Source organism: Nerophis ophidion, linkage group LG06 (genome assembly GCF_033978795.1).
Source record: "Nerophis ophidion isolate RoL-2023_Sa linkage group LG06, RoL_Noph_v1.0, whole genome shotgun sequence".
Taxonomy (NCBI): domain Eukaryota; kingdom Metazoa; phylum Chordata; class Actinopteri; order Syngnathiformes; family Syngnathidae; genus Nerophis; species Nerophis ophidion.
Window position 1 is genome coordinate 5,814,866 of NC_084616.1, and position 144,179 is coordinate 5,959,044.

A 144,179-nucleotide genomic window follows, 5' to 3' on the forward strand; every position below is an offset into this window, starting at 1 on the left:
ACAGGAAGTTGGCAATTACCCCTTCAAAATAAAGGTTTTGTAAAAAGCCGTCACCTTTTTCCAGACAAAACCGCTTGTAACTTCCGTTAGGAATGTCGTAGAGTGATGAAATAAAAACTTCTATGTAGGTCTGACTAAGATCGGGACTCGGGACACGGCGGCGGCGGCCAACGGCGGACCCGACCAACGCTGCTTGCAGCTTTAATTTTATTTGGTCCCTTGAGGCCATATCAATTTAACATTAGAGCCGGCCCGCCGATATCATACAGCCGCCGTAACACCGCATTCACCGCTAATCCTCATACTTGCCAACCCTCCCAATTTTCCCGGTAGACTCCCAAAGTTCAGCGCCCCTCCCGAAAATCAACCATTCTCCCGAATTTCTACCAAATTCCACCCGGACAACAATATTGGGGGCGCGCCTCTAAGGCACTCTCTTTAGCGTTCTCTACAACCTGTCATCACGTCTGCTTTTCCTCCGTACTAACAGCGTGCCGAACCCAGTCACATTAATACAGTGGTCCCCAACCACTGTATTACATTTTTTTTTTTTTATTAAATCAACACAAAAAACACAATATACACTTACAAATAGTGCACCAACCACAAAAAACTCCCTTTTTCATGACAAAGAAGAAAAAAAAAAGAAAGAAAAAAAATAGCGCGATATAAATCTAATCCATTATTATTATTATTATTATTATTATTATTATTATTAAATCTGAGATTGCGAGTCTGTCAGGACTTGGACTTGGGTGAGGGTTGTTTTCCCGAGGTGCAAAGCGAATGGAGTGGAAACGGTGTGAAGGTAGAGACTTCTTTTTATTTTGACACTATCACTAAAAAAAACAGGAACAAACAAAAGGCGCAGAACAAAAACTAGCACAATGGCATGAATAACAAAAAACTTACTTTGAACAAGAAAGTAACCTGGATCATCGGCATGGAAAGCATAGAAGGTGATCGATGGTTGTAGAAGGCGATGTTGCCAGGACGAACAACAGAAACAGACAGGCTTAAATAGCAGTGACATGATAAGTGAAAACAAGTGTGCGAGTGCAAAACGTGAGACAAGTGAAAACTAATGGGTAGTCATGGTAACAAAAAAAAACAGGAAGTGCAAAAAACAGGAAACGATAGAGTCTTAAGCAAAACAGAACATAACTAAACAAAACATGATCACCAGACATGACAGAGTCGTCTCGTGTCAGTGTTTGTGTCCAGAACATCGAGCACCGTGACGCAGACAAAGCAGAGACAGGGAGATATCATGAGTGTCAGCACATTTGAGTTTCTGAATAATCATATATTGTGTCCAACTGGGGCTGCTGATATTACCCCATTTTCTTCAGTGATGTAACCAGGGAGCTCCCGAATAAATAGAGGAGAACGTGGGTCTGGACCTTAAAGCTTGGTAGGAGACTTGAACTGAGTGTGCAGCCCCAAACGTCTCTCCTCATTGAGCCAAATGGAGCTCTGTCTCTGCATGATTCCTAGCTTCTTGTCTGTTTAATAGATGTCATAAGTGTTGGAACCCGAGAGCAGATCATATGATGTGCGCAGGGCCCCGTGATCCGTGCGGGGCCCCTTTTTGTGGGAATAGGCGCATGCACACAGCAAATTCATTTACCACTTTCCAAAATTTCACATTTTATTTCTGGAAATTTCCCTAACTTGAGGAGCTATTGTCTCTTTTTTTTAGTGACTGATTAATTTTCATGTTAGCATCCATCCATCAATTTTCTACCGCTTATTCCCTTTTGGGGTCGCGGGCGCCTATCTCAGCTACAATCGGGCGGAAGGCGGGGTACACCCTGGACAAGTCGCTCATGTTAGCATGAAAAATTATATTTTGTCTTTTCCAGTTTAAAAATGTTAGAATTGAAAAGGACTGCCTTCGAAGACAGCGACAGGTGAATAGATGGCCCAGGTGGGCCTGTGATTTAATCACCTCTCGCCTTTATTAGCAGCAGCCGGAGCGAGATACAGAGTTGAAGTTTGGAGCAGGAGAGAGAGCGGGAGACTCACACCTTAAACAGACTGCTGAAAAGCAATCCAGACCTTTGTGGCAAATCCAAAAGACTGTTTTCAAACTGTTTACCGAAGATCTTTGGAACGCTCATCGCAAAGAGACGTTTACAGGCGCACTGTCGAGTTTTGAGGGGGGGAAAACAAAGGATTTTAAGTGCGCCTTAAAGTCCGGAAAATACGGTAACCAGCTATGACTAATAAGAGTGTAAATGGAGAATAACACAACAATGGAGTGCAAATACATGGAGAATACACAACCACAAACTGGAAATGACGCAATACGTTAGCACCTGTTTTGAAATTATTTAAAGTAAATTTTATTGCTAAAGAATATATCATATTATGTGTCGTTATCGCAGGTGTCTGCAGTATACATCACAACATGGATGGTAAAAAAATCACGTGTGAAACAAGCAGCACAAATTTGACAAAAAGTGTGCTGGCTCGCTTCCTTCCTTCCATCCAGGAGCTCCATGCTGATCAGCTGGCCGCCAGTGTCAGGCCATCGAGCCGCCAGGAGCTCTGCGGCTAATTTGGACGGCGCGCCGCGTGTGGACGGAGGACGACTGCCAAGCCGCCATGCGCAATGCGCACACCGAACACCCTCAAGCTGAAGTCGTCACGATATCAGAGTGTAAAGGGAGGCCTGCTGCTCATCAAAACAAACACATCTGGTGATGTATCGCCACCTCGGGGTGTCCTGATGCGATATTGATATCGAATATTGGTCTGATATCAGCTGAAAAATATCGCCTTTTACGTAAAATCTCCAATTAAACATCAAAATGTCCTCCGGTTACCACACACTATTGTTTTTTTTGTATTTTAGTCAAGTCATTTACAAAATGCACACAAGGTCTATGGCAGGGGTCACCAACGTTGTTCCCGCGGGCCCCAGGTCGCCCGTAAGGACCAGACGAGTCGCCCGCTAGCCTGTTCTAAAAATAGCTCAAATAGCAGCACTTACCAGTGAGCTGCCTCAATTTTTTAAATTGTATTTATTTACCAGCAAGCTGGTCTCACTTTGCTCGACTTTTTTAATTCTAAGAGAGACAAAACTCAAATAGAATTTGAAAATACAAGAAAATATTTTAAAGACTTGGTCTTCACTTCATATTTTTACTTTATAACTTTCAGAAAGATAATTTTAGAGAAAAGAAAATACAAGCTTAAAAATGATTTTAGGATTTTTAAACACATATACCTTTTAAATTCCTTCCTTTTCTTTCCTGACGATTTAAATCAATGTTCAAATATTTTTTATTTTATTTTATTGTAAAGAATAATAAATACATTTTAATTTAATTCTTCATTTTAGCTTCTGTTTTTTCGACTAAGAATATTTGTGAAATATTTTTTCAAACTTTTTATGATTAAAATTCAAAAAAAAAAAATTCTGGTAAATGTAGAAAATCTGTAGAATCAAATTTAAATCTTATTTCAAAGTCTTTTCAATTTATTTTAACATTTTTGTTCTGCAAAATCTACAAGAAATTGGAAACTGCTAGAATTATAGCTTGGTCCAATTTGTTATATATTCTAACAAAGTGCAGATTGGGTTTTAACATATTTAAAACATGTCATCAAAAGTATATATTTATTGTTAGAAATCATTAATTATCAATTTCCACAAAGATAAATATCATTAATTATTAATAATGACATAAAGTCAAAGGTAAATTGATCAAATTGGCTATTTAAGTGTGTATCAAACTGGTAGCCCTTTGCATTAATCAGTACCCAATAAGTAGTTCTTGGTTTCAAAAAGGTTGGTGACCCCTGGTCTACGGGATACTAGGAGCGAGCAGCTACACAACAGCTAAGCACACAATAGCAGACAAGCTAGACATACATTAAAAGTGTCCTTAATGGAACAGGATTGCAGTCTAAAACATGCAAGTTTGTCAATGTAAACAATTATCAAATAACTATAGACCCCAAAAGGGACAAGCGGTAGAAAATGGATATATTTGCATATTACTTACAGATACAAATGAGAAAGTATCCAGTAACAAACGTGTCCGCATCATTAAACTTACTGTGTGGTGAGCTTGACTTAATGAGTTAAAAATGCAACTCTACGGGATACTAGCAGCGAGCAGCTACGCAACAGCTAAGCACACAATAGCAGACAAGCTAGACATACATTTTAAGTGTCCTTAATTGAACAGGATTGCAGTCTAAAACATGCAAATTTGTCAATGTAAACAATCATCAAACAACTATAGACCCCAAAAGGGACAAGCGGTAGAAAATGGATATATTTGCATATTACTTACAGATACAAATGAGAAAGTATCCAGTAACAAACGTGTCCGCATCATTAAACTTACTGTGTGGTGAGCTTGACTTAATGAGTTAAAAATGCAACCATACGGGATACTAGCAGCAAGCAGCTACACAACAGCTAAGCACACAATAGCAGACAAGCTAGACATACATTAAAAGTGTCCTTAATTGAACAGGATTGCAGTCTAAAACATGCAAGTTTGTCAATGTAAACAATTATCAAATAACTATAGACCCCAAAAGGGACAAGCGGTAGAAAATGGATATATTTGCATATTACTTACAGATACAAATGAGAAAGTATCCAGTAACAAACGTGTCCGCATCATTAAACTTACTGTGTGGTGAGCTTGACTTAATGAGTTAAAAATGCAACTCTACGGGATACTAGCAGCGAGCAGCTACACAACAGCTAAGCACACAATAGCAGACAAGCTAGAAATACATACCAAGTGTCCCTAATTGAACAGGATTGCGGTCTAAAACATGCAAGTTTGTCAATGTAAACAATTATCAAATAACTATAGACCCCAAAAGGGACAAGCGGTAGAAAATGGATATATTTGCATATTACTTACAGATACAAATGAGAAAGTATCCAGTAACAAACGTGTCCGCATCATTAAACTTAATGTGTCGAGAGCTTGACTTAATAAGTTAAAAATGCAACTCTACGGGATACTAGCAGCGAGCAGCTACACAACAGCTAAACACACAATAGCACACAAGCTAGACATACATTATAAGTGTCCTTAATTGAACAGGATTGCAGTCTAAAACATGCAAATGTGTGAATGTAAACAATTATCAAACAACTATAGACCCCAAAAGGGACAAGCGGTAGAAAATGGATATATTTGCAAATTATTTACAGATACAAATGAGAAAGTATCCAGTAACAAACGTGTCCGCATAATCAAACTTAATGTGTCGTGAGTTTGACTTAATGAGTAAAGATCGCAAACATGGTAGTCTACGGGAAATCGCCGCTTTCTCGGTCCGAATCGCTGTAGCTGCTGGTGGCCATGATTGTAAACAATGTTGAGATGTGAGGAGCTCCACAACCCGTGATGTCACACACACATCGTCTGCTACTTCCGCTACAGGCAAGGCTTTTTTATTAGCGACCAAAAGTTGCAAACTTTTTCATCGATGTTCTCTACTAAATCCTTTCAGCAAAAATATGGCAATATGGGGAAATTATGAAGTATGACACATAGAATGGATCTGCTATCCTCGTTTAAATAAAAACATCTCATTTCAGTAGGCTTTACTGAAGTTAGTGACAGAAATGACGAATTCTGCGATTTGTTGAAAGGCTTAAACGTAGGTATTTGGCTTTAATTGTCTTTATTTCAATGCATTCATGCATTTCTTTTTATCACCAACAATTTGCACGGCACAAGCTCTTATTCGCTGATTAATATTTAATTTTTTTTTAAACATTTTTTTTTTTAAAAACAGCCTTTTTTCCTTGTCTTTACACAGGAAGTGAACAAACCTTAAAGGACAAAATGGAAGCAAACAAAATATTGTGAGTGTAAGGGTAGATTAATATTTGGCTCTTTCTCTACCTACTGGTTTTCAGACATGTTGAATTGTGCAAATGTAAAAAGGTACTTGTTCGTCTCTACAGAACTGTTTCATGAGGGGTTCCCTCAATCATCAGGAGATTTTAATGGAAGCATTCACATACAGAGTGGGTGGGTACAGGCAGGCGTAGGGGCGTGGTGATTGGCTCATGTGTTACCTAGGAGGTGTTTCCGTCTGTGGCGGCATGTTGAAATGATTTCACTGCGCTTGTTGAGGGATGACAGATCTGGATGATATATAATAAACAGTTTCTCTTTCAAGCATAGGTTGCATCTTTTATTACCACTGTTGTAAGGTGTGCTGGATGCAAGAATTTGCCATGTTATTGAATATTCAACATTATTGTCTTTGAGGTTCCAAATCTGCTTGCTGAGTTCTGTAGACTTCCGCAAAGTCTGGTTTCTAAAGGAGGCTTAGTGATTATCCCATCTTGTTTTGAACGCTCCTTCGGTTAATCCTACGTACGTGTCGGATGTGTTAATGTCCTTGCGTGTTACCTTTGCTTGGTAAACGCCTGATGTTTATAAGCACCCCCCGTTGAGAGGGCAATCAGGTTTCTTGCGACAGTTACATTCCTTATTGGTTTCAGAGTTGTTTAGTCTGGGGGTAGGCAGTCCTTTTGCAATTGCTTTGTTGTGGTTTGAAATGATTTGTTGTATGTTATTCATACAGATGTAGCTCAATTTAATACATATATATACATACATATATATATATATATATATATATATATATATATATACATATATATATATGGGCTTCACGGTGGCAGAGGGGTTAGTGCGTCTGCCGCACAATACGAAGGTCCTGCAGTCCTGGGTTCAAATCCAGGCTGGGGATCTTTCTGTGTGGAGTTTGCATGTCCTCCCCGTGAATGCGTGGGTTCCCTCCGGGTACTCCGGCTTCCTCCCACCTCCAAAGACATGCACCTGGGGATAGGCCCCTCCCACTTCCAAAGACATGCACCTGGGGATAGGTTGATTGGCAACACTAAATGGTCCCTAGTGTGTGAATGTGAGTGTGAATGTTGTCTGTCTATCTGTGTTGGCCCTGCGATGAGGTGGCGACTTGTCCAGGGTGTACCCCGCCTTCCGCCCGATTGTAGCTGAGATAGGCGCCAGCGCCCCCCGCGACCCCGAAAGGGAATACGCGGTAGAAAATGGATGGATATGTATATACACATATACATATATATTTATATCAAAGTTTATTTATATAGCCGCTACTCACAAATGTCTCAAAGGGCTGCACAAGCCACAATGACATCCTCGACTCAGTCTACATATAGTCGAGCTTACTCTGGTTTATTTATGTATATATTGAAAAATGTGCTGTTTTAGACCGAACTATAGTACAATTAGGGGCATTTATTCTAGTCTTATTTCTTTGCTATTGTGTGCTTAGCCGCTGTGTAGCTGCTTGCTCCTTGTAGTGTATAGCCTACCATGTTTACATTTTTTAAAATACAAAAAAATGGTCCACCTTGTTCCCTATTGGAGGACAATTAAATGTTAAAGGGATGTCCAGCTCTTCATAAGCGAAGGTGCTATAGGATCGATCCCACTTTGCTAATATCAGACCACAGCTGGGCTCAGTTCACCCTTTTTTCTGGGTAAAGTTCTGGTGTCGGCGACAAGTGTGAGCACAACCAGCACCGGACATTAATATTCATTTTGGAACACGACTCCTGTCACCTGCTAAACATTCTCAGCTATGAAAGGTTACGAGGTATTGACCGTGCGCTACGTGACATTTTGCAGCCGGTGCACTCCGCGAGAGTTACGTCTGGAATATTCCATAAGAAATGTTCCGTATTTAACGTGAAAAGGAATATGTGGCGCAGTCAAGCCTTATTTCTCTCCTGCCTGTGGCTTGTTTTGTTTCTGTTGCGGTTGAAAGGCCAGAATGTTGTGTTTGTGTCGGGCCTTGAGAGTTTCTAGTTCTGGCTGTTGCTTGGCAACAAGGAGACACGGGCAGATAGATGTCAGTCACTTAATAACACGGAATAATGTCGAGTAAAACTAAGCCAATAAAAACGTTGACTCCTACATGTCATGGTGTGAATAAGACACTGGCGTACTAAAAGGGGGGGGGGGTATTCCATGCCCTCTGTTATGTCGGGTTCGAACACCGAACCATCTATTAAACAACACAAGAAGCAAGGAATCAAACAGAGGCGGGATTCAATCCAGCTCATGCAGAGAGCGCGTGGACCTGCGCCCTCGTGCATGGCTCTGTTGGTAGAGTGGCCGCGCCAGCAACTTGAGGGTTGCAGGTTCGATTCCCGCTTCTACCGTCCTAGTCACTGCTGTTGTGTCCTTGGGCAAGACACTTTACCCACCTGCGCAGAAGCATTTAAGTCTCACCTTAAAACTCATCTGTATACTCTAGCCTTTAAATAGACCTCCTTTTTAGACCAGTTGATCTGCCGCTTCTTTTCTTTCTCCTATGTACCCCCCTCCCTTGTGGAGGGGGTCCGGTCCGATGACCATGGATGAAGTACTGGCTGTCCAGAGTCGAGACCCAGGATGGACCGCTCGCCTGTATCGATTGGGGACATCTCTACGCTGCTGATCCGCCTCCGCTTGAGATGGTTTCCTGTGGACGGGACTCTCGCTGCTGTCTTGGATCCGCTTTGAACTGAACTCTCGCGGCTGTGTTGGAGCCACTATGGATTGAACTTTCACAGTATCATGTTAGACCCGCTCGACATCCATTGCTTTCGGTCCCCTAGGGGGGGGGGGGGGGGGGGGGGTTTGCCCACATCTGAGGTCCTCTCCAAGGTTTCTCATAGTCAGCATTGTCACTGGCGTCCCACTGGATGTGAATTCTCCCTGCCCACTGGGTGTGAGTTTTCCTTGCCCTTTTGTGGGTTCTTCCGAGGATGTTGTAGTCGTAATGATTTGTGCAGTCCTTTGAGACATTTGCGATTTGGGGCTATATAAATAAACATTGATTGATTGATTGATTGACTGCTCCCGGTGCCACCCACACTGGTTTAAAATTGAACTTAGATATTGGGTTTCACTATGTAAAGTGCTTTGAGTCACTAGAGAAAAGCACTATATAAATATAATTCACTTCACTTCACAATGTTGCCCCACGCTCTGAGGAAAGTGTTTCCCGCCTCCCTATTTCTTTGGGCATTCCCAGCTGCTTCGAAAGGGAGGCAGCAGATGCACTGGGTCATAAACAGTTCAAACCGAAGGTGCTTGGGGCGGTGTCAGGTTTGCCCCCTCTCTGCTCACAGATTTCGGGTTAAAGTTCAAGTTAAAGTACCAATGATTGTCTCACACACATAAGGTGTGGTGAAATGTGTCCTCTGCATTTGACCCATCCTGTTTTTCACCCCCCTGGGAGGTAAGGGGAGCAGTGGGCAGCAACAGTGCCGCGCCCGGGAATCATTTTTGCTGATTTAACCCCCAATTTCAACCCTTGATGCCGAGTGCCAAGCAGGGAGGTAATGGCGCCCATTTTTATCGTCTTTGGTATGACTCGGCCGGGGTTTGAACCCACGACCTGCCCATCTCAGGGCGGACACTCTGACCACAAACATTGGCGTGGATAAGATGACCCGTTTTTAACAAATTATCTTTTGAAACTTAATCCAATAAAAAAAAAAAAGACAATTACTCATTTTCAATATCAGTGGATATAAGGGCAGTTGTGAGTGACTGGGAAGAAAAGCTTTGTTGATTTGCATGTATATCTACCTCTAAACCCCATGGATACGGTGACCCATTTTTGACAAATTATATTTGGAACTTAATCAAATTTAAAAAAAGAGACAATTTCCTGTTTTCAACGTCAGTGGATATAAGGGCAGGTGTGAATGACAGAAAGAAAAGCTCAGTTAAATTGCCTTTTTATACATTTATACAGCCTGTACATAAGGTCACCCGTTTTTAACGCAACATATTTCAAAACTAATCAAATAAAAAAATAGACAATTAATTTTCAACATTGGTGGATATACGGGCAGGTGCGAGTGACTGGGAAGAAAAGCTCTGTTTATTATTATTATAATAATTAAGGTGACACATTTTTAACAAATTAGATTTTGAAAACGGAATCAAATAAAATAAAGAGACAATTACCTGTTTTCATTATCAATGGATAAAAGGGCTTGTGTGAATGACAGGAAGAAAAGTTCCGATGATTTTCCTTTTAATACATTTCCAGACCTTGGACATGTTTTTAACAAATACATTTTGAAACTAATCAAATAAAACATTTACAAAAATACATTTTCAATATCGGTGGATATAAGAGCAGGTGTGAGGGACGGAGTAGAAAAGCTCTGTTGATTTCCAGACCACGTACATAAGGTTAGGGGTTAGATTATTTGCCTTTTTATACATTTCCAGACCTTGAACATAAGGCGACACGTTTTTAAATGAATATATTTTGAAACTAATCAAATTTAAAAAAAAATTGACATTTTATTTTTAATATCAGTGGCTATAAGGGCGGGTGTGAGTGACTGGGAAGAAAGGCTCTGTTGATTTGCATGTATGTACCTCTAAACCCTGTGGATTTGTTGACCCATTTTTAACAAATTATACTTTAAAACTTAATCATATTAAAAAAAAGAGAGATACAATTTCCTGTTTTCAACATCAGTGGATATAACGGCGGGTGTGAATGACGGAAAGAAAAGCTCAGTTGATTTGCATTTTTATACATTTCTACACCCTGTACATAAGGTCACCTGTTTTTAACTGAATATATTTGGAAACTAACCAAATAAAAAAAATTGACAATTCATTTTCAATATCAGTGGATGTAAGGCCGGGTGTGAGTGACTGGGAAGAAAGGCTCTGTTGATTTGCATGTATGTACCTCTAAACCCTGTGGATTTGACGACCCATTTTGAACAAATTATATTTAAAAATTTAATCAAATAAAAAAAAAAGGGATACGATTTCCTGTTTTCAAGATCAGTGGTTATAACGGCGGGTATGAATGACAGAAAGAAAAGCTCAGTTGATTTGCATTTTTATACATTTCTACACCCTGTACATAAGGTCACCCGTTTTTAACGGAATATATTTGGAAACTAACCAAATAAAAAAAAATGACAATTCATTTTCAATATCAGTGGATGTAAGGGCGGGTGTGAGTGACTGGGAAGAAAGGCTCTGTTGATTTGCATGTATGTACCTTTAAACCCTGTGGATTTGACGACCCATTTTGAACAAATTCTATTTTAAAACTTAATCGAATTAAAAAAATGGTCAATTACTCATTTTCAATATCAGTGGATATAAGGGTGGGTGTGAATGACAGGAAGATAAGCTCTGTTGATTTGCCTTTTTATACATTCCCAGACCTTGAACATAAGGCGACCCATTTTTAACTGAATATATTTCGAAACTAATCAAATAAAAACAATAGACAATTCATTTTCAATATCAGCGGCTATAAGAGCGGGTGTGAGTGACTGGGAAGAAAGGCTCTGTTGATTTGCATGTATGTACCTCTAAACCCTGTGGATTTGACGACCCATTTTGAACAAATTATATTTAAAAATTTAATCAAATAAAAAAAAAAGGGATACGATTTCCTGTTTTCAAGATCAGTGGTTATAACGGCGGGTGTGAATGACAGAAAGAAAAGCTCAGTTGATTTGCATTTTTATACATTTCTACACCCTGTACATAAGGTCACCCGTTTTTAACTGAATATATTTGGAAACTAACCAAATAAAAAAAATTGACAATTCATTTTCAATATCAGTGGATGTAACCGGGTGTGAGTGACTGGGAAGAAAGTCTCTGTTGATTTGCATGTATGTACCTCTAAACCCTGTGGATTTGACGACCCATTTTGAACAAATTATATTTTAAAACTTAATCCAATAAAAAAAAAATAGTCAATTACTCATTTTCAACATCAGTGTGTATAAGGGTGGTGTGAATGACAGGAAGATAAGCTCTGTTGATTTGCCTTTTTATACATTTCCAGACTTTGAACATAAGGCGACCCATTTTTAACTGAATATATTTCGAAACTAATCAAATAAAAACATAGACAATTCATTTTCAACATCAGTGGATATAAGGGCGGGCGTGAGTGACTGGAAGAAAAGCTCTGGAGACAACCCTTTTCATTGCGCTGCATGTATGAATCTCTATATATACAAGACAACTTGTCTTTTGTCAAATACAATCCTTTAACTGGGTTCCCGTGATAAGGCGTTAGGATCCGACATGAACGATAATATTGAACATTTCCAGGTAATGTGTCACATATGAACACGGCGCGCACCCTCTCACCATCGCCATGGCGACGCATTCATCATCCCCCGCCCCCCCCCCTCTCCTCCCGCTGCCGACCTGGCCGTGTCAAGCTGTCACTCACAAACCAATCATACGCTAACATCTCTCTTCCAGTCTTTTCCCTCACCTCTGACCCCGCCCCCTGAACCCCCCCGGGGTCCCGTCCAATAAGGCGCCGTGTCTAACCGAAGCGCTCACCCGTGGCACGTAGACGCCGCCGCCAATCACCCCCGGCATCATCTGGAATGGGCCGACCCCGCGGCGGCGATTTTGCACCACGTGTCCCCTAAAACACAGAAAGGTATGACACTTTAAAAACTTGTTGGCCCTTCTTTAAAAAAAAAAGATGGCAAAGACTACTTTCTAGTCACACAAAATATGAAATATGTGAGGAGTATTTTTGTCTGGTACTTCTCAGTTGAGGTGTTGTGATCAGTTTAGCAACTTTGTTATGATTAATTCTATATCCAAACCCCGTTTCCATATGAGTTGGGAAATTGTGTTCGATGTAAATATAAACAGAATACAATCATTTTCAACCCATATTCAGTTGAATATGCTACAAAGACAACATATTTGATGTTCAAACTCTTAAACTTTCTTTTTTTTTGCAAATAATAATTAACTTAGACCTTCATGGCTGCAACATGTGCCAAAGTAGTTGGGAAAGGGCATGTTCACCACTGTGTTACATCACCTTTTCTTTTAACACTCAATAAACATTTAAAAACTGAGGAAACTAATTGTTGAAGCTTTGAAAGGTGAGTTTTTTCCCATTCTTGTTTTTTGTAGAGCAGGGGTCGGCAACCTTTACCACTCGAAGAGCCATTTCGACCCGTTTCACAAAATGAGGAAGACGATGGGAGCCGCAACTATTCCCGCCAATATCTGCTGGTGGTCTCCCAGATGAGAAGAATAAGGGCGTGCTATGAAGCCATTGCCTTAAACACCTTCTACAACACGTACAAACATGTTGTGAGAGCGTCTCTACGCTGCTGATCCGCCTCCGCTTGGGATGGTTTCCTCGCTGCTGTCTTGGATCCGCTTTGAACTGAACTCTCGCGGCTGTGTTGGAGCCACTATGGATTGAACTTTCACAGTATCATGTTAGACCCGCTCGACATCCATTGCTTTCGGTCCCCTAGAAGGGGGTGGGGTTGCCCACATTTGAGGTCCTCTCCAAGGTTTCTCATAGTCATCATGATCACTGGCGTCCCACTGGGTGTGAGTTTTCCTTGCCCTTTTGTGGGTTCTTCCGAGGATGTTGTAGTCGTAATGATTTGTGCAGTCCTTTGAGACATTTGTGATCTGGGGCTATATTAATAAACATTGATTGATTGATAAACGTTGATTCCGCAGATGTATGCACACAGAGTACACTGACGGTTGTGATATAAACAACTTTAACACTCCTACTAATATGCGCCACATTGTGAACCCACACAAAAGAAGAATGACAAACACATTTCGGGAGAAAATCCTCACAGTAACACAACATAAACGCAACCCAAAAAATACCCAGAATCCTTTGCATCTATGAAAATTCCTGACTATGTTATACACCCCGCGAGCACCAAATCCCGCCTACCTCAACCACGCAGGCAAGGGGATGGGTTTGTTTTGGTGCTCGCGGGGTGTATATAACATAGTCAGGCTGTCTCATGGATGCTACGGATTTTGGGTATTTCTTGTGTTGCGTTTATGTTGTGTTACTGGGAGGATTTTCTCCCGAAATGTGTTTGTCATTCTTATTTTGCGTGGGTTCACAATGTGGCGCATGTTAGTAGGAGTGTTAAAGTTGTTTATATCACAACCGTCAGTGTCACCCAGTATGCCTTGCAGTCTCATACATGTGCCGCAGATGCACGCACTCAACTGGAAAGCATACTGGGTGACGGTTGTGATGTAAACAACTTTAACACTCCTACTAACATGCGCCACATTGTGAACCCACACCAAAGAAGAATGACAAACACATTTCGGGAGAAAATCCTCACAGTAACACAACATAAACGCAACCCAAAAAATACCCAGAATCCTTTGCATCTATGATAATTCCTGACTATGTTATACACCCCGCGAGCACCAAATCCCGCCTACCTCAACCACGCAGGCAAGGGGATGGGTTTGTTTTGGTGCTCGCGGGGTGTATATAACATAGTCAGGCTGTCTCATGGATGCTACGGATTCTGGGTATTTCTTGTGTTGCGTTTATGTTGTGTTACTGGGAGGATTTTCTCCCGAAATGTGTTTGTCATTCTTATTTTGCGTGGGTTCACAATGTGGCGCATGTTAGTAGGAGTGTTAAAGTTGTTTATATCACAACCGTCAGTGTCACCCAGTAAGCCTTGCAGTCTCATACATGTGCCGCAGATGCACGCACTCAACTGGAAAGCATACTGGGTGACGGTTGTGATGTAAACAACTTTAACACTCCTACTAACATGCGCCACATTGTGAACCCACACCAAAGAAGAATGACAAACACATTTCGGGAGAAAATCCTCACAGCAACCCAACATAAACGCAACACAACAAATACCCAGAATCCTTTGCATCCATGAGAAAACCTCACTATGTTATACAGCCCGCAAGCACCAAACCCCGCCCAACTCAACCACGCAGGGAATGGGATGTTTTTTATTTGGTGCTCGCGGTATGTATATAACATAGTCAGGACGTCTCATGGATGCTAAGGATTCTGGGTATTTGTTGTGTTGCGTTTATGTTGTGTTACTGGGAGGAATTTCTCCCAAAATGTGTTTGTCATTCTTCCTTTGCGTGGGTTCACAATGTGGCGCATATTAGTAGGAGTGTTAATGTTGTTTATATCACAACCGTCAGTGTCACCCAGTATGCCTTGCAGTCTCATACATGTGCCGCAGATGCACGCACTCGACTGGAAAGCATACTGGGTGACGGTTGTGATGTAAACAACTTTAACACTCCTACTAACATGCGCCACATTGTGAACCCGCACCAAAGAAGAATGACAAACACATTTCGGGAGAAAATCCTCCCAGTAACACAACATAAACGCAACACCACAAATACCCAGCCTCCTTTGCATCCATGACAATTCCTGACTATGTTATACACCCCGCGAGCACCAAACCCCGCCCACCTCAACCACGCAGGGAAGGGGATGGGTTTGTTTTGGTGCTTGCGGGGTGTATAACATAATCAGGAATTGTCATGGATGCAAAGGATTCTGGGTATTTGTTGTGTTGCGTTTATGTTGTGTTACAGTGAGGATTTTCTCCCGATTATTAGTAGGAGCGTTAAAGTTGTTTATATCACAACCGTCAGTGTCACCCAGTATGCCTTGCAGTCTCATACATGTGCCGATGGAAGCAGCGAAATAGCATCCCGTGAATGGCGGGCGCGATGACGTTCGAGAGGACGTTAAGAGTAATATCATCACGGCACGCCCATATTATTGTAGTCCGAGTGGAAATTGGAGAACGTTGACTCCAGGAGAGGCATTGAATTCCGGAATCGCCCCGCAACAATTTGGGGGGTCGGCAAATTGTGCAGCTGAGCCGCATCAGAGTTGCCAAAGAGCCGCCGGTTGCCGACCCCTGATGTAGAGCTTCAGTCGCCACACATTTTCCATGGGAGACACACACACACACACACACACACACACTTGCAGTTAAATGTCATTTCCAATTTGCAAGGCAAGGAATAAACAAGCTGTTGACTCTGATTGACTCACTCTCTTCTCTGAAGCAGACGCCGGACATTTTGTCAAAGGATTAGTGTAACCTTTCAGGAATCAAACAAATGCGCTCTCGACACTTCAGCCTAATGAGACGGTCGATGGCGCGCTCATTTCTGCCCCGTAAATACACTCGGTCCGGTCGTAGAGATGAGAGACAGCTGGATGGGACACCGTGGACGCCGGCGAACAGATTGCCTGCCACACCATTGACTCACTCTTCGACTGCGGTAACCGGGGGGGTAAGCAACTTAACGGTTATGGGGGGGGACGCACATTTCCAGGAAAAGGACCATTCGATATTATTCGGATTTTAAACAGACGCTTCTTCTGCAAGGATAATTTGTTTTGGTATCATTATTTTGTCAAAATTTTTTGGGTTGTTGCTCTTTTATGCAAGACACAGGTGTCCAATGCCGAAGACACTTAGATTTTGACTTAGACTTCCTTTTTATTGTCATTCAAATTTGAACTTTACAGCAGTGGTCCCCAACCTTTTTGTATCCGCGGACCGGTCAACGCTTAATAATTTTTCCCGTGTCATGAAAAAGGGACGTTTTTGTCAAAAAAAGGGGAGTTTTTTGTGGTTGGTGCACTATTTGTAAATAAATAAATAAATGGGTTGTACTTGTATAGCGCTTTTCTACCTTCAAGGTACTCAAAGCGCTTTGACACTACTTCCACATTTACCCATTCACACACACATTCACACACTGATGGAGGGAGCTGCCATGCAAGGCGCCAACCAGCACCCATCAGGAGCAAGGGTGAAGTGTCTTGCTCAGGACACAACGGACGTGACGAGGTTGGTACTAGGTGGGAATTGAAGCAAACAGAAGGCGCGCACGAGGGCAGAGAACAAACTTGACTAGAAAACATTACTAGTACTACGGTATGACTATAGAAATAAACTTAACTCAACAACTGTGACATAACAAAACCAAAAAACGTACTTGGCATGAGCAGGAGGGAAACTATGGGCAGAGAAGTTTGCAGGCATGGCATGAAGGGAGTAGGGGTAATGTTGCCAGCTGACTACCTGCTAACTGTGGCTTAAATAATATTAGGATGATTGAAAACAGGTGCATGACATGGGGACAGGTGAAAACCAGTGGGTTGGCATGGAAACAAAGCAAACAAGGAAGTAAAAAACTGCAAAAACAATGGAGTCATAAGCAAAACAGAACTTAACTAAACAAAACGTGAGGGCAAGACATGACAGTTTTATGTGGAAAAAATATTGCATATGTTGTGTGGTTGCCATATAAAAACATCATAAAAGAAACAAAATAATAGTTCAAATTTAAAATCGACAGATATTTAAGTGATAAAAGTTTTTCTTAAAACCTAATAAAAATGCATCACTTTATGAGTGGGGAACCTCTCGGATCTCAAATATATGTCACGGGATGACTTAAACTTGCTTTTTATTGTCATTCAAATTTGAACTTTACAGCAGTGGTCCCCAACCTTTTTGTATCCGAGGAACCGGTCAACGCTTAATAATTTTTCCCGCGGCCCGGCGGAGGGGTGTCCTTTTTTTTTTTTTTTTTCTTCTTTGTCATGAAAAAGGGACGTTTTTGTCATGAAAAGGGGAGTTTTTTGTGGTTGGTGCACTATTTGTAAATAAATAAATAAATGGGTTGTACTTGTATAGCGCTTTTCTACCTTCAAGGTACTCAAAGCGCTTTGACACTACTTCCACATTTACCCATTCACACACACATTCACACACTGATGGAGGGAGCTGCCATGCAAGGCGCCAACCAGCACCCATCAGGAGCAAGGGTGAAGTGTCTTGCTCAGGACACAACGGACGTGACGAGGTTGGTACTAGGTGGGATTTGAACCAGTGACCCTCGGGTTGCGCACGGCCACTCTACCACTGCGCCACGCCGTCCGTTGTAAGTGTATATTGTGTTTTTTATGTTGATTTAATTAAAAAAAAAAAATATTTTTTTTCTTTTTTTAGTGAAGTGAAGTGAATTATATTTATATAGCGCTTTTCTCAAGTGACTCAAAGCGCCTTTACATAGTGAAACCCAATATCTAAATTACATTCAAACCAGTGTGGGTGGCACTGGAAGCAGGTGGGTAAAGTGTCTTGCCCAAGGACACAATGGCAGTAACTGGGATGGCACAAGCGGGAATCGAACCTGCAACCCTCAAGTTGCTGGCACAGCCACTCTACCAACCGAGCTATGCCGCCCTCTTTTTTAAATAAAAAAATTATTCTGCGGCCCGGTACCAATCGGGCCACGGCCCGGTGGTTGGGGACCACTGCTTCACAGCACAGATAAGAATGAAATTTCGTGACATAAGCTCATGGTAGTGCAGGATAAAAAAAGCAATAAAGTGCATATATAATTAAATAAATATACAGAAATATCTATATAAAATTATATATATGAATAATTACTGTACATATAGATATATTGCACTTTTTCCACATGCGTCCACGTTTATGGATGTATGTTGTATTGTCTTTTTTTATTCCAGCGAGTTAATCCATTTTAGGAGAAATTGAGGGGATAATTTAATGATGATGCGTTCAACATCTTTCTAGAGTCCAGCAGTAAAAACAGTCCCTGGTGGGGGTGGGAGGAGTCTCTGCAGATTTTCTGAGCCCTGGTCAGGCAGCGGCTTTTTGTGATCTCCTGGATAGGAGGAAGAGGAGTCCTGATGGTCTTTCCCGCCGTCCTCACTACTTTCTGGGGAGACTTCCAGTCTGAGGCATTGCAGGTTCTAGTCCAGACAGAGATGCTGTTGGTCAGCAGACTCTCTATAGTGCCTCTGTAGAATGTGCTGAGAATGTGCTGCTGAGCTCTTTTTACCAGAGCTCCGGTGTGTAGAGACCAGGTTAGGAACCCCAATGTTAAAGTTGAGGTACGTCCCAAACTGTGATTATGACGCCGTATTTGCAACACTAACAATTTAATAATTAACCCCGTCTCAGTGGTAGCAAACAAACCACTCCTAATGGGAATGTGTAGCATTTATATTTCATAAGCCAGGAAAAAAATTACAAATATGCAAACTAAAATAAATAAATAAATTTTTTTTAAAAATAAATAAAAACATTCAAGTAAAAAATAAAATAAAAACATACAAAAATACAAATTAAATAATAATAAAATAAAAATAAACAAATACAAAAAATAAATTAAAATAAAATACAAATAAAAACTTACAAAATAAAAAAAAAAATAAATAAATAAAATAAAATAAAAATAATTATAATAATAAAACAAAAATTAAGAAAAAATTAAATAAAAATTAAATAAAAATAAAAAAATAAAATACAAATATGCAAAACAAAAATATGCTAACAAAATATAGCAGATAAACTAATCCTAATGGGAATGTGTAGCAATTTAATTTCATAAGCCAGGGAAAAAAAATAATATGCAAAAAAATAAATAAATAAAATTTAAAAAAATACATAAAAAATAAAATATAAAATAAACAAACAATTTAATAAACATAAAAATAAAAATAAAAAAATTAAAATACAAAATACAAAATAAAAAATCTAATAAAAAATAAAACTAAAAATAAAAATAACAATTTTTAAAATAAAAATAAATGAAAATAAAAAAAATTAAAAAAAATAAAATCAAAATGAAAATTAAAATGAAAATAAAAATAAAATAAACATTAAAATACAATAAGATAAAAATATAAAAATAAAATAAAAATATGCTAAATAAAAATATGCTAACAAAATATAACAAACACACCACTCCTAATGTGTAACATCTATATTTAATAAGCCAGGAAAAAAATATATACATGCAAACCCGACGCCTTTATTATAAACAAGCGTTAATCGGCACGACGGCCTCATCCAAACACCCGCGCTCTAGAGCCTCAGACCGAAGTCTTATCCTACCAAATCTATGGCAGCTCCACTGTTAACACCGTGGTCTCTTTTTCCCCTTCACCTCCTTTCTGTCTGCTGAAGTGATGCTATGCATATTTGCAAAGGCTAATTCTCTGGTGCTCCCCGCCAAGTACCCACCCTGTGATGTCTGCTCACTGCAGGGAGCCACCTCTGTCTGCATGCCAACACACACACACACACACACACACACACACACACACACACACACACACACACACACACACACACACACACACACACACACACACACACACACACACACACACACAACACACACACACACACACACACACTACAGAAGAAAATGATGGCGAGCAACACCATGGAGAGTTCATGCTTAACCTCAGACAGCCAAGTGATCATGGATGCTGAGCTGACTGCTGAATAGACGTCTGAGTTCAATCTGCTGTTGGAATAAACTCACAGAATCCTTGCAAAGTTTAACAGCAGAGCAAGTGACATCATGTTGTGAATATTATCGTCGTTACTATGACAGCTGATACGGTACCAAATACCAGTAACCATGGCTCCAATACGCTTCTGGCTTGGAGACTTTGTATATATATAGATATATATATATATATATTGCCAAAAAGTATTTGGCCACCCATCCAAATGATGAGAACCAGGTGTCCTAATCACTTGGCCCGGTGTATCAAATCAAGCATTTACGCATAGAGACTGTTTCTAGAAACATTTGTGAAAGAATGGGCCGCTCTCAGTGATTTCCAGCGCGGAACTGTCATAGGATGTGCAACAAAATCAGTCGTGAAATTTCCTCGCTCCTAAATATTCCAAAATCAACTTTATTATAAGAAAAGTGAAGATTTTGGGAACAACAGCAACTCAGCCACCGAGTGGTAGGCTACATAAACTGACAGAGAGGGGTCAGCGGATGCTGAAGCGCATAGTGCAAAGACTTTCTGCACAGTCAGTTGCTACAGAGCTCCAAACTTCACGTTAACTTCCAATTAGCCCACGTACAGCACGCAGAGAGCTTCATAGAATGGGTTTCTATGGCCGATTAGCTGAATCTAAGCTTTACATCACCAAGTCCAATGCAAAGCGTGGGATGCAGTGGTGTAAAGGTCATCACCACCGGACTCTAGAGCAGTGGAGACGCCTTCTCTAGACTGATGTATCAGGCTATTCCATCTCCATGGAGACTGATTCTACAAACCTTTGGGAAAAAAAAGGGTCGCTTATTGATTTCCAGCATGGAACTGTCTTAGGATGCCACCTGTGCAACAAATCCAGTTGTGAAATTTCCTCGCTCCAAAATCAACTTTATTATAAGAAAAGTGAAGATTTTGGGAACAACAGCAACTCAGCAACTAGGTGGTAGGCCACGTAAACTGACAAGAGAGGTGTCAGCGGATGCAGGGAGACAGAACAGGATAAAACATGACAGGGGGGACAGAACAGGATCAAACATTACAGGGAGACAGAACAGGATCAAATATAATATGGAGATTGAACAATATCAGACCAACATTGCAGGGAGACAGACCAGGATCAAACATTACAGGGAGACAGAACAGGATCAAACATAATATGGAGATTGAACAATATCAGACCAACATTGCAGGGAGACAGACCAGGATCAAACATTACAGAGAGACAGAACCGGATCAAACATTACAGGGAGACAGAACAGGATCAGACATTACAAGGAGACAGAAGAGGATCAAACATTGCGGGGAGTCAGAACAGGATCAAACATTACAGGGAGACAGAACAGGATCAAACATTACAAGGAGACAGAACAGGATCAAACATAATATGGAGATGGAACAAGATCAGATCAACATTGCAGGGAGACAGACCAGGATCAAACATTACAGGGAGACAGAACCGGATCAAACATTACAGAGAGACAGAACCGGATCAAACATTACAGAGAGACAGAACCGGATCAAACATTACAGGGAGACAGAACAGGATCAGACATTACAAGGAGACAGAAGAGGATCAAACATTACAGGGAGACAGAACAGGACTGCTGACGTGTCTGCCAACTTCCGGCGCCCTTTTTTTAAAAAGGTGAGATATAGGTAAAAAATGGGGGAAGGGGGGTTTGGGAGTGAGGAAAAAAAATCAGCCTAAGCCTGGGCTTGGGTCTCTGCTTTTTGCAGATGATGTGGTCCTGATGGCTTTATCTGACCGGGATCTTCAGCTCTCATTGGATCGGTTTGCAGCAGAGTGTGAAGCGACCGGAATGAGAATCAGCACCTCCAAGTCCGAGTCCATGGGATGGAATGCCATCTCCCTGCCCCACGTGGAGGAGTTCAAGTACCTAGGAGTCTTGTTCACGAGTGAGGGAAGTGTGGATGGTGAGATCGACTGCGGCGTCTTCAGTAATGCGGACGTTGTATCGATCCGTTGTGGTGAAGAAGGAGCTGAGCCGGAGGGCAAAGCTCTCAATTTACCGGTCGATCTACGTTCCCATCCTCACCTATGGTCATGAGCTTTGGGTCATGACCGAAAGGATAAGATCACAGGTACAAACGGCCGAAATGAGTTTGGGTCTCTCCCTTAGAGATAGGGTGAGAAGCTCTGCCATCCGGGAGGAACTCAAGGTAAAGCCGCTGCTCTTCAGGCATCTGGTCAGGATGCCACCCGAACGCCTCCCCAGGGAAGTGTTTAGGGCCCGTCCAACCGGTAGGAGGCCACGGGGAAGACCCAGGACACTTTGGGAAGACTATGTCTCCCGGCTGGCCTGGGAACGCCTCGGGATCCCCCGGGAAGAGCTGGACGAAGTGGCTGGGGAAAGGGAAGTCTGGAAGATGGATGGATGGATGGATGGCCTGGGCCCCTGGAGAGGGGGGGTCTGTCGACCCAATTCAAAGCAAACATTGCCATTGACGATGACTACGTCAAGAAGGTGAAGATGAAAGCCATCGGAGCGCCACCAACAGATCAAAGGTCAATAAGCGAGAGCACTTACGACCAATCATTCCTCTGAGTGGACCGCCGGTGATGCATTGTTCAGATTGTCCCGATCCTTCTCATCTTCCCCCGAGGCCTCCCGGGTAAAAACATTGTCCCCACTCCACCTTTTTCCTCCCTCCTCGTCATTTATTTCAATTTGCCACGCTTCCCTCCAAAGCGAAAAAGGCGGACGCCAATCAGAGCCGGCCCGAGCGAATCCCGGCGTGGCGGCCCATCGCCGTAATGAAACATTTAGATGCGGGCTCAGCTAGGTCTTTGCATTAATGGCTCGTGTTGGCGGGGATGAGGGACGGGTGGGTGGGGGGTGGGGACGGGGGGGGGGGGGGGGGGGGGTAGAGGGGGGGGGGGCACTTCACCCTAATAACCCCTCGCCAAATCCAGGTCAGATACCGGGACGTCCGGGTAATGGCTTTCTCCGGCGGGCTCCGTCAGGGAATCTCAATCGTCTTATATTTCCATGACAGCGATCACTATTGACATCTTTCATCTCCACCAGAGATTAGTCCGTCATCCGGATTGTTCCGCAGGTGATGTCGTACCAGTTGGTAAAACGGCCGAGGCATTACGGGGAAAATGATGATTGACTGGCGGGATTGGACCACACGGCCTTGGTGCATTAGCCCGGGGAGAGACAAATGGAGACTTCATTATGCGGTGAATAATGCAGCGCTCGAGTCACTAAGCTAGCGGCCGCTACATGCTTTCTTTTGATTACTTCTGTCAAGGTTAGGCGGAAGCCGGGATCGGACCTGGAACCCTCAAGTTGCTGGCACAACTAGACTATTGGAGGTATAACGCCCCAAATAGTTTTCTCCTTCGCTGTATACTTTTAGTCGGGGGACAAGTGTCTCATATATTGTCCACACCTGTGTACATCCAAGCACAAATAATGCAGCTCTCAAGTCACTAAGCTAGCGCCCGCTACATGCTTTCTTTTGATTACTTCCGCCAAAGTTATGCATTTTTCAGTTTTCTGTTGACTTGTGTGCAACTTCCAGTCTACATGTTGGCGATGTATCTATTTTCAAGATCTTTTTAGCATCGAAAGTGATATTTATATAGCGCTTTTCTCTAGTGACTCAAAGCGCTTTTACATAGTGAAACCCAATATCTGAGTTACATTTAAACCAAAGTGGGTGGCACTGGGAGCAGGTGGGTAGAGTGCCTTGCCCAAGGGCACAACAGCAGAGACTAGGATGGCAGAAGCCGGGATCGAACCTGGAACCCTCAAGTTGCTGGCACGACTATACTATTGGAGCTATGTCGCCCCAAATAGTTTTCTACGCCCTTGCTGTATACTTTTAGTCCGGACACAAGTGTCTCCAATATTGTCCACACCTGTGTACATCCAAGCACAAATAATACAGCTCTCGAGTCATTAAGCTAGCGCCCGCTACATGCTTTCTTTTGATTACTTCCGCCAAAGTTATGCATTTTTCAGTTTTTTATTGACTTATGTGCAACTTCCAGTCTACATGTTGGCGATGTATCTATTTTCAAGATCTTTTTAGCATCGAAAGTGATATTTATATAGCGCTTTTCTCTAGTGACTCAAAGCGCTTTTACATAGTGAAACCCAATATCTAGGTTACATTTAAACCAGTGTGGGTGGCACTGGGAGCAGGTGGGCAAAGTGCCTTGCCCAAGGGCACAACGGCAGTGACTAGGATGGCAGAACCCGGGATCGAACCTGGAACCCTCAAGTTGCTGGCACAACTATACTATTGGAGCTATACCACCCCAAATCGTTTTCTACGCCCTTGTTGTATACTTTTAGTCCGGACACAAGTGTCTCCAATATTGTCCACACCTGTGTACATCCAAGCACAAATAATACAGCTCTCGAGTCACTAAGCTAGCGCCCGCTACATGCTTTCTTTTGATTACTTCCGCCAAAGTTATGCATTTTTCAGTTTTTTGTTGACTTGCGTGCAACTTCCAGTCTACATGTTGGCGATGTATCTATTTTCAAGATCTTTTTAGCATCGAAGGTGATATTTATATAGCGCTTTTCTCTAGTGACTCAAAGCGCTTTTACATAGTGAAACCCAATATCTAGGTTACATTTAAACCAATGTGGGTGGCACCGGGAGCAGGTGGGTAAAGTGCCTTGCCCAAGGACACAACGGCAGTGACTAGGATGGCAGAAGCCGGGATCGAACCTGGAACCCTCAAGTTGCTGGCACAACTAGACTATTGGAGCTATACCGCCCCAAATCGTTTTCTACGCCCTTGTTGTATACTTTTAGTCCGGACACAAGTGTCTCCAATATTGTCCACACCTGTGTACATCCAAGCACAAATAATACAGCTCTCGAGTCACTAAGCTAGCGCCCGCTACATGCTTTCTTTTGATTACTTCCGCCAAAGTTATGCATTTTTCAGTTTTTTATTGACTTGTGTGCAACTTCCAGTCTACATGTTGGCGATGTATCTATTTTCAAGATCTTTTTAGCATCGAAAGTGATATTTATATAGCGCTTTTCTCTAGTGACTCAAAGCGCTTTTACATAGTGAAACCCAATATCTAGGTTACATTTAAACCAGTGTGGGTGGCACTGGGAGCAGGTGGGCAAAGTGCCTTGCCCAAGGGCACAACGGCAGTGACTAGGATGGCAGAACCCGGGATCGAACCTGGAACCCTCAAGTTGCTGGCACAACTATACTATTGGAGCTATACCACCCCAAATCGTTTTCTACGCCCTTGTTGTATACTTTTAGTCCGGACACAAGTGTCTCCAATATTGTCCACACCTGTGTACATCCAAGCACAAATAATACAGCTCTCGAGTCACTAAGCTAGCGCCCGCTACATACTTTCTTTTGATTACTTCCGCCAAAGTTATGCATTTTTCAGTTTTTTGTTGACTTGCGTGCAACTTCCAGTCTACATGTTGGCGATGTATCTATTATCAAGATCTTTTTAGCATCGAAAGTGATATTTATATAGCGCTTTTCTCTAGTGACTCAAAGCGCTTTTACATAGTGAAACCCAATATCTAGGTTACATTTAAACCAATGTGGGTGGCACCGGGAGCAGGTGGGTAAAGTGCCTTGCCCAAGGGCACAACGGCAGTGACTAGGATGGCAGAAGCCGGGATCGAACCTGGAACCCTCAAGTTGCTGGCACAACTAGACTATTGGAGCTAAGTCGCCCCAAATATTTTTCTACGCCCTTGCTGTATACTTTTAGTCTGGGGACAAGTGTCTCCAATATTGTCCACACCTGTGTACATCCAAGCACAAATAATGCAGCTCTCGAGTCACTAAGCTAGCGCCCGCTACATACTTTCTTTTGATTACTTCCGCCAAAGTTATGCATTTTTCAGTTTTTTGTTGACTTGTGTGCAACTTCCTGTCTACATGTTGGCGATGTATCTATTTTCAAGATCTTTTTAGCATCGAAAGTGATATTTATATCGCGCTTTTCTCTAGTGACTCAAAGCGCTTTTACATAGTGAAACCCAATATCTAGGTTACATTTAAACCAATGTGGGTGGCACTGGGAGCAGGTGGGCAAAGTGCCTTGCCCAAGGGCACAACGGCAGTGACTAGGATGGCAGAAGCAAGGATCGAACCTGGAACCCTCAAGTTGCTGGCACAACTATACTATTGGAGCTATACCACCCCAAATCGTTTTCTACGCCCTTGCTGTATACTTTTAGTCCGGACACAAGTGTCTCCAATATTGTCCACACCTGTGTACATCCAAGCACAAATAATACAGCTCTCGAGTCACTAAGCTAGCGCCCGCTACATACTTTCTTTTGATTACTTCCGCCAAAGTTATGCATTTTTCAGTTTTTTATTGACTTGTGTGCAACTTCCTGTCTACATGTTGGCGATGTATCTATTTTCAAGATCTTTTTAGCATCGAAAGTAATATTTATATAGCGCTTTTCTCTAGTGACTCAAAGCGCTTTTACATAGTGAAACCCAATATCTAAGTTACATTTAAACCAGTGTGGGTGGCACTGGGAGCAGGTGGGTAAAGTGCCTTGCCCAAGGACACAACGGCAGTGACTAGGATGGCAGAAGCCGGGATCGAACCTGGAACCCTCAAGTTGCTGGCACAACTAGACTATTGGAGCTAGACCGCCCCAAATAGTTTTCTACGCCCTTGCTGTATACTTTTAGTCTGGAGACAAGTGTCTCCAATATTGTCCACACCTGTGTACATCCAAGGAAAAATAGAGACTTTGTTATACGTTGAATAATGCAGCGCTCGAGTCACTAAGCTAGCGCCCGCTACATGCTTTCTTTTGATTACTTCCGCCAAAGTTATGCATTTTTTCTGTTGACTTGCGTGCAACTTCCTGTCCTCTTCATGGATCTTTTGTCAAGATCTTTTTCGGGTGGAGTTGTCGCATCGAAGGTGATTTAAACGATGAATACAAAAAAGCCATTGGGGTCAGTGTACGTTTTTAGACTTAGACTTAGACAAACTTTATTGATCCACAAGGGAAATTGTTGCAAACAGTAGCTCAGTTACAAAGGATGGAAAGTGTCAGGTTTAAGCACCGAACTATCTATTAAACAGAACAAGAAGCAAGGAATCAGACAGAGACAGAGTTCAATTTTGCTCATGAGGAGAACGCATGGAGCTGCACACTCAGTTACAGTCTCACCCTACGTTCTGAGGAACAGGCCACGCGTCCCCCTTTTTATTCAGGAGTTCCCTAATTACATCACTGAGGCTACTTCTTAAGGGAGGGGTCTTACATCATACCTTGGGCACTAATTCACCCCCATACTATCACAGATGCTGGCGTTTACACTTTGTGCCTATAGCAGTCCTGATGGTTCTTTTCCTCTTTGTTCCGGAGGACACGACATCCACAGCTTCCATAAGTAATTTGAAATGTGGACTCGTCATACCACGGAACACTTTCCCACAATTGCATCAGTCCATCTTAGAGGAGGTCGGGCCCAGCGAAGCGTTTCTGGGTGTTGTTGATAAATGCGTTTTGTTTTGCATTGTAGAGTTTTAACTTGCGACCAACTGTAGTTACTGACAGAGGTTTTCTTAGCCCATGTGGTGATATCCTTTACACACTGATGTCGGTTTGGATGCAGTACGACCTGAAGGATCAAAGCTCACGGGCTGTCAACGTTGGTTCTCAGCCTTGCTGCTTGGATCTGAACCTTTTGATGATATTACGGCGCATAGACGGTGAAAAACCCTAAATTCCTTGCAACGGCTGCTTGAGGAATGTTGTTCTTAAACAATTTGCTCAGGCATTTGTTGACAAAGTGGTGACCCTCGCCCCGTCCTGAGCATTTCACGGAAGCTGCTTTTATAGCCAACCATGGCACCCACCTGTTCCCAATTAGCCTGTTCACCTGTGGGATGTTCCAAATAAGTGTTTGATGAGCATTCCTCAACTTTCTTAGTCTTTCTTGCCACTTGTGTCAGCTTTTTTTAAACCTGTTGCAGGCATCAAATTCCAAATGAGCTAATATTTGCGAAAAATAACGTTTTCCAGTTCGAACGTTAAATATCTTGTCTTTGCGGTCTCTTCAGTTAAATATGAGTTGGAAAGGATTTGCAAATCATTGTATTCTCATTTTATTTACCATTTACACCACGTGACAACTTGACTGGTTTTGGGTTTTGTATGAGTGCTTTAAACATCCACTAAAGTAAACATACTGTATAGTATGCGCCTGACTAGAATTACTGCCGGGTCAAACTCGCTTCGCAAAATAATTAGCGCATGCTTAGCATTACCGGCGGTTCAGGATTAACGCCTAGTCGAACTCGTTTCGCAAAATATTATTTTTATTAGCGCATGTCTAGAATTTCCACCGGGTCAAACTCGTTTCGCAAAATAATTAACATATGCCTGGAATTTCCACCGGGTCAAACTCGTCACGTCACGGGTGACACTTCACCTGTCATCATTTTCAAAATGGAGGAGGCTGATTTCAGTCATTTGAAATCGCATAAAGGGAAGAAGATTAAGAGCTATTCAGCAGGATTTAAAGTCCGAGCTATTGAATATGCTAAAAAGAACAGTAAGCAGCTATGTTTTATTAACATACCGTAGCTGCGTGTGTCAAATATGAGTCATTAAATGGCTCCCGCCTCCTGGTGTTAGAGGGCGCTAGTGATCCTTCTTGCGACTACTCGGCTGCAGAAGAAGTGACAACAAGCAGCAATCGTTTATTTTTTCCTCTCGCTTGCACTTTTAACATGGAGGATAACATATCTAAAACAAAAAGTTTTCTAAACTGGACTTTCAATGGAAGCAGGAGGTAATAAAGGAAGATCTCCATCGAGACAGAGAGACTTTTAAAACTGAAGAAAGATAAGGAAGACTTCAATAAAGAAGTTATCGATGCTTTTGATCAGAAGGAGCTGCGCATGGACTTCATTTATAAGTAAAGGTAAGACCATAATAACGTTTTTTTTTATTAAATGTGCTTTTCATGATGGTATCCTTACATCACACTCAAATGTATAAGCGCAGGCCTATATTTACCGCATGCCTTTGGTAAGCGCCGGACGAAGAAGAGGTTTTAAATTAATTATCGCCCCAGGAAATACAGTATTTGAATTGGTTGATTTGAAGCCCTAAAAAAAAAAAACATCGATATTGTCATTGATATCGGCCATCTTCTCCGTGGTTACTCCCGCTCTCGTTTGTCGGTGAAATTCCCGCAACGTGGCCGCCGACTGTCACACCGGCGCGCTTACCAGGAATGTGCCCTCAACACTTGTCACTTCACATCCGTGGCTTTGTGTTCGCCGGTGCCGCTCGGAGGCTGTGTGCTATTATTCATGGCTGGCCAGTAAGTGAGTATGACATGGCCAGATTATAGGCATAGGGCACAGATGCAGGTCTGGGAATAGAAGCGGGGACACAGTCCAGAGTTTAGATGAAGAATAAAAGTGAAAATAAATGTGGAAAAACATAAGCAAATATTCCACAAAAACAAACCTGTGAACACTCTGTTTGGCACGCACTTTGTAGACCATGGGTGTCAAACTCTGGCCCGCGAACCAAATCTGGCCCGCCGTGTTATTAGGGTCCTTGGCCCATGGCAAAGGACTCCACTGCCATTGGCCAAGGACCCTATTTAGGGTCCTTGGTCCATGGCAAAGGACTCCACAGGAGTCCTTTGCCATGGGCCAAGGACCCTATTGAAACTGCTGTGTTTTATTAATATTCCGCACCTACACGCTGTAATTTGACCCCCTTAACATGCTTCAAAACTCAACAAATTTGACACACACGTCGGTATAGCAAACCTTCCCAATATATTAAGCAACCAATCCCCCAAAATGAAAATTGCGCTCTAGCGCCCCCTAGGAAAAAAAATACAGACAAAACTGCATGTAACTTCTGTTAGGAATGTCATAGCGACATGAAACAAAAACTCCTATGTAGGTCTGACTTAGACCCAATTTTCATACACTCACTTCTTTCAGCAAAAATCTACAGGAAGTTGGCAAAAACCCCTTCAAAATAAAATTTTCGCAAAAAAATGCCATTTTTGCCTCTTTGCGCTGTAATTTGACCCCTTTAAAATGCTTCAAAAGTCACCAAACTTGGCGCACACATCAGGACTGGCAAATATTGCGATCTAATGAGAAAACCAAAACTCAAAATTGCGCTGTAGCGCTATTTTTGAATAAAACACTGAAAAAACTGCTCCTAGGAAGAAAACACAGACAAAATTGCTTGTAACTTCCGGTAAGAATGTCGGAGAGACATGAAAGAAAACCCCCAACAACCCCCAACAAAAATCAACAGGAAGTTTGCAATCCCCCCTTCAAAACAAAAGTTTTGTAAAAACCGTTCACCTTTCTTGAAACATTATCTCCTCTGAGTGCGTTTGTTGTTTTGGCTTCAAACTCGCACAGTAGAGAGATTGAACCCTTCTGATTAAAAGTATAGAACAGAGTTTTGATAAGTTCTCGGGTTTTGATTTTACGCGCCTTCAAAGAACCCCTGTGCAAAGTCTCCTAAAAAATGTCATTTTTGCCTCTTTGAGCTGTTATTTGACCCCCTTAACATGCTTCAAAACTCACCAAATTTGACACACACGTCGGTATAGCAAACCTTCCCAACATATTAAGCAACCAATCCCCCAAAATGAAAATTGCGCTCTAGCGCCCCCTAGGAAAAAATTACAGACAAAATTGCATGTAACTTCTGTTAGGAATGTCATAGCGACATGAAACAAAAACTCCTATGTAGGTCTGACTTAGACCCAATTTTCATACACTCACTTTTTTCTGCAAAAAACTACAGGAAGTTGGCAAAAACCCCTTCAAAATAAAATTTTCACCAAAAAATGCCATTTTTGCCTCTTTGCGCTGTAATTTGACCCCTTTAAAATGCTTCAAAAGTCACCAAACTTGGCGCACACATCAGGACTGGAGAATATTGCGATCTAATGAAAAAAACAAAACTCATAATTGTGCTGTAGCGCTATTTTTGAATAAAACACTGAAAAAACTGCTCCTAGGAAGAAAACACAGACAAAATTGCTTGTAACTTCCGGTAAGAATGTCGGAGAGACATGAAAAAAAAAACCTCTATGTAGGTCTCGCTTAGACCTACATTTCATAGATTGACAACCCCCAACAAAAATCAACAGGAAGTTTGCAATCCCCCCTTCAAAACAAAAGTTTTGTAAAAACCGGTCACCTTTCTTCAAACATTATCTCCTTTGAGTGCATTTGTTGTTTTGGCTTCAAACTCGCACAGGAGAGAGATTGAACACTTCTGATTAAAAGTATAGAACAGAGTTTTGATAAATTCTCAGGTTTTGATTTTAGGCGCCTTCAAAGAACCCCTGTGCAAAGTCTCCTAAAAAATGTCATTTTCGCCTCTTTGAGCTGTTATTTGACCCCCTTAACATGCTTCAAAACTCACCAAATTTGACACACACATCGGTATAGCAAACCTTCCCAACATATTAAGCAACCAATCCCCCAAAAAGAAAATTGCGCTCTAGCGCCCCCTAGGAAAAAAAATACAGACAAAACTGCATGTAACTTCTGTTAGGAATGTCATAGCGACATGAAACAAAAACTCCTATGTAGGTCTGACTTAGACCCAATTTTCCTACACTCACTTCTTTCAGCAAAAATCTACAGGAAGTTGGCAAAAACCCCTTCAAAATAAAATGTTCGCAAAAAAATGCCATTTTTGCCTCTTTGCGCTGTAATTTGACCCCTTTAAAATGCTTCAAAATTCACCAAACTTGGCGCACACATCAGGACTGGCGAATATTGCGATCTAATGAAAAAACCAAAACTCAAAATTGCGCTGTAGCGCTATTTTTAAATAAAACACTGAAAAAACTGCACCTAGGAAGAAAACACAGACAAAACTGCTTGTAACTTCCGGTAAGAATGTCGGGGAGACATGAAAGAAAAACCTCTATGTAGGTCTCGCTTAGACCTACATTTCATAGATTGACAACCCCCAACAAAAATCAACAGGAAGTTTGCAATCCCCCCTTCAAAACAAAAGTTTTGTAAAAACCGGTCACCTTTCTTCAAACATTATCTTCTCTGAGTGCATTTGTTGTTTTGGCTTCAAACTCGCACAGGAGAGAGATTGAACACTTCTGATTAAAAGTATAGAAGAGAGTTTTGATAAATTCTCAGGTTTTGATTTTAGGGGCCTTCAAAGAACCCCTGTGCAAAGTCTCCTAAAAAATGTCATTTTCGCCTCTTTGAGCTGTTATTTGACCCCCTTAACATGCTTCAAAACTCACCAAATTTGACACAAACGTCGGTATAGCAAACCTTCCCAACATATTAAGCAATCAATCCCCCAAAATGAAAATTGCGCTCTAGCGCCCCCTAGGAAAAAAATTACAGACAAAACTGCATGAAACTTCTGTTAGGAATGTCATAGCGACATGAAACAAAAACTCCTATGTAGGTCTGACTTAGACCCAATTTTCATACACTCACTTCTTTCAGCAAAAATCTACAGGAAGTTGGCAAAAACCCCTTCAAAATAAAATTTTCGCAAAAAAATGCAATTTTTGCCTCTTTGCGCTGTAATTTGACCCCTTTAAAATGCTTCAAAAGTCACCAAACTTGGCGCACACATCAGGACTGGAGAATATTGCGATCTAATGAAAAAAACAAAACTCAAAATTGTGCTGTAGCGCTATTTTTGAATAAAACACTGAAAAAACTGCTCCTAGGAAGAAAACCCAGACAAAACTGCTTGTAACTTCCGGTAAGAATGTCGGAGAGACATGAAAGAAAAACTTCTATGTAGGTCTCGCTTAGACCTACATTTCATAGATTGACAACCCCCAACAAAAATCAACAGGAAGTTTGCAATCCCCCCTTCAAAACAAAAGTTTTGTAAAAACCGGTCACCTTTCTTCAAACATTATCTCCTCTGAGTGCGTTTGTTGTTTTGGCTTCAAACTCGCACAGGAGAGGGATTGAACCCTTTTGATTAAAAGTATAGAACAGAGTTTTGATAAGTTCTCAGGTTTTGATTTTACGCGCCTTCAAAGAACCCCTGTGCAAAGTCTCCTAAAAAATGTCATTTTTGCCTCTTTGAGCTGTTATTTGACCCCCTTAAAATGCTTCAAAACTCACTAAACTTGACACACAAATCAGGTCTGGCAAAAATTGCAATCTGATGAAAAAACCTAACCTCAAAACTCAAAATTGCGCTCTACCGCCCCCCTAGGAATACAACACGGACAAACTGCTCCTAGGAAGAAAACACAGACAAAACTGCTTGTAACTTCCGGTAGGAATGTCAGAGAGACATGAAACAAAAAACACTATGTAGGTCTCACTTAGACCTACATTTTAATAATTAACATACTTTAGCAAAAATCAACAGGAAGTTTGATATTTTCACTTCAATACAACAACTGCATTACTTTCACAATGCATTAGATTCTCAAAATAGTGGCTCCAAGGTGTCTTCTAACGCTTATCCGGCCGTGGGTCTCGGGGGCAGCAGCCAAAGGCGGACCCGACCAACGCTGCTTGCAGCTTTAATTTAATTTGGGCCTTGAGGCAATATCAATTTAGCATTAGAGCTGGCCCGCCGGTGTTATACAGCGTCGGCGCCGCAGTAACACCGCATTCACCGCTAATACTCATACTTGCCAACCCATTTAATTTTCCCGGTAAACTCCCGAAGTTCAGTGCCCCTTCCGAACATCTCCTGGGGCAACCGTTCTCCCGAATTTCTACCGATTTCCACCTGGACAACTGTATTGGGGGCGTGCATTTAAGGCCCTCCCTTTAGCGTTCTCTACAACCTGTCGTCACGTCCGCTTTTCCTCCATACTAACAGCGTGTCACATAATATTTGTGGCTTTTACACACACACACACACACACACACACACACACACACACACACACACACACACACACACACACACACACACACACAAGTGAATGCAAGGCATATTTGGTCAACGGCCATACAGTTCACACTGAGGGTGGCTGTATAAACAACTTTAGCACTGTTACAAATATGCGTCACACTGTGAACCCACACCAAACAAGAATGACAAACACATTTCGGGTGAACATCCGCACCGTTCGGGTTCGAGTACTCTGGAATGCCCTCCCGGTAACAGTTCGAGATGCTACCTCAGTAGAAGCATTTAAGTCTCACCTTAAAACTCATCTGTATACTCTAGCCTTTAAATAGACCTCCTTTTTAGACCGGTTGATCTGCCGCTTCTTTTCTTTTTTCTCCTCTGTCCCCCCCTACCTTGTGGAGGGGGTCCGGTCCGATGACCATGGATGAAGTACTGGCTGTCCAGAGTCGAGACCCAGGATGGACCGCTCGCCTGTATCGGTTGGGGACATCTCTACGCTGCTGATCCGCCTCCGCTTGAGATGGTCTCCTGTGGACGGGACTCTCGCTGCTGTCTTGGATCCGCTTTGAACTGAACTCTCGCGGCTGTGTTGGAGCCACTATGGATTGAACTTTCACAGTATCATGTTAGACCCGCTCCACATCCATTGCTTTCGGTCCCCTAGAGGGGGGGGGGGGGTTGCCCACATCTGAGGTCCTCTCCAAGGTTTCTCATAGTCAGCATTGTCACTGGCGTCCCACTGGATGTGAATTCTCCCTGCCCACTGGGTGTGAGTTTTCCTTGCCCTTTTGTGGGTTCTTCCGAGGATGTTGTAGTCGTAATGATTCGTGCAGTCCTTTGAGACATTTGTGATTTGGGGCCATATAAATAAACATTGATTGATTGATTGATTGATTACCGGCGATGCTAATAAGGCAGCCATGCTATGGGCCACTTCATTAGGTACACCCACGCTATGGCCGAATAGCGTCAATAGCTTCAGTTTCTTCTTCCATTTCGTTTTCGCTATCTGCCTCCATACTCCGACCATCTGTTTCAATACATGCGTAATCTGTTGAATCGCTTAAGCCGCTGAAATCCGAGTCTGAATCCGAGCTAATGTCGCTATATCTTGCCGTGGTAACCGCCATGTTGTTTACATTGGCAGCACTGTATGACGTCACAGGGAAATGGATAGTGGTTTCGAAGATAGCGAAAATAAGGCACTTTAAAGCTTTATTTAAAGGATATTCCGGGACCGGTAAAATTTTGAAAAAAACTTCCAAAAATACAACAAGCCACTGGGAACTGATTTGTATTGTTTTTAACCCTTTCGAAATTGTGATAAAGTTCCCCTTTAATACAAATATTAACACTGAACTTACACAAAGAGAATTTAGTTGATATTGTGTTAAGAAAAAAATAACTTTTGTATCATAGCACCTTCCACATCAAGTCTGATTAAACCAGGGGTGTCCAAAGTGCGGCCCGGGGGCCATTTGTGGCCCGCAGCTAATCGTTTATCGGCCCGCCATACATTCTGTAAAAATTGCAAAATTGATAGTATTGCAAAAATAAAAAAAACATTTAAAAAAAGTGGAATGAGGTGAAATCTAATGAGAAAAAAGTGGCAATGTTGACACAAAGCTGCCATGCAGGCAGTTTTTTTTTTAATTTTGTCTTCTTTTTCTTTTTTTTCCAAAGCTCAAAAAGTACAAAGGACAAAAAAATCTATGTTACAATGAATTATTACTTAAAAATTATCACTTTGAAATGTTTTTGTCAAGACTTGGACTTGGATTGTTTTTCCGATGCAAAGGAAAATTGGCAAGAGCGAGACGTGAATGTAAGTACATATTTATTTATACTGTCTTTATTTTCTTTATTTTCCATTGCTAAAAAAAAAGGACAAAAAATAATGTTATAATGAATTATTACTTAAAAATGATCACTTTAAAATGTTTTATGTGGAAAAAATATTGCATGTTGTGTGGTTGCCTTACAAAAACCAACGTTTTGACAAAAGAGCATAAAACAAACAAAATAATAGTTCAAACTTAAAATCGACAGTTATATCGGAAGTTGATCTTGAAATTTAAGTGTTAAAAGTAAAAAAAAAAAACTAATAAAAATGCATCACTTTATGAGTGGGGAACCTTTCAGATCTGAAATAAATTTAGCAGGATTTTATTTAACTTTTCACTGTGTTTACTCAAAGATTTTAAATAATTAAAATCAATGCTGTCCTGCATTATTGATCTTTGAGGGCTTTAATTGCTAAATAAAGAAACTCTCCTGAAGGAATCAATAAAGTACCGTATTTTTTGGACTATAAGTCGCGTTTTTTTAGTAGTTTGGCTGAAAAAAAAAAATAATAACAATAATTTATTTATTTATTTATTTTTTTGATAGTTTGGTGAAGTCTCACCCCCGGCCAAACTACAAAAAAAAAAAAAAAAAACGCGACTTATAGCAAAATACGGTACTATCTATCTATCTAAATACTGCATATTTCAGTTTTACTATAAAAAACAAAGTTGTCTTTGACAGAAAAAGGCATAAAACCTTATTTGTTTTACTTTATATCAACCTCAAGTTGATATAGAAATTTACTGTAAGCATTAAATTAAAAAAAAATAATAATTTGACTTATTTTTTACATTTTAGTGACTGAGACCCTCTATGCTCCTCAGGAGCCCTAAGGATTAAAAAAAAAAAATCCATATATTTTGTTATGTTTTTAAAATGAAAATGATCAAAATGGCCCCCGCATACTTAATGGGTAATAATAATAATAATAATAATAATAATAATAATAAGAATACATTTTATTTAATATAGCGTTTTTCTGAGCACTCAAAGACGCTTCAGACGATAAAGAAAATTTAAGATATAAAACAGTTTAAAGTAATAATATAAAATGAAGGAAATATAAAAGCAGTACATTGCAAAATACATAATTATACAGGACATTACAAGACACAGAACACTAATCACAGGTTAAAAGCAGATCTGAAGAGGTGTGGGGTGGAGTATATTTACAGCTAGAATTCACCAAGTCAAGTATTTCATATATATATATAAGAATAATTGACTTTCAGTGAATTCTAGCTATATATATATATATATATATATATATATATATATATATATATATATATATATATATATATATATATATACATACAAAAGAAATACTTGAATTTCAGTGTTCATTTATTTACACATATACACACATAACACTCATCTACTCATTGTTGAGTTAAGGGTTGAATTTTCCATCCTTGTTCTATTCTCTGTCACTATTTTTCTAACCATATGCATGTACAGTAGATGGCAGTATTGTCCTGTTTAAGAGTTTCACAACATTGCTCTTTACGGCAGACAAATTGCTTTACGGTAAACGAAAACGTGACTGCTGTTGTTGTGTGTTGTTACCACGCTCGGAGGACGTTAATGAAACTGCCTCACAATAAACCCACATAAGAAACCAAGAACTCGCCCTTGATCATTCTACAGTTATAACGTCATTGGGCAGACACGCTGTTTATATAGTGGGAAAGCGGACGTGAAAACAAGCAGTCGACACGTCACTCAGGTCCGCATGGAGCTGGAGGGGGCGTGGCCTCCAGCCCCGCCTGAATTTCGGGAGGAAAATTTGTCCCGGGAGGTTTTCGGGAGAGGCGCTGAATTTTCCGGGAGGGTTGGCAAGTCTGTCTAGAATCAACGCTCTGCGTCCCGAGCACATTAAAAAAAAAAGTCCTGGACTTTTCCATTTGTTCTGCGGCTTGTGTCTCCTCACGCTCTGTCTTTATCTTCCAATCATCCTTCCCTTGTTGCGCCTCAGGGGGCTGCGATGAAGATGAATGACAACAAGGTCATTTCACCGCAAGGGGAGGAACGTCCCGACGATAATAGAAGCTGTCATTTGCTGTGTGTGTGTGTGTTTATGTACACTACATTGCATAACACAAAAGTGGAGTTTGGAATCTTCTTGTAACGTTGACATTTAAATACAATGTACATGTTTTGGGGTATTTTTAAAAAAAAATGAGAATGGAGGGCGACATCGCCACAAACTGTGTTGCGGCCTTCAACCTCGCGCTGGCAATTTGAATTAAAGTCACCCGGATGGCGATGGTGCGCTGCTGGAATTTTGCTGTGACCTTTTGACTAAAATGTCATTTGGTTTAGGGGTCAGATGTGGTTTGATGCCACTTTTTTTTTTCCAAGGATGATCACCAGTGACAGATATGGACTACCGTATTTCCTTGAATTGCCGCCGGGTATATAGTATGCGCCTGCCTAGAATTGTTTCACAAAATATTATTTTTATCAGCGCATGTCTAGAATTTCCACAGGGTCAAACTCGTCACGTCACGAGTGACACTTCACCTGTCATCATTTTCAAAATGGAGGAGGCTGATTTCAATCATTTGAAATCGCATAAAGGGAAAAAGATTAAGAGCTATTCAGTCGGATTTAAGGTTCAAGCTATTGAATATGCTAAAAAGAACAGTAAGCAGCTATGTTTTATTAATATACCGTAGCTGCGTGTGTCAAATATGAGTCATTAAATGACTCCCGCCTCCTGGTGGTAGAGGGCGCTAGTGATCCTTCTTGCAACTACTCGGCTGCAGAAGAAGTGACAACAAGCAGCGATCGTTTATTTTTTCCTCTCGCTTGCACTTTTAACATGGAGGATTACATATCTAAAATAAAACAGTTTTCTAAACTGGACTTTCAATGGAAGCAGGAGGTAATAAAGGAAGATCTCCATTGAGACAGAGACTTTTAAAACTGAAGAAAGATAGGGAAGACTTCTATAAACAAGTTATCGATGCTTTTGATCAGAAGGAGCTGCGCATGGACTTCATTTATAAGTAAAGGTAAGACCATAATAACGTTGTTTTTAATTAAATGTGCTTTTCATGATGGTATCCTTACATCACACTCAAATTTTCAAGCGCAGGCCTAAATTTACCGCATGCCTTTGGTAAGAAAAAGAGGTTTTCAATTGATTAGCGCCCTGGGGGCAATTCAAGGAAAAACAGTATATTTGCTTCCTGGAAAGAACAATACACAGTTAGCACCGTTTTTCCCTGAGGAAAACTTTTGGTAGACTTTGGATTCTACAATTACCCTGGTAAGGCGGGGCTTATAATGACTGAGGAGGTCTCGCTCCTCAGGGTTCCTCGGATCACCAAAGACGGACATGACAGCCTCGGTCATATTAGCGAACAATGATTTATTTTGCAATAAATGTTCCTTTATGCTTTTCAGCAAATGTCTGTCAATCTCGCCAAATGGTTTTTCTTCAGTCTCTGTTCTCACTCTCGCTCGTGCTCCGGCTGCCAACCCTCCACCCACAACTCCTCTTCTACTTGCCGACTGCGGCCTTTAACAGAACGTCAGGTGATCAGACAAACACACACACCTGTCGCTAATTTCGAAGCCGGTCCTGGCACATCCGGCTTTGCTGCAGGTCCGCAGGCCACGCCCCTCACAATGACATATTAAATGCAAATATATCTTAAGATCGCTAAAACATGTACCTTCTGTTTGTGTGTTTGTGTCTTATCCAGAATGGAGCCCAATGCCTTAAAAATGAGAATAATTGTAACAAAAATTATTACACAACTATTTTTCTATGTCCTGCGTGAAAACCGTTTGACCGTTTAATATCCATTGGTGATTTACAAAGCTGTCTTTGATGTTATCAAGCAAAAGGCGGACAGCTTGTAAAACTCCACCGTGTGCGATGGAATGCGCCGTAGAGGGGTCGGTTTCTCAGTTCTTGGACAGCCATAGGAAGGACCTGAACAGGACCCAAAATTTACAAGCAGAGAGGGGGCAAACCTGACACCGCTCCAAGCACATTTTTGTTTTAACAGTTTTTAATACCCGGGCTTCACAGTGGCGGAGGGGTTAGTCCGTCTGCCTCACAATACGAACGTCCTGAGTAGTCAGGGTTCAATCCCGGGCTCGGGATCTTTCTGTGTGGAGTTTGCATGTCCTTCTCCGTAAATGCGTGGGTTCCCTCCGGGTACTCCGGCTTCCTCCCACCTCCAAAGACATGCACCAGGGGATAGGTTGATTGGCAACACTAAATGGTCCCTAGTGTGTGAATGCTGTCTGTCTATCTGTGTTCTCCCTGCGATGAGGTGGCGACTTGTCCAGAGTGTACGCCACCTTCCGCCCGATTGTAGCTGAGATAGGCACCAGCGCCCCCCGTGACCCAAAAGGGGAATAAGCGGTAGGAAATGGATGGATGGATGTTTATGACCCAGTGCGGCTGCTGTATAACGAGACCCCTCCGCGTAGAAACAGCCGTAGCTATGTAATAATGGAATGCCCAAATAAACGGGCAGGCGTGGAACTCTTTCCTCAGAGCGTAGGGGCGACATGGTACGAGGGTGCAGGTCCACACACTCTCTTGAAGTCTGTCTCTCTTTGACTCCTTGCTTCTTGTCTTGTTTAATAAATAGTCTGGTGTTTGAACCTGACAACTGGTCATAGGTATTTTTATACTTCAATACTTCTTTATAATCAATGTTGGCGTAAATACCCTTTGTTTTGTCTTTTTACGCATTGAAATCAGATGCGCTTTTCCGCATTATCGATTATAACTTTCCGCTGGTGGTTTTTTTTGTTTATATTTGCCGGTGTTGTGCCAAAATGTGATTGCCTCTCATAAAAGTATTTCCTTCGCGGGAGCGCGCGCAGCTGCATATTATGGACGCCCCTGCTTATTTCAGCAAGACAACGCAAAGCCACGTGTTACAACAGCGTGGTTTCATAGTACAGACCTGGACTACAGGTGCATTATACAAGCCTAAAATACCACAACGGAGACTGAACAACTTAAGCTGTACATCAAGCAAGAATGGGAAAGAATTCTACCTGAAAAGCTTCAAAAATTTGCTCAGTTCCCAAACGTATACGGAGTGTTGTTAAAAGCTGGCACAAGTGGCAAAAAAAGACTGAGAAAGTAGAGGAACGCTCATCAAACACTTATTTGGAACATCCCACAGGTGAACAGACTAATTGGGAACAGGTGGGTGCCATGATTGGGAATAAAAGCAGCTTCCAGGAAATGCTCACTCGTTCACAAGCAAGGACGGGGCGAGGGTCACCACTTTGTCAACAAATGCGTGAGCAAATTGTTTAAGAACAACATTTCTCAACGAGCTATTGCAAGGAATTTAGGGATTTTACCATCTACGGTCCGTAATATTGTCAAAAGGTTCACAGAATCTGGAGAAGTCACTGCACGTAAGCCATGATCTTACGAACCTTGGGTCCCTCAGGCGGTACTGCATCAAAATGTGACATCGGTGTGTCAAGGATATCCCCACATGGGCTCAGGAACACTTCAGAATAAACACTGTCAGTAACTACAGTTGGTCGCTACAGCTGTAAGTGCAAGTGAAAACTCTACAATGCTCAGCGGACGGAAATGATCAACAACACCCAGAAACGCCGCCAGTTTCAATGGGCCCGAGCTCATCCAAGATGGACTGATGCAAAGAGGAAAAGTGTTCTGTGGTCTGACGAGTCCACATTTGTAATTGTTTTTGGAAACTGTGGACGTTGTGTCCTATGGACCAAAGTTGAAAAGAACTATCCGGATGGTTGTAGGCGCAAAGTTCAAAAACCAGCATCTGTGATGGTATGGGGGTGTATTAGTGCCCAAGGCATGGGTAACTTACACATCTGTGAAGGCACCATTAATGCTGAAAGGTACATACAGGTTTGGGAGCAACATATGTTGCCATCCAAGCAACGTTATCATGGACGCCCCTGCTTATTTCAGCAACACTTCAGAAAAAACACTGTCAGTAACTGCAGTTGGTCGTTACAGCTGTAAGTGCAAGTTAAAACTCTACAATGCTCAGCGAACGGAAATTATCAACAACACCCAGAAACGCCGCCAGTTTCAATGGGCCCGAGCTCATCCAAGATGGACTGATGCAAAGAGGAAAAGTGTTCTGTGGTCTGACGAGTCCACATTTCAAATTGTTTTTGGAAACTGTGGACGTTGTGTCCTATGGACCAAAGTGGAAAAGAACTATCCGGATGGTTGTAGGCGCAAAGTTCAAAAACCAGCATCTGTGATGGTATGGGGGTGTATTAGTGCCCAAGGCATGGGTAACTTACACATCTGTGAAGGCACCATTAATGCTGAAAGGTACATACAGGTTTTGGAGCAACATATGTTGCCATCCAAGCAACGTTATCATGGACGCCCCTGCTTATTTCAGCAAGACAATCCCAAGCCACGTGTTACAACAGTATGAGGCCTAAAATACCAAAACAGAGACTGTTGAACAACTTAAGCTGTACATCAAGCAAGAACGGGAAAGAATTCCATCTGAAAAGCTTCAAAAATGGGTATCCTCAGTTCCCAAACGAGTGTTGTTAAAAGGAAAGGCCATGTAACACACTGGTAAAAATGCCCCGTGCCAACGTTTTTGCAATGTGTTCTAAGTTAAATCATTAGTGTTCCGCATGCTTGTATGAGATATTCCTTCCATCTTCCGCTTATCGGAGGTCAGGTCGTGGGGGCAGCAGCCTAAGCAGGGGAGCCCAGACTTCCCTCTCCCCAGCCGCTTCTTCTAGCTCTTCCCGGGGGATCCCGAGGCGTTCCCAGGCCAGCCGGGAGACATAGTCTTCCCAACGTGTCCTGGGTCTTCCCCGTGGCCTCCTACCGGTTGGACGTGCCCTAAACACCTCCCTAGGGAGGCGTTCGGGTGGCATCCTGACCAGATGCCCGAACCACCTCATCTGGCTCCTCTCGATGTGGAGGAGCAGCGGCTTTACTTTGAGTTCCTCCCGGATGGCAGAGCTTCTCACCCTATCTCTAAGGGAGAGACCCGCCACCCGGCGGAGGAAACTCATTTGGGCCGCTTGTACCCGTGATCTTATCCTTTCGGTCATGACCCAAAGCTCATGACCATAGGTGAGGATGGGAACGTAGATCGACCGGTAAATTGAGAGCTTTGCCTTCCGGCTCAGCTCCTTCTTCACCACAACGGATCGATACAACGTCCACATTACTGAAGATACTACACGGTCTAACTCCATCCTATCTTGCCGATTGTATTGTACCATATGTCCTGGCAAGAAATCTGCGTTCAAAGGACTCCGGCTTATTAGTGATTCCCAAAGCCCAAAAAAAGTCTGCGGGCTATAGAGCGTTTTCATTTCGGGCTCCAGTACTCTGGAATGCCCTCCCGGTAAAAGTTCGAGATGCCACCTCAGTAGAAGCATTTAAGTCTCACCTTAAAACTCATTTGTATACTCTAGCTTTTAAATAGACTCCCTTTTTAGACCAGTTGATCTGCCGTTTCTTTTCTTTTTCTCCTATGTCCCACTCTCCCTTGTGGAGGGGGTCCGGTCCGATCCGGTGGCCATGTACTGCTTACCTGTGTATCGGCTGGAGACATCTCTGCGCTGCTGATCCGCCTCCGCTTGGGATGGTTTCCTGCTGGCTCCGCTGTGAACGGGACTCTCGCTGCTGTGTTGGATCGGCTTTGGACTGGACTCTTGCGACTGTGTAGGATCCATTATGGATTGAACTTTCACAGTATCATGTTAGACCCGCTCGACATCCACTGCTTTCCTCCTCTCCAAGGTTCTCATAGTCATCATTGTCACCGACGTCCCACTGGGTGTGAGTTTTCCTTGCCCTTATGTGGGCCTACCGAGGATGTGGTAGTGGTTTGTGCAGCCCTTTGAGACACTAGTGATTTAGGGCTATATAAGTAAACATTGATTGATTGATTGAAGACGCCGCACCGATCTCACGATCCACTCTTCCCCCACTCGTGAACAAGACTCCTAGGTACTTGAACTCCTCCACTTGGGGCAGGGTCTCCTCCCCAACCCGGAGATGGCACTCCACCCTTTTCCGGGCGAGAACCATGGACTCGGACTTGGAGCTGCTGATTCTCATCCCGGTCGCTTCACACTCGGCTGCGAACCGACGTATGTATGAGATATTGCATTTCTAAAAGGTATTCTTGAGCAAGGCACTTAATGGAAGTATTACTTAGCCGACTACTGTTGTCTACTGCCGACCTCAAACAAATAGGTAGGGCCACGGTATGGATAACCTTCCATTAGAGCAGTCACCCTTGTTACGTGAATCTTGTTACGTGCATCTCCACAATCTCATCGGCCGTCAGGGAGCGGCGTCAATCCCGAGCCTCCAAGCGAAAGGGCTTAGCGAGGACCTTACTCCCATCTGCCCCCTTGCTCGATGGAGGATGAAATTATCCTGCGGGCTGATGGGAGGAGGCAAGGGTCCAGGTCATTCGGGGCAGTCGTGCTTGACCACCAGACCGTTCCCCTTCGCCTTCCAGGTTGTGTTGCACCCGTTTGGGTTTAGTACACCAACTCACCATATCATCAAGAGCTGGACACTGGAGTGTAACACTCGCCTGTGCTGATTATTTTCCTGACTAACAGACCGGGTGGTGGCGTTATTCAACCGCAGAGTTGAACACACAAAAAGCTAAGTTTAAATTCGGTGCACACTTTTAGAGGACTGAGAGGCTTGGATCTGTAAAATCGGAGCAAAACTAGTTGAGAAACATGGCCGAGCAACTAAATCAGGGGTCGGGAACCTTTTTGGCTGAGAGAGGCATATAATATTTTTTTAACACTGAATACCGTATTTCCTTGAATTGCCGCCGGGTATATAGTATGCACCTGCCTAGAATTACTGCCGGGTCAAACTCGTTTCGCTAAATATTATTTTTATTAGCGCATGTCTAGAATTTCCGCCGGGTCTAACTCGTATCGCCAAATAATTAGCAGATGCCTAGAATTTCCACCGGGTCAAACTCGTCACGTCACGAGTGACAGTTCACCTGTCATCATTTTCAAAATGGAGGAGGCTGATTTCAATCATTTGAAATCGCATAAAGGCAACAAGATTAAGAGCTATTCAGTAGGATTTAAGGTCCAAGCTATTGAATATGCTAAAAAGAACGGTAAGCAGCTATGTTTTATTAATATACCGTAGCTGCGTGTGTCAAATATAAGTCATTAAATCCTTCTTGCGACTACTCGGCTGCAGAAGAAGTGACAACAAGCAGCAAGAGTTTATTTTTTCATCTCGCTTGCACTTTTAACATGGAGGATTACATATCTAAAATAAAACAGCTTTCTAAACTGGACTTTCAATCGAAGCGGGAGGTAATAAAGGAAGATCTCTATCGAGACAGAGAGACTTTTAAAACCGAAGAAAGATAAGGAAGACTTCTATAAACAAGTTATCGATGCTTTTGATCAGAAAGAGCTGCGCATGGACTTCATTTATAAGTAAAGGTAAGACCATAATAACGTTTTTGTTTTATTAAATGTGCTTTTCGTGATGGTATTCTTACATCACACTCAAATTTCCAAGTGCAAGCCTAAATTTACCGCATGCCTTTGGTAAACGCCGGAGTGAGAAGAGGTTTTAAATTGATTAGCGCCCTGGCGGCAATTCAAGGAAATACGGTACAACTCAATGCGTGCATTTTTAAGTAAGACCACCATTTTTAGAGTATACCGTTAATAAGTCTCTTATTCTTTTTAATAACATTGTTATTCTATAGTTAACCAATAATAAATATAATTCTTCTTACCATTAATGCGACATCTTGGAGAGGTGCGATAGGACAACTGGATTATTTGTATCATAGGGCTGAACATGGCAAAAAACTGAAACCTGAGTAAGATTGAATATCTCAAAAAAGGCTGATATTTGCTTATTTTCTGTCTGATAAGATAATTCTTCTCACCAATAACAATATGAACGTTGCACAAAAAATGTCTGCATGCTACAGGGATTCTTCTTTTGTGTTTCTGCACCTGCGGTTTCCACACAAGGAGGCAACATTGTTTGTCAACACTGTCTGCTCTCATTTTCTCGCACATTTGACCCTCTGATGGTTTGTGTACCTACACTCTGTCCTCCTCCTGTCTAGGCCTGCTGTGTGTGTGTTACATCCATCCATCCATCCATTTTCTACCGCTTATTCCTATCTCAGCTACAAACGGGCGGAAGGTGGGGTACACCCTGGACAAGTCGCCACCTCATCGCCGGGCCAACACAGATAGACAACATTCACACTCACATTCACACACTAGGGCCCATTTTTAGTGTTGCCAATCAACCTATCCCCAGGTGCATGTCTTTGGAGGTGGGAGAAAGCCGGAATACCCGGAGGGAACCCACGCATTCACGGGGAGAACATGCAAACTCCACACAGGAAGATCCTGGATTTGAACCCAGGACTGCAGGACCTTCGTATTGTGAGGCAGACGCACTAACCCCTCTGCCACCGTGAAGCCCTGTGTGTGTTACATCAATTTCCACACTTCTATTAGCCCCAGGTCCAGTGGACCCGGACATCTTATATGTAATAGAAATGTGTAGGGCGGGTGTGGGGGGTGTGGTCATTAATTATGTATTCTGATATATGTTCTTCACAAAAAATGAGCCAAAGTCAGTGAGTCTCAGTTTGAAAAATTAATTAATTGTATCATTTTTCTTGAAATAAAAAATGATAACGGGTCCCACAGACCCGAACACCACACAAGGGTGGTGACTGACAATCTATTAAATCTATTTCCATTGTTGCGTTCCTCCGAGGGAATTTAAGCTGCTGGTCAATCCCAAGTTCTTTTGATGACGCATAAGCTGATTTTAAATGATAACCCAGAACAGAAAAGGTATTTTGCAATTTATTCCAAAGCTAAAAAACAAAACATTCAATTCGCGTCGCTTAGTTGATCTGAAAACCCTACGGGAGCGCTGTCTTCTTCAATATCTCCCCCGCCCACACCCACCGGAACGAATACACATATCTGTTGTTCTGCTAAGCCTGAGACAGGAAGTGATAAGAAGGGAGTAGCGCTACTCCTTACATTCCTAAAGCTTCAAGGTTAACACACACAGTTTACTAGCGGACAACCAAAAAGAGAACAAATGGAAAAACACTAGCTGTTTTCAAATATGACTATGAATATAAAGAAATAACTCTTAAATATGGATATATGTAGATATCTATCTCCGTCACCATCCAGTATTTTAGGTCTACAACCATCAATTTTACTCTGAATGAAAATATCCACAGTATGTACTTATATGACCCAATGCAAACAACCTTACCTAATCATGGTGCACAAAAACCAACCAACACAAAATGTCAATCAACATGGTCACACAACATAACACAACAGGGACGGCGTGGCGCAGTGGGAGAGTGGCCGTGCGCAACCCGAGGGTCACTGGTTCAAATCCCACCTAGAACCAACCTCGTCACGTCCGTTGTGTCCTGAGCATGACACTTCACCCTTGCTCCTGATGGGTGCTGGTTGGCGCCTTGCATGGCAGTTCCCTCCATCAGTGTGTGATTGTGTGTGTGAATGGGTAAATGTGGAAGTAGTGTCAAAGCGCTTTGAGTACCTTGAAGGTAGAAAAGCGCTATACAAGTACAACCCATTTATCATTTATTTAACCTGCTCACTGAACTTTGCGGACATAATAAAGAAAATGTCCTTGCACCATAAAAAAAAAATCTAAATTACACCTGTTGCAAAGCATGATGGGAAAAATGCAAAACACTCCACACTTATCCATGTTTGCTGCATTTTGGCTACTTAATGTTTTTGATTGAGTACACAACTTTGAGGAAGTTGTCACAGAAGTAAACAAGGTAGGACTTGAACTTTAACATGCTCTAAATATCCAAATATATTAATTATATATCCAGTATATTAATATGTACATACACACACACGCATATATATATATCCATTTTATTTATTTATATATATATATATATATATATATGTATATATAGACTGTGGATGCTTTTAAAAAAGGCTTAAATATCCTTCTTTAAAAAATGTTGTTGTTTTTTTTAGATATATGCATACTACTACTAGCTATTAGGCTGTTCTAGTTTTTCTTTTTATTTACTTGTATTATCACACTGCCTTCCTGTTCCACTCAAGATTAAATACAAATTCTCCCTACTAACCCACCAGTGCCTCCATGGAAATGCCCCCCCCCCTACCTCAAAGAACTGCTTAACCCCCAAATCCTCCACACAACACCTGCGCTCCGGACCGCTCCAACCTCCGAGGACACAGCTACGAACAACGGGAGACCGGGTTTTCTGCTCCGCCGCTCCTAGTCTGTGGAACGCCTTCCCTGACCACCTGAGAGCACCACAGACTGTGGATGCTTTTAAAAAAGGCTTAAATATCCTTCTTTAAAAAAAAATTGTTTTTAGATGTATGCATACTAGTTTCAGTTTTTATTTGTATTTATTTATATTATCTTTGTATTTATTTTTTTAATACACGAGCACTTTAAGGTTGTTTGCTCAACGTAAAGTGCTTTTTACATTAAAAAATCTATCATAAGTGCAGCATTCCATGGCGGATATACTTAATATATATAAGGTCCTTTGATACTAGAAGTTGTATTTGCCTCCTTTTTTTTCACGCCATGTGCATCAATTTAGCGCAATGCTTGCAGGCTATTTACGCCGCTTTAATTCAACAGCCTGGAAAAGTGTCAAAGCCACGCGAGATATTCCTCATTAACAGCACATGCTCGGCGAACGCTGACACAACGTGGACTACTTTGCAATTAAAAGTATTTATAGCGCGCGGGCATGTCGCGCGCACTTTGAACGGCGTCGTGGCGCGTTCTCGCCGCCGACCCCGGTGTCTCCGTCATAATTACCGTCGTCGCATGCGCCGCCATCTTAATTGGTCTTATCTCCTCGTTAGATGCTCGTTAGGTAATTGACTCGCTTTGCGCCGCGAAACAAACGACAACAGACGGGGATGGAGGGCCCGCATCCGCCTGTGCGAAATGGCGACAGCTCATCTGTCAGAGCGACCGTTTTCCACGGCGACTTGTGAGACAGAAGTCCCGCAGCTGCCGCGGCGACGGCGGCGTGCAGTTTGAGGCGTGGCAGAGCGTACACAGGAACTGATACTTTCCAGTAAGTAGTTGCCGAGCCGAGGCATGCACTTTTTTGTTAGCGACAACCCCAAAGCTTCACTTGCGATTGGCCAGCCTTTGATTCTTAAAAACAGCAAAGTTCCTGTTGTGTAAAGCAATGGTTTTCACAATCACACTAGTGGAATTTTGGGCTAAAAAGTTACTGAAATTGTTCTGGATCGCAACGTAACAAATAAACTGATGATTTGTACCGAATTGTTGTTAAAGGCCTACTGGAATGAGATGTTCTTATTTAAACGGGGATAGCAGGTCCATTCTATGTGTCATACTTCATCATTTCCCGATATTGCCATATTTTTGCTGAAAGGATTTAGTAGAGAACATCGATGATAAAGTTTGCAACTTTAGGTCGCTAATAAAAAAGCCTTGCCTGTACCGGAAGTAGCAGACGATGTGCGCGTGACGTCACGGGTTGTGGAGCTGCTCACATCTGAACATTGTTTACAATCATGGCCACCAGCAGCGAGAGCGATTCGGACCGAGAAAGCGAAGATTCCCCCATTAATTTGAGCGAGGATGAAAGATTCGTGGATGAGGAAAGTGAGAGTGAAGGACTAGAAAAAAAAAAAACAGACGAGGGCAGTGGGAGTGATTCAGATGTTATTAGACACATTTACTAGGATAATTCTGGAAAATCCCTTATCTGCTTATTGTGTTACTAGTGTTTTAGTGAGATTATTATTTGGTCGTACCTGAAAGTCAGAGGGGTGTGGTGACCGCAGTGTCTCTGAGGGAAGCCACGTTTCTCGACGTGGGGCCGGGCTAAGATTTTTTCCCCCATCCTCCACGGTGGAAGCATCCCACATTCGGGGGAAGCCGGTCGGAGGAGGCAAGAGAGTCCACAACTGCCTCGTTGACAGGTGCACGAGGGACGACGCAAGCTCTCCGCTCATGTCTACGGTAAGAGCCGACTTATTACCACAATTTTCTCACCGAAACCTGCCGGTTGACATGTGGTCGGGAACCATGTTCGCTTGACCGCTCTGTTCCATAGTAAAGCTTCACCTTCGGGAATGTAAACAAGGAAACACCGGCTGTGTTTGTGTTGCTAAAGGCGGCCGCAATACACAGCTTCCCACCTACATCTTTCTTCTTTGACGTCTCCATTATTAATTGGACAAATTGCAAAAGATTCAGCAACACAGATGTTCAGAATACTGTGTAATTATGCGATTAAAGCGGACGACTTATAGCTGGGATCGGGGCTGGAACTAAATGTCCGCTACAATCCGTGACGTCACGCGCAGGCGTCATCATACCGCGAAATTTTTAACAGGATACTTGGCGAGAAATTTAAAAAAATTGCAATTTAGTAAACATTGTCATGTGTTGCAATGTTAATATTTCATCATTAATATTTCATCATTGATATATAAACTATCAGACTGCATGGTGGGTAGTAGTGGCTTTCAGTAGAGCTGCTCTGTTCCATAGTAAAGCTTCACCTTCGGGAATGTAAACAAGGATACACCGGCTGTGTTTGTGTTGCTAAAGGCAGCCGCAATACACCGCTTCCCACCTACGTCTTTCTTCTTTGACGTCTCCATTATTAATTGGACAAATTGTAAAAGATTCAGCAACACAGATGTCCAGAATACTGTGTAATTATGCGATTAAAGCGGACTACTTATAGCTGGGATCGGGGCTGGAACTAAATGTCCGCTACAATCCATGACGTCACGCGCAGGCGTCATCATACCGCGACATTTTCAACAGGATACTTGGCGCGAAATTTAAAATTGCAATATAGTAAACATTGTCATGTGTTGCAATGTTAATATTTCATCATTGATATATAAACTATCAGACTGCATGGTCGCTAGTAGTGGCTTTCAGTAGGTCTTTAAAAAGAATTGTTACACCCCTTATGTCATGTTCAACATACCATTCTCTCCCTTCTGCTTTCCTTTAATGACTCCTCATTCTATCCCTACAAATTTACTAGGATAATTCTGGAAAATTCCTTATCTGCTTATTGTGTTACTAGTGTTTTAGTGAGACTATATGGTCGGACCTGAAAGTCGGAGGGGTGTGGCCACGGGTGTGGTGACCGCCAGTGTCTCTGAGGGAAGCCACGTTTCTCGACGAGGCGAAACGAAGGCAGCCGTTGGTGAAGGCATCCCACATTCGGGGGCGGCCAGTCGGAGGAGGCAAGAGAGTCCACAGCTGCCTTTTTGACAGGTGCACAAGGAACGACGCAAGCTCTCCGCTCATGTCTACGGTAAGAGCCGACTTATTATCACAATTTTCTCACCGGAACCTGCCAGTTGACATGTGGTAGGGAACCATGTTCGCTTGACCGCTCTGTTCCATAGTAAAGCTTCACCTTCGGGAATGTAAACAAGGAGTTTGTGTTGCTAAAGGCAGCCGCAATACAAAGCTTCTCACCTACATCTTTCTTCTTTGACGTCTCCATTATTAATCGGACAAATTGCAAAAGATTCAGCAACACAATGGTCCAGAATACTGTGTAATTATGCGATTAAAGCGGACTACTTATAGCTGGGATCGGGGCTGGAACAAAATGTCCGTTACAATCCGTCACGTCACGCGCACGCGTCATCATACCGCGACGTTTTCAACAGGATACTTCGCGCGAAATTTAAAATTGCAATTTAGTAAACATTGTCATGTGTTGCAATGTTAATATTTCATCGTTGATATATAAACTATCAGACTGCATGGTCGGTAGTAGTGGCTTTCAGTAGAGCTGCTCTGTTCCATAGTAAAGCTTCACCTTCGGGAATGTAAACAAGGAAACACCGGCTGTGTTTGTGTTGCTGAAGGCGGCCGCAATACACCGCTTCTCACCTACGTCTTTCTTCTTTGACGTCTCCATTATTAATTGAACAAATTGCATAAGATTCAGCAACACAGATGTCCAGAATACTGTGTAATTATGCCATTAAATCGGACGACTTATAGCTGGGATCGGGGCTGGAACAAAATGTCCGTTACAATCAGAGACGTTACCGCGACATTTTCAACAGGATAATTTGCGCGAAATTTAAAATTGCAATTTAGTAAACATTGTCATGTGTTGCAATGTTAATATTTCATCATTGATATATAAACTATCAGACTGCATGGTCGGTAGTAGTGGCTTTCAGTAAGCCTTTAAAAAGAATTGCTACACCCCTTATGTCACGTTCAACATACCATTCTCTCCCTTCTGCTTTCCTTTAATGACTCCTCATTCTCTCCCTACCTCCATTACAGTATGGTCAATTTTCCTTCTGATTTTCCCCGCGTATATTCCTTTCTGTCTTTGCTCTACCGCCTGTGTCGGCCTCTGTCCCCGTACAAGTAGAGCCCGGTGGTAGTGTCACTAGTAATGGGGTCCCGTGGGTACCTCGGCCTGAGAACTGCCTGCATAATATCTAACGGCCACGGCTCCTGCCGGCCTGTTCTACTTTCGAAAAGGCTCCATGGCCGGGTGCTTTGCCGCAAATGAGTGGGAGGACCGCATTTTTAACGGGACGCGAAGCTCCCCGAGAGATTGTGGACGACGAGGACGGTGTTTGCAATTAAACTTGAAGAACTTCGTGGTGTTCGTAGACCATTTTGTTTTGAAAAAAGACCTTTGCAAAGGGAACACTCAAGTCTGCAACCCAACTATTACTGTACTTGTGGTGGAATGGTTTGAATGTGGTCTGAAATAGTAGAAGTATTTGTTGCAAAATAACTCACGCATAAATATTCCTAAGTATTCCTAAGAGCAGACCAAAAACAAGTGACCTTTCATAACAACCATTACTAGATCCACACTTCCTTAGACCAAAGCCCTACTACAAACCCCGTTTCCATATGAGTTGGGAAATTGTGTTAGATGTAAATATAAACAAAATACAATGATTTGCAAATCCTTTTCAACCCATATTCAGTTGAATATGCTACAAAGACAACATATTTGATGTTCAAACTCGTAAACTTTATTTTGTTTTTGCAAATAATAATTAACTTAGAATTTCATGGCCGCAACACGTGCCAAAGTAGTTGGGAAAGGGCATGTTCACCACTGTGTTACATCACCTTTTCTTTTAACAACACTCAATAAACGTTTGGGAACTGAGGAAACTAATTGTTGAAGCTTTGAAAGTGGAATTATTTCCCATTCTTGTTTTATGTAGAGCTTCAGTCCTTCAACAGTCCGGGGTCTCCGCTGTCGAATTTTACGCTTCATAATGCGCCACACATTTTCCATGGGAGACAGGTCTGGACTGCAGGCGGGCCAGGAAAGTACCTGCACTCTTTTTTTTACGAAGCCACGCTGTTGTAACACGTGGCTTGGCATTATCTTGCTGAAATCAGCAGGGGCGTCCATGAAAAAGACGGCACTTAGATGGCAGCATATGTTGTTCCAAAACCTGTATGTACCTTTCAGCATTAATGGTGCCTTCACAGATGTGTAAGTTACCCATGCCTTGGGCACTAATGCACCCCCATACCATCACACATGCTGGCTTTTCAACTTTGCGTCCATAACAGTCTGGATGGTTTGCTTCCCCTTTGGTCCGGATGACACACTGTCGAATATTTCCAAAAACAATTCGAAACGTGGATTCGTCAGACCACAGAACACTTATCCACTTTGCATCAGTCCATCTTAGATGATCTCGGGCCCAGAGAAGCCAGCGGCGTTTCTGGATGTTGTTGATAAATGGCTTTCGCTTTGCATGATAGAGCTTTAACTTGCACTTACAGATGTAGCGACAAACTGTATTTAGTGACAGTGGTTTTCTGAAGTGTTTGAGCCCATGTGGTTATATCCTTTAGAGATTGATGTCAGTTTTTGATTCAGTGCCGTCTGAGGGATCGAAAGTCACGGTCATTCAATGTTGGTTTCCGGCCATGCTGCTTACGTGGAGTGATTTCTCCAGATTCTCTGAACCTTTTGATGATATTATGGAGCGTGGATGTTGAAATCCCCAAATTTTCTTGCAATTGCACTTTGAGAAAGGTTGTTCTTAAACTGTTTGACTATTTGCTCACGCAGTTGTGGACAAAGGGGTGTACCTCGCCCCATCCTTTCTTGTGAAAGACTTTTTGGGGAAGCTGTTTTTATACCCAATCATGGCACCCACCTGTTCCCAATTAGCCTGCACACCTGTGGGATGTTCCAAATAAGTGTTTGATGAGCATTCCTCAACTTCATCAGTATTTACTGCCATTTTTCCCAACTTCTTTGTCAAGTGTTGCTGGCATCAAATTCTAAAGTTAATGATTATTTGCCAAACATCAAATATGTTGTCTTTGTAGCATATTCAACTGAATATGGCTTGAAAAGGATTTGCAAATCATTGTATTCTGTTTATATTTACATCTAACACAATTTCCCAACTCATATGGAAACGGGGTTTGTAGTTAAGGGGAGAAAAGGGACTTAACGTATAGAATTGGTCCTTGGGGGGAAGGTGATGAATGCAGTGTTGTCTGGTTAAATAAAAGACTTCAGTACAAAACAAAACTAATCTTTCGGGCAGGCAAACTTCCCGCCTGTGACTAAATGATCATTTCAACAGTTGGCCGACGTTGCGTTTGTCACTTCGAGCGCACAAAAGGCGAGAATTGCTCGGGTTCACCGGAGGTTTAGTGCTGCAGGAATGTTATATGGCATCTGTCATAGGTAAAAGCCTGGAAATATAATTGCTATTGGATTTTATCTCTAGCAGCATTTTCCTCTCTCTTCGCTCTGCAGGTTTGAATCTTCTGCACATTTATCTAGAAGTTGGTCAGCACAGCAAGAAAGTTGCCCATATTGGGCGTTCTAGCACACACACACACACACACACACACACACACACACACACACACACACACACACTACATTGCAAAATGTTTTGGTATCCTGGAGCATTCAAAGCTCCTTTCACTGGAACTATGGGGCCAAGCCCAACTCCCCGAAAAAAAAACCCCCACACCATAATTCCTCCTCCACCAAATTAATTTAAAACCTCTTCTCACTTCTTTGAATGGGCTAGCCATTCAAAGAAGGTGAATCCACTTCTCACGTAGTTTATGCATCCAGTGGCCCTCAGGTATATCTTAATAATTTAGTAAAAATCTGTAAAATTACGATATTTTTCTGCAAAACGTTTCATGAAAATTTCTGTAAATATAATGTTTTTAAACATTATTTGGTTTACAATGTTTTACTTGAATTTTATGGTTTTCGTTTTTTTTACAGATTTTTTTTTTACAGTGCTATATGGCTCATACAATTTCAGCAACAAACTATAATATCTTACTGAGATCATTTAGGACCAAAACACTTAAAACAAGTAAAACACTATAACATAAAATCTGCTTAGTAAGAAGACTTATATTATCAGACAGAAAATAAGCAAATATCGCCGTTATTTGAGATATTTAATCTTACTTAGATTTCATTTTTTGCAGTGTGACCCCTCTATGTCGGTTTACGTGGCCTACCACTTGGCTGAGTTGCTGTTGTTCCCAAAATCTTCCCTTTTCTTATAATAAATTAGACTTTGGAATACTTAAGGGCGAGGACATTTCACAACCGGATTTGTTGCACAGGTGGCATCCTGTGACAGTTCCATACTGGAAATCACAGAGCGGCCCATTGTGAATTAGTGAATTATATTTTATATAGCGCTTTTCTCAAGTGACTCAAAGCGCTTTACATAGTGAAACCCAATATCTAAGTTACATTTAAACCAGTGTGGGTGGCACTGGGAGCAGGTGGGTAAAGTGTCTTGCCCAAGGACACAACGGCAGTGACTAGGTTGGCAGAAGCGGGAATCGAACCTGCAACCCTCAAGTTGCTGGCACGGCCACTCTACCAACCGAGCTATACCGCCCCATTTTTCACAAATGTTTGTCTAAGTGCTTGATTTTATACTCCAGGCTAAGTGATTAGGACACATCCATCCATCCATCTATCTTCTTCTGCTTATCTGAGGTCGGGTCGCGGGGGCAGCAACCTAAGCAGGGAAGCCCACACTTTCCTCTCCCCAGCTACTTCGTCCAGGTCCTCCCAATGCTCATGACCATAGGTGAGGATGGGAACGTAGCATACTTGCCAACCCTCCCGGATTTTCCGGGAGACTCCCGAAATTCAGCACCTCGACTGAAAACCTCCCGGGACAAATTTTCTCCCGAAATTCAGGCGGAGCTGGAGGCCACGCCCCCTCCAGCTCCATGCGGACCTGAGTGAAGACAGCCTGTTATCACGTCCGCTTTCCCACAATATAAACAGTGTGTCTGCCCAATGACGATAGAACTGTAGAATGACCGAGTGCGAGTTCTTGGTTTCTTATGTGGGTTTATTGCTAGGCAGTTTCATTAACGTCCTCCCAGCGTGGTAACAACATACAACAACAGCAGCAGTCACGTTTTCGTCTACCGTAAAGCAGTACGTCTGCCGTAAACAGCAATGTTGTGACACTCTTGAACAGGACGATACTGCCATTTACTGTACATGCATATTATTGGAAAAATAGTGACAGAGAATAGAACAAAGATGGACAATTAAATGATAATGATAAATGGGTTATACTTGTACAGCGCTTTTCTACCTTCAAGGTACTCAAAGCACTCTGACACTACTTCCACATTTACCCATTCACACACACATTCACACACTGATGGAGGGAGCTGCCATGCAAGGCGCCAACCAGCACCCATCAGGAGCAAGGGTGAAGTGTCTTGCTCAGGACACAACGGACGTGACGAGGTTGGTACTAGGTGGGATTTGAACCAGGGACCCTCGGGTTGCGCACGGCCACTCTCCCCCAGCGCCACGCCGTCCCTAATTCAACCCTTAACTCAACAATGAGTAGTTTTTTGTGTGCATATGTGTAAATAAATGAACACTGAAATTCAAGTATTTCTTTTATTTATATATATATATACATACACATACATACATACATATATATATATATATATATACATATATATATATATATATATATATAGTGTGTATATATATATATATATATATATATATATATATATATATATATAGCTAGAATTCACTGAAAGTCAAGTATTTCTTATATATATGAATATAGAATTTAAAATTTTCCTGAAGGAACTCTCCAGAAGGAATCAATAAAGTACTATCTATCTATCAATCTATCTATATATATGAAATACTTGACTCTTAACCACTCCCCTAAACACGTCCCCCTCCACCCCCACCACGCCCTTCACCCAACCCCCCCCCCCACCCAACCCCACTCCCCATCTCCTGGGGCGGTTTAGCTTGGTTGGTAGAGCGGCCGTGCCAGCAACTTGAGGGTTGCAGGTTCGATTCCCGCCTCCGCCATCCTAGTCACTGCAGTTGTGTCCTTGGGCAAGGCACTTTACCCACCTGCTCCCAGTGCCACCCATACTAGTTTAAAGTTAACTTAGATATTGGGTTTCACCATGTAAAGCGCAGTATAAATATAATTCACTTCACTTCCTGAAATCGGAGCTCTCAAGGTTGGCAAGTATGGAACGTAGATCGACCGATAAATTGAGAGCTTTGCCTTCCGGCTCAGCTCCTTCTTCACCACAACGGATCAATACAGCGCCCGCATTACTGAAGACGCCACACCGGCACTCCACTCTTCCCCCACTCGTGAACAAGACTCCGAGGTACGGTACTTGAACTCCTCCACTTGGGCCAAGATCTCCTCCCCAACACCCGGAGATTAGTACACCTGAGTGTCATCATTTGGACGGGTGGCCAAACACTTTTGGCAAAATAGCGTAACATCTAACTTGCCAGCGCCATTTGCTGCCTCTCACACGTGTCCTCACACATTCCCAAGCTGTGAGCGCGCGCTTTCGGGGGAGTGTGAGCGCTCGGAGAGTGTGTGAACGCTGGTGAGTCACTTTTCATGCACGCCTGGCTACATTTCTTGTGTATGTATCTTGTGTGTGTGTGTGTGTCCGGTGCGTTAAATGGTAAGCAGTGATTACGTGGTGACGCTGGGCTTGTCAGGAGGCCAGCAGGCAGCCTGCTTTTAGCCTCAGCGGGAGGTGGGACTGATCATCGCTATTATACCAGCGGCGGTTTCCTGGTGTATGCAGACCAGGACAAAAGGACTACGGCGCTCTCAGGACGCAGCTTAGTATTTATCAAAAACACGGCAATTTGACGGCGCTCTTTGAAAGCAAACACGCTTTAACGAACACAGTAAAGCTTTTTACCACTGGAACTTTTTTTACCATGCATTTGCACATAGGCATTGGTATATATATGCAGAGGTGGGTAGAGTAGCCAGAAATTGTACTCAAGTAAGAGTACTGTTACTTTAGAGATGTATTACTCAAATAAAAGTAAGTCGGACACGTTTCCAGTGAGGGTTGGACTCCGCCAAGGCTGTCCTTTGTCACCGATTCTGTTCATAACTTTTATGGACAGAATTTCTAGGCGCGGTCAAGGCGTTGAGGGGTTCCGGTTTGGTGACCGCAGGATTAGGTCTCTGCTTTTTGCAGATGATGTCGTCCTGATGGTTTCATCTGGCCGGGATCTTCTGCTCTCACTGGATCGGTTCGCAGCCGAGTGTGAAGCGACCGGAATGAGAATCAGCACCTCCAAGTCCGAGTCCATGGTTCTCGCCCGGAAAAGGGTGGAGTGCCATCTCCGGGTTGGGGAGGAGACCCTGCCCCAAGTGGAGGAGTTCAAGTACCTAGGAGTCTTGTTCACGAGTGGGGGAAGAGTGGATGGTGAGATGCGGTGCGGCGTCTTCAGTAATGCGGACGTTGTATCGATCCGTTGTGGTGAAGAAGGAGCTGAGCCGGAAGGCAAAGCTCTCAATTTACCGGTCGATCTACGTTCCCATCCTCACCTATGGTCATGAGCTTTGGGTCATGACCGAAAGGATAAGATCACGGGTACAAGCGGCCCAAATGAGTTTGGGTCTCTCCCTTAGAGATAGGGTGAGAAGCTCTGTCATCCGGGAGGAACTCAAAGTAAAGCCGCTGCTCCTCCACATCGAGAGGAGCCAGATGAGGTGGTTCGGGCATCTGGTCAGGATGCCACCCGAACGCCTCCCTAGGGAGGTGTTTAGGGCACGTCCAACTGGTAGGAGGCCACGGGGAAGACCCAGGACACGTTGGGAAGACTATGTCTCCCGGCTGGCCTGGGAACGCCTCGGGATCCCCCGGGAAGAGCTAGACGAAGTGGCTGGGGAGAGGGAAGTCTGGGCTTCCCTGCTTAGGCTGCTGCCCCCGCGACCCGACCTCGGATAAGCGGAAGATGATGGATGGATGGAAGTAAGGAGTAGTCATCCAAATATTTAGTTGAGTAAAAGTAAAAAGTATGTTGTGAAAAAACTACTCAAGTACTGAGTAACTGATGAGTAACCTGATTACGGCAACAAATAATGCACAAAAACATAAAAATAGCAATGAGCAAATTCAGAGCCAGGAATATCTCTTAAGCAACTAAAACAATAATATATATTAAATAGTAATACATTAAAATAAAACAATTAAGGCAATTTGAGCCACAATAACTTAACAGCACCATAGGCTCAGTAGGCATGTATTGATTGATTGAAACTTGTATTAGTAGATCACACAGTACAGTACATATTCCGTACAATTGACCACTAAATGGTAACACCCCAATACATTTTTCAACGTTAATTACTTAATAAATGACCAAGTCGAGGTGATCTACCTCATATATACATACACACACATATCATATATATATATATATATTAGGGATGCACCGATTAATCGGTAAACGAATATATTCGGCCGAATATGGCAAAAAAAAAGCCACATTCGGCCTTCGGTGGAATGAGTTAAAAACAAGGCAGAATAGTGGCGTGTGACGCAATTTTTTGACGCGGTGACGCAATCAACCAACGTGCAGTGACGTTGGGATATGTTGTGTACCTGTATAAGTGTATGAGGTTACAAGCACACACTTATTGAGATTTAGTGGGGCCTCTGTTTACATTATTAGCCTGTTGTGTAGGCTACCTGTATAAGTGTATGAGGTTACAAGCACACACTTATTGAGATTTACCTGAGCCTTCTGTTTACATTATTAGCATATCTACTGTGGCTAAGCAGACTTTTGCCAAAAGGACAATAATTCATTTGTTGTGGGTTTATCCACTTTAATGCACTTTATTTTTTTTGGAATGCATGTTTTGTTTGAAGGCCTAATATAAATGAAAAACTTTGCTTTTTTTGAAAAGCAAAGGCTACTGGAATATTAAAAAAATGTCAATATTCAATAAAAATATTACTTTATTTGAAAAACATGTCTATATATTTATTCTAGGCTATTTATGCAATATTTAAAAAATTGTGAAAAACTACATTCATTATTCGGTATTCGGCCTTCGGTCAAGCGTTTAAATTTTATTCGGCTTCGGCCACAAATTTTCATTTCGGTGCATCCCTAATATATATATATATATTCGGCTCTAGTCAAACTCTATTCTCTTGTTTATTAAAATTATTACTTGTTATTATTTATATATGTATATATAGCATAAATATATAATAAATCATACAGTTAATACTACGCCCCCTTGAGGTCTGTGCCGTCGACTCCCTCCCGTAAACATAACACCGGGCCTTGAGTTTGACTTCTGTGTGCTACTGCTTAAAAAATCAAAGATTTTGGTTGAAGATACAACAAATGGATTCCTACCACAGCTGTTTTTTTTTCTATCAAGGAATGCGAATTGACAAGAGGACATCACCAACAATTCCTTGTCTCCCCACAAACTGATTTTTAAAGATTACATTGCATAAAGACAACCACTCTCTGCTATAAATTGTAAATACCGGGGAGCAAAGCGCAGTAGAAGAGCGAGCAGAGCAGGAAGAACGCCAAAGGAAAGGAGGCTGCTGTAGCGGGTCATTAATAGTCAACCAGGATCAACCGCGGGGGGATCGGAGGCAGCTTGATAATTCAATCTGTCACGTCGCCAGCTACAAGCCCGGCCAATTAACTGGAGAGGAGGCAGGCCTGACCCTGACTTTCTTTGCTTGACTCATCCAGCATGTGTTAAACCTACCGCACATATCAAAGAATTGTTACACTCTAAAAGACATTTATTTCCTCTCAAAATGAAGCAAAACTAAGAGGGTTTTTTTTGCACCAGATGGCCAAACAACAGCGCTGATAATTGACAGCTAATTACAAACACTCAACGCGTGCTCCGGCTCTCCCGACAAATGAAAGCTGAGTGATTTTCACTCCAACCGCGAAGGCGATAAACAAAAGAATCGGTGGAAGTCCCGTCTTGTCGCCTCAACCCACACACCTTCTTACCGCCGTTGCGCCTCTAAATGAATGCTTTCAGCGCTTATTAAAAAGCCACTTGTAAAAGCGTCTAAAGGAAAGCCAGGCAGATACAGAAGGAAAGTGTGTGGACTGCGTGGGGAGCATGATGATGACGCCTGCAAATCAATCGCAGCAAGTGAGGCGTTGGGGGTTGAACAAGAAAAAGCAAAAGCGAGGTCACAGCGGCATGCAAAGAAAAGCAGGAGGTTGAGCAACAAAGTCTTTGTCTGGACTTTCTGCAGCATGGATTGCTTTGTAAATAAGAGTCTTTGACAGGGACACGCTTAGAGCATCGTATTGCCCATCCATCCATCATCCATCATCTTCCGCTTATCCGAGGTCGGGTCGCGGGGGCAACAGCCTAAGCAGGGAAACCCAGACTTCCCTTTCCCCAGCCACTTCGTCTAGCTCTTCCCGGGGGATCCCGAGGCGTTCCCAGGCCAGCCGGGAGACATAGTCTTCCCAACGTGTCCTGGGTCTTCCCCGTGGCCTCCTACCGGTTGGACGTGCCCTAAACACCTCCCTAGGGAGGCGTTCGGGTGGCATCCTGACCAGATGCCCGAACCACCTCATCTGGCTCCTCTCGATGTGAAGGAGCAGCGGCTTTACTTTGAGTTCCTCCCTGATTGCAGAGCTTCTCACCCTATCTCTATGGGAGAGACCCGCCACCCGGCGGAGGAAACTCATTTCGGCCGCTTGTACCCGTGATCTTATCCTTTCGGTCATGACCCAAAGCTCATGACCATAGGTGAGGATGGGAACGTAGATCGACCGGTAAATTGAGAGCTTTGCCTTCCGGCTCAGCTCCTTCTTCACCACGACGGATCGGTACAACGTCCGCATTACTGAAGGCGCCGCACCGATCCGCCTGTCGATCTCACGATCCACTCTTCCCTCACTCGTGAACAAGACTCCTAGGTACTTGAACTCCTCCACTTGGGGCAGGGTCTCCTCCCCAACCCGGAGATGGCCCTCCACCCTTTCCCCAGGAAGGCAGACGGACTACTCAGGACATGGCATTTAGGTAAAAACATGATTTAATTTCAACTAAAAAAAAGATACAAACAAAAATCGCTCGCAGCGGAGGCACAACTTGGGCTAAGGAACAAAGCTAACGCATAAACAGACTATGAACATAAATCTAACAAAACTTACTTGGCATGGCATGAAGCACGAAACTATGGCAAGGCATGAAACAAGTCAGCACAGAGCAAGAAAAGATCACATTGACGCCAGGGCGACTGACTGGCAAAGACGAGCTTAAATATTGCCTCTGATTAGAGTTTGGGAAGCAGGTGAGCGGGCATTTTGTCCACCAGAGACAGGTGGACAAAATGAGTAACCACGGAAACCAGACAAGGGAGTGGAAAAAAACAGGAACTTAAAGAGTCCAAAGGACAAACAGCGAATGGCCAAAGAAAAACAACAGACACGACATTTTATTTATTATTGGTTAGCTTCAGAATAACAATGTTATTAAAAAGAATAAAAGCCTTACTATACTCTAGAAAATGTTGGTCTTACTTAAAAATGCACACATTTAGTTGTATTCAGTGTTAAAAAATATGATATGGCTCTCACTGAAATACATTTTGAAATATTTGGCTTTCATGGCTCTCTCAGCCAAAAAGGTTCCCGACCCCTGATATATTATTTTGGGGTCTCCCCATGTCTAGCATTAAAAGATTACAGTTGGTACAAAATGCGGCTGCTCGACTTTTGACAAGAACAAGAAAGTTTGATCACATTACGCCTGTACTGTATATACCTTTATATACATATATACATACATATATACCTATACTGTATATACCTTTATATACATACATATATACCTATACTGTATATACCTTTATATACATATATACATACATATATACCTATACTGTATATACCTTTATATACATATATACATACATATATACCTATACTGTATATACCTTTATATACATACATATATACCTATACTGTATATACCTTTATATACATACATACATACATATATACCTATACTGTATATACCTTTATATACATATATACATACATATATACCTATACTGTATATACCTTTATATACATATATACATACATATATACCTATACTGTATATACCTTTATATACATATATACATACATATATACCTATACTGTATATACCTTTATATACATATATACATACATATATACCTATATTGTATATACCTTTATATACATATATACATACATATATACCTATACTGTATATACCTTTATATACATATATACATACATATATACCTATACTGTATATACCTTTATATACATATATACATACAAATATTCCTATACTGGCTCACCAGCACTGGCTTCCTGTGCACTTAAGATGTGACTTTAAAGTTTCACTACTTAGGTATAAAATACTACACGGTCTAGCTCCATCCTATCTTGCTGATTGTATTGTACCATATGTCCCGGCAAGAAATCTGCCTTCAAAAGACTCCGGCTTATTAGTGATTCCCAAAGCCTCAAAAAAGTCTGCGGGCTATAGAGCGTTTTCATTTCGGGCTCCAGTACTCTGGAATGCCCTCCCGGTAAAAGTTCGAGATGCCACCACAGTAGAAGCATTTAAGTCTCACCTTAAAACTCATTTGTATACTCTAGCCTTTAAATAGACCTCCTTTTTAGACCAGTTGATCTGCCGTTTCTTTTCTTTTTCTCCTATGTCCCACTCTCCCTTGTGGAAGGGGTCCGGTCCGATCCGGTAGCCATGTACTGCTTGCCTGTGTATCGGCTGGGGACATCTCTGCGCTGCTGATCCGCCTCCGCTTAGGATGGTTTCCTGCTGGCTCTGCTGTGAACGGGACTCTCGCTGCTGTGTTGGATCTGCTTTGCACTGGACTCTCGCGACTGTGTTGGATCCATTATGGATTGAACTTTCACAGTATCATGTTAGACCCGCTCGACATCCATTGCTTTCCTCCTCTCCAAGGTTCTCATAGTCATCATTGTCACTGATGTCCCACTGGGTGTGAGTTTTCCTTGCCCTTATGTGGGCCTACCGAGGATGTCGTAGTGGTTTGTGCAGCCCTTTGAGACACTAATGATTTAGGGCTATATAAGTGAACATTGATTGATTGATTGATACTGTATATACCTTTATATACATATATACATACATATATACCTATACTGTATATACCTTTATATACATATATACATACATATATACCTATACTGGCTCACCTGCACTGGCTTCCTGTGCACTTAAGATGTGACTTTAAGGTTTTACTACTTACGTATAAAATACTACACGGTCTAGCTCCATCCTATCTTGCCGATTGTATTGTACCATATGTCCCGGCAAGAAATCTGCCTTCAAAGGACTCCGGCTTATTAGTGATTCCCAAAGCCCCAAAAAAGTCTGCGGGCTATAGAGCGTTTTCCGTTCGGGCTCCAGTACTCTGGAATGCCCTCCCGGTAAAAGTTCGAGATGCCACCACAGTAGAAGCATTTAAGTCTCACCTTAAAACTCATTTGTATACTCTAGCCTTTAAATAGACCTCCTTTTTAGACCAGTCAATCTGCTGTTTCTTTTCTTTTTCTCCTATGTCCCACTCTCCCTTGTGGAAGGGGTCCGGTCCGATCCGGTGGCCATGTACTGCTTGCCTGTGTATCGGCTGGGGACATCTCTGCGCTGCTGATCCGCCTCCGCTTAGGATGGTTTCCTGCTGGCTCCGCTGTGAACGGGACTCTCGCTGCTGTGTTGGATCCGCTTTGGACTGAACTCTCGCGACTGTGTTGGATCCATTATGGATTGAACTTTCACAGTATCATGTTAGACCCGCTCGACATCCATTGCTTTCCTCCTCTCCAAGGTTCTCATAGTCATCATTGTCACCGACGTCCCACTGGGTGTGAGTTTTCCTTGCCCTTATGTGGGCCTACCGAGGATGTCGTAGTGGTTTGTGCAGCCCTTTGAGACACTAGTGATTTAGGGCTATATAAGTAAACATTGATTGATTGATTGATATACAATTATGCTGACAAAAATAGTCCTCCTACTCTCCAGTCGGTTCATACTCCGGAAAGCTCCTATGAAAGTTTACTGTAACTCTCTGAAAGAGGCTGAAAGATATCAAGTGTGGCATCAAAGAGACTTTTCCCTTTTTCCCCTACTGGTATAGAAGAAAAAAAAAAAGCTCTAGCGTGAACTCTCCGATGAACACTTCTTCACAGGAATGAAAAGAGTCCGGCGAGGTTGGAGAGAGTGGATAGGAGAGGAAGAGGAGAGCCAGAGGTGGAGGCGCGAGGGAGTGGCTGAGATGAGGAGGAAAGGAAAAGCAAGAGACTGCTGGTGTGGAACAAAATCTGGCTCTCCTTCATCAGGAGGAGAAAGCTTTTAGCGATGATGACTTTTTGGGGTTAGTGCAGCGGGGACCTGTAAGCGCCGCACGCACGCACACACGCCGGCGTGTCTTCACTACCAGCCTGCACAAGACGGGATTCCATCACAACACAAACAAGCTCCATGCATCCTAAGTGAAAAAAAAAATATCAAACGGCGAGCACGTGGGCAAAAGTTTCTGAACCCGCGGTATGGAAAATGCTGGCTTTTTTTTTTTTTTCTTCTTCTCCCTAATAAATTGTCAGGAGGGCAAAAAGGCGGCGCTGTTTGATGGTGACAGCTTTACGCCATGTTTGCCTTCACTCTGACTCCAAACAAATCTTCGGTGTCAATTAGTGGCAGCGGATCAGGAATCCCTGCCAGCGAGAAAAACAAACCTTTGTCTTTCGCTGCTGCGACTTCACAAGGCGCTGGATTAAAGAGAATGTGTGTGTGTGTGTGTGTGTGTGTGTGTGTGTGTGTCAGGGGGTGGGGGAGTGTGTGTTAAATTAGTGCGGCGAACTTATGATTAGTTTGTTAGTGCGGTAACACTGCCAACTGATCTTCAAAGCTTCAACAATTAGTTTCCTCAGTTCCCAAACGTTTATTGAGTGTTGTTAAAAGAAAAGGTGATGTAACACAGTGGTGAACATGCCCTTTCCCAACTACTTTGGCACCTGTTGCAGCCATGAAATTCTAAGTTAATTATTATTCGCATAAAGAAGAATAAAGTTTATGAGTTTGAACATCAAATATGTTGTCTTTGTAGTGCATTCAACTGAATATGGGTTGGAAATTATTTGCAAATCATTGTATTCTGTTTATATTTACATCTAACACAATTTCCCAACTCATATGGAAACGGGGTTTGTAGAATATCTGCATAAGAATCACTACCACTAAAGGACTTTGCTGACAGTGGAATTCTTTCCCATTCTTGTTTCATGTAGAGCTTCAGTCCTTCAACAGTCCGGGGTCTCCGCTGTCGTATTCTACGCTTCATAATGCGCCACACATTTTCCATGGGAGACAGGTCTGGACTGCAGGCGGGCCAGGAAAGTACCCGCACTCTTTTTTTTACAAAGCCACGCTGTTGTAACACGTGCTGAATGTGGCTTGGCATTGATTTGCAATAAGCAGGGGCGTCCATGAAAGACGGCGCGTAGATGGCAGCATATGGTGTTCCAAAACATGTATGTACCTTTCAGCATTAATGGTGCCTTTACAGATGTGTAAGTTACCCATGCCTTGGGCACTAATGCACTCCCATACCATCACAGATGCTGGCTTTTGAACTTTGCGTCCATAACAGTCTGGTTCGGATGACAGAATGTCAGTCCATCTTAGATGATCTCAGGCCCAGAGAAGCCAGTGGCGTTTCTGGATGTTGTTGATAAATGGCTTTTGTTAGCATAGTAGCGCTTTAACTTGCACTTACAGATGTAGCGACCAACTGTATTTAGTGACAGTGGTTTTCTGAAGTGATCCTGAGCCCATGTGGTGATATCCTTTAGAGATTGATGTCGATTTTTGATACAGTGCCGTCTGAGGGATGGAAGGTCACGGTCATTCAATGTTGGTTTCCGGCCATGCCGCTTACGTGGAGTGATTTCTCCAGATTCTCTGAACCTTTTGATGATATTATGGAGCGTAGATGTTGAAATCCCTAAATTTCTTGCAATTGCACTTTGAGAAACGTTGTTCTTAAACTGTTTGACTATTTGCTCACGCAGTTGTGGACAAAGGGGTGTACCTCGCCCAATCCTTTCCTGTGAAAGACTGAGCATTTTTTGGGAAGCTGTTTTTATACCCAATCATGGCACCCACCTGTTCCCAATTAGCCTGCACACCTGTGGGATGTTCCAAATAAGTGTTTGATGAGCATTCCTCAACTTTATCAGTATTTATTCCCACCTTTCCCAACTTGTTTTTCACGTGTTGCTGGCATAAAATTCTAAAGTTAATTTGCAATGTTTAATCAGTTCGAACATCAAATATGTTGTCTTTGTAGCATATTCAACTGAATATGTGTTGAAAACGATTTGCTAATCATTGTATTCCGTTTATATTTACATCTAACACAATTTCACAACTCAAATGGAAACAGGGTTTGTAGAAAAGTCAGGCAGTGAACCCATTATTTTGTCTTAATGGACCTCCTGAAAAACAGAATGTTGGAAATATGATATTTTCAACAAGAGAAATAGTACCCTCAACATGATGTGCTTGGAGAGGTTGGTCCTACACCACATCCAAGCCTGCCTCCCCCCCTCCCTAGACCCACAGCAGTTTGCCTACCGGGCAAACAGATCCACGACGATGCCTTAACCATGACTCTCCACTCTCCACTGAGCCACCTGGAACACCGGGGGAGCTACAGTATGTCTGGATGCTTTTCATTGACTATAGCTCCGCCTTCAATACCATCATTCCAGACATCCTGGTCATCAAACTGCTGGACTTAGGCCTCCCCACACCCACCTGTCTTTGGATTAAGGACTTCCTGACCAACCGACCTCAGACCTCCTCCCCCCGCAAACTCAGCATCGGCTCTCCACAAGGCTGTGTGATGAGCCCTTTGCTGTATTCCCTCCACACCCATGACTGTAGTCCAGCCCACCTAGAGAACACCATCATCCATTTCGCTGATGACAACGGTGGTGCGTCCAATTACTGGGATGAGTCTGCATACAGAGATGAGGTCCTGAAACTATCAGCGTGGTGTTCCGTTAATAATCTAGCACTGAACACCACAACAACCAAGGAACTCATCTTTGACTTCAGGAAAAACACTGCAGATCCAACGGTAAGGAGGTGGAGAGAGTCAGCTCCTTCAAGTTCCTCGGCACCCTTCATATCTGCTGACCTCTCCTGGACCCAAAATACAACTGTGGTCATCCGGAAGGCCCAGCGGAGACTTCACTTCCTGAGGGTGTTGAGGAAGAACAGACTGGAGAGGCAGCTGATGTTTTGTTACCTTCTATCGCTCGGCTGATGTACTGCATAACAATGTGGTACGCCAGCTGCACTGAAGCAGACAAACAGGTGATTCAGAGGGTCTATTGCTATTGTACTATTTTTTTCAATCATTGTTACATTAATCATTAGTAATGTAGCAGCCTAGTTTTGAAGGGCAGGGTCCCTGCTATCAAATGTTGATAAAAATATAACATTTACATAATAAAAATAAACTACAAGTTCTGAATGGCAGGGTCCCTGCTATCAAATGTTGATAAAAATAGAACATTTACATAATAAAAATCAACTACAGGCTTCCTAAATGCTGTAATAAATTAAGCATGATGAGTTGAACATACGTCAGCATGTGGCATAAAAATGACATACTTAGTATCTCAGGTAACTAGGACTGTTTTATGGAAAATATATCAAGATATATATCGTATATCGCCATTCAGCAAATGGAGCGGAAAACACTAGCAAAAATGTTAAGCTTCTTCATGTGACGAAGCCGGCCTACTTCACCACAGTCTGTAGTCTATTGCCCCCCACCCCCCAGGCTATGTGATGGCAGCGACGAGGTGGAGACGTGATGACGACAGGTCATGTTACACCGATTCTTACACCCACCCACCCCCTTCCCCGGTCTGTCTGCCGGAGAGACACCACCTTAAGTAACATATTTTCTGGGGGAAACACGGGGATGTATATCAGCTATATCGCCAACCCCACTCTCAAACAGAACAAAGACAATTCCTCGCACAGTCATCGATGAAGCACAGGTGTGATAGAGTTGAGGCTCTCATGTTTCCTCTTGATGTCCGCTGTGTAATAAGCCCGAGACGAGGCACACAACAGTTGGTACATTGTACTGTGTGCTTCTTTTTGGCCGTAATCCAAGAATCAAACAACACGCTTTAACATCTCTGGAGGATTTGGTGATCTAATGAACAACTTCCTGAGACAACAAGTGTGTGTGTGTTTCTGTCATTGTGGGGACCCTACACTTTCTAGACCAAAATAAAGATGATGGCTGGAATGTAGGCAAACTGTTCCTACATTGTATTGTGTGCTTCTTTTTGGCCGTAATCCAGGAATCAAACACGCTTTAACGTCTCTGGAGGATTTGGTGATCCAATGAACAACTTCCTTAGACAACAAGTGGGTGTGCGTTTCTGTCATTGTGGGGACCCTACACTTTCTACACCAAAATAAAGATGCTGGCTGTAGTGTAGGCAAAAAGTTCTTACATTATATCGTGTGCTTCTTCTTGGCCGTAATCCAGGAATCAAACACGCTTTAACGTCTCTGGAGGATTAGGTGATCTAATGAACAACTTCCTGAGACAACAAGTGTGTGTGTGATTCTGTCATTGTGGGGACCCTACACTTTCTACACCAAAATAAAGATGCTGGCTGGAATGTTGGCAAACAGTTCTTACATTGTATTGTGGTCTTCTTTTTGGCCGTAATCCAGGGATCAAACACGCTTTAACGTCTCTGGAGGATTTGGTGATCTAATGAACAACTTCCTGGGACAACAAGTGTGTGTGCGTTTCTGTCATTGTGGGGACCCTACACTTTCTACACCAAAGTATAGAGCTGGCTGTAGTGTAGGCAAACAGTTCTTACATTGTATTGTGTGCTCCTTTTTTCCGTAATCCAGGAATCAAACACGCTTTAACGTCTCTGGAGGATTTGGTGATCTAATGAACAACTTCCTGAGACAACAAGTGTGTGTGCGTTTCTGTCATTGTGGGGACCCTACACTTTCTACACCAAAGTATAGAGCTGGCTGTAGTTGTTGCAAACAATTCTTACATTGTATTGTGTGCTCCTTTTTTGCCGTAATCCAGGAATCAAACACGCTTTAACGTCTCTGGAGAATTGGTGATCTAATGAACAACTTCCTGAGACAACAAGTGTGTGTGCGTTTCTGTCATTGTGGGGGCCCTACACTTTCTACACCAAAGTATAGAGCTGGCTGTAGTGTAGGCAAACAGTTCTTACATTGTATTGTGTGCTCCTTTTTGGCCGTAATCCAAGAATCAAACAACACGCTTTAACGTCTCTGGAGGATTAAATGATCTAATGAACAACTTCCTGAGACAACAAGTGTGTGTGTGTTTCTGTCATTGTGGGGACCCTACACTTTCTACACCAAAATAAAGAGGATGGCTGGAATGTAGGCAAACAGTTCTTACATTGTATGGTTCTTTTTTTTTTTGCCGTAATCCAAGAATCAAACAACACGCCTTAACGTCTCTGGAGAATTTGGTGATCTGATGAACAACTTCCTGAGACAAGTGTGTGTGCGTTTCTGTCATTGTGGGGACCCTACACTTTCTACACCAAAATAAAGATGCTGGCTGGAATGTTGGCAAACAGTTCTTACATTGTATTGTGGTCTTCTTTATGGCCGTAATCCAGGGATCAAACACGCTTTAACGTCTCTGGAGGATTTGGTGATTAATGAACAATTTCCTGAGACAACAAGTGTGTGTGCGTTTCTGTCATTGTGGGGACCCTACACTTTCTACACCAAAGTATAGAGCTGGCTGTAGTGTAGGCAAACAGTTCTTACATTGTATTGTGTGCTCCTTTTTTGCCGTAATCCAGGAATCAAACACGCTTTAACGTCTCTGGAGGATTTGGTGATCTAATGAACAACTTCCTGAGACAACAAGTGTGTGTGCGTTTCTGTCATTGTGGGGACCCTACACTTTCTACACCAAAGTATAGAGCTGGCTGTAGTGTAGGCAAACAGTTCTTACATTGTATTGTGTGCTCCTTTTTTGCCGTAATCCAGGAATCAAACACGCTTTAACGTCTCTGGAGGATTTGGTGATCTAATGAACAACTTCCTGAGACAAGTGTGTGTGCGTTTCTGTCATTGTGGGGACTCTACACTTTTTACACCAAAGTATAGAGCTGGCTGGAGTGAAGGAAAACAATTCTTACATTGTATTGTGTGCTTCTTTTTGACCGTAATCCAAGAATCAAACAACACACATTAACGTCTCTGGAGGATTTGGTGATCTAGTGAACAACTTCCTGAGACAACAAGTGTGTGTGCATTTCTGTAATTGTGGGGACCCTACACTTTCTACACCAAAATATAGATGCTGGCTGGAGTGTAGGCAAACAGTTCTTACATTGTATTGTGGTCTTCTTTTTGTCGGCAATCCAGGAATCAAACACGCTTTAACGTCTCTGGAGGATTTGGGGATCCAATGAACAACTTTCTGAGACAACAAGTGGGTGTGCGTTTCTGTCATTGTGGGGACCCTACACTTTCTACACCAAAATAAAGATGCTGGCTGTAGTGTAGGCAAAAAGTTCTTACATTATATCGTGCGCTTCTTGGCCGTAATCCAGGAATCAAACACGCTTTAACGTCTCTGGAGGATTTGGTGATCCAATGAACAACTTCCTGAGACAACAAGTGGGTGTGCGTTTCTGTCATTGTGGGGACCCTACACTTTCTACACCAAAGTATAGAGCTGGCTGTAGTGTAGGCAAACAATTCTTACATTGTATTGTGTGCTTCTTTTTGGCCGTAATCCAAGAATCAAACAACACGCTTTAACGTCTCTGGAGGATTTGGTGATCTAATGAACAACTTCCTGAGACAACAAGTGTGTGTGTGTGTTTCTGTCATTGTGGGGACCCTACACTTTCTACACCAAAGTATAGAGCTGGCTGAAGTGAAGGAAAACAGTTCTTACATTGTATTGTGTGCTTCTTTTTGGCCGTAATCCAGGGATCAAACACGCTTTAACGTCTCTGGAGGATTTGGTGATCTAATGAACAACTTCCTGAGACAACAAGTGTGTGTGTGTGTTTCTGTCATTGTGGGGACCCTACACTTTCTACACCAAAGTATAGAGCTGGCTGAAGTGAAGGAAAACAGTTCTTACATTGTATTGTGTGCTCCTTTTTGGCCGTAATCCAGGGATCAAACACGCTTAACGTCTCTGGAGGATTTGGTGATCTAATGAACAACTTCCTGAGACAACAAGTGTGTGTGCATTTCTGTAATTGTGGGGACCCTACACTTTCTACACCAAAATAAAGATGCTGGCTGGAGTGTAGGCAAACAGATCTTACATTGTATTGTGTGCTTCTTTTTGACCGTAATCCAAGAATCAAACAACACACTGAAACGTCTCTGGAGGATTAGGTGATCCAATGAACAACTTCCTGATACAACAAGTGGGTGTGCGTTTCTGTCATTGTGGGGACCCTACACTTTCTAGACCAAAATAAAGATGATGGCTGGAATGTAGGCAAACTGTTCCTACATTGTATTGTGTGCTTCTTTTTGGCCGTAATCCAGGAATCAAACACGCTTTAACGTCTCTGGAGGATTTGGTGATCCAATGAACAACTTCCTTAGACAACAAGTGGGTGTGCGTTTCTGTCATTGTGGGGACCCTACACTTTCTACACCAAAATAAAGATGCTGGCTGTAGTGTAGGCAAAAAGTTCTTACATTATATCGTGTGCTTCTTCTTGGCCGTAATCCAGGAATCAAACACGCTTTAACGTCTCTGGAGGATTAGGTGATCTAATGAACAACTTCCTGAGACAACAAGTGTGTGTGTGATTCTGTCATTGTGGGGACCCTACACTTTCTACACCAAAATAAAGATGCTGGCTGGAATGTTGGCAAACAGTTCTTACATTGTATTGTGGTCTTCTTTTTGGCCGTAATCCAGGGATCAAACACGCTTTAACGTCTCTGGAGGATTTGGTGATCTAATGAACAACTTCCTGGGACAACAAGTGTGTGTGCGTTTCTGTCATTGTGGGGACCCTACACTTTCTACACCAAAGTATAGAGCTGGCTGTAGTGTAGGCAAACAGTTCTTACATTGTATTGTGTGCTCCTTTTTTCCGTAATCCAGGAATCAAACACGCTTTAACGTCTCTGGAGGATTTGGTGATCTAATGAACAACTTCCTGAGACAACAAGTGTGTGTGCGTTTCTGTCATTGTGGGGACCCTACACTTTCTACACCAAAGTATAGAGCTGGCTGTAGTTGTTGCAAACAATTCTTACATTGTATTGTGTGCTCCTTTTTTGCCGTAATCCAGGAATCAAACACGCTTTAACGTCTCTGGAGGATTGGTGATCTAATGAACAACTTCCTGAGACAACAAGTGTGTGTGCGTTTCTGTCATTGTGGGGACCCTACACTTTCTACACCAAAGTATAGAGCTGGCTGTAGTGTAGGCAAACAGTTCTTACATTGTATTGTGTGCTCCTTTTTGGCCGTAATCCAAGAATCAAACAACACGCTTTAACGTCTCTGGAGGATTAAATGATCTAATGAACAACTTCCTGAGACAACAAGTGTGTGTGTGTTTCTGTCATTGTGGGGACCCTACACTTTCTACACCAAAATAAAGAGGATGGCTGGAATGTAGGCAAACAGTTCTTACATTGTATGGTTCTTTTTTTTTTTGCCGTAATCCAAGAATCAAACAACACGCCTTAACGTCTCTGGAGAATTTGGTGATCTGATGAACAACTTCCTGAGACAACAAGTGTGTGTGCGTTTCTGTCATTGTGGGGACCCTACACTTTCTACACCAAAATAAAGATGCTGGCTGGAATGTTGGCAAACAGTTCTTACATTGTATTGTGGTCTTCTTTATGGCCGTAATCCAGGGATCAAACACGCTTTAACGTCTCTGGAGGATTTGGTGATTAATGAACAATTTCCTGAGACAACAAGTGTGTGTGCGTTTCTGTCATTGTGGGGACCCTACACTTTCTACACCAAAGTATAGAGCTGGCTGTAGTGTAGGCAAACAGTTCTTACATTGTATTGTGTGCTCCTTTTTTGCCGTAATCCAGGAATCAAACACGCTTTAACGTCTCTGGAGGATTTGGTGATCTAATGAACAACTTCCTGAGACAACAAGTGTGTGTGCGTTTCTGTCATTGTGGGGACCCTACACTTTCTACACCAAAGTATAGAGCTGGCTGTAGTGTAGGCAAACAGTTCTTACATTGTATTGTGTGCTCCTTTTTTGCCGTAATCCAGGAATCAAACACGCTTTAACGTCTCTGGAGGATTTGGTGATCTAATGAACAACTTCCTGAGACAAGTGTGTGTGCGTTTCTGTCATTGTGGGGACTCTACACTTTTTACACCAAAGTATAGAGCTGGCTGGAGTGAAGGAAAACAATTCTTACATTGTATTGTGTGCTTCTTTTTGACCGTAATCCAAGAATCAAACAACACACATTAACGTCTCTGGAGGATTTGGTGATCTAGTGAACAACTTCCTGAGACAACAAGTGTGTGTGCATTTCTGTAATTGTGGGGACCCTACACTTTCTACACCAAAATATAGATGCTGGCTGGAGTGTAGGCAAACAGTTCTTACATTGTATTGTGGTCTTCTTTTTGTCCGCAATCCAGGAATCAAACACGCTTTAACGTCTCTGGAGGATTTGGGGATCCAATGAACAACTTTCTGAGACAACAAGTGGGTGTGCGTTTCTGTCATTGTGGGGACCCTACACTTTCTACACCAAAATAAAGATGCTGGCTGTAGTGTAGGCAAAAAGTTCTTACATTATATCGTGCGCTTCTTGTCCGTAATCCAGGAATCAAACACGCTTTAACGTCTCTGGAGGATTTGGTGATCCAATGAACAACTTCCTGAGACAACAAGTGGGTGTGCGTTTCTGTCATTGTGGGGACCCTACACTTTCTACACCAAAGTATAGAGCTGGCTGTAGTGTAGGCAAACAATTCTTACATTGTATTGTGTGCTTCTTTTTGGCCGTAATCCAAGAATCAAACAACACGCTTTAACGTCTCTGGAGGATTTGGTGATCTAATGAACAACTTCCTGAGACAACAAGTGTGTGTGTGTGTTTCTGTCATTGTGGGGACCCTACACTTTCTACACCAAAGTATAGAGCTGGCTGAAGTGAAGGAAAACAGTTCTTACATTGTATTGTGTGCTTCTTTTTGGCCGTAATCCAGGGATCAAACACGCTTTAACGTCTCTGGAGGATTTGGTGATCTAATGAACAACTTCCTGAGACAACAAGTGTGTGTGTGTGTTTCTGTCATTGTGGGGACCCTACACTTTCTACACCAAAGTATAGAGCTGGCTGAAGTGAAGGAAAACAGTTCTTACATTGTATTGTGTGCTCCTTTTTGGCCGTAATCCAGGGATCAAACACGCTTAACGTCTCTGGAGGATTTGGTGATCTAATGAACAACTTCCTGAGACAACAAGTGTGTGTGCATTTCTGTAATTGTGGGGACCCTACACTTTCTACACCAAAATAAAGATGCTGGCTGGAGTGTAGGCAAACAGATCTTACATTGTATTGTGTGCTTCTTTTTGACCGTAATCCAAGAATCAAACAACACACTGAAACGTCTCTGGAGGATTAGGTGATCCAATGAACAACTTCCTGATACAACAAGTGGGTGTGCGTTTCTGTCATTGTGGGGACCCTACACTTTCTAGACCAAAATAAAGATGCTGGCTGGAATGTAGGCAAACAGTTCTTACATTGTATTGTGTGCTTCTTTTTTGCCGTAATCCAGGAATCAAACACGCTTTGACGTCTCTGGAGGATTTGGTGATCTAATGAACAACTTCCTGAGACAACAAGTGTGTGTGCGTTTCTGTCATTGTGGGGACCCTACACTTTCTAGACCAAAATAAAGATGCTGGCTGGAATGTAGGCAAACAGTTCTTACATTGTATTGTGTGCTTCTTTTTTGCCGTAATCCAAGAATCAAACAACACACTTTAACGACTTTGGAGGATTTGGTGATCTAATGAACAACTTCCTGAGACAACAAGTGGGTGTGCGTTTCTGTCATTGTGGGGACCCTACACTTTCTACACCAAAGTATAGAGCTGGCTGTAGTGTAGGCAAACAATTCTTACATTGTATTGTGTGCTTCTTTTTTGCCGTAATCCAAGAATCAAACGCCACACTTTAACGTCTCTGGAGGACTTGGTGATCTAATGAACAACTTCCTGAGACAACAAGTGTGTGTGCATTTCTGTAATTGTGGGGACCCTACACTTTCTACACCAAAATAAAGATGCTGGCTGGAGTGTAGGCAAACAGATCTTACATTGTATTGTGTGCTTCTTTTTGACCGTAATCCAGGAATCAAACAACACACTGAAACGTCTCTGGAGGATTTGGGGATCAAATGAACAACTTCCTGAGACAACAAGTGTGTGTGCATTTCTGTAATTGTGGGGACCCTACACTTTCTACACCAAAATAAAGATGCTGGCTGGAGTGTAGGCAAACAGTTCTTACATTGTACTGTGTGCTTCTTCTTGGCCGTAATCCAGGAATCAAACACGCTTTAACGTCTCTGGAGGATTAGGTGATCCAATGAACAACTTCCTGAGACAACAAGTGGGTGTGCGTTTCTGTCATTGTGGGGACCCTACACTTTCTACACCAAAATAAAGATGCTGGCTGTAGTGTAGGCAAAAAGTTCTTACATTATATCGTGTGCTTCTTCTTGGCCGTAATCCAGGAATCAAACACGCTTTAACGTCTCTAGAGGATTAGGTGATCTAATGAAAAACTTCCTGAGACAACAAGTGTGTGTGCTTTTCTGTAATTGTGGGGACCCTACACTTTCTACACCAAAATATAGATGCTGGCTGGAGTGTAGGCAAACAGTTCTTACATTGTATTGTGTGCTTCTTTTCGGCCGTAATAAAAAATCAAACTACACACTGAAACGTGTCTGGAGGTTTTGGGGATCAAATGAACAACTTCCTGAGACAACAAGTGTGTGTGCATTTCTGTCATTGTGGGGACCCTACACTTTCTACACCAAAATATAGATGCTGGCTGGAGTGTAGGCAAACAGATCTTACATTGTATTGTGTGCTTCTTTTTGACCGTAATCCAAGAATCAAACAACACACTGAAACGTCTCTGGAGGATTTGGGGATCAAATGAACAACTTCCTGAGACAACAAGTGTGTGTGCATTTCTGTCATTGTGGGGACCCTACACTTTCTACACCAAAGTAAAGATGCTGGCTTGAGTGTAGGCACTGACATTATTTTTTTCAGCCAAGCCTTACATACCGCCATGCTTTTCAACATGTTTTCGCCAGAATCTTTTGTGATCTAATAATGAACCCGAGCTCTGCCGAGCTCATCGTGAGTCACTCCACGCGGACATGCCCAACATCTAACCCCGAACATCAAAACACGAGGCGGTAGCCGAGGAAACGGCATGAAGGAGGAGAAGGGAGGCGGGAACCTCTCGCTATCTCCCCGCTGACAGCTCGCGGGGACGCTGCGAGGTAACAAATCAAACAAGGAAGTCGAAGCTCCAAAACATTTAAATGGAAGTGAGGCGCCGCCGCACAATGGTCCTCGTCTTATCTCCCCTCAAACACCTGCCATGTCGCCTGCTACTTATCCTCTGATTACAGCTGAGGCCATTTTGCTGTAATTCACCAAAAAAAGTGATTCCTGAAATAAATATATATTTTTTGGGCGGCTAAGACGGCGTAAGAGCGGGAGAGGGATGAAGCCAGGCAAGTGAAATAAGGTGAAGTTGTGAGGGGAACGTGGCGTTGGAAGATAGGAATAAATAAGTAGTCATGCGGCAAAGGGGAAAAGTCCTGAGAAGGGCTGGTTGTGATGTTTGGCCCGGTGTTGGTCGTACGTACTTCACACACGGCTCGAGAATAACCGTTTCTCTTTAAAGACAATTGTATTTATTGGGTTCACCCGAGTATAAGACGACACCCCCTTTTCTTGAGCTTTATCTTGCGTCAATCCATCCATCCATCCATTTTCTACCACTTATTCCCTTTTGGGGTGGCGGGGGGGCGCTGGCGCCTATCTCAGTTACAATCGGGCGGAAGGCGAGGTACACCCTGGACAAGTCGCCACCTTATCGCAGGTAGTATAATACCAAGATACTAATGAATCATATTCGGTACTATACCGCCTCTAAAAAGTACCCGCTCAACCCACCCCCCCCCGCCGTTGTCACGTCGTGTCATTGCTAGTTTACCAGCAGAGGAGCATGTTCGGCAGCGCACACACACAGAGTATTTACAAGCAGACACAGTGTGTAGACAGAAAAGGACACATTTTGGCTTAAAAACTAACAATAAAGGCAAAGTTAAAACACCGAAACACCCTTTAAGACATGGCGAGCGAGCTAACGGATAACGTCCATCCATTAGCTACTTGTAAATCACTAATCCTCATCTCCATGGCGACAAATAAAATATGTTTCTTACAAGGAATACCTAAATAGGCTTCACTACACACCCGACGCTCACAATGTAAACAAACACCATGGGTGGATCTACACCTGACATCCACTGTAATGATACCAAGTACAGGAGTGTATCTAGTCGATACTACTATGATTACGTTAATATTTTTTGGCATCACATCTTTCATTTGTTTTTTATTTGTATTATGTTTATAAACTGAGGAAATGCGTTCCTGGACACATGAGGACTTTGAATATGACCAATGTATGATCCTGTAACTACTTGGTATCGGATCGATACCTAAATTTGTGGTATCTCTCCAAAACTAATGTAAAGTATCCAAACAAGAGAAGAATAAGTGATTAGTACATTTTCGCAGAAGTGTAGATAGAACATGTTGAAAGGGAAAATAAGCAGATATTAACAGTAAATGAAGTAGATTAATAATTAATTTTCTACCACTTGTCCTAAATAACTTAGATAAAATAATAGGTGTACAAATGACACAATATGTCACTGCATACGTCAGCAGACTAAATTAGGAGTCTTTGTTTACTTATTACTAAAAGAAAAGTTGTCTCGTATGTTCACTATTTTATTTAAGCACACAATTGCAATAAGAAAGTTAAAGTACCCCAAGATTTTTTGTTAATAAAAAGACAATAATGGCTTTTTTTTGTGGTTCCCTTTGTATAGAAAAGTATCAAAAAGTATCCAAAAACATTTCGGTACCAAAATATTGGTATCTGTGCAACTCTACGGCTGAGCAAACAAAACCGAAGTCACCGTCATGAGCGATACAAAAAATGATTATGACTTAATAATACTACCACAGCATATTAGCTTATGCTAACGACATTAGCGTCAATAAATGATAACGCATAAAAGTATGCAGGAAAACACTCCTACAGACATCACACATGGGAGGGGTTAGTGAGTGCAAACAGTTTTAGTTATATTGTAAAACCTACAAACGTTGCTTGAAATGATGAATGTAGAATCCATGCGAGTCACTTTAGTTAAAAAACAAAAACAAAAACAAAAAACAAAGCAGGACCCATAATTGGAAGGACACCTGCAGTGAGCGGGCTCGTCCATAAGATGGCAGCATAGCACAAACAATGAAACACTTTCCTGGTGTATTTGCTTGTTTAAAAAAAATACAAATAATATATATATATATATATATATATATATATATATATATATATATATATATGTTTTGATTGGATTATCCAGAGAATAGTGCTCGATACCGTGGTAGAGCGCAATATGTAGGTGTGGGAAAAATCACAAGACTACTTCATCTCTACAGAACTGTTTCATGAGGGGTTCCCTCAATCATCAAAATCTCCTGATGATTGAGGGAACCCCTCATGAAACAGTTCTGTAGAGATGAAGTAGTCTTGTGATTTTTCCCACACCTACATATATATATATATATATATTTATATACTGTATATATATGTATATGTGTGTGTATATATGTATATATATATACACAGTATATATATATATATATGTATATATATATATATATATATATATATATATATATATATATATATATATATATATATATACAGTATATATATATATATATATACTGTATATATATACATACACACACACATATACACACATAGACATGTATATATATATATATATATATATATATATATATATATATATATATATATATATATATATATATATATATATACATACATACATACATGCAGTCCATAAATACATACATATATTATGGCTGTTAGCGGAGTGAAATTAATTATATTTATATAGCGCTTTTTCTCTAGTGAAACCCAATATCTAAGTTACATTTTAACCAGTGTGGGTGGCATGTACCAAAACATATTTTGGTACCGGTACCAACACTTCTGCTTAAACAAAAAACAAAGCCCAACCCATAATTGGAAGGACACCTGCAGTGAGCTTTCTCGTCCATAAGATGGCAGCATAGCACAAACAATGAAACACTTTCTAGGTGTATTTGCTTGATGTAATATATATATATATATATATATATATATAATTATGGCTGTTATCGGAGTGAAATGAATTATATTTATATAGCACTTTTTCTCTAGTGAAACCCAATATCTAAGTTACATTTTAACTGGTGTTGGTGTCATGTATCAAAACACATTTTGGTACCAATACCAAAATATTGGTACCGGGACAACACAACTGCACACATGAGCAAATCTAGGTTGAATTTGGATGATGTGAGGCGGGCCGAGTGAAAAGCTTTGGCAGGCCGGATGTGGCCCACGGGCCGCCAGTTGGATACATGGTACATGGTCAACGGGTTATACTTCTAGAGCGCTTTTCTACCTTTAAAGTACTCGAAGCGCTTTGATGGTATTTCCACATTCTCACACTGATGGCGGGAGCTGCCATTCACACAGCTGCCATGCAAGCCCCCAACCACCACCCATCAGGAGCAAAGGTGAAGTGTCTTGCTCAAGGACACTAGGCTGGTAGAAGCTGGAGATCGAACCAGGAACCCTCTGGTTGCTGGCACGGCCACTCCTCCCAATTGCAGCAGGAATATGGAAATGTAAAGTTTAAGTACCACTGATAGTCTCACACGCGTTAAGTATGGTGGCGAAATCCCCCTCTGGGGTTGAACCCATCTCCTTGTTCCACCCGCTGGGAGGTGAGGGGAGCAGTGAGCAGCGGCGGTGGCCACGCTCAGGAATCATTTTATGGTGATTCAACCCTCAACTCCAACCCTTGATGCTGAGTGCCAAGCCGGGCGGTAATGGCTCCCATTTTTATAGTCTTTGGTATGACTCGGCCTGGGGTTTGAACTCCCGACTTACCCATCGCAGGGCGGAGACTCTAACCAGCGTGCATCCCTTTTGAAGGGATTGGTCACATGAATGCAATCTTTACCCAGCTGTGGTAAGCAACTCTAACAGTCTCTGATAAGCTAAGAGTTGGTAAGGCAGCAAATAAGAATCACAAACCTGAATCCTCGCTTGGTTGATCACATCTGGCGTTGTTGTCCATCCAGCTCGGTACTTTTTGTTTAAAACGTCCTAATAGTCGTGTTGACAGCATTCCCCCACAAACTGCAGCTGAAGCACTTCTTCTTCTGGGTCTTAATGCAGGGTATGTATACATCTGCCGCCTCTTTGGTGGACTCCGGTACTGCACCTTACTCCGGAGTTGGGTACTACCTGCTGAACAATGGTAGAAAGTGTATTAATGACCTTTTTGCAACTCCTGATAAAGAGTTGCGTTCACTGACAGCACTTTTTGTCTGCAGCGTGGGGATTTTGCTGCCGTATGCATTAACTTCTACTGTTTGGTGCAATTAAAACACTGATAAATCACAATGACATGTACTTATTTTGACACAGGGGCCTAATTTAGAGACAAAAATGTGTCTGGGGACAGGTATCGGAATACAAAATCTCGCAATAATGTCTGATTAAATGCTAAAAACATGACAGACCGCCTTAAAAAATGTAATGGAATTTTACATTTTTCTATGAACGATAAAACACTGAATATTAACAACATATGAACATCACCTTGCCAAAAAAGAGCCCCACCTACAATCTGATATACTGTATTTCCTTGAATTGCCGCAGAGGCGCTAATTAAATTAAAACCTCTTCTCACTCCGGCGTTTACCAAAGGCATGCGGTAAATTTAGGCCTGCGCTTATAAATTTGAGTGTGATGTAAGGATACCATCATGAAAAGCACATTTAATTAAAAAAAACTTTATTATGATCTTACCTTTACTTATAAATGAAGTCCATGCGCAGCTCCTTTTGATCAAAAGCATCGATAACTTGTTTATAGAAGTCTTCCTTATCTTTCTTCAGTTTTAAAAGTCTCTCTGTCTTGATGGAGATCTTCCTTTATTACCTCCTGCTTCCATTGAAAGTCCAGTTTAGAAAACTGTTTTATTTTAGATATGTAATCCTCCATGTTAAAAGTGCAAGCGAGAGGAAAAAATAAACTCTTGCTGCTTGTTGTCACTTCTTCTGCAGCCGAGTAGTCGCAAGAAGGATTACTAGCGCCCTCTACCACCAGGAGGCGGGAGTCATTTAATGACTCATATTTGACACACGCAGCTACGGTATATTAATAAAACATAGCTGCTTACTGTTCTTTTTAGCATATTCAATAGCTTGGATCTTAAATCCTACTGAATAGCTCTTGATCATCTTCCCTTAATGCGATTTCAAATGATTGAAATCAGCCTCCTCCATTTTGAAAATGATGACAGGTGAAGTGTCACCCGTGACGTGACGAGTTTGACCCGGTGGAAATTCTAGACATGAGCTAATAAAAATAATATTTTGCGAAACTAATTTGACCCGGCAGTAATTCTAGGCAGGCGCATACTATATACCTGGCGACAATTTTAGGAAATACGGTATCTGATACATCACTAAGCTTTAGAACTTTGTTGTAAAAATCTTCTTCCGCATTTGTCCTCGCTCTGTGGAAACGCTCCCCACCCACACTGCTTGGTGCCTCGTCTGAACTGCTGGGACTAAGGTTACAATAGTAGCTAATTAAATTACCATAGTAACTAATTAAATTACCATCGTAAGTAATTAAATTACCATAGTAACTAATTAAATTACCATAGTAAGTAATTAAATTACCATAGTAACTAGTATATCATGCAAAAGCGCAGATTCCAACCACTGAAATACTTTGTATAGTTCAAGACTTACGGTCATTAGAATTAGAAAACAGCAGCGACAGTTTCCGTCTTAAAGATCTGAAAAAATTATTTGGGAATGTTCTGCGGGCCAGATTGAAAAGCTTAACTTCTGAGGTCCTCTCCAAGGTTTCTCATAGTCAGCATTGTCACTGGCGTCCCACTGGATGTGAATTCTCCCTGCCCACTGGGTGTGAGTTTTCCTTGCCCTTTTGTGGGTTCTTCCGAGGATGTTGTAGTCGTAATGATTTGTGCAGTCCTTTGAGACATTTGTGATTTGGGGCTATATAAATAAACATTGATTGATTGATTGATTGATAAAGTAGAGATGTCCGACAATATCGGACTGCCGATATTATCGGCCGATAAATGCTTTAAAATGTATAATCGGAAATTATCGGAATCGGTGGCGACTTATCCAGGGTTTACCCCGCCTTCTGCCCGATTGTAGCTGAGATAGGCACCAGCACCCCCCGCAACCCCAAAGGGGAATAAGCGGTAGGAAATGGATGGATGGATGGGTTTCAAAAAGTAAAATGTATGACTTTTTCAAACGCCGCTGTACGGAGTGGTACACGGACGGAGGGAGAAGTACAGAGCGCCAATAACCCCTTAGAGGCATTGCCTTTGTGTGCCGGCCCAGTCACATAATATGTACGACAAGTGAATGCAAGCACACTTGGTCAACAGCCATACAGGTCACACTGAGGGTGGCAGTATAGACAACTTTAACGCTGTTACAAATATGCACCACAAAAATGCATTTTGGGAGAACATCTGCACCGTAACACAACAGAACAAATACCCAGAATCCTTTGCAGCACTAACTCTTCCGGGACTGTAAAATATACACATCCCCGCTACCCCGCCCACCTCAACCTCCTCATGCTCTCTCCAAATTCCAAGCTGCTGTTTTAAGACATGTTCAAAAATAATAATACACTTTGTTACTTTAATAATAAATATGGCAGTGTCATGTTTGCATTAATATTTTCCATAACTTGAGTTGGTTTATTTTGGAAAACCTTGTTCCTTTGTTTAATGCATCCAGCGGGGAATCACAACAAAACTAGGCATAATAATGTGTTCATTCCACGACTGTATATATCGGTATCGGTTGATATGGGAATCGGTTATTAGGAGTTGGACAATATCAGATATCGGCAACAAAAAGCCAGTATCGGACATCTCTAATACAGGCAATATTGTATATGGCATTGCTACATTCTCAGCTGCTAATTAGTAGAAAGTTGGGATGGGGATATCGATCAGGCGATCTTTGTGGGAAAATACGTGATCGCTATTGCCAATGTTACTTTATTTGTAATGCCGATATCCTCTCTGTTACTTCCTCCGATCCAAGTGTTCCTTTTCTCAACAGCCATTTGATTGACCGATTGAGACTTTTATTGGTAGATTGCACAGTACAGTACATATTCCGTACAATTGACCACTAAATGCTAACACCCGTAGACATCTTCTTAGCATGGAGCGCTACTGCCTACTGGCGCTGACGAGACACGGGGCCGCCATCTTGGAGTGGTGATCCACTCCACTCAGTGCAATTCATTTAGCAGGAGCAATGACCTGGCGGACCACTTGTAATGATGTGGCGGGCCTCTATAAAATGGTATGGCGGAGCACGCTAAAATGTTGTGGAGGATCCACAATAAAATGATATGGCGGACCACGTAAAATGAAGTGGCGAGCCTCTATAAAAGGATATGATGGGGCACACTTGAATAATGTGGAGGTTCCACAATAAAATGATATGATATGCATGATATTAAATGCTGCGGCAGGCCTCTATAAAATGATATGACGGGGAACACTAAAATGATGTGGAAGGCCACCATAAAATTATGTGACGAACCATATGAAATAATGTGGCTGGCCTCTGTTTAGCTCGGTTGGTAGAGCGGCCGTGCCAGCAACTTGAGGGTTGCAGGTTCGATTCCCGCTTTCGCCATCCTAGTCAATGCCATTGTGTCCTTGGGCAAGACACTTTACCCACCTGCTCCCAGTGCCACCCACACTGGTTTAAATGTAACTTAGATATTGGGTTTCACTATGTAAAGCGCTTTGAGTCACTAGAGAAAAGCGCTATATAAATATAATTCACTTCACTTCACTTCACTATAAAAGGATATGACGGGGAACACTAAAATGATGTGTAGGGCCACGATAAAATTACATGGCGAACCACATGAAATGAAGTGGCGGGCCTCTATAAAAGGATATGATGTGGAGGTTCCACAATAAAATTATATGATATGATAGTATAAAATGACGTGGCGGGCCTCCATAAAAGGGTATGGCGGAGCACACTAAAATGTTGTGGAGGATCCACAATAAAATGATATGGCGGGCCTCTATAAAAGGATATGATGTGGAGGTTCCACAATAAAATGATATGATATGAATGATATGAAATGATGTGGCAGGCCTCTATAAAAGGATATGACGGAGAACACTAAAATGATGTGGAAGGCCACCATAAAATTATGTGATGAACCATATGAAATAATGTGGTTGGCCTCTATAAAAGGATATGACGGGGAACGCTAAAATGAAGTGGAAGGCCACCATAAAATTACATGGCGAACCACATGAAATGAAGTGGTGGGCCTCTATAAAAGGATATGACGGGGCACACTTAAATAATGTGGAGGTTCCACAATAAAATGATATGATATTTAATGGTATGAAACGACGTGGCAGGCCTCGCTAAAAGGATATGACGGGGAACACTAAAATGATGTGGAGGGCCATGATAAAATTACATGGCGGACCACATGAAATGAAGTAGCGGGCCTCTATAAAAGGATATGATGTGGAGGTTCCGTTCCAAGATAAAATTACATGGCGGACCACATGAAATGAAGTAGCGGGCCTCTATAAAAGGATATGATGTGGAGGTTCCGTTCCAAGATAAAATTACATGGCGGACCACATGAAATGAAGTAGCGGGCCTCTATAAAAGGATATGACGGGGCACACTTAAATAACGTGGAGGTTCCACAATAAAATGATATGATATGAATGATATGAAATGAAGTGGCGGGCCTCTATAAAAGGATATGACGGGGAACACTAAAATGATGTGGAAGGCCACATAAAATTATATGACGAACCATATGAAATAACGTGGCTGGCCTCTATAAAAGGATATGACGGGGAACACTAAAATGATGTGGAGGGCCACTATAAAATTACATGGCGAACCACATGAAATGAGATGGCCTCTATAAAAGGATATGATATGGAGGTTCCACAATAAAATGATATGATATGAATGATATAAAATGACGTGGCGGGCCTCTATAAAAGGTACGATGGGGCACAATACAATGATGTGGAGGGGCCACATATAAAATGACATGGCGGACCACGTGAAATGAAGTGGCGGGCCTCTATAAAAGGATATGATGTGGAGGTTCCACAATAAAATGATATGATATGAATGATATAAAATGATGTTGCGGGCCTCTATAAAAGGATACGGTGGGGCACAATACAATGATGTGGTGGGGCCACATATAAAATGACATGGCGGACCACATGAAATGACGTGGCAGGCCTCTATAAAAGGATATGACAGGCACATTTAAATGATGCGGCGGGCCATGATTAAAGGATATGGTGCGGTATATTAAAATGATATTACGGGCCTCTATAAAAGGAATGGCGGGGCACAATACACTGATGTGGAGGGGCCACAATAAAATGATATGACGGACCACTTGAAATGAAGTGGAGGGCCTCTATAAAAGGATATTCCCGGGGCACAATGCAATGATGTGGAGGGGCCACAATAAATTGATATGATTTGAATGATATGAAATGTTGTGGCGGGCCTCTATAAAAGGATATGATGGGGCACAATACAATGACGTAGAAGGGCCACAATAAAATTATATGGCGAACCACATGAAATGATGTGGCGGGCCACTATAAAAGAATATATGACAGGGCACAATACAATAATGTGGAGGGGCCAGAATAAAATGATATGATTTGAATGATATGAAATGTTGTGGCAGGCCTCTATTAAAGGATATGACGGGGCACAATACAATGATGTGGAGGGGCGGCCACAATAAAATGATATGGCGGACCACGTGAAATGATGTAGTGGGCCTCTATAAAATGATATGACGAGCACATTTAAATGATTGCGGAAAGCCACGATTGAAGGATACAGGGCGGCACATTAAAATGATGCAGAGGGCCTCTATAAAAAGAAATGGCAGACCACAATAAAATATTGTAGCGGTTCCAAAATAAAATGCTATGGCAGACCGCGTGTAATGATGTGGCGGGCCTCTATAAAAGGAAATGACGGGGAACACTAAAATGATGTGGAGGGCCACAATAAAATTACATGGCAAACCACTTAAATGATGTGGCGGGCCTCTATAAAAGGATATGACGGGGCACACTTAAATGATGTGGAGGTTCCACGATAAAATTATACGGTATGAATGATATGAAATGACGTGGCGGGCGTCTATAAAAGAATATGACGGGGCACAATACAATGATTTGGAGGGGCCACAATAAAATGATATGGCGGACTACATGAAATTACACAGCAGGCCATAATTTGAAGATATGGCGCGACACATTAAAATGATGTGGAAGGCCTCTATAAAAAGATATGGCGGACCACTTTAAAATATAGTGCCGGTTCCACAATAAAATGATCAGGCGGACAGCATGAACTGATGTGGCGGGCCTCTATAAAAGAATATGACGGGGCACAATACAATGATGTGGAGGGGCCACAATAAAATGACATGGCAGACCACGTGAAATGTTGTGGCGGGCCTCTATAAAAGTATATGACGAGCACGTTTAAATGAATAGGCGGGCCACAATTAAAGGATACGGTGCGGCACATTAAAATGTTGTGGAGGTTCCACAATAAAATTATATGATATGAATGATATGGAATGATGTGGCGGGCCTCTATAAAAGGACATGGCGGGGCACAATACAAGATGTGGAAGGGCCACAATTAAATTATATGGCGGGGCACAATACAATGATGTGAAGGGCCACCATAAAATTATATGGCGAACCACATGAAATGATGTGGCGGGCCTCTATAAAAGGATATGACGGGGCACACTTAAAAAATGTGGAGGTTCCACAATAATAGGATATGATATGAAAGATATGAAATGACTTGGCGGGCCTCTATAAAAGGATATGGCGGAGCACACTAAAATGTTGTGGAGTCTCCACGATAAAATTATATGATGGACCACATGAAATGAAGTGGCGGGCCTCTTTAAAAGGTTATGACGGGGCACAATACAATGATGTGGAGGGCCACAATAAAATTATATGGTACGGCACAATACAATAATGTGGAGGGCCACAATAAAATTATATGGCGGACCACATGAAATGATGTGGCGGGCTTCTATAAAAGGATATGACAGGGCACACTTAAATAATGTGGAGGTTCCACAATAAAATGATGTGATATGAATAATATGAAATGACGTGGCAGGCCTCTATCAAAGGATCAATACAATGATGTGGAAGGGCCACAATAAAATGACACAGCGGACCACGTGAAATAATGTGATTCATTTGTTCTGTTGTGTTACGGTGCGGATGTTCTCCCGAAATGTGTTTGTCATTCTTGTTTGGTGTGGGTTCACAGTGTGGCGCATATTCGTAACAGTGTTAAAGTTGTTTATACGGCCACCCTCAGTGTGACCTGTATGGCTGTTGACCAAGTATGCCTTGATTAACAATCAATTTACTACCTCGCTCTTTCGCTACTCTGTCTCTGCCCCTTCCTCACGAATGCTGCTGCGTGCGCACACCTTCATAATTTATTTTGTTATTAACCCCTTCTTGACCCTGTACGTACATTGAAAACTCAGGCAACTCTGACTCAAAACGCCGGACATTTGAGGCATGTAGGAAACCCCGCCCGGACAGCCCCGCAAAAGAGGACATGTTCGGGGAAAAGAGGACGTATGGCCAGTCTAATCGAGGTTAGTTAATTTGACTTGTTTTGGAAAGTCTTGAGAAGCCAAATAGTCGTGTTCTATTGGCAGACAAATTTCCTTAGTTCAAGTAAAATATTGTATTTTCTTTTCTTGTTGTTGAATATTGACTTTTTGCAGTGTGTCAAATTCAAGCAATAACTGCCATGCAAGGTAAATAAAAAACAGTCTGAAATGTGGAGAGGAGTTCCTACAACAAACGAAAAAAAACTATAGGCACAAGACAACAATGCATAATTAACAGCGATTAGAGTAGATTGGTGAATGAATAAGAGATAATTAGAGCAGGGAAGGTTAAGAGGAGTAAGCGAGCAGGTTTGTCGGTGCTTGTTTCAGGAAGTTGTTTCAAAGGAGACATCTTCAAAACAACAAAACTTATTCAATTAATCCAAATATACATCACCTTTCTGCCACCCCCTGCTGACAGCAGCCTCTTCAAATGCTTTGTCTTCCGTTGAAACATAATAAACACGTTTTTTTTTTTTGCTTTGCTGCTCGCACGCTGTCTTCCTCCTAATCGGCTTAGCCGATGTCTATTTTTGCTCGCTACGAGGTCTAATAACCAGACAAAGTGGAGCCAAGTCCGAGTCGGCACGTTACACTCATATCACCTGTCGGAATAATTATGTGTAAGTTATCACACAACTCTTGTGCTTAAAGGCTGTTGCTATAGTGATTATCAATTGTGCTGAAGTTATAAATGGGTTACACTTGTAGCGCTTTTCTACCTTCAAGGTACTCAAAGCGCTTTGACACTATTTCCACAATCACCCATACACACACACACATTCACACACTGATGGCGGGAGCTGCCATGCAAGGCCCTAACCACGAACCAGCAGGAGCAAGGGTGAAGTGTCTTGCTCAAGGACACAACAGGCGTGACGAGGTTGGTAGAAGGTGGGGATTGAACCAGGAACCCTCAGGTTGCTGGCACGGCCACTCTCCCAACCGCGCCACGCCGTTGTGCATTTCTATCTGTGCAAAGGGACAACTTGCAATCTTGGATTGCAGTCGTCTCGTATCAGTGTTTGTGTCCAGAACATCGAGTACCGTGTTGCATACAAAGCAGAGACAGGGCGATATCACGAGTGTCAGCACATTTGCATTTCTGAATAATCATATATTGTGTCCAACTGGGGCTTCTGAAATGACCCCCCTTTCCTCCAGAAGCAGACTCAGTGATGTAACCGGGGAACTCCCAAATAAATAGAGGAGCACGTGGGTCTGGCCCTTAGAGTGCAGGTTGGTTCTGTAACTAAGAGTACAGCCCAAAACGTCTCTCCTCATTGAGCCAAATTGAACTCTTGTCCTAGCATGATTCCTTGCTTCTTGTCTGTTTAATAGATATCATCAGTGTTTGAACCTGACATCAGCAAAGACCAAAACATGTTTGTGGACTCTGTGAAGCCTCGGATGGATTTGGACCCACTATGGTCAACACCGAAGAGCAACGCGGTAATGCGATGTTCTTCAACCCTTTTTTTGGCCGTATATAATAATGCAAACTCACTACACCGGTATTTTTTAGCGCTTTCATGGCAAGTTTACTGACAGATAGAAGTAAGAACTTTACACTACTTTTGTCACGCCCATGAAATCATGTTTCGTTTTTGTCATGTTTGGTTATTTTTTGGACAATTGTTTCCCACTTTTGCACTTCCTTGTTTAACTCATTTCCATAGCAACTCATTGATTTTCACCTTGTCCTCATCTCACGCCCCTGTACTCAGTTCTCCCGCCTGCTGGTAATGATCACTGCTATTATTTAAGCCACAGTTGCCAAGTGTTCAGCCTGGCAACTTCCCACATATACCTCAACTGTCTTCATGCCATACCATGCTGTTCATTTTGTCCACGCCACATACGTTTTGGTTATTTATGCCACAGTGCAAGTTTTTGTTTCATGTCTATAGTTTCTAGCCTTTGTGCTAGTCTTTTGTTTTTTCATTAGTCAAGTTTGTTCTCCGCCCTCGTGCGCACCTTTTCTTTTGCTTCCTTTGTTTATCTTTTTGTTAGTAGAGAAATAAACATGTACTCACATTCACGTCTGGCTCGAGCCAATTTTCCTTTGCGCCGTAGAAACAATCCACGTCATAGTCCAAGTCTTGACAATTTTATATTAGAAATGGCAACAGTGGAGGATGAACGTCCTATAACAAGAAAATAGAGAAAAGGAAGAAGCTTATCGACTATGGTGTTTTCATGGACTACAAAGGCGGATTCGCGAAATTTTTCAGGATTTATGGAGATCCCAAATACAGATCAGCAAGTCCCAGAATGTAAGAAAAGTTGCTTTTGCATAATATTGCAAAACAAAATGCCAGATAATGTTTTACTTTATACACACACCATAATAATAGTCCTATGTTGAAGCACAGTCCAATCCATCAAGCGGCGTGGCTTCATAGCTTACCAAAGTCGTACCAAAACATAGCTTTTTGAGCGCCGTGTGATGTTCTATATTTTCAATGGAACATATAAAATGTTGGTGTTGTTTACTTGAATCATATTGCAGTCTACACATATCACTTATGTTTGACTGCCATCTACTGGTCACACTTATCATTACACAATGTACCAAATAAAATTGCTTTGAGGTCGGTAAGCAAAACCAGAATGATTCCGTACATTAGGTGCACCAGGTTACAAGGCACACTGTCGAGTTTTGAAAAAAAACAACAAGATTTTAAGAGCGCCCCATAGTCGGAAAAATCCGATTCTCAAGTAACACGCTCAGGCGGACTGCAGCTGAGTTGGTATCGGAATTGTGCTTCAAAGTTTGCTGCTTGACAATGCAGGTGGCATTTTGTGTCTAGAGGGTTTTCTTCAACTAAAAACCCTATTTAGAAATCGGTAAATGCTCAGAAACTATTTAAATTTTATCTTTGCGGAAATTATTTTACCATGGCCACGCCCAGAACCAGTTAACAGCGATATATTAGAGTTTACTTCTTACTTGTATCATGCAGGTTCAAACGCTGATGCCATTTATTGAACAGACAAGAAGCAAGGAACCATGCAGAGACAGAGTTCAATTTAGCTCATGAGGAGAACGCATGGCGCTGCACACTTAGTCACAGTCTCGCCCAACGCTCTAAGGTTCAGCTACCGCGTCCCTCTATTTATTCAGGAGTTCCCCAGTCAAGATGACTGAGGCCGCCTCTAAAAGGAGTGGTCACATATATCATGCGAAGCAGGTCCAGGACACACAATACGTGATGTAATGTGCAGGGGGCCTTGTGATTTCGCCTTGTCTCTGTTTCGTCTGCGTGCTGTCGTCTTATATTCGTTAAAGTACTTGAAGTCCTTGGCTGTTAGCGGACTAAAAGAAAGATAACATCTGCGGCTGAGGCCACCCCTCAGACAAGAAGTTTCGTCCTTGCACAGATAGAAAAGTCCAACTTGAGCAGAATTTAAGCATACTGAAGTTGTGTGATTATATATATATATATATATATATATATATATATGTATATATATACATGATTATTCTAACAAGTATCACGCTTAATGTTGCTGATCAATTTGAATGTGTTATTCATTGAGTTTATGGCATTTTATTTCTTAATATCAATTGATATGAAAGCGGTGAAAAAATGTTTAAAGTTTATATAAAGATCAATTTCGGGGGGATTTCAGGCAAATTGATGCACTTTAACTCTTCTATTACAGGCTAAAAAAACAATGTTAATAAATATATATACCGTATTTCCTTGAATTGCCGCCGGGTATATAGTAGGCGCCTGCCTAGAATTACTGCCGGGTCAAACTCGTCACGTCACGAGTGACACTTCACCTGCCGTCACTTTTTTAAAATGAAGGAGGCTGATTTCAATCATTTGAAATTGCATAAAGGGAAGAAGATTAAGAGCTATTCAGTAGGATTTAAGGTCCAAGCTATTGAATATGCTAAAAAGAACAGTAAGCAGCTATGTTTTATTAATATACCGTAGCTGCGTGTGTCAAATGTGAATCATTAAATGACTCCCGCCTCCTGGTGGTAGAGGGCGCTAGTGATCCTTCTTGCGACTACTCGGCTGCAGAAGAAGTGACAACAAGCAGCGTGTGTTTATTTTTTCCTCTCGCTTGCACTTTTAACATGGAGGATTACATATCTAAAATAAAACAGTTTTCTAAACTGGACTTTCAATCGAAGCAGGAGGTAATAAAGGACGATCTCCATCGAGACAGAGAGACTTTTAAAACTGAAGAAAGATAAGGAAGACTTCTATAAACAAGTTATCGATGCTTTTGATCAGAAGGAGCTGCGCATGGACTTCATTTATAAGTAAAGGTAAGACCATAATAACGTTTTTTTTTATTAAATGTGCTTGTCATGATGGTCTCCTTACATCACACTCAAATTTATAAGCGCAGGCTTAAATTTACCGCATGCCTTTGGTAAATGCCGGAGTGAGAAGAGGTTTTAAAATAATTAGCGCCCCGGCGTCAATTCAAGGAAATAAGGTATTTTGTAAGTCGATTTATATTTGTTAGTTTTTTCTTTATTTAATGTTAATAAGGATTCAATGTTGTGCAATGATGTACTTTTATAGACAAATGAGGAGGAGAGTGAGGGGGCCAACGTGTGTTCTTTCTCTTAGGGGGGCATAGCAGAGAATAATTCAAAAGCGCTGTAATGATGGTAAGTCATCTTGACAAAGTAGGAGCTTTAAATAACTAAAAAGACACGTGAGCTTCTATTCTTTGGTAGCATCTAGGCAGAAACAAGACATTGATACAACGTGGATTAGACATACACGTCCTTTAAAACTGACTTTTAAAACAACCTCGCAGAATAGTTTGTAAATTCAGACAACAATGGCGTCTAACGTTGGATCCACGTTGTTGGTTGGGAAGAGACCAAATTTTAAAAGTCTAATCAACGTCACGAGCTGACGTTGAATAAACGTTGTGAAAAAGCATGTTGTTTCAACGTATTTGTGTTGTAGAATATTGGTTTGGAAATGACCAAAATTCAACGGTCAAATCGACTCAGGAACCCAACATAGATTAAACGTCGTCAAAAAGCATGTTGTTTTAATGTTGTATTTGTGTTGTAGAATATTGTTTGGGAAATGACACAAATTCAACGATCAAATTGGCGCAGGAACCCAACATTGATTAAACGTCGTCAAAAAGCATGTTGTTTCAACGATGTATACGTATTGAAGAATATTGTTTGGGAAATGACCAAAATTCAATGGTCGAATTTACGTCAGAACCCAACATTGAATTGACGTTGTCAAAAAGCATGTTGTTTCAACATTGTATTTGTGTTGCAGAATATTGTTCAGGAAATGACCAAAATTCAACGGTCAAATCGACGCAGAAACCCAACATTGATTAAAGGTCGTCAAAAAGCATGTTGTTTCAACGTTGTATTTGTGTTGTGGAATATTGTTTGGGAAATAACCAAAATTCTACAGTCAATCTACGTCAGAACCGAACATTGAATTAACGTCGTCAAAAAGCATGTTGTTTCCACGTTGTATTTGTGTTGTAGAATATCGGTTTGGAAATGACCAAAATTCAACGGTCAAATTGACGCATGATTAAACGTTGTCAAAACGCATGTTGTTCCAACGTTGTACTTGTGTTGTTGAATATTGGTTGGGAAATGATCAAAATTCAATGGTCAAATCGACGCAGGAACCCAACATAGATTAAATGTCGTCAAAAAAGCATGTTGTTTCAACGTTGTATTTGTGTTGTAGAATATTGGTTTGGAAAATACCAAAATTCAACGGTCAAATTGTCGCAGGAACCCAACATTGATTAAACGGCGTCAAGAAGCATGTTGTTTCAACGTTGTATTTGTGGTCTAGAATTTTGTTTGGGAAATAACTAAAATTCTACAGTTAATCAACGTCAGAACCAAACATTGAATTAACACCGTCAAAAAGCATGTTGTTCCAACGTTGTATTTGTGTTGCAGAATATTGTTCAGGAAATGACCAAAATTCAACGGTCAAATCGACGCAGAAACCCAACATTGATTAAAGGTCGTCAAAAAGCATGTTGTTTCAACGTTGTATTTGTGTTGTGGAATATTGTTTGGGAAATAACCAAAATTCTACAGTCAATCTACGTCAGAACCGAACATTGAATTAACGTCGTCAAAAAGCATGTTGTTTCCACGTTGTATTTGTGTTGTAGAATATCGGTTTGGAAATGACCAAAATTCAACGGTCAAATTGACGCATGATTAAACGTTGTCAAAACGCATGTTGTTCCAACGTTGTACTTGTGTTGTTGAATATTGGCTAAGAAATGATCAATATTCAACAGTCAAATCAACTCAGGAACCCAACATTGATTAAACGTCGTCAAAAAAGCATGTTGTTTCAACGTTGTATTTGTGTTGTAGAATATTGTTTGGGAAATAACCAAAATTCTATAGTCAACCAACGTCAGAACCAAACATTGAATTAACGTTGTCAAAAAGCATGTTGTTTCAATGTTGTATTTGTGTTGTAGAATATTGTTTGGGAAATAACCAAAATTCAATGGTCGAATTAACGTCAGAACCCAACATTGAATTAAAGTTGTCAAAAAGCATGTGGTTTCAACATTGTATTTGTGTTGCAGAATATTGTTCGGGAAGTGACCAAAATTCAACGATCAAATCGACGCAGGAACCCAACATTGAATTAACGCCGTCAAAAAGCATGTTGTTTCAATGTTGTATTTGGGTTGTAGAATATCGGTTTGGAAATGACCAAAATTTAACGGTCAAATCGACGCATGATTAATCGTTGTCAAAACGCATGTTCCAACGTTGTACATTTATTGTTGAATATTGGTTGGGAAATGATCAAAATTCAACGGTCAAATCGACGCAGGAACCCAACATTGATTAAAGGTCGTCAAAAAGCATGTTGTTTTAACGTTGTATTTGTGTTGTAGAATATTGTTTGGGAAATGACCAAAATTCAATGGTCGAATTAACATCAGAACCCAACATTGAATTAACGTCGTCAAAAAGCATGTTGTTTCCACGTTGTATTTGTGTTGTAGAATATTGTTTGGGAAATGACCAAAATTCAATGGTCGAATTAACATCAGAACCCAACATTGAATTAACGTCGTCAAAAAGCATGTTGTTTCCACGTTGTATTTGTGTTGTAGAATATTGTTTGGGAAATGACCAAAATTCAATGGTCGAATTAACATCAGAACCCAACATTGAATTAACGTCGTCAAAAAGCATGTTGTTTCCACGTTGTATTTGTGTTGTAGAATATTGTTTGGGAAATGACCAAAATTCAATGGTCGAATTAACATCAGAACCCAACATTGAATTAACGTCGTCAAAAAGCATGTTGTTTCCACGTTGTATTTGTGTTGTAGAATATTGTTTGGGAAATGACCAAAATTCAATGGTCGAATTAACATCAGAACCCAACATTGAATTAACGTCGTCAAAAAGCATGTTTTTCCAACGTTGTATTTGTGTTGTAGAATATCGGTTTGGAAATGACCAAAATTCAACGGTCAAATTGGCACAGGAACCCAACATTGATTAAACGTCGTCAAAAAGCATGTTGTTTCAACGTTGTATTTGTGTTGTGGAATTTTGTTTGGGAAATAACCAAAATTCTACAGTCAATCAACGTCAGAACCAAACATTGAATTAACGCCGTCAAAAAGCATGTTGTTTCCACGTTGTATGTGGGTTGTAGAATATCGGTTTGGAAACGACCAAAATTCAACGGTCAGATTGATGCATGATTAAACGTTGTCAAAACGCATGTTGTTCCAATGTTGTACTTGTGTTGTTGAATATTGGTTGGGAAATGATCAAAATTCAACGGTCAAATCGACGCAGGAACCCAACGTTGATTAAACGTCGTCAAAAAGCATGTTGTTTCAAAGTTCTATTTGTGTTGTAGCATTTTGTTTGGGAAATAACCAAAATTCAACGGTCAATCAACGTCAGAACCAAACATTGGTTTAACGTCGTCAAAAAGCATGTTGTTTCCACGTTGTATTTGTGTTGTAGAATATCTGTTTGGAAATGACCAAAATTCAACGGTCAAATCGACGCATGATTAAACGTTGTCAAAACGCATGTTGTTCCAACGTTGTACTTGTGTTGTTGAATATTGGTTGGGAAATTATCAAAATTCAACAGTCAAATCGACTCAGGAACCCAACATTGATTAAACGTCGTCAAAAAAGCATGTTGTTTCAACGTTGTATTTGTGTTGTAGAATATTGGTTTGGAAAATACCAAAATTCAACGGTCAAATTGGCACAGGAACCCAACATTGATTAAACGGCGTCAAAAAGCATGTTGTTTCAACGTTGTATTTGTGTTGTAGAATATTTTTGGGGAAATAACCAAAATTCTACAGTCAATCAACGTCAGAACCGAACATTGAATTAACGTCGTCAAAAAGCATGTTGTTTCCACGTTGTATTTGTGTTGTAGAATATCGGTTTGGAAACAACCAAAATTCAACGGTCAAATCGACGCATGATTAAACGTTGTCAAAAAGCATGTTGTTCCAACGTTGTACTTGTTGTTGAATATTGGTTGGGAAATGATCAAAATTCAACGGTCAAATCGACGCACGAACCCAACATTGATTAAACGTTGTCAAAGAGCATGTTGTTGCAACGTTGTATTTGTGTTGTAGCATTTTGTTTGGGAAATAACCAAAATTCAACGGTCAATCAACATCAGAACCAAACATTGAATTAACGTTGTCAAAAAGCATGTTGTTTCCACGTTGTATTTGTGTTGTAGAATATTGTTTGGGAAATAACCAAAATTCAACGGTCAATCAACATCAGAACCAAACATTGAATTAACGTTGTCAAACAGCATGTTGTTTCCACGTTGTATTTGTGTTGTAGAATATCGGTTTGGAAATGACCAAAATTCAACGGTCAAATCGACGCAAGATTAAACGTTGTCAAAACGCATGTTGTTCCAACATTGTACTTGTGTTGTTGAATATTGGTTGGGAAATGATCAAAATTCAACGGTCAAATCGATGCAGGAACCCAACGTTGATTAAACGTCGTCAAAAAGCATGTTGTTTCAAAGTTCTATTTGTGTTGTAGCATTTTGTTTGGGAAATAACCAAAATTCAACGGTCAATCAACGTCAGAACCAAACATTGGTTTAACGTCGTCAAAAAGCATGCTGTTTCCACGTTGTATTTGTGTTGTAGAATATCTGTTTGGAAATGACCAAAATTCAACGGTCAAATCGACGCATGATTAAACGTTGTCAAAACGCATGTTGTTCCAACGTTGTACTTGTGTTGTTGAATATTGGTTGGGAAATGATCAAAATTCAACAGTCAAATCGACTCAGGAACCCAACATTGATTAAACGTCGTCAAAAAAGCATGTTGTTTCAACGTTGTATTTGTGTTGTAGAATATTGGTTTGGAAAATACCAAAATTCAAAGGTCAAATTGGCACAGGAACCCAACATTGATTAAACGGCGTCAAAAAGCATGTTGTTTCAACGTTGTATTTGTGTTGTAGAATATTTTTGGGGAAATAACCAAAATTCTACAGTCAATCAACGTCAGAACCAAACATTGAATTAACGTCGTCAAAAAGCATGTTGTTTCAATGTTGTATTTGTGTTGTAGAATATTGTTTGGGAAATAACCAAAATTCTACAGTCAATCAACGTCAGAACCGAACATTGAATTAACGTCGTCAAAAAGCATGTTGTTTCCACGTTGTATTTGTGTTGTAGAATATCGGTTTGGAAACAACCAAAATTCAACGGTCAAATCGACGCATGATTAAACGTTGTCAAAAAGCATGTTGTTCCAACGTTGTACTTGTGTTGTAGAATATTGGTTGGGAAATGATCAAAATTCAACGGTCAAATCGACGCACGAACCCAACATTGATTAAACGTTGTCAAAGAGCATGTTGTTGCAACGTTGTATTTGTGTTGTAGCATTTTGTTTGGGAAATAACCAAAATTCAACGGTCTATCAACATCAGAACCAAACATTGAATTAACGTTGTCAAAAAGCATGTTGTTTCCACGTTGTATTTGTGTTGTAGAATATTGTTTGGGAAATAACCAAAATTCAACGGTCAATCAACATCAGAACCAAACATTGAATTAACGTTGTCAAACAGCATGTTGTTTCCACGTTGTATTTGTGTTGTAGAATATTGTTTGGGAAATAACCAAAATTCAACGGTCAATCAACATCAGAACCAAACATTGAATTAACGTTGTCAAACAGCATGTTGTTTCCACGTTGTATTTGTGTTGTAGAATATCGGTTTGGAAATGACCAAAATTCAACGGTCAAATCGACGCAAGATTAAACGTTGTCAAAACGCATGTTGTTCCAACATTGTACTTGTGTTGTTGAATATTGGTTGGGAAATGATCAAAATTCAACGGTCAAATCGACGCAGGAACCCAACATTGATTAAACGTCGTCAAAAAAGCATGTTGTTTCAACGTTGTATTTGTGTTCTAGAATATTGTCTGGGAAATAACCAAAATTCTACAGTCAATCAACGTCAGAACCCAACATTGAATTAACGTCGTCAAAAAGCATGTTGTTTCCACATTGTATTTGTGTTGTAGAATATCGGTTTGGAAATGACCCAAATTCAACGGTCAAATCGACGTAGGAACCCAACATTGATTAAACGTCGTCAAAAAGCATGTTGTTTCCACGTTGTATTTGTGTTGTAGAATATCGGTATGGAAATGACCAAAATTCAACGGTCAAATTGACGCATGATTAAACGTTGTCAAAATGCATGTTGTTTCCACGTTGTATTTGTGTTGTAGAATATCGGTTTGGAAATGACCAAAATTCAACAATCAAATCGACGCAGGAACCCAACATTCTACAGTCAATCAACGTCAGAACCCAACATTGAATTAACGTTGTCAAAAAGCATGTTGTTTCCACGTTGTATTTGTGTTGTAGAATATCGGTTTGGAAATGACCAAAATTCAATGGTCAAATCGACGCAGGAACCCAACACTGATTAAACGTCGTCAAAACGCATGTTGTTCCAACGTTGTACTTGTGTTGTAGAATATTGGTTGGGAAATGATCAAAATTCAACAATCAAATCGACGCAGGAACCCAACATTCTACAGTCAATCTACGTCAGAACCAAACATTGAATTAACGTCGTCAAAAACCATGTTGTTTCCACGTTGTATTTGGGTTGTAGAATATCGGTTTGGAAATGACCAAAATTCAACGGTCAAATCGACGCAGGAACCCAACATTGATTAAACGGCGTCGAAAAGCATGTTGCTTCAATGTTGTATTTGTGTTGTAGAATATCGGTTTGGAAATGACCAAAATTCAACGGTCAAATCGACGCATGATTAAACGTTGTCAAAACGCATGTTGTTCCAACGTTGTACTTGTGTTGTAGAATATTGGTTGGGAAATGATCAAAATTCAACAATCAAATCGACGCAGGAACCCAACATTGATTAAACGGCGTCGAAAAGCATGTTGCTTCAATGTTGTATTTGTGTTGTAGAATATCAGTTTGGAAATGACCAAAATTCAACGGTCAAATCGACGCATGATTAAACGTTGTCAAAACGCATGTTGTTCCAACGTTGTACTTGTGTTGTAGATTATTGGTTGGGAAATGATCAAAATTCAACAATCAAATTGACGCAGGAACCCAACATTCTACAATCAATCTACGTCAGAACCCAACATTGAATTAACGTCGTCAAAAACCATGTTGTTTACACGTTGTATTTGGGTTGTAGAATATCGGTTTGGAAATGACCAAAATTCAACGGTCAAATCGACGCAGGAACCCAACATTGATTAAACGTCGTCAAAAAGCATGTTGTTTCAATGTTGTATTTGTGTTGTTGAATATCGGTTTGGAAATGACCAAAATTCAACGGTCAAATCGACGCATGATTAAACGTTGTCAAAACGCATGTTGTTCCAATGTTGTATTTGTGTTGTTGAATATTGGTTGGGAAAATACCAAAATTCAACGGTCAAATCGACGCAGAAACCCAACATTGATTAAATGTCGTCAAAAAGCATGTTGTTTAAATGTTGTAGAATATTGGTTGGGAAGTGACTAAAATTACATGGTCAAATCAACGTCAAAACCCAACATTGATTAAACGGCGTCAAAAAGCATGTTGTTCCAACGTTGTATTTGTGTTGCAGAATATTGTTCGGGAAGTGACCAAAATTCAAGGATCAAATCGACGCAGGAACCCAACATTGAATTAACGCCGTCAAAAAGCATGTTGTTTCAATGTTGTATTTGGGTTGTAGAATATCGGTTTGGAAATGACCAACATTAAACGGTCAAATCGACGCATGATTAATCGTTGTCAAAACGCATGTTCCAACGTTGTACATTTATTGTTGAATATTGGTTGGGAAATGATCAAAATTCAACGGTCAAATCGACGCAGAACCCAACATTGATTAAAGGTCGTCAAAAAGCATGTTGTTTCCACGTTGTATTTGTGTTGTAGAATATCGGTTTGGAAATGACCAAAATTCAACGGTCAAATTAACATCAGAACCCAACATTGAATTAACGTCGTCAAAAAGCATGTTGTTTCCACGTTGTATTTGTGTTGTAGAATATTGTTTGGGAAATGACCAAAATTCAATGGTCGAATTAACATCAGAACCCAACATTGAATTAACGTCGTCAAAAAGCATGTTGTTTCCACGTTGTATTTGTGTTGTAGAATATTGTTTGGGAAATGACCAAAATTCAATGGTCGAATTAACATCAGAACCCAACATTGAATTAACGTCGTCAAAAAGCATGTTGTTTCCACGTTGTATTTGTGTTGTAGAATATTGTTTGGGAAATGACCAAAATTCAATGGTCGAATTAACATCAGAACCCAACATTGAATTAACGTCGTCAAAAAGCATGTTGTTCCAACGTTGTATTTGTGTTGTAGAATATCGGTTTGGAAATGACCAAAATTCAACGGTCAAATTGGCACAGGAACCCAACATTGATTAAACGTCGTCAAAAAGCATGTTGTTTCAACGTTGTATTTGTGTTGTGGAATTTTGTTTGGGAAATAACCAAAATTCTACAGTCAATCAACGTCAGAACCAAACATTGAATTAACGCCGTCAAAAAGCATGTTGTTTCCACGTTGTATGTGGGTTGTAGAATATCGGTTTGGAAACGACCAAAATTCAACGGTCAGATTGATGCATGATTAAACGTTGTCAAAACGCATGTTGTTCCAATGTTGTACTTGTGTTGTTGAATATTGGTTGGGAAATGATCAAAATTCAACGGTCAAATCGACGCAGGAACCCAATGTTGATTAAACGTCGTCAAAAAGCATGTTGTTTCAAAGTTCTATTTGTGTTGTAGCATTTTGTTTGGGAAATAACCAAAATTCAACGGTCAATGAACGTCAGAACCAAACATTGGTTTAACGTCGTCAAAAAGCATGTTGTTTCCACGTTGTATTTGTGTTGTAGAATATCTGTTTGGAAATGACCAAAATTCAACGGTCAAATCGACGCATGATTAAACGTTGTCAAAACGCATGTTGTTCCAACGTTGTACTTGTGTTGTAGATTATTGGTTGGGAAATGATCAAAATTCAACAGTCAAATCGACTCAGGAACCCAACATTGATTAAACGTCGTCAAAAAAGCATGTTGTTTCAACGTTGTATTTGTGTTGTAGAATATTGGTTTGGAAAATACCAAAATTCAACGGTCAAATTGGCACAGGAACCCAACATTGATTAAACGGCGTCAAAAAGCATGTAGTTTCAACGTTGTATTTGTGTTGTAGAATATTTTTGGGGAAATAACCAAAATTCTACAGTCAATCAACGTCAGAACCAAACATTGAATTAACGTCGTCAAAAAGCATGTTGTTTCAATGTTGCATTTGTGTTGTAGAATATTGTTTGGGAAATAACCAAAATTCTACAGTCAATCAAAGTCAGAACCGAACATTGAATTAACGTCGTCAAAAAGCATGTTATTTCCACGTTGTATTTGTGTTGTAGAATATCGGTTTGGAAATGACCAAAATTCAACGGTCAAATCGACGCATGATTAAACGTTGTCAAAACGCATGTTGTTCCAACGTTGTACTTGTGTTGTAGATTATTGGTTGGGAAATGATCAAAATTCAACGGTCAAATCGACGCAGGAAACCAACATTGATTAAACGTCGTCAAAAAGCATGTTGTTTCAACGTTGTATTTGTGTTGTAGAATATTGGTTGGGAAATAACCAAAATTCTACAGTCAATCAACGTCAGAACCAAACATTGAATTAACGTAATCAAAAAGCATGTTGTTTCCACGTTGTATTTGTGTGGTAGAATATCGGTTTGGAAAAGACCAAAATTCAACAGTAAAATCGACGCAGGAACCCAACATTGATTAAACGTCGTCAAAAAACATGTTGTTTCAACGTTGTATTTGTGTTGTAGAATATTGGTTGGGAAGTGACTAAAATTCCATGTTCAAATCAACATCATAACCCAACATTGATTAAATGCTGTCAAAAAGCATTGTCACAATCCGCTGCCCGGATCGTTTGTTATTTGGATTTTGGGTTTGTTTGTGCACTTCCTGGTTTGTTCTGTCGCCATGCCTGCTCCTTGTTTCCGGACTCTCACCTGTTTGTTGATTACCATCCTTATTCAAGCCTGCATTTTCTGTGACACGCTCTCGCATCCTAGAGTTTTGTTCCACGCAACAAGTGACGACGCTAACTCCCGACTTTTGGTAATCCTGCCTTTTCTCGCTAGCTTCCGCGCTTAGCCTTTGTGTTTTGCTAGCTCTTTGCTTTGCCTGTTGTGCCCGATACTAGTGTTTCTGTTTGATTCCCTAGCTCACATGCTAGTAGCTCTTTGTTTGCCTTTTCATGCCTAGTGCAAGTTTTCTGTTTGTAGCCAGTTCTTTAGTTGAATAAGTCATTGTTTCTTACTTTTACGCTGTGTCCGAGCCCGAACTGCATCTTGGAAGAAGCACCATCACCACCATGCCTGGCAAACGTCACAAGCATGTTGTTTCAACGTTGTCTTCGACTATTGTTTGGGAAATGACCAAAATTCAACAACCAAATCGACTCAGGAACCCAACATTTATTAAACGTTGTGAAAAAGCGTGTTGTTTCAACGTTGTATTTGTGTTGTTGAGTATTGTTTGGGAAATGACCAAAAATTCAATGGTCAAATTAACGTCAAAACCCAACATCGAATTAACGTCGTCAAAAAGCATGTTGTTTCAACGTTGTATTTGTGTTGTAGAACAGTGGTCAACGCTTGATCATTTTTCCTGCGGCCCGGCGGGGGGTGGGGGGGGGCAATTTTTTATATATATATATTTTTTTTGTCATGAAAAAGGGAGTTTTTTTTGGGTTGGTGCATTAATTGTAAGTGTATCTTGTGTTGTTTATGTTGATTTAATTAAAATATAAAAAAATGAATAAAATAAAAAATAATAAAACATTCTTCTGCGGCCCGGTACCAATCGAACCCGGTGGTTGGGGACCACTGATGTAGAATATTGGTTGGGAGATTATCAAAATTCAATAGTCAAATTAACGTCAGAACCCAACATTGTATAAAAATTGTTAAAAAGGATGTTGTTTCAACGTTGTATTTGTGTTGTAGGATATTGGTTGGGAAATGACCAAATTTCAACGGTCAAATGCTGTGACGAACTGGAGAAAGCCGGAAAATACTTTTTTTTATTAGGCTTTCACTTTTGGATGAGTTGAAAGAAACTCCGCATGGTTTAATTGGTCTGGTGTGAAGACAATCACCCAAACCCCGGTGCAGCTGAAGGAATCAAGTTTTCAGCGCGGCGGGAAAGTGTGAGGACCGCGCCACACGTGCAGGATGTGACGCGCCCATCATAATGAAAGCCAGTGCAAAGTGACTGCCAAACTAACGCAAATTGAATCAGGCATTCCAATTTTAACCTTGTGACTCCCACCACGGCGGCCGGTCTCAATGTTGAAGACCCCCCCCTGACAGCATAAAAGCCCCCAAACCCACCCCCGTCTCCATCTGTCAGTCATTTTGTTATCTTTCTTCCAGTTATCCTCCTGTCGCTCTTTCCCTCATTTTCTATGACCCCCAAACCCACCAATACAACCCCCCATACAGAACACAAAGAAAGTAATTTCTTAATATGGCTGAGCTCCTCGAACAGAAAAGCAATGCTGCCCTCTGCTGGACATTATTATGTGTGCATGGACTTTCAGCAGCTGGGACTGTGGTTCAAGTTTAAGTTAAAGTACCAATCATTGTCACACACACACACACACACACACACACACTAGATGTGGCTAAATTATTCTCTGCATTTGACCCATCACCTTTGATCACCCCCTGGGAGGTGAGGGGAGCAGTGAGCAGCAGCGGTGGCCGCGCCCGGGAATCATTTTGGTGATTTAACCCCCAATTCCAACCCTTGATACTGAATGCCAAGCATGGGTCCCAGTTTTACAGTCTTTGGTATGACTCGGCCGGGGTTTGAACTCACAACCTACCCAGCTCAGGGCGGACACTCTAACCCAGGGGTGTCAAACTCATTTTAGAAGGGAAAAATCTACTCCCGAGTGGACCGGACTGGTAAAATCACGGCACGATCACTTAAAGGGGAACATTATCAGCAGACCTATGTAAGCGTCAATATATACCTTGATGGTGCAGAAAAAAGACCATCTATTTTTTTAACCGATTTCCGAACTCTAAATGGGTGAATTTTGGCGAATTAAACGCCTTTCTGTTTATCGCGCTGGAGGCGATGACGTCAGAATGTGACGTCGCCGAGGTAACACACCCGCTTTTTTCATTCTCAACACATTACAAACACCGGGTCTCAGCTCTGTTATTTTCCGTTTTTTTGACTATTTTTTGGAACCTTGGAGACGTCATGCCTCGACGGAGTGTTGTCGGAGGGTGTAACAACACTAACAGGGAGGGATTCAAGTTGCACCACCGGCCCGAAGATGCCAAAGTGTCGGCCGCCAGACCCCCATTGAATGTGCCAGTGTCTCCACATTTGACCGGCGATGCTAAGACAGACATGGCACAGAGATTAATGGATGACCTGCAGATGCATTTGCAACGATAGTCAACGAAATCAGAAAGGTGAGTTTTGTTGATGTTGACTGCCAGCTAATCGATGCTAACATGCTACGCTAATCGATGCTAACATGCTATTTACCGGCGGTGCTAAAGCAGACATGGAACAGAGATGTATGGATAACCTGTAGATGCATTTGCAACTATATTACGTTTCCTTCCACCCACATTTAATGCGAAACAAACACTTACCAATCGACGGATTTAAGTTGCTCCAGTGTCAAAAGATGCGAAAGTCCTGATCGTTTGGTCCGCACATTTTACCGGCGATGCTAACGCAGCTATTCGGCCATGCTATGGCTATGAATAGCGTCAATAGCTTCAGTTTCTTCTTCAATATTTTCATACTCCAACCATCTGTTTCAATACATGCGTAATCTGTTGAATCGCTTAAGTCGCTGAAATGCAAGTTTGAATCCGAGCTAATGTCGCTATATCTTGCTGTGGTATTCCCATTGTTTGTTTACATTGTCAGCGCTGTGTGACGTCACAGGGAGATGGCCACTGTCTTCGCAGAGAGTCGAAAATAAGGCACTTTAAAGCTTTTTTAGGGATATTCCGAGTTCGGTAAAATTTTGAATAAAACTTCAAAAAATACAACAAGCCACTGGGAACTGATTTTTATTGTTTTTAACCCTTTTGAAATTGTGATAATGTTCCCCTTTAAAAATAAAGAGAACTTCAGGTGTTTTTTTTTTGTTTAAAAATAGAACAAGCACATTCTGAAAATGTACAAATCATAATGTTGTTGTTGTTTTTTTTACACTTACATGTTGTGGTTTCATCGTATTTGGTCCGTTCATTCTATTTCCAGTTATGAAACGCAAATCCAAAAACAAAGTTAGGGCCGTTTTTCGAATTTTTATTATATACCAGTGGTCCCCAACCTTTTTGTATCCGTGTCAACGCTTAATAATTTTATTATTATTTGTTTTCCTTTTTTTTTTCTTTTTCATGAAAAAGGGACGTTTTTGTCATGAAAAATTGAGGTTTTTGTGGTTGGTGCACTAATTGTAAGTGTATATTGTGTTTTTTACGTTGATTTTATTAGTAAAATAATTTACTTTTTTTTTTTTTATAAAAATGAATAAAAAATTCTTCTGCGGCCCGGTGGTTGGGGACCACTGCTATATATGGCTGATTTGAAAACACACAAAAAGGGTTGATTTTCATTCAAATATTGCCATAATTTTTTTTTTGGGTTGCCGTTTTCCTTTTATGTATTTTTATTTTTCCAGACAAACACAAAAATCAAACATATGTTCATCCAAAATGCAAAAATGCATGTTTATCTGTGTGATGACGACTTGAACCGGAAGCAGTATTTTAGCTTTTCCTTTGCGTTTAGCATTTTTTTTTTTTTTTTAGCATGACGCTAACATCTTTTAAAAAAGTCTCATTAAATTGTCACACTTTTGTTTCAGAAATTAAAATTGAAAAAAAATGACCTGAAATTAGTATTTTGATTTGCATTTAAAAATTGGAAATAGAATGAACACAAGGCACACGGACCGTATTCTATCTTGGTCGTTATTTATACTTTTTGAATAAATGCTGCAATAATGATCATCAGTCAACTCATTGGTGTTCATTTTCAATCTATCAAGATAAAAAACGTAACATCAAAATCAAATTACAGAATGTTATTTACGTAGTTTGCTCATTTTCCTCGACTGGTGCACTAACATGTGGTTTATTTATTTTTGTACATATGTAGCATCATCTACAAAAGATACAAAGGATTGCTATTGTGACATCTAGTGGACACATTTAGAACAGCAGTTTCTTTCATTCTAAAATTTGGGTTCATTTTTCTACTTGGCAAACTCATCAAATGGGCCAAATAAAACCTGTTCGCGGGCCTGACCCGGCCCCGGGGCCGTACCTTTGACACCCCTGCTCTAACCACTAGACCAGGGGTCGGGAACCTTTTTGGCTGAGAGAGCCGTGAAAGCCAAATATTTCACGATATATTTCCGTAAGAGCCATATAACATTTTTCGACACTGAATACAACAAAATTTGTGCATTTTTAAGTATGACCAACATTTGTAGAGCATAATAAGTCTCTTATTCTTTTTAACAACATTGTTATTATAAAAGTTAACCAATAACACATATAATACTTCTTACCATTAATGCGACTTCTTGAACAGGTGCGGTAGAAAACGGATGGTTAGATTAAAATGCATGAGAATGTTTTATAATTTGAACGTTATTTTTGAAACTGTGATTACCCGCGGAATTATTCATTACTTATCGTGTTAAGCAATGTCAGCTAAGATTTAACTGAGAGCCATAGGTTCCCTACCCCTGGTTTAAGCATTAGACACTTTTTTACCTGCACCCTGCCTCCCGCTGTTTCCCACATCTACAAAGCAATTAGCTACCGACTGCCACCTACTGATACGGAAGAGTATTACACGGTTACTCGGCATAGCTCGGTTGGTAGAGTGGCCGTGCTAGCAACCTGAGGGTTCCAGGTTCGATTCCCGCTTCAGCCATCCTTGTCACTGCCGTTGTGTCCTTGGGCAAGACACTTTACCCACCTGCCCCCAGTGCCACCCACACTGCTTTAAATGTAACTTAGATATTGGATGTCACTATGTAAAGCGCTTTGAGTCACCAGAGAAAAGCGCTATATAAATATAATTATCTGAGGGCCATATGTAATCATCCAAAGAGCCACATCTGGCTCTAGAGCCATAGGTTCCCTACCCCTGCACTAGACCAGTTTTTTTTTACCTGGCACATTGTTTTCATTGAAAAAATCCCAAGTCACAACACCAGCAGAAATCATTAAAAACCGAAACTCAAAATGTGTTCTGGCAATTGTTGAATATGAGCAAGCATGCATGACTATAGCTCTTGTCTCAAAGTAGGTGTACTGTCACTTTTTTGCTGTCTTACGCTCCTATTTTGGTGTTTTTTTTTCCTTTTTGTTGGTATTTTTCCGTAACGGTTTCATGTCTTCCTTGAGCGCTGTTCCCCGGCTTTGTTTTTTTGCAATTGAGACTATCGAAGTCAGGGGTAGGGAACCTGCGGCTCTAGAGCCAGATGTGGCTCTTTGGATAACTGCACCTGGCTCGCAGATAAATCTTAGCTGACATTGCTTAACACTCAATCATCAATCAATCAATATTTACTTATATAGCCCTAAATCACTAGTGTCTCAAAGGGCTGCCCAAACCACTACGTCATCCTCGGTAGGCCCACATAAGGGCAAGGAAAAACTCACACCCAGTGGGACATCGGTGACAATAATGACCCAGTGGGACGTCGCTGACAATGATGACTATGAGAACCTTGGAGAGGAGGAAAGCAATGGATGTCGAGATAAGTAATCATTGATTCCGCTGGTAATCACAGGGTTAAAAATAACGTACAAAATTAAAAACATTCTCATGCATTTTATTCCATCAATCCAATGGTAAGAAGTATTTCATTTATTATCTTTTAGCTTCAGAATAGCAATGTTATTAAAAAGAATAAGAGACTTGTTTTACTCTAAAAATGTTAGTCTAACTTAAAAATGCGTTAATTTAGTTGTATTCAGTGTTAAAAAAAAATATTGACACTCAACAACGGCACATAAATTGCGAATTTTAATTACTGGTGTGCAACCCAATTAGGTGAAATTACATAATCTCTCACGGCACACTGGTGTGCCGCGGCACAGTGGTTGAAAAACACTGCACTAGACCACTGAGTAGGTTAGTGAGTCTGGAAGTCTACAAATCCAATTGTAAAACTTTTTTTGGGGGGGGTGGTGTAACAACAATACAATGTGTAAAGAATAAAGATTAATACCTCAATAACTTACCCAAAAATAGCAACTTGTAGAGCCCAGACCTATGCCAAAGCCATGTCTGCTGTGTGAAGCTTACATTTATAAACCCGGGCAGGAATAAAACGAAACAAAACTTGACATAAATGTGTCTCTTTTAGGTCTACAGCAACATAAATGTGTCTCTTTTAGGCCTACAACAACATAAATGTGTCTCTTTTAGGCCTACAGCAACACAGCTAGCCTGCTAACAAGTTAGCTGAAAGCTAATTCGCGGGGCGCCGGGAGAGCACAACTTACTGTCACGTGGTAGACGGCAGACTGACGTCACACACGACGTCTGCTGGGACATGTGACGTTCAATGACCCCAAAAAAAAAAAAGGAAATCACAGCATTAAACTTAGAATAATACAAATCGCAAAATAAAGACTCACATTACTTAAGGTGTAAATGTGATGAACTAGATAAGATGACGTTAAAATAAAATGACATCAAAACAAGAACAGTACTAAGCAATTGAGATATGTTCCACATGCATGACTAGTTGGATTGACAAAAATCCTGACTACCAGCAATACTGTTACAGCACAGCTCCACCTGCTGGATTTAGTGGTTCACTGGCCCCAATACAAGCAGACAAAAGCACCAAATAGGTACACAGTTTGCCTTTACACCACCCCTCGAAAGTTCTGTGGAAATTACGTACGTTTATGCATAAACTGCAGCTAACAAATTAGCATATTTACCTGCATGCAAGGCGAACTTTCCTCGTTAAAAACCATTAATGGGGTAAAAATTGCTTTTGTCCGATTAATCACAGGGTTTTTGCAGATTAACTACGACATTTGCAGGTTGATTACCATTAAATATAATTATTTTGATTTCCGGCTTCACGGTGGCAGAGGGGTTAGTGCGTCTGCCTCACAATACGAAGGTCCTGCAGTCCTGGGTTCAAATCCAGGCTCGGGATCTTTCTGTGTGGAGTTTGCATGTTCTCCCCGTGAATGCGTGGGTTCACTCCGGGTACTCCGGCTTCCTCCCACTTCCAAACACATGCACCTGGGGATAGGCCCCTCCCACCTCCAAAGACATGCACCTGGGGATAGGCCCCTCCCACCTCCAAAGACATGCACCTGGGGATAGGCCCCTCCCACCTCCAAAGACATGCACCTGGGGATAGGTTGATTGGCAACACTAAATGGTCCCTAGTGTGTGAATGTGAGTGTGAATGTTGTCTGTCTATCTGTGTTGGCCCTGTGATGAGGTGGCGACTTGTCCAGGGTGTACCCCGCCTTCCGCCCGATTGTAGCTTAGATAGGCACCAGCGCCCCCCGCCACCCCGAAAGGGAATAAGCGGTAGAAAATGGATGGATGGATATTTTGATTCCCCTGAATGAACTCTCCTTATGGAATCAATAAAGTACTATCTACCTATCTATCTATCGATCCATCTATCTATCTATCTATCTATCAATCTATGTTAACCACTATTCATGGTGTTCCATTGTCGGGTTCAAACACTGATGACATCTATTAAACAGACAAGAAGCAAGGAATCATGCAGAGACAAGAGTTCAATTTGTCTCAATGAGGAGAGACGTTTGGGGCTGCACACTCAGTTACTCTAAGGTCCAGCCCCACGTGCTCCTCTATTTATTTGGTAGGTCCCTGGTTACATCGCTGAGACTGCCGCTGAAGGAAGGGAGGTAATTTCAGCAGCCCCAGTTAGAGACGATATATGATTAATCAAGAAATGCAAATGTGCTGACACTCGTGATATCGCCCTGTCTTTGATTTGTTTACAACACGGTACTCGATGTTCTGGACACAAACACTGATAAGAGACGACTGCAATTCAAGATTGCAAGTTGTCCCTTTGCACGGATTGAAAAGTAAAATCTTCAGCACAATTGGTAATAACTATAGCAACAGCCTTTAAGCATAAGAGTTGCATGATAATTTACACATAATTATTTTGATATAATCTAATCTATCCTATTCGTTTCTATAATCTAATATATCTAATCTATTCTTTTGTCCGATTAATCACAAAGCTTTTGCAGATTAACTTTGGGTAATTACCACTAAATATGATTATTTTAACCAATATTTATGGTGTTTTATTCTGTATGAGCAAAGAGACTCAATAAAGAGCATATTTACTGTATGCACTCAAATAAAATAACAAAAGCGTGTGCAAACTATAAATCTGGGTGTTCTACCAGTGGCCGTGTTGCGTCTGCACGTGACAACAAACACACAAGCGGTGCAGACGCCCGTTTTTTTAAAACGAGGTTTGTGCATGTACTATAAAAGCTGTCACCATGGAGACACTCATTTCCCTCCACATTCATGTGACCAAGCTTTCCAAACTGTGCTGTTTTTCTAAGTTGTTGAACACGCAGCACACATATATAAAATGTCCCACTTGTTATGCAATATAGAACTGCAATCTGGAAAACACAGCTGACAAAAACTGCAATAGTGCACTGGAATAATCCAAAAGCAAGAACATTAACATCGCATTAAGTTTTTTTAATATGGAAGTTGTATAAATACTTATCCTGTATATGAAAAATGAATGATTTCCAATTTTTTTTGATATGGGAGTTGTATAAATACTTATCCTGTATATGAAAAATGAATACTTTCCCATTTTTTTTATTTTTTTTTTACTACAGATCAGACCTATAGTCATTTTATCAATTTAAAGATGCTGGGTGTCAAACTTTGTATTTATAAATAAAATACAAAAAAAAAAGCAGTAAAATATGTCTTAGCTGCTGAACAGTTGTTTGAAGACGGCTTAACTGATTCCAACTATCCTAAAACCCATCCACCCATCCATCTTCTTCCGCTTATCCGAGGTCGGGTCGCGGGGGCGGCAACCTAAGCAGGGAAGCCCCAGACTTTTCTCTCCCCAGCCACTTCGTCTAGCTCTTCCCGGGGGATCACGAGCCGTTCCCAGGCCAGCCGGGAGGCATAGTCTTCCCAACGTGTCCTGGGTCTTCCCCGTGGCCTCCTACCGGTTGGACGTGCCCTAAACACCTCCCTAGAGAGGCGTTCGGGTGGCATCCTGACCAGATGCCCGAACCACCTCATCTGGCTCCTCTCCATGTGGAGGAGCAGCGGCTTTACTTTGAGTTCCTCCCGGATGGCATAGCTTCTCACCCTATTTCTCATTCCGGCCGCTTGTACCCGTGATCTTGTCCTTCCGGTCATAACCCAAAGCTCATGACCATAGGTGAGGATGGGAACGTGGATCGACTGGTAAATTGAGAGCTTTGCCTTCCGGCTCAGCTCCTTCTTCACCACAACGAATCGATACAACGTCCGCATTACTGAAGACGCCGCACCGCATCTCACGATCCACTCTTCCCTCACTTGTGTACAAGACTCTGAGGTACTTGAACTCCTCCACTTGGGGCAGGGTCTCCTCCCCAACCCGGAGATGGCACTCCACCCTTTTCCGGGCGAGAACCTGACTCAAAGGTGTTTAGTCTCACTAGTCGCTTCACACTGCGAACCGATCCAGTGAGAGCTGAAGATCCTGGCCAGATGAAGCCATCAGGACCACGTCATCTGCAAAAAGCAGAGACCTAATCCTGCGGTCACCAAACCGGATCCCCGCAACACCCTGACTACGCCTAGAAATTCTGTCCATAAAAGTTATGAACAGAATGGGTGACAAAGGGCAGTCCAAACCTTCACTGGAAAGGGTCCGACTTACTGCCGGCAATGCGGACCAAGCTCTGGCACTGATCATACAGGGAGCGGACCGCCACAATCAGACAGTCCGATACCCCATACTCTCTGAGCACTCCCCACAGGACTTCCCGAGGGACACGGTCCAATGCCTTCTCCAAGTCCACAAAGCACATGTAGACTGGTTGGGCAAACTCCCATGCACCCTCAAGAACCCTGCCGAGAGTATAGATCTGGTCCACAGTTCCACGACCAGGACAAAAACCACACTGTTCCTCCTGAATCCGAGGTTGGACTATCCGACGTAGCCTCCTCTCCAGTACACCTGAATAGACCTAAAGAGAAGGGAAATATAATCTTAGAGGGAAAATCTAATTTAAAACATTTCTATGCACGTACAACACTGAAAACCTTCAGCATATCAGCATGCAGAACTAAATTATGGAATGGATTAAGTAAAGAAGTTAAACGTTGTACGGATATGATCCAGTTTGAGAGGTTGTTCAAATGAACAGTGCTTACAAAGTACAAATACGACAAATTATTATTGGGAAGGGGCTATTTTTCCTCTCAGTATGCTTATCATGACTAACTTCATTATATCTATTACAAAAACTCTATGTTAATTATTCACGGATGTCATTGTGCTACAAAAAGAAGTTGTCAGGTTCCAACCCCTGATGACATATATTAAACAGAATAGGAAGCAAGGAATCATGCAGAGACAGAGTTCAATTCGGCTCAATGAGGAGAGACGTTTTGGGCTGTACTCTTAGTAACAGATCCCACCTACGCTCTAAGGTCCAGACCCATGTGCTCCTCTATTTATTTGGGAGGTCCCTGCTTACAACACTGAGGCTGCTTCTGAAGGAAGGGGGGTGATTTCAGCAGCCCCAGTTAGACACAATATATGATTATTCAGAAATGCAAATGTACTGACACTCGTAATATCGCCCTGTCTCTGCTTTGTCTGCGTCACGGTACTCGATGTTCTGGACACAAACCCTGATAAGAGACGACTTGTCAAGTCAAGTCAAGTCAAGTCAAGTCAATTTTATTAATACAGCACATTTACAAAAACTTTTAAATTGAACTAAAGTGCTTTACGGGTTGAAAAAAAGCATAGAGCAACAGAAACAGAAAAACAAACAAAGAACATAAACAAAGAATGAGCTGAACAAAATAGTGCAAAAAGCAACGTGGTAAAAAGGGGTCGAATAAAAAGTAAAACGTGCTAAATAAGTCTCACCTTAAAACTCATCTGTATACTCTAGCCTTTAAATAGACCTCCTTTTTAGACCAGTTGATCTGCCGCTTCTTTTCTTTCTCCTATGTCCCCCCACTCCCTTGTGGAGGGGGTCCGGTCCGATGACCATGGATGAAGTACTGGCTGTCCAGAGTCGAGACCCAGGATGGACCGCTCGTCGGGACCCAGGATGGACCGCTCGCCTGTATCGGTTGGGGACATCTCTACGCTGCTGATCTGCCTCCGCTTGAGATGGTTTCCTGTGGACGGGACTCTCGCTGCTGTCTTGGATCCGCTTTGAACTGAACTCTCGCGGCTGTGTTGGAGCCACTATGGATTGAACTTTCACAGTATCATGTTAGACCCGCTCGACATCCATTGCTTTCGGTCCCCTAGAGGGGGGGGGGTTGCCCACATCTGAGGTCCTCTCCAAGGTTTCTCATAGTCAGCATTGTTACTGGCGTCCCACTGGATGTGAATTCTCCCTGCCCACTGGGTGTGAGTTTTCCTTGCCCTTTTGTGGGTTCTTCCGAGGATGTTGTAGTCGTAATGATTTGTGCAGTCCTTTGAGACATTTGTGATTTGGGGCTATATAAATAAACATTGATTGATTGATTGATTGATAAAAAACATAGTAATAAAAAGTGCGACAAATAGAAAAAATAAAACGAAAGTGAAAGGGGGGGGGGGGGTAGGACTAGAAATGGTGGCCTGGTGGGCAGACTCAGCTCAGGGCAAAGGCCAGCGAGAAGAGGTAGGTCTTAAGAAGGGTTTTGAAAACCCCCAGGCTCTGGGCTGACCTAATGTCAGAGCTTGGATTGCAAATTGTGCCTTTGCACGGATAGAAAAGTACAACTTCAGCACAATTGATAATAACCATAGCGACGGCCTTTAAGCATAAGAGTTGTGTGATAACTTGCACATAATAACTTTTAACAGAAGTCAGTAAATGAACGTGTGTATTTGTAAACGCTCTGAAGTGGGAAATAAGTAGGATTAAATAAGCTTAAATTCTTCCTACTCCTTTTCGGACATGATGCAAAGTGAAATGATATGAAATTGTGTGATGTTTCATGCTGTAAGTGTGTTCATGGTCGGAATGAAGTAAAGAAAGAGAGAAAAGAAGGAAAAAGATGAATATTTTTACACCGACTCAGTGGCCTAGTGGTTAGAGAGACCGACCTGAGATGGGTAGGTTGTGAGTTCAAACCCCGGCCGAGTCATACCAAAGACTATAAAAAATGGGAGCCATTACCTCCCTGCTTGGTACTCAGCATCAAGGGTTGGAATTGAAGGGTTAAATCACCAAAAACGATTCCCGGGCGCGGCCACCGCTGCTGCTCACTGCTCCCCTCACCTCCCAGGGGGTGAAAAAGGGGATGGGTCGACACATTTCACCACAACTAGTGTGTTTGTGACTTTATGAAAAGTAAATCAAAAATAAAATGTACTGTAAGGGGCGGTTTAGCTCGGTTGGTAGAGCGGCCGTGCCAGCAACTTGAGGGTTGCAGGTTCGATTCCCGCTTCCGCCATCCTAGTCACTGCCGTTGTGTCCTTGGGCAAGACACTTTACCCACCTGCTCCCAGTGCCACCCACACTGGTTTGAATGTAACTTAGATATTGGGTTTCACTATGTAAAGCGCTTTGAGTCACTAGAGAAAAAGCGCTATATAAATATAATTCAATTCACTAATTCACTGTATGATGATGATTTATGTTAGGCCAGCAGAGAAGGTCTTGCTGGTCCTGACGGCACACCACTGAGTTGCGATCCAGTCTTCATGCCAGGAACCGGCCCGTGCCAGTCTTTAGGAAATTATTTGCCACCCGAAGCCTTTTCCGAGCCCGAGAATACTGCAATCAGTCACAACATGAGTGTTGACGCTGCTAAAGATGTCATCTAAAGACATCATCTATCTTCATTTGATCACCTGCGCCCCTCAGGCTTTACCCCTTTACCCAACCACCCTGGCACTAAACCAGCACGCCCGGGCAGCCGAGTGGCCATGCTGCTGTTTGGGGGCCCCCGGGGAGACAGATGGGGGGGGGGAGGATCGAGGGAAGAGCCGGCAGCTGAGCTGGCAGTGGCACACCTCACGGAAATTTCCATTCACCCGGGCCTTCTTGTCTCCATCAAAGTTGGCAGCGCCGCGTCCCTTTTCTCTTGCCAACCTGCCAGCTGAGAGAATATTGCAACATCTGCTGGATAGGCGGCAATCTCCAGTCACGATCAAAAGTTTACATACGCTTGTAAAGAACATAATGTCATGGCTGTGTGGAGTTTCTAATACTTTCTACAAACATACTTGCCAACCTAGAGACCTCCAAATTCAAGGTATATATATATATACATATATACACACACACATATATATATATATATATATATATATATATACATATATACACACACATATATATATATATATATATATATATATATACACACACACACATATACATATAGACCCCAAAAGGGAATAAGCGGTAGAAAATGGATGGATGGATATATATATATATATATATATATATATATATATATATATATATATATATATACATATATACACACATATATATATACATATATATGTACACACGACGGAAAAGGGGTTAGTGCATGATCCTCACAATACGAAGGTCCAGGACCCGGTTTCCTCCCACTTCCAAAGACATGCACCTGGGGATAGGTTGATTGGCAACACTAAATTGGCCCTAGTTTGTGAATGTTGTCTGTCGATCTGTGTTGGCCCTGTAATGAAGAGGCGACTTGTCCAGGGTGTACACCGCCTTCCGCCCGAATGCAGCTGAGATAGGCTCCAGCGACCCTCCGCGACCCCGAACGGGACAAGCGGTAGAAAATGGATGGTTAAATGGATATATATACATTAATATATATATATATATATATATATATATAACATATATATATATATACATATATATACATATATATATAACATATATATACATATATATATATATATATACATATATATATATACATACATATATATATATATGTATGTATATATATATATGTATATGTATATGAACGACCAGACGAAGGATGAGCCCCCGAGGAAAACGGAGCCACCGGCGACCGAAAGGCTAGCCGAGATATCGTTGAGCAGGTTTGACTCTCGTTTATTATTTCAATAAACCATTTGGTGTCCCAGTCGGTCGCGCCGATTTCCAGCGCTTCTTCCTCTGCTGCTCGTCTCGGCTGGCTTCTCGGTCGCCGGTGACTCTGTCATCCTCGGGGGCTCATCGTTCGTCTGGTCGTTTATCTGGCTGTCTTTACTCGGACTCTCTCCTACTCTTTCTGCCCCGATTGTTCCTCCTTCTCCCCTTTTAAACAGTAGGAGGAAATGCAGATATTGAGAGGAGGTGTGTGTGTTACGCACCTGTTTCTGATCGCTGCAGCCTCGCTCCAGGCGTGCCCCGCCTCTCCGTTCCGCTGCATACTCCGCCTCCTGGCCGCCATCTTGAGTAGGACCACGGTTTGCCCTACCCCGCTGTCGGCCCATCAGATCCGTCTCCCCACAACGGTTTATTATTGTTTTAGTTGCTTAAAGGGGAACATTATCAGCAGACCTATGCAAGCGTCAATATATACCTTGATGTTGCAGAAAAAAGACCATGTATTTTTTTAACCGATTTCCGAACTCTAAATGGGTGAATTTTTGCAGATTAAACGTCTTTCTGTTTATCGGTCTTTTAGCGATGACGTCAGAACGTGACGTCACCGAGGTAACACACCCGCCGTTTTCATTTTCACATTACAAACACCGTTTCTTCGACTATTTTTTGGAACCTTGGAGACATCATGCCTCGTGGGTGTGTTGTCGGAGGGTGTAACAACACTAACAGGGAGGGATTCAAGTTGCACCTCTGGCAAGAAATCTTCCGCCAGACCCCCATTGAATGTACCAGAGTGTCTGCAGATTTGACCGGCGATGCTAAGACAGACATGGCACAGAGATGTATGGATAACCTGCAGATGCATTTTCAACAATAAAGTCAACGAAATCACAAAGGTGAGTTTTGTTGACGTTGTTGACTTATGTGCTAATCAGACATATTTGGTCGCAGCATGACTGCCAGCTGATCGATGCTAACATGCTACGCTAATCGATGCTAACAAGCTATTTACGCTAGCTGTATGTACATTTGAAACTAGATAGATTAGATTAGATTAGATAGTACTTTATTTATTCCGTCAGGAGAGTTCCTTCAGGAAAATTACAATTTTCAGCACAATCCCATTCAAGATCAGACAAACATTACAGGGAGACAGAACAGGATCGCTGCCGGGTCTGCCGGCTTCCAGCGCCCCTTACAAAAAAGAGGACATACAGGTAAACAAGGGGGGGGGGGGGGGGGGGGGAATAGAAGATTAAAATAAAATAAAAAATAAAAAAATCGGTCTTAGCCTAGGCCCTGGAGTGGGGGTGCAGACTGAGGCCAAGGGAAAAGAACAACTCATAGCCATAGTACACATCCCTCTTACATGTGTGTAAGAGGGAAACATCAAACATCAAAGAACACAGAGGACATTAAAGACATTAAAGCAGCAGATACAACCAGACACTTCTACATACAGCTATGAATAAAAAGTAAAATAAACATATACACTTTGGTGGCCTCTGGGGTGTTCCAAGCCATCGTCCGCTGGGGAGGAGGGAGCATGGCCAGAGACAGGAGCAGACCCAACAAAGCAACCAAGAATGCCGACTCCACTCTCGGCCAGTGTCCAGTCCGCATGGATGAGCGAGGATACGTCCAAGGTGACTGAGGTGTCCGACACCTGCTCACCCAGCCAAGACACCGCGGAGATACCCACATTTAATGCGAAACAAACACTTACCAATCGACGAATTTAAGTTGCTCCAGCGTCACAAGATGCGAAAGCCCTGATCGTTTGGTCCGCACATTTTACCGGCGATGCTAATAAGGCAGCCGTGCTATGGGCCACTTCATTAGGTACACCCACGCTATGGCCGAATAGCGTCAATAGCTTCAGTTTCTTCTTCCATTTCGTTTTCGCTATCTGCCTCCATACTCCGACCATCTGTTTCAATACATGCGTAATCTGTTGAATCGCTTAAGCCGCTGAAATCCGAGTCTGAATCCGAGCTGATTGATTGATTTTGATTGATTGATACTTTTATTAGTAGATTGCATAGTACAGTACATATTCCGTACAATTGACCACTAAATGGTAACACCCCAATAAGTTTGTCAACTTGTTTAAGTCGGGATCCACGTTAATCAATTCATGGTACAAATATATACTATCAACATAATACAGTCATCACACAAGTTAATCATCATAGTATGTACATTGAATTATTTACATTATTTACAATCCGGGGGGTGGGATGAGGAGCTTTGGTTGATATCAGAACTTCAGTCATCAACAATTGCATCAACAGAGAAATGTGGACATTGAAACAGTGTAGGTCTTATTTAGTAGGATATGTACAGCCAGCAGAGAACATAGTGAGTCCACATAGGATAAGAACAAGTATATACATTAGAAGTACATTTGAGTTGTTTATAATCCGGGGAGATGGGATGTGAATGGAGGAGGGTATTAGTAAAGTGTTGAAGTTGCCTGGAGGTGTTGTTTTAGAGCGGTTTTGAAGGAATATAGAGATGCACTTACTTTTATACCTGTTGGGAGTGCATTCCAAATTGATGTGGCATAGAAAGAGAATGAGTTAAGACCTTTGTTAGATCGGAATCTGGGTTTAACGTGGTTTGTGGAGCTCCCCCTGGTGTTGTGGTTATGGCGTTGTAGTTTGACATGTACTTCGGTATCAAGGAGGTGTAGCGGATTTTATAGACCAGGCTCAGTGCAAGTTGTTTTACTCTGTCCTCCACCCTGAGCCAGCCCACTTTGGAGAAGTGGGTTGGATTGAGGTGTGATCTGGGGTGGAGGTCTAAAAGTAACCGGACTAGCTTATTCTGGGATGTTTGGAGTCGAGATTTGAGGGTTTTGGAGGTGCTAATGTCGCTATAACTTGCTGTGGTAACCGCCATGTTTGTTTGTATTGGCAGCCCTGTATGACGTCACAGGGAAATGGATAGCGGTTTTGAAGATAGCGAAAATAAGGCACTTTAAAGCTTTATTTAAGGATATTCCGGGAAAAATTTTGAAAAAAACTTCAAAAAATACAACAAGCCACTGGGAACTGATTTTTATTGTTTTGAACCCTTTTGAAATTGTGATAATGTTCCCCTTTAAGAGATATTCCTGTTCATTGCTATTTGTATGTTTTTGTGCATTACTTGTTGCCGTCATCATTAAACAAACAGGTTACTCATCAGTTACTCACTACTTTTTTACAACATTTACTCAAGTAAATCTTTGGGTGACTACTCCTTACTTTTACTTCAATCAATCAATCAATGTTTATTTATATAGCCCCAAATCACAAATGTCTCAAAGGGCTGCACAAATCATTACGACTACAACATCCTCGGAAGAACCCACAAAAGGGCAAGGAAAACTCACACCCAGTGGGCAGGGAGAATTCACATCCAGTGGGACGCCAGTGACAATGCTGACTATGAGAAACCTTGGAGAGGACCTCAGATGTGGGCAACCCCCCCCCCCCCCTCTAGGGGACCGAAAGCAATGGATGTGGAGCGGGTCTAACATGATACTGTGAAAGTTCAATCCATAGTGGCTCCAAGACAGCAGCGAGAGTCCCGTCCACAGGAAACCATCTCAAGCGGATCAGCAGCGTAGAGATGTCCCCAACCGATACACAGGCGAGCGGTCCATCCTGGGTCTCGACTCTGGACAGCCAGTACTTCATCCATGGTTATCGGACCGGACCCCCTCCACAAGGGAGGGGGGGACATAGGAGAAAGAAAAGAAGCGGCAGATCAACCGGTCTAAAAAGGAGGTCTATTTAAAGGCTAGAGTATACAGATGAGTTTTAAGGTGAGACTTAAATGCTTCTACTTGAGTAATACATCTCTAAAGTATCAGTACGCTTACTTGAGTACAATTTCTGGCTACTCTACCCAACTCCGCCCACGTTTATGCGCCGCGCGTCCGCACCCGCGTTAAAGTTGACGAATGTTTATCTTGCCTTTGTTCGGCCTCACGGCAGGGGGTGTTTTTGTGAGAAGGTAAAAGGCTGTAATTCCACAAGTCGATGGCTTCCTAATCACACATTGCTAATCTGCCGTCACCGCGCCTTTTGTTTGCGGCCCGGCGGATAATAACGCGGGGCCGTGGCTCCGGCCACAATGAGTAAACGGATCCCGGCTCAAATCTCATAACCTGGCCGGGGCAACCCGGTATTGATTTCTTTCATGAAGCGCGCTTGGCGTCCCCACCCTTCCCTCGCCAACCTTTCTCCTCCACCCGCCCGGGCTGCCGTCACCTCGAAACCCCCCCCGCCCCCCCCAAAAAATAGCAATTACTCACTCTTTTATTGTCTCCTGCATGGCAGCGTATCAGACTACTCATCTCTGACAGCGGTGCAGCTCAAATTAAATCCCCCCCATCTGATAATGAAAGTCATTAGGTCCCGCCGGAGCCCTTTGGAGGGCCGAACAAAGCGTGGCGAAGGTCCATGTAATAACCCTGCGATTGAACAAAAACTCCCCCCCCTCCAAAAAAAAAATAGATATAAATGGAGCCTGACTTTCTGGTGTTTGTTATTCTGCAAAAGTCAGGCTTTTGAATAAATAGTCCTAGTTATTTTTTTTTTTTTTTCAATTAAAATGAAACGTAGATTGAATAAATTAGGGGTGTCCAAACTTTTTCCACTTATCAAAGCAAGCGGGGGCCATTTTGACATTTTTTTAAAATATTAAAAACCAATACAATATATGTAGAAAAAATATACATTCAGGCCTCCACTCAAGCTTGATCTCAGTAAACCCCAAAGGGTTTTGGTCCAAAAAATATTCAAAATGTGTCATTATTCAGTATTATCAATCAATCAATCAATGTTTATTTATATAGCCCCAAATCACAAATGTCTCAAAGGGCTGCACAAATCATTACGACTACAACATCCTCGGAAGAACCCACAAAAGGGCAAGGAAAACTCACACCCAGTGGGCAGGGAGAATTCACATCCAGTGGGACGCCAGTGACAATGCTGACTATGAGAAACCTTGGAGAGGACCTCAGATGTGGGCAACCCCCCCCCTCTAGGGGACCGAAAGCAATGGATGTCGAGCGGGTCTAACATGATACTGTGAAAGTTCAATCCATAGTGGCTCCAAGACAGCAGCGAGAGTCCCGTCCACAGGAAACCATCTCAAGCGGATCAGCAGCGTAGAGATGTCCCCAACCGATACAGGCGAGCGGTCCATCCTGGGTCTCGACTCTGGACAGCCAGTACTTCATCCATGGTCATCGGACCGGACCCCCTCCACAAGGGAGGGGGGGACATAGGAGAAATTATTTGGTTTTATTATTACTCAAGTTTTAAATCTCCAGATCAACATATAATGATTTTAAAGATTTAAGTTGTACACTCTTTTTGTCAAAGAAAACCCTGTTTTTTGATGGAAAAAACCCCACAAAATATGCAATATTATCACCCAATATTTTTTTTAAGTGGAATATTTGAGATTATTTAATAATTGGAGCCTTAAAAAAAAGTCAATAACTAATAACACCATTGATTTTAATTCATTATTATTTTTGGAGCAATGACACTTAAAAACAAATCACACTAAAATTATTAAGGGTCAATAAATCAATCAATGTTTATTTATATAGCCCTAAATCACTAGTGTCTCAAAGGGCTGCACAAACCACGACGGGCCACATAAGGGCAAGGAAAAACTCACACCCAGTGGGACGTCGGTGACAGTGACAATGATGACTATGAGAAACCTTGGAGAGGACCGCATTTCAGTAGTGTGTATAAGAGTGTTTTAGTAGTGCCTGTAAGAGTGTTTGAGTAGTGTGTGTGTGAGGAGAAGATTTCAGTTGTTTATGTGAGAGTATTTCAGTAGTGTTTATAAGAGTGTTTCCCTAGTGCCTATAAGAGTGTTTCAATAGTGTGTATAAGAGAGTTTCAGTAGTGCGTATAAGAGTGTTTCAGTAGTGCGTATAAGAGTGTTGCAGTAGTGTGTATAAGAGTGTTTAAGTAGTGCGTATAAGAGTGTTTCAGTAGTGTGTACAAGAGTGTTTCAGTAGTGCATATAAGAGTGTTTCAGTAGTGCGTATAAGAGTGTTTCAGTAGTGTGTACAAGAGTGTTTCAGTAGTGCATATAAGAGTGTTTCAGTAGTGCGTATAAGAGTGTTTCAGTAGTGTGTGTGTGTGACGAGAAGATTTCAGTTGTTTATGTGAGAGCATTTCAGTCGTGTGTACAAGTGTTTCAGTAGTGGGTATAAGAGTGTTTCAGTAGTGTTTATAAGAGTGTTTCAGTAGTGCCTATAAGAGTGTTTCAGTAGTGTTTATAAGAGTGTTTCAGTAGTGTGTATAAGAGTGTTTCAGTAGTGTTTATAAGAGTGTTTCAGTAGTGCCTATAAGAGTGTTTCAGTAGTGTTTATAAGAGTGTTTCAGTAGTGCCTATAAGAGTGTTTCAGTAGTGTGTGTGTGAGGAGAAGATTTCAGTTGTTTATGTGAGAGCATAACAGTGTTTCAGTAGTGCCTATAAGAGTGTTTGAGTAGTGTGTGTGTGAGGAGAAGATTTCAGTTGTTTATGTGAGAGTATTTCAGTAGTGTTTATAAGAGTGTTTCCCTAGTGCCTATAAGAGTGTTTCTGTAGTGCGTATAAGAGTGTTTCCCTAGTGCCTATAAGAGTGTTTCAATAGTGTGTATAAGAGTGTTTCAGTAGTGCGTATAAGAGTGTTGCAGTAGTGTGTATAAGAATGTTTCAGTAGTGCGTATAAGAGTGTTGCAGTAGTGTGTATAAGAGTGTTTAAGTACTGCGTATAAGAGTGTTTCAGTAGTGTGTACAAGAGTGTTTCAGTAGTGCATATAAGAGTGTTTCAGTAGTGCGTATAAGAGTGTTTCAGTAGTGTGTGTGTGTGTGACGAAAAGATTTCAGTTGTTTATGTGAGAGCATTTCAGTCGTGTGTACAAGAGTGTTTCAGTAGTGCGTATAAGAGTGTTTCAGTAGTGCCTATAAGAATGTTTCAGTAGTGTGTATAAGAGTGTTTCAGTAGTGCCTATAAGAGTGTTTCAGTAGTGTGTGTGTGAGGAGAAGATTGCAGTTGTTTATGTGAGAGCATTTCAGTAGTGTGTGTAAGAGTGTTTCAGTAATGTGTGTGAGAGAAAAAACATTTCAGTTGTTTATGTGAGAGCATTTCAGTAGTGCGCATAAGTGCTTCAGCAGTGTGTGTGTGAGGAGAAGATTCGAGTTATTTATGTGGGAGCATTTCTGTAGTGTATAAGAGTGTTTCAGTATTGTGTGTGTGGGGAGAAGATTCCAGTTGTTTATGTGGGAGCATTTCAGTAGTGTGCATACGAGTGTTTCAGTAGTGTTTGTGTGAGGAGAAGATTCCAGTTGTTTATGTGAGAACATTTCAGTAGTGTGTATAAGAGTGTTTCAGTAGTGTGTATAAGACTGTTTCAGTAGTGTGTATAAGAGTGTTTCAGTAATGTTTATAAGAGTGTTTTTTAGTAGTGTGTATAAGAGTGTTTCTGTAGTGTGTATAAGAGTGTTTCTGTAGTTCCTATAATAGTGCTTCAGTAGCGTGTGTGAGGAGAAGATTTCAGTTGTTTATGTGAGAGCATTTCAGTCGTGTGTATAAGAGTGTTTCAGTAATGTGTGTGAGAGAAAAAAAATTTCAGTTGTTTATGTGAGAACATTTCAGTAGTGCGCATAAGTGTTTCAGCAGTGTGTGTGTGTGAGGAGAAGATTTCAGTTGTTTATGTGGGAGCATTTCAGTAGTGTGTATAAGTGTGTTTCAGTAGTGTAGTGTGTATAAGAGTGTTTCAGTAGTGCGTACAAGAGTGTTTCAGTAGTGTGTATAAGTGTGTTTCAGTAGTGTGTATAAGAGTGTTTCAGTAGTGCGTATAAGAGTGTTTCAGTAGTGCGTACAAGAGTGTTTCAGTAGTGTGTATAAGAGTGTTTCAGTAGTGCGTATAAGAGTGTTTCAGTAGTGCGTATAAGAGTGTTTCAGTAGTGTGTATAAGAGTGTTTCAGTAGTGTGTAGAAGAGTGTTTAAGTAGTGCGTATAAGAGTGTTTCAGTAGTGTGTATAAGAATGTTTCAGTAGTGTGTATAAGAGTGTTTCAGTAGTGTGTATAAGAGTGTTTCAGTAGTGCGTCTAAGAATGTTTCAGTAGTGCGTATAAGAGTGTTTCAGTAGTGTGTATAAGAGTGTTTCAGTAGTGTGTATAAGAGTGTTTAAGTAGTGCATATAAGAGTGTTTCAGTAGTGCGTATAAGAGTGTTTCAGTAGTGTGTATAAGAGTGTTTCAGTAGTGTGTATAAGAGTGTTTCAGTAGTGCGTATAAGAGTGTTTCAGTAGTGTGTATAAGAGTGTTTCAGTAGTGTGTATAAGAGTGTTTCAGTAGTGCGTATAAGAGTGTTTCAGTAGTGTGTATAAGAGTGTTTCAGTAGTGTGTATAAGAGTGTTTCAGTAGTGCCTACAAGAGTGTTTCAGTAGTGTGTGTGTGAGAAGATTTCAGTTGTTTATGTGAGAGCATTTCAGTAGTGTGTATACGAGTGTTTCAGTAATGTGTGTGAGAGAAAAAACATTTCAGTTGTTTATGTGAGAGCATTTCAGTAGTGTGTATAAGAGTGTTTCAGTAGTGTGTATAAGAGTGTTTCAGTAATGTGTGTGAGAGAAAAAACATTTATGTTGTTTATGTAAGAGCATTTCAGTAGTGGGTATAAGTGTGTTTCAGTAGTGCGTATAAGAGTGTTTCACTAGTGTGTATAAGAGTGTTTTAGTAGTGCCTATAAGAGTGTTTCAGTAGTGTGTTTGTGAGAAAATTCCAGTTCTGTATGTGGGAGCATTTCAGTAGTGTGTATAAGAGTGTTTCTGTAGTGTGTATAAGAGTGTTTCTGTAGTGCCTATGATAGTGCTTCAGTAGTGTGTGTGTGAGGAGAAGATTTCAGTTGTTTATGTGAGAGCATTTCAGCAGTGTGTGTAAGAGTGTTTCATTAATGTGTGTGAGAGAAAAAACATTTCAGTTGTTTATGTGAGAGCATTTCAGTAGTGCGCATAAGTGTTTCAGCAGTGTGTGTGTGAGGAGAAGATTCAAGTTGTTTATGTGGGAGCATTTCTGTAGTGTGTATAAGTGTGTTTCAGTAGTGTGTATAAGAATGTTTCAGTAGTGCGTATAAGAGTGTTTCAGTAGTGCGTACCAGAGTGTTTCAGTAGTGTGTATAAGAGTGTTTCAGTAGTGTGTATAAGAGTGTTTCAGTAGTGTGTATAAGAGTGTTTCAGTAGTGCGTATAAGAGTGTTTCAGTAGTGCGTATAAGAGTGTTTCAGTAGTGTGTATAAGAGTGTTTCAGTAGTGTGTATAAGAGTGTTTCAGTAGTTTGTATAAGAGTGTTTCAGTAGTGTGTATAAGAGTGTTTCAGTAGTGTGTATAAGAGTGTTTCAGTAGTGTGTATAAGAGTGATTCAGTAGTGTGTATAAGAGTGATTCAGTAGTGTGTATAAGAGTGCTTCAGTAGTGTGTATAAGAGTGTTTCAGTAGTTTGTATAAGAGTGTTTCAGTAGTGTGTATAAGAGTGTTTCAGTAGTGTGTATAAGAGTGTTTCAGTAGTGTGTATAAGAGTGATTCAGTAGTGTGTATAAGAGTGATTCAGTAGTGTGTATGAGAGTGCTTCAGTAGTGTGTATAAGAGTGTTTCAGTAGTGTGTATAAGAGTGTTTCAGTAGTGCGTATGAGATTGTTTCAGTAGTGTGTTTAAGAGTGTTTCAATAGTGTGTACAAGAGTGTTTCAGTAGTGTGTATAAGAGTGATTCAGTAGTGTGTATAAGAGTGCTTCAGTAGTGTGTATAAGAGTGTTTCAGTAGTGCGTACAAGAGTGTTTCAGTAGTGTGTATAAGTGTGTTTCAGTAGTGTGTATAAGAGTGTTTCAGTAGTGCGTATAAGAGTGTTTCAGTAGTGCGTATAAGAGTGTTTCAGTAGTGCGTATAAGAGTGTTTCAGTAGTGCGTACAAGAGTGTTTCAGTAGTGTGTATAAGAGTGTTTAAGTAGTGCGTATAAGAGTGTTTCAGTAGTGCGTAAAAGAGTGTTTCAGTAGTGTGTACAAAAGTGTTTCAGTAGTGCGTATAAGAGTGTTTCAGTAGTGCGTACAAGAGTGTTTCAGTAGTGTGTATAAGTGTGTTTCAGTAGTGTGTATAAGAGTGTTTCAGTAGTGTGTATACGAGTGTTTCAGTAGTGTGTATAAGAGTGTTTAAGTAGTGCGTATAAGAGTTTTTCAGTAGTGTGTATAAGAGTGTTTCAGTAGTGTGTATAAGAGTGTTTAAGTAGTGTGTATAAGAGTGTTTCAGTAGTGCGTACAAGAGTGTTTCAGTAGTGCGTATAAGAGTGTTTCAGTAGTGTGTATAAGAGTGTTTCAGTAGTGTGTATAAGAGTGTTTCAGTAGTGTGTATAAGAGTGTTTCAGTAGTGTGTATAAGAGTGTTTCAGTAGTGCGTATAAGAGTGTTTCCGTAGTGTGTGAGACAAAAAAAATTCAGTAGTGTGTGTAAGAGGTTATTCACACACACCCCTACTCACACTCACACACACACACACACTTTGGTGCACCCTCCCTTCATCTGATTCCTGTGACCTCTTCCTCTGGAAACTAAATGATACAAAGTGTGTGTATTTGCAAAGCTAGACAACAGGGTGGATTCATTGCTGTGTTCCTGAATATAATGAACCGCAAATTAAGTTCGACTCACAAAACAGTTTATTCTGCCCCGAGGTTAGAAAATGTTCTCCTAAGACATTGTGTAAAAAACGAAAGCCACTGAAAAAAACAAAACGCCGGCAGACACAAAATGCATATTTTATATGAGTTTTAAACAGACTCTTAAGTCATTCAGTGCAAATGATACTTGATTATAAAAAGTGTGTGGGAAATTACTTCTAACTAGTATTTGATTTAAGTTACTTATTGCTGTACTAAAGTAAATACTCTTTGATAAATGTAATTAAAAAAACAAATATCCGACATTAGTATTCGAAAGATGTTTCATGAGAGCAGAGTGTGTGTTGCCTGTTGCCAAGTGACGTGCCAACTTATTTGATTAGTTGTTCATTATTACCTGATGGTAGTAGTACAAGTGTGTATATGAATCTGTGTGTTCTTAGCCTCCATGTTTGCTGTGTGATGTTGCCTCTTCCTATTTCATATTGAGTCTGTTTTAGCGTGGTGCTAATTGTTGCTTTTTATTAACAAACACTTACTTCCTGCCTTGAACTTGCTTTGCTTCTGGTGCTGTCTTGCTGACATACAACCATTGCAAACGCATCTCTCACATATTGATGGAACTTTGACTGTCAATACTTTCCCACTTACACATATGATGTCATCTCTTACTTCTTGATGCCAACTTAATTGTCAATACTGTCCCACTTACACATCTGGGATGTCATCTCTGACATCGTGAAGCAACTTTGACTGTCAATACTGTCCCACATACATATCTGATGTCATCTCTCCCATCTTGACGCTACTTTGACTGTCAATACTGTCCCACTTACACATCTGACGTGATCTCTCACATCGTGACACAACTTTGACCGTCAATACTGTCCCACTTACATATCTGATGTCATCTCTTACATCTTGACACAACTTTGACCGTCAATACCGTCCCACTTACACATATGATGTCTATTCTCACACCTGAGGCAACTTTGACTGTCAATACTGTCCCACTTACACATCTGATGTCATCTCTCACATCATGATGGAACTTTGACTGTCAATACTGTCCAACTAACACACCTGATGTCATCTCTCACATCTTGACACAACTTTGACTCTCAATACCGTCCCACTTACACATTTGATGTCTTTTCTCACACCTGAGGCAACTTTGACTGTCAATACTGTCCCACTTACACATCTGATGTCATCTCTCACATCATGATGCAACTTTGACTGTCAATACTGTCCCTCTTACATATCTGATGTCATCTCTCACATCTTGACGCTACTTTGACCGTCAATACTGTCCCACTTACACATCTGATGTCATCTCTCACATCTTGACGCTCTTTTGACTGTCAATTGTGTCCCACTTACACATCTGACGTCATCTCTCACAAATATGATGCAACTTTGACTGTTAATACTGTAAAATTTACAAAGCTGATGTGATCTCTCACATCTTGACGCAACTTTGACTGTCATTACTGTCCCACTTACACACCTGATGTAATCTCTCACATCTGAGGCAACTTTGACTGTCAATACTGTCCCACTTACACATCTGATGTCATTTCTCACATCTGAGGCAACTTTGACTGTCAATACTGTCCCACTTACACACCTGACGTCATCTCTCACATCTTGATGCAACTTTGACTGTCAATACTGTCCCACTTACACACCTGTCATTTCTCACATCTGAGGCAACTTTGACTGTCAATATTGTCCCACTTACACATCTTATGTCATCTCTCACATCTGAGGCAACTTTGACTGTCAATACTGTCCCACTTACACATCTGATGTCATCTCTCACATTATGATGCAACTTCGATCGTCAATACTGTCCCACTTACACATCTGATGTCATCTCTTACATCATGATGCAACTTTGACTGTCAATACTGTCCCACTTACACATCTGATGTCTATTCTCACACCTGAGGCAACTTTGACTGTCAATACTGTAAAACTTAGAAAGCTGATGTTATCCCTCACATATTGACGCAACTTTGACTATCATTACTGTCCCACTTACACACCTGATGTCATCCCTCACATCTGAGGCAACTTTGACTGTCAATACTGTCCCACTTACACATCTGATGTCATATCTCACATCTTTATGCAACTTTAACTGTCAATACTGTCCCACTTACACATCTGATGTCATCTCTCACATCTTGACGCTACTTTGACCGTCAATACTGTCCCACTGACACATCTGACGTGATCTCTCACATATTGATGCAACTTTGACTGTCATTACTGTCCCACTTACACACCTGTCATTTCTCACATCTGAGGCAACTTTGACTGTCAATATTGTCCCACTTACACATCTTATGTCATCTCTCACATCTGAGGCAACTTTGACTGTCAATACTGTCCCACTTACACATCTGATGTCATCTCTCAAATCTTGATGCAATTTTAACTGTCAATACTATCCTACTTAAACATCTGATGTCATCTCTCACATCTTGATGCAACTTTAACTGTCAATACTGTCCTACTTAAACATCTGATGTCATCTCTCACATCTTGATACAACTTTGAGCGTCAATTCCGTCCCACTTACCAAAGACTATAAAAATGGGAGCCATTACCTCCCTGCTTTGCACTCAGCACCAAAGGTTGGAATTGGGGTTTAAATCACCAAAAATGGTTCCCGGGCAAGGCCACAGCTGCTGCTCACTGCTCCCCTCACCTACCAGGGGGTGAAAAAGGGTGATGGGTCAAATGCAGAGAATAATTTTGCCACACCTAGAGTGTGTGTGACAATCATTGGTACTTTAATTTACACATCTGAAGTCATCTCTCATATCTTGACGCAACTTTGAGTTATTATTATTATTATTATTATTATTATTATTACTACTATTATTATCATCATTAGTATTATTATTATTATTATTATTATTATCATTACACAAGTGCAGTTCCAGCCTCCTAAGAGGGGTCGGCAACCCCAGATGTTGAAAAAGCCATAAATAAACCAAAATATATAAAAAACAATTAAAATCTGTCTGGAGACGCACAAAATTAAAAGCTTTACATTATTTAAAAATGTTATTTTTATTCTACACATTTTTGCAAAACCTTAATAAAACGGAGTCCTCTCCGAGGGTAAGATAACTCCTGGAAATAACTGGTTTAGAATTACCAAAGATATAGATGTGGGTTTCCAGGTTAAAGGAAACAGCAGGCTTCTAATCGATGTATAAACTGTGTAACGTTTGCTGTGGTCTGGAACAACATGGCACATAAACAAACACAGACAATATTAAATTCCATATAATGTGTTATGAGACATGCAAATATAACTAAATCAAAGAAATTAAAAGAGCTCAAATATACCTACAAACCAGGCATAAAGATGCGATACGTATACATCTGGCCTAAATAGCATGTTAGCATCGATTAGCATGCAGTCATGCACTGACCAAATATGCTCGATTAGCGCTCCAACAAAAAAGTCATCGAAATAGCTCACAGCATAAAAAGTTTGGTAGACAAAATGAGACGAAAAAGGGAGTGGCATAAAACACGTCTTTCTGTGGCAGCATCAGAGAAAGTTGTACTTGTAAACAAACCTACTCAGTGTCCTGGATGTTAGAGTGTCCGCCCTGAGATGGGTAGGTTGTGAGTTCAAACCCTGGCCGAGTCATACCAAAGACTATAACTATCAAATTCCCGGGCCCGGCCACCGCTGCTGCTCACTGCTCCCCTCACCACCCCTCACCTCCCAGGGTGGTGAACAAGGGGATGTGGGTCAAATGCAGAGGACAAATTCCACCACACCTAGTGTGTGTGTGAGACACTCATTGGTACGTTAACTTAACTTAACTTAAACTACGGTGAGTTCAAGGACCGCCGAAAGTATTGGAGAAAATGGGGGGGTGAACAAACTTCATAAACGAACCAATCCTTAAACATTTTTTTTCAACTTCCAGCCAAAAGGAAGACACAATAGGTAGGTAGGTCTTTAATGTCATTGCAACAAGTAAAACAACATTTTTGTTTATAGCACAAACCCGTTGAAGATTAGACAAACAAACAGTGTACAGGGTTACAGAACAGGAATGCTGATAGGTCGCCACAAGGCGCCACGTAAAAGATGGGAAAAGGTAAAACATACAATCTAAACTGGGGGCCTAGACTGGAGTGGGAAAAAAAACCTCCGTGCCATGCACACATAAACACGTTACAGTTAATCATGACAAACTCGCAACAGACGGGCGGGGAGTTGGGGCCCTGGAAGTCGACTGCTGGTTTGAATCGCTGCCATCCGACCATCACCCAGAGGGTAAAAAGCGGTGGTGAAAGCGTTCGGTGGGGGTCGACGGGTGTGCGTGTATGCCCAATTGTCTTGGGTGTGATGATATAATGTTTTTTACACTGACGCCGATCTGCAAATGTTCGACTCCAGGTGTCGTTGAGGAGGGAGGGAGGTCAAAAGCGTCTATACTTGAGGTGTCCTTGGGGTGTTTTCAGAACAGCCTGGTCCTGTTTCCACAGCGTCAAGGCCGTTCGAGTGAGTCAAATCGTAGGATGTTTATTTTCCACGAGCAGACAAAAACAATGACTTGTCTGTTCTATTAGTTCGTGCTTGGTGCTCTTGAAATCAAATCAATTCTCCTTTTCAGCAAGCTTCTCCATGATGTGATCCATCTTGCGATTCAGTTCAGAAATCGCCGCAATCCTGCCCAAACTATCCATTCCGACGAACAGCCTTTGGGCTCCTTGACTGGCTGCTATCGTCTTACGAATTTGACAATACACCAGAGCAAAGCACAGCCTAATCAGCAAATACCCCGCGATCACGGTTCCAAATAGGTAGATGTCGTCCAAGTCCTGGATGGAAAGGACTGAGAGGCACATGATTCTCTCTCACGAACCCCGCAGCAATGGTTCCATCAGGGCAATCAGGCTCCCCAGAAACTCTTTTCCTCGTCGAAAAGATTGTGTCAATTGCGTCGAGAGTCCAGCTGATCATATCCATGCCTGATGTTTAGATTTGAGGACAGCGCAAAGAAAGAGGCTTCAAAAAAGTTCAGACCTGACAAAAGCAAAGGGAGCAAGACAGAAACAATATGAGGACACCAAAACAAATGCAGGGTGGATTCAGATTCCTGACAACAAAATCGGCGATCATTTGACTCTGTCACATTCCATAGTTCCAACATATGTGTAAGACGTTACACATACTTTTGATTTGAAAATACCATTTTGCACATCGATAGTAGTTTTGTAGATTACCGTATTTCCTTGAATTGCCGCCGGGTATATAGTATGCGCCTGCTTAGAATTACTGCCGGGTCAAACTCGTTACGCAAAATATTATTTTTATTAGCGCATGTCTAGAATTTCCACAGGGTCAAACTCGTCACGTCACGAGTGACACTTCACCTGTCATCATTTTCAAAATGGAGGAGGCTGATTTCAATCATTTGAAATCGCATAAAGGGAAGAAGATTAAGAGCTATTCAGTAGGATTTAAGGTCCAAGCTATTGAATATGCTAAAAAGAACAGTAAGCGGCTATGTTTTATTAATATACCGTAGCTGCGTGTGTCAAATATGAGTCATTAAATGACTCCCGCCTCCTGGTGGTAGAGGGCGCTAGTGATCCTTCTTGCGACTACTCGGCTGCAGAAGAAGTGACAACAAGCAGCAGGAGTTTATTTTTTCCTCTCGCTTGCACTTTTAACATGGAGGATTACATATCTAAAATAAAAGTTTTCTAAACTGGACTTTCAATCGAAGCAGGAGGTAATAAAGGAAGATCTCCATCGAGACAGAGAGACTTTTAAAACTGAAGAAAGGTAAGGAAGACGTCTATAAACAAGTTATTGCTGCTTTTGATGTGAAGTGAATTATATTTATATAGCGCTTTTCTCAAGGAACTCAAAGCACTTTACATAGTGAAACCCAATATCTAAGTTACATTTAAACCAGTGCGGGTGGCACTAGGAGCAGGTGCGTAAAGTGTCTTGCCCAAGGACACAACATCAGTAACGAGGATGGCGGAAGCGGGAATTGAACCTGCAACCCTCAAGTTGCCGGCACGGCCACTCTACCAACCGAGCTATACCGCGCCAAATCAGAAGGAGCTGCGCATGGACTTCATTTATAAGTAAAGGTAAGACCATAATAACGTTTTTTTTTATTAAATGTGCTTTCCATGATGGTATCCTTACATCACACTCAAATTTATAAGCGCAGACCTAAATTTACCGCATGCCTTTGGTAAGCGCCGGAGTGAGAAGAGGTTTTAAATTAATTAGCGACCTGGCGACAATTCAAGGAAATACGGTAGTTTGAATATGGCATCCCACGGCAACGGGCAAACAGTGAGATTTATACTGTTTTCGATACCGTCGATCATAATATTTTATTAGAACGTATCAAAACACGAATTGGTATGTCAGACTTAGCCCTGTCTTGGTTTAACTCTTATCTTACTGACAGGATGCAGTGCGTCTCCCATAACAATGTGACCTCGGACTACGTTAAGGTAACGTGTGGAGTTCCCCAGGGTTCGGTCCTTGGCCCTGCACTCTTCAGCATCTACATGCTGCCGCTAGGTGACATCATACGCAAATACGGTATTAGCTTTCACTGTTATGCTGATGACACCCAACTCTACATGCCCCTAAAGCTGACCAACACGCCGGATTGTAGTCAGCTGGAGGCGTGTCTTCATGAAATTAAACAATGGATGTCCGCTAACTTTTTGCAACTCAACGCCAAAAAAACGGAAATGCTGATTATCAGTCCTGCTAGACACCGACCTCTATTTAATAATACAACTTTAACATTTGACAACCAAACAATTAAACAAGGCGACACGGTAAAAAATCTGGGTATTATCTTCGACCCAACTCTCTCCTTTGAGGCACACATTAAAAGCGTTACTAAAACGGCCTTCTTTCATCTCCGTAATATCGCTAAAATTCGCTCCATTTTGTCCACTAAAGACGCCGAGATCATTATCCATGCGTTTGTTACGTCTCGCCTCGATTACTGTAACGTATTATTTTCGGGTCTCCCCATGTCTAGCATTAAAAGATTACAGTTGGTACAAAATGCGGCTGCTAGACTTTTGACAAGAACAAGAAAGTTTGATCACATTACGCCTGTACTGTATATACCTTTATATACATATATACATACATATATACCTATACTGTATATACCTTTATATACATATATACATACATATATACCTATACTGTATATACCTTTATATACATATATACATACATATATACCTATACTGTATATACCTTTATATACATATATACATACATATATACCTATACTGGCTCACCTGCACTGGCTTCCTGTGCACTTAAGATGTGACTTTAAGGTTTTACTACTTAGGTATAAAATACTACACGGTCTAGCTCCATCCTATCTTGCCGATTGTATTGTACCATATGTCCCGGCAAGAAATCTGCCTTCAAAGGACTCCGGCTTATTAGTGATTCCCAAAGCCCAAAAAAAGTCTGCGGGCTATAGAGCGTTTTCATTTCGGGCTCCAGTACTCTGGAATGCCCTCCCGGTAAAAGTTTGAGATGCTACCTCAGTAGAAGCATTTAAATCTCACCTTAAAACTCATTTGCATACTCCAGCCTTTAAATAGACTCCCTTTTTAGACCAGTTGATCTGCCGTTTCTTTTCTTTTTCTCCTATGTCCCACTCTCCCTTGTGGAGGGGGTCCGGTCCGATCCGGTGGCCATGTACTGCTCACCTGTGTATCGGCTGGGGACATCTCTGTGCTGCTGATCCACCTCCGCTTGGGATGGTTTCCTGCTGGCTCCGCTGTGAACGAGACTCTCGCTGCTGTGTTGGATCCGCTTTGGACTGGACTCTCGCGACTGTGTTGGATCCATTATGGATTGAACTTTCACAGTATCATGTTAGACCCGCTCGACATCCATTGCTTTCCTCCTCTCCAAGGTTCTCATAGTCATCATTGTCACCGACGTCCCACTGGGTGTGAGTTTTCCTTGCCCTTATGTGGGCCTACCGAGGATGTCGTAATGGTTTGTGCAGCCCTTTGAGACACTAGTGATTTAGGGCTATATAAGTAAACATTTATTGATTGATTGATACTGTTGTAGATGTTTCTGTAGGAGAAACTATATCAAAACCAAAAAATATAAATCCTAAGATTATGTTAAGTGGGCTTAATGTTCATCGTTAAGTGAGTGGTGGACTGCACACAGGTGAGGAAGATAACACGTCGCGTAAAGTACTCTATTATAAAGTGTAGGTGCGAGATGAATAATTTAGCACATTTTCTACTGTCTGGCGGAATTAACACCTAGCCTGCGAGCTGCGTGTGAAAAAAAAACCCTTAGATGTACATTTTAATTAGGAGGATTGCATGTTCCAAAGTGACCCTGCAGAGAAAAACATTTAAAAAAAAAAAACAATCCTCGATACGGCTTGCCGAGTAGCCCAGGTGGCGGTTCTCTCCATCACAACACTTAAACCATTATGCTGATTAGCCTCACAATTACACACGCATGAATTTGCTGTTAAAATGGCATTTTGCTGCTCTGAGTGCACCCGCTCCTGTCAAACTGCAGCGTGGGGCAAAGTACTTTTTCTTTTAAATCGTTCCCGGTCCTGTACCCTGCTTGATTACCCGGGATGGCGGAGTACAGTTGGGCGGTGGTGTATTGCACCACCAGGAAAGGTCAATGTAATCACCTTTAAGCATAATTATCATCAATCAATCAATCAATGTTTATTTATATAGACCCAAATCACAAATGTCTCAAAGGACTGCACAAATCATTACGACTACAACATCCTCGGAAGAACCCACAAAAGGGCAAGGAAAACTCACACCCAGTGGGCAGGGAGAATTCACATCCAGTGGGACGCCAGTGACAATGCTGACTATGAGAAACCTTGGAGAGGACCTCAGATGTGGGCAACCCCCCGCCCCCTCTCTAGGGGACCGAAAGCAATGGATGTCGAGCGGGTCTAACATGATACTGTGAAAGTTCAATCCATAGTGGCTCCAACACAGCCGCGAGAGTTCAGTTCAAGCAGATCCAAGACAGCAGCGAGAGTCCCGTCCACAGGAAACCATCTCAAGCGGATCAGCAGCGTAGAGATGTCCCCAACCGATACACAGGCGAGCGGTCCATCCTGGGTCTCGACTCTGGACAGCCAGTACTTCATCCATGGTCATCGGACCGGACCCCCTCCACAAGGGAGGGGGGTACATAGTAGAGAGAAAAGAAGCGGCAGATCAACTGGTCTAAAAAGGAGGTCTATTTAAAGGCTAGAGTATACAGATGAGTTTTAAGGTGAGACTTAAATGCTTCTACTGAGGTAGCATCTCGAACTGTTACCGGGAGGGCATTCCAGAGTACTGGAGCCCGAACGGAATTATACGGCAGTCTTGGGCAAATTAAGGCTCGGGGGCCACATGCGGCCCGTTAAGCTTTTTAATCTGGCCCAAATCATTTATTCGGATCTTTGAGATGGAAAATGTAGCTCACGACCGTAAGTCTTCAACTATGCAAAGTACAAACCCCGTTTCCATATGAGTTGGGAAATTGTGTTAGATGTAAATATAAACAGAATACAATGATTTGCAAATCCTTTTCAACCCATATTCAGTTGAATATGCTACAAAGACAACATATTTGATGTTCAAACTCGAACTTTATTTTGTTTTTGCAAATAATAATTAACTTAGAATGTCATGGCTGCAACACGTGCCAAAGTAGTTGGGAAAGGGCATGTTCACCACTGTGTTACATCACTTTTACTTTTAACAACACTCAATAAACGTTTGGGAACTGAGGAAACTAATTGTTGAAGCTTTGAAAGTGGAATTCTTTCCCATTCTTGTTTTATGTAGAGCTTCAGTCCTTCAACAGTCCGGGGTCTCCGCTGTCCTATTTTACGCTTCACACATTTTCCATGGGAGACAGGTCTGGACTGCAGGCGGGCCAGGAAAGTACCCGCACTCTTTTTTTTACGAAGCCACGCTGTTGTAACACGTGCTGAATGTGGCTTGGCATTGTCTTGCTGAAATAAGCAGGGGCGTCCATGAAAAAGACGGCGCTTAGATGGCAGCATATGTTGTTCCAAAAGCTGTATGTACCTTTCAACATCAATGGTGCCTTCACAGATGTGTAAGTTACCCATGCCTTGGGCACTAATGCACCCCCATACCATCACAGATGCTGGCTTTTCAACTTTGCGTCGATAACAGTCTGGATGGTTCGCTTCCCCTTTGGTCCAGATGACACGATGTGGAATATTTCCAAAAACAATTTGAAATGTGGACTCGTCAGACCACAGAACACTTTTCCACTTTGCATCAGTCCATCTTAGAAGATCTCGGGCCCAAAGAAGCCGGCGGCATTTCTGGATGTTGTTGATAAATGGCTTTCGCTTTGCATAGCAGAGCTTTAACTTGCACTTACAGATGTAGCGACCAACTGTATTTAGTGACAGTGGTTTTCTGAAGTGTTCCTGAGCCCATGTGGTGATATCCTTTAGAGATTGATGTCAGTTTTTGCTACAGTGCCGTCTGAGGGATGGAAGGTCACGGTCATTCAATGTTGGTTTCCGGCCATGCCGCTTACGTGGAGTGATTTCTCCAGATTCTCTGAACCTTTTGATGATATTATGGAGCGTAGATGTTGAAATCCCTAAATTTCTTGCAATTGCACTTTGAGAAAGGTTGTTCTTAAACTGTTTGACTATTTGCTCACACAGTTGTGGACAAAGGGGTGTACCTCGCCCCATCCTTTCTTGTGAAAGACTGAGCATTTTTTGGGAAGCTGTTTTTATAGCCAATCATGGCACCCACCTGTTCCCAATTAGCCTGCACACCTGTGGGATGTTCCAAATAAGTGTTTGATGAGCATTCCTCAACTTAATCAGTATTTATTGCCACCTTTCCCAACTTCTTTGTCACATGTTGCTAGCATCAAATTCTAAAGTTAATGAATTTTTGCAAAAAAAAAATGTTTATGAGTTTGAACATCAAATATGTTGTCTTTGTAGCATATTCAACTGAATATGGCTTGAAAAGGATTTGCAAATCATTGTATTCTGTTTATATTTACATCTAACACTATTTCCCAACTCATATGGAAATGGGTTTGTAATCTACTTAGTTACTGTGGTAATCTAATTCGATTCCTCAGACGGCACTGTATCAAAAACCGACATCAATCTCTAAAGGATATCACCACATGGACTCAGGAACACTTCAGAAAACCACTGTCACTAAATACAGTTGGTCGCTACATCTGTAAGTGCAAGTTAAAGCTCTACTATGCAAAGCGAAAGCCATTTATCAACAACATCCAGAAATGCCGCCGGCTTCTTTGGGCCCGAGATCCTCTAAGATGGATTGATCCAAAGTGGAAAAATGTGACGAGTCCACATTTCAAATTGTTTTTGGAAATATTCGACATCGTGTCATCCGGACCAAAGGGTAAGCGGACCATCCAGACTGTTATCGACGCAAAGTTCAAAAGCCAGCATGTGTGATGGTATGGGGGTGCATTAGTGCCCAAGGCATGGGTAACTTACACATCTGTGAAGGCACCATTAATGCTGAAAGGTACATACAGGTTTTGGAACAACATATGCTGCCATCTCAGCGCCGTCTTTTTCATGGACGCCCCTGCTTATTTCAGCAAGACAATGCCAAGCCACATTCAGCACGTGTTACAACAGCGTGGCTTCGTAAAAAAAAGAGTGCGGGTACTTGAGTGCAGTCCAGACCTGTCTCCCATGGAAAATGTGTGGCGCATTATGAAGCGTAAAATACGACAGCGGAGACCCCGGACTGTTGAAGGACTGAAGCTCTACATAAAACAAGAACGGGAAAGAGTTCCACCTTCAAAGCTTCAACAATTAGTTTCCTCAGTTCCCAAACGTTTATTGAGTGTTGTTAAAAGAAAAGGTGATGTAACACAGTGGTGAACATGCCCTTTCCCAACTACTTTGGCACGTGTTGCAGCCATGACATTCTAAGTTAATTATTATTTGCAAAAACAAAATAAAGTTTGAGTTTGAACATTAAATATCTTGTCTTTGTAGCATATTCAACTGAATATGGGTTGAAAAGGATTTGCAAATCATTGTATTCTGTTTATATTTACATCTAACACAATTTCCCAACTCATATGGAAACGGGGTTTGTATATTCATATACATGTTTATTCATATATTACTCATTGTTAAAATGAGGGCAGCCATAACCGTGACGTGGCCCTCAATGACACCCCTGTTTTAGTCCATGATGCCAGATCAGGGGTGCCCATTACGTCGATCGCGAGCTACCAGTCGACCGCGGGGGGTGTGTCAGTCCATCTCCAGCCAGGCTTTTAAAAAAAATAGACCTAAAAATGAGTGATCATCAATCTTCACCAAGACGTCACTTAAATGACATTCACGGTACCGGAGGGTCTTGTGAGATGACGCTGGCTGCTGCAAGATCATTATTATGAAAATATGACCGAGAGGAAGGCGAGAAACACTTTTTATTTCAACAGACTCTCGCGCCGTACCTTCCGTCAAAACTCTAAAGGCCGACTGCACATTTCCTATCTTCACAATAAAAGCCCTGCTTCATGCTGCCTGCGCTAACTAAATACAGAGTCTCGGAAAACTGGCGTGCACAAGCGATCCCTCGGAAAGCTGGCGTGCACATCACTTGTGCACGCCAGCTTTCCCAGACTCTTATTTTGTTAGCGCAGGCAGCATGAAGCAGGGCTGCAGGCGAGCTACTTTTTTCAATTGACCAACTCGAGGGGATCTACCTCATTTATATATATCATTTATATTTATTTAATTATGAAAGAGACATTTTTGTAAACAAGTTAAATGTGTTTAATGATAATACAAGCATGTGTAACACATATAGATGTCTTTCTTTCACGAAGACAAGAATATAAGTTGGTGTATTACCTGATTCTGATGACTTGCATTGATTGGAATCAGACAGTAATGATGATAACGCCCACATTTTCAAATGGAGGAGAAAAAAAAGTTGTCCTTTCTGTACAATACCACATGAAAGTGGTTGGTTTTTGGCATCTAATTCATCCAGCTTCCATACACTTTACAAGAAAAACATTGGCGGCAAATTCCGTAGCTTGCTTGATTGACATTCACGGCACCCGAGGGTCTTGTGAGATGACGCTGGCTGCTGCCAGTTCATTATTATGAAAAAATGACAGAGGAAGGCGAGAAACACTTTTTATTTCAACAGACTTTCGCGCCGTCCCTTCTGTCAAAACTCTAAAGGCCGACTGCACATTTCCTATCTTCACAATAAAAGCCCTGCTTCATGCTGCCTGCGCTAACAAAATAAGAGTCTGGGAAAGCTGGCGTGCACAAGTGATGTGCACGCCAGCTTTCTGAGGGACCGCTTGTGCACGCCAGTTTTCCGAGACTCTTATTTTGTTAGCGCAGGCAGCATGAAGCAGGGCGTTTATTGTGAAGATAGGAAATGAGCAGTCGGCCTTTAGAGTTTTGACGGAAGGGACGGCGCGAAAGTCTGTTGAAATAAAAAGTGTTTCTCGCCTTCCTCTCTGTCATTTTTTCATAATAATGAACTGGCAGCAGCCAGCGTCATCTCACAAGACCCTCGGGTGCCGTGAATATCAATCAAGCAAGCTACGGAATTTGCCGCCAATGTTTTTCTTGTAAAGTGTATGGAAGCTGGATGAATTAGATGCCAAAAACCAACCACTTTCATGTGGTATTGTACAGAAAAGGACAACTTTTTTTCTCCTCCATTTGAAAATGTGGGCGTTATCATCATTACTGTCTGATTCCAATCAATGCAAATCATCAGAATCAGGTAATACACCAACTTATATTCTTGTCTTGGTGAAAGAAAGACATCTATATGTGTTACACATGCTTGTATTATCATTAAACACATTTAACTTGTTTACAAAAATGTCTCTTTCATAAATAAATAAATGCAAATGATATATATATAAATGAGGTAGATCCCCTCGAGTTGGTCAATGGAAAAGTAGCTCGCCTGCAGAAAAAGTGCGGGCACCCCTGTGCCAGATGCAATCATGGCTGAGAAAGTAAAAAAAAAAACTGCCTGCATGCGTTGTGACCACGGCTGGAAACGGCTGCTTTATTTCAATTTCCTCCAGAGGCTCTGATTGCAGCCATAACCTCCAAATGAGCATCCGAGGAGAACAATCTCTGTACGTTTGTCAGCTCCCCAGCCTGCACTTCCTTTGACAAACCGCTTACAACAACATTTTATCCGGAAATGTCCGTACACGTTTTTATTTTTTCCTGCCTATGTAGACTTCTCCGACGTGCACAAAACCGCGAGGAGGATGGAATTATTTACCCCACGTGCGGCGGGACTGTAAACGTGATTCACAGCAGGTGGCTGATCAAATCCGTGCAGGGGTTGGGGTGGCGGGTGTTGTTGATGTTTTTACCGCAAAGCCGGCAGTTTTCTTACAGGGTGTGATTGCGAGGAAGAACATGACGCGCTTGGTTAGCCTCGTACGTCTGGGGGGGAAATGATGATTTATTGGAGCGTCGAGAACGTCACTTAGACGTTCTATCCCGAGCAGGCAATCCGCAAGCCCGGCGGGGGAACAGAAAGAACCGTTCCGATGCGGCGGTCCCCCCTTGACAAAAGCCCCTGTCAATTGACGTGGAGCACGTGGCGACTGCGGACTCACCATCTGCTTCATATCGCCCGTTCTGTTG

The 144,179-nt window shown here is 41.7% G+C and overlaps 1 long non-coding RNA gene across 1 annotated transcript; it reads right to left on the reverse strand.

Annotated features, from left to right (window-relative positions):
- Positions 1-12,351: 12,351 nt before the first annotated feature.
- Positions 12,352-110,973, reverse strand: LOC133553860 (uncharacterized). Its single transcript, XR_009806986.1, has 4 exons — positions 110,683-110,973; positions 91,779-91,889; positions 81,988-82,200; positions 12,352-12,480 (listed from the first exon to the last, which is right to left on the reverse strand). It is a non-coding gene; the product is annotated as an uncharacterized LOC133553860 (long non-coding RNA).
- Between the last annotated feature and the right edge of the window lie 33,206 nt (positions 110,974-144,179).